The 144179-nt window shown below is 36.6% G+C and overlaps 1 protein-coding gene and 1 pseudogene across 1 annotated transcript; both read left to right on the top strand.

Annotated features, from left to right (window-relative positions):
* The first annotated feature begins 59445 nt into the window (after positions 1-59445).
* On the top strand, positions 59446-139955 carry WASL (WASP like actin nucleation promoting factor). The gene is made up of 11 exons (XM_053609149.1): positions 59446-59798; positions 96591-96725; positions 99272-99358; positions 99704-99800; positions 103784-103807; positions 112329-112497; positions 113170-113212; positions 114508-114661; positions 119657-120186; positions 131577-131685; positions 137358-139955. The coding sequence occupies exons 1-11, from the start codon at positions 59682-59684 to the stop codon at positions 137417-137419; spliced, it is 1527 nt and encodes a 508-aa protein (XP_053465124.1). The 5' UTR covers positions 59446-59681; the 3' UTR covers positions 137420-139955.
* On the top strand, positions 97476-97794 carry LOC128598588 (translation machinery-associated protein 7-like; annotated as a pseudogene).
* Positions 139956-144179: the final 4224 nt, after the last annotated feature.

Here is a 144179-nt window from a genome sequence, read left to right as displayed (position 1 = left end):
CCTTACAGATAAAGAATTCTCTGTGTAAACCCAAGATCAACAGAGGAGAATGAAACATGAACACTGCAAAACGTTTATTCTCTAAAATCAACAGCTATAGCAAACCGTGAGCATAGTCAAATTCCTAGCCAAATAAATATAAAACCCTAGTCTCAAGGACAATTTATGCCATTTTTTTTACTAAGTATGTATGTTTGTATCTTAACAAAAAATTAAAATGCATAATAAAAGACCTCTCCATCCCCCCCAAAATAAACACAATATAAAGAGAAAGAACTTTAGAACTAAACTCAGAAATGGCAGAGATTTTGAAATTTTTAGATAAATTAAAACAACTAGGATTAATATGCTTATGACTATAATGGAAAAGAAGTAGACAACATAAAACATAAAATCTATAAGCAGAAACATATAACCTATAAGAAAGAGTATAAAGAAATGCTAGAAGTTAAAAATACTGTAACAAATTTTGCATGATTTTTATATCAGTAAATACACTGACACAGCTGAGGAAGTAATCAGTGAACTGTAATATATGCTACAACAACTCCCAACACTAAAATGCAAAGACAAAAAGAAATTAAAAATATTTTTTTCTAAAAATCGAAGAATTTTGAGGCAATTACAAATATATGACATGCATAATTGAAACACCAGAAGAGATAGAAAACATAAAAAGTTTAAGAGCTATTAATGACTGAAGAGTTTCCAAAATTAGTCACAAAATGAATGACATGCAATACATCACATATTTCAAAAGGTCAGAGAGGCCCAAAAAGGATGAATATAAAAGGAAAACCCTGTAGCTAAGTAAACATAGTTAAACTGCATAAAATCAAAAAATAAGAGAAAACTGAAAGAAGCCAGAGAAAAAATGGAAAGGAAAAAAAAAAAAAAAGACTTCTTTATTTGTAGTGGACTGAGGATAAGAATGGCATTGGGCATAGGATCAGTAACCACAAAATAAGGAGAAAGTTGAATGGCATTTTTAACGTGTTGGAAGAAAAATCTCACAAACCTAGAATTCTGCATCTATCAAAATTTTACTTTACTTTCATTTTACTTTAAGAATCCTTTTTACCTGACTCTGCTGTGTATAAGTATACACAGGAGGCTTCTGTATTCAAGAAAGATGACCCACCCCAAGGGCTGAGAACCCAGAATTTTGATTTTTATGAGATCCTGTTACCCCCTTAGCTATCACCTCCCCTATGTCTCATTTCCCCAATATTAAACAAGGACTAATTCCAACATCCTTCTTGTTTCTATAAATTTGTTCATTTTGAACATTTTCTATGAATGGAATCACACAATAGGTGGTCTTTTGTGACTGGCTTCCTTCATTTGACATATTCTCAAGGTTCATTCATATAGTAGCATATATGACCACTTCATTGTTTTCATGGATGAAAAATATTCCATTGTGTGTATATACTGCATTTTACTTATCTATTCATCTGGATTGGGGGGTTATTTCTACCTTTTGGCTGTTATGAATAATGCTGCTGTGAAATTAGCATAGAAATTTTGTGTTCACATATGTTTTCATTTATCTTTGGTATATGTACTTAGGAATGAAATTATTAGGTCATATGGTAACTTGATGTTTACACAGACTACTTGACCTTTAACGTTGGTTCTGTTTTTACGGGCTCTCTAGTCTTGGGCAAGTTATGCCTACATTTCTTTTTTTATAAATGGAGCCAAAAATATCTCATGTATTTGTCTGGAAGATTAAATAAGTTACTATTTGAAAGGCTCATAATATACACATGAACACCACATAAAAGATTCTGGGCAAGATGTTAGACTAAAGGCAGCTCATGTGCACTGCTGTGAAGGAGAGATTAAAAGTTGCAGATGGATGTTCACCTGTGGATGGGCATTCTTGGAGAGAACACAGTGATTTATCAGAGAATAAATAACAGGGGATAATCAGAGTGATAGAGTAGGTGACAGAATATTCACTCAGTAAGATCGGAAGGTACTTAGGGGAGACAGTCACACATGGAGAAGGACAAGAGGCGAGAACAGGGTCTCGCTCTTGCTCAAGTTGTTCTCAAACTTGTCAGCTCAAGCAATCTATCTGCCTGGGCCTCGGAGAGTGCTGGGATTGCAGGCGTGAGCCACCGTGCCTGGCCCCTTTGGTTTCATTCTATTCTGAGTTTCACACTTGCTTTCTGATTCTTGCCTTATCTTAAACTTTGATTTCCACATATTTGGCTTTCTACCCTCTGAAATTGTTGATGATATTTCTTCTGGGACACTTTGTTCCTATCTTTTTAAATCTTTCTTTGTCCTCTCTTTTTTGACTTTATACTTAATTATTTCCTGGGAGATCTGTCATTCCCAACAGTTTTATAGTTTTCTTGTATCTGTCTTTACCTTTTCAGTATCTTTCACTTTATCTACACAGGGCTCACCATTTTTGCAGCTGCCTCTGCGTCACTTCAACCAGGCCATGGAGGGAGCAGAGAGAGCAGGCTCCAAGTGCATCTGCTCCTCTCCTGCCAAGTTAATATTATGGAGTAGGTCACAAAAGCACCTCTCCATCTTCTAAGTAAGAGAGTTCCCAGCAAAAGAGAACAGGTGATTCACAAATCCATCTGCATGAAGCTGAAAGAATAGGTTTCATATAAGAGGAAACCAGCAAAAGAGCTCTGGAACAATGAAAAACAACATAGTTCAGCATCTCCAAAGGATCACAGTAGATCTACAGCAGCAAATCCCAATCAAAAGGAAACTGTTGAGGGCAGTGCCTGTGGCTCAAAGGAGTAGGGCGCTGGCCCCATATACTGGAGGTGGCAGGTTCAAACCCAGCCTTGACCAAAACTGCAAAAAAAAAAAAGGAAACTTGAAATATCAGAAATAGGATTCAGAATATGAATGGCAAATGAGATGAATGGGATAAAATAAAAAGTTGAAATCCAGCACAAAAAAAAAAAAGAAAAACCCAAATTTTCCAGGCATCAATGTAAAAAATTGCTAAAGAGCTAGACAACATAAGAAAGGAGAATATAAAAAAAATTAAAGAAATTAGTTATTTAGGGAACTTCAAATTACAGCAGAAATCTGCAACAGCAGGCTATATCCAACAGAAGAAAGAATCTCAGCCCTTGAATACAAGGCTTTTGAACAAACCAAGAAAGTCAAAGATGCAGAAAAAAGAATAAGAATGAACAATCACTCAGAGAAATAGAGGACTGTGTGGAACAAGCAAATGTACAAATTATAGGCATCCCTGAGGAAGAAGAAGGGGGGAAAAAGGCATGGAAAACTAACGAACTAATTTGAAGAAATTATGAGGAAACCTTTACCAGAGATTCAGATATCCAGGTACCATTCAGATTCAGGTATCCATGTTCATGAAAAACTGGGATGATTTTTAGCAAATAGAACATCTCTAAGATACATTATCATCAACATGGCCAAAATTAAAATGAAGGAGAAAATTCTACAACTGCAAAATGAAAGTAGTAAAATAGGTTCAGCACCTATAGCACAGTGGTTATGGCACCAGCCACATACACCAACACTGGTGGGTTCAATCCTGGCCCAGGTCAGCTAAACAACAATGACAACTGCAACAAGAACAACAACAACAACAACAACAACAAAATAGCCAGGCATTGTGGTGGGTGCCTGTAGTCCTAGCTACTTGGGAGGCTGAGGCAAGAGAATCGCTTAAGCCCAAGAGTTTGAGGTTGCTATGAGCAGTGATGCCACAGCACTGTACCGAGGGTGACATAGTGAGATTCTGTCTCAAAAAAAAAAAAAAAAGTAGTAAAATAAAACCCATCAGACTAACAGTAGACTTCTCAGTAGAGACCTTTTAAGCCAGAAGGCATTGGGGTTCTATTTTCAGTTTTTTTAAACAGAACAACTGCCAGTCAAGAATTTTATATCCTGAAAAATTAAGTGTCATACGTATATGACTTCTTCAGACAAGCAAACACTAAGGTAATTTGTCACTATTAGGCCTGCCCTACAAGAAATTCTCAAAAGTGCATTGTACATGGAAGAGCATAATAGATACCCACCAGTGTAAAAATACCCAAAAGTTAAAGCTCATAGCTCTTATAAACACTAGCACAAGAAGGGAAACAAAATAGCAAGCTATCATCTAACATGATGAACAGAACAGTATCCCACAAATCAGTACTAACACTGAACATGAGCAGTGTTAATTCCCCCACTTAAAAAACAAAGATTGAGTGAGTGTATTAAAAAAAACATAAGCCAAGTATGAGCTGCCTCCAAGAAACACATATATCTCACAAGAACTTGCACAAAGTTGGGGCGGCACCTGTGGCTCAAAGGGGTAGGGCACCGGTTCCATATGCCGGAGGTGGTGGATTCAAACTCAGCCCTGGCCAAAAAAAAAATTAATAAATAAATAAATTAAATAAATAAAAGAACTTGCACAAAGTTAAGGTAAAGGGATGGAAAATATATTCCATGTTAATGGAAACCATTAACTAAGATAGACTCTCACTGGATAAAAGATTTAAACTTATGACATGAAACTATAAAAATACTTGAAGAAAGTGCAGGGAAAACTCTTGAAGGAATTGGCCTGGGTGAATATTTTATGAGGAGGACTCCCCAGGCAATTGAAGCAGTACCACAGAGAACTCAAACGTATTAGCAAGGAAAGAACAAGCAATCCCATCTCAGGGTGGGCAAAGGACTCGAAGAGAAACTTCTCTAAAGAAGACAGATGCACAATCTATAAACATACGAAAAAAAGCTCATCATCCTTAATCATCAGAGAAATGCAAATCAAAACTACTTTGAGATATCACCTAACCCCAGCAAGAGTAGCCCACATAACAAAATCCCAAATCCAGAGATGTTGGCATGGATGTGGAGAAAAGGGCACACTTCTACACTACTGGTGGGAATGCACACTAATACGTTCCTTTTGGAAGGATGATTGGAGAATACTGAGAGATCTAAAAATAGACCTGCCATTCGATCCTATAATTCCTTTACTAGGTTTATACCCAGAAGACCAAAAATCACAATATAACAAAGACATCTGTACCAGAATGTTTATTGCAGCCCAATTCATAATCGCTAAGTCATGGAAGAAGCCCAAGTGCCCACTGACCAACGAATGGACTAGCAAATTGTGGTACATGTATACCATGGAATATTATGCAGCCTTAAAGAAAGATGGAGACTTTACCTCTTTCATGTTTACATGGATGGAGCTGGAACATATTCTTCTTAGCAAAGCATCTCAAGAATGGAAGAAAAAGTATCCAATGTATTCAGCCCTACTATGAAGCTAATTTATAGCTTTCATATGAAGGCTATAACCCAACTATAGCCCAAGAATATGGGGAAAGGGCCAAGGGAGGGGAAGGGAGGGGGAGGTTAGGGTGGAGGGAGAGTACTGGGTGGGGCCACACCTACGGTGCATCTTAGAATGGATACAGGCAAAACCTACTAAATGCAGAATACAAATGTCTACATACAATAACTAAGAAGATGCCATGAAGGCTACGTTGAACAGTTAGATGAGAATATTTCAGATTGTATATGAAACCAGCACATTGTACCCCTTAATTGCACTAATGTACACAGCTATGATTTAACAATAAAAAATAAATAAATAAATAAATATATAAATAAAAAGAAATTAATCCATAACATCAAGAAGGAGGGAATTATCCCTAACTTGTTCTATGAAGTCAGTATTACCTTGATTTAAAAAAAAAAAAAAATAGAAAATGACACAACATAAAAAGAAAACTACAGACCAATATCCCTTATGAACATAGATGTAAAAATCTTCAATAAAATACTAGCAAACCAAATTCAACAGCATGTCAGAAAGATAATTTACCATCATCAAATGTGTTTCATCTGAGGAATGCAAAGATGGTTCAACAAAAGCAAATCAACAAACATGATACACTACATAAACAGAAACAAAAACAAAGACCATATTATCATCTCAATAGATGCAGAAAAAGTATCTGACAAAATCCAGCCCACTTTATGATAAAAATCCTCTACAAACTAAGCATAGAAGAAACATACCTCAAAATCATAAAAACTACAGATGACAAACATATAGCCAACATTATACTAAATGGGGAAAAGTTGAAAACATTCTTCCTAAGAACTGGAACAAGACAAGGGTGCCCTCTGTCACCACTTCTACTCAGCATAGTACTCAAAATCCTAGCCAGAGCAATCAGGCAAGAGAAAGAAATAAAGGCCATCCAAATATGGAAAGAGGAGGTCAAACTATCCTTGTTTGCTAATGATGTGATCCTGTATCTAGAAACCCTGAAGACTGCACCACAAGCCTCCCAGAATTGATAAATTCAGCAAAGTTTCAGGTTATAAAATCAATGTACACAAATTAATAGCATTTCTATGTATTAATAATCCTTAACCTGAGAGTCAAATCAAGAACTCAATACCATTTACAATAGCTACAAAGAATATAAAATTCTGAAGAAAATAAGAGTTTCTACAAGGAGAACTACAAGAAAACAGATGAAAGAAATTATAGATGACACAAACAAGTGGAAAAATATCCCATGCTGTGGGTTGGTAGAATCAATATCATTAATACAGTGATTTATAGATTGTGTGCAATTTCCATGAATATAACAATGTCATATTTCACTGATTTAGAAAAAAATTAATTCTAAACTTCATTTGGAACTTTAAAAAGATTCCAAATAGCCAAAACAATCTTAAGAAAAAAAATCAGAATGCATCACATCACTTAACTTCAAATTATACTACAAGGCCATGGTAACCAAAACAGCCCGATACTAATGTAGACCATTCTGACCAACGCAACAGAATAGAGTCCAGAAATAAAATAATCTAACTATAACCAGCTAGTCTTCAACAAAACAGACAACACCACACATTATGGAAAGGAAACTCTATTTAATAAATGGTGCTGGGAAAACTGAACAGCCACATACAGAAGAGGAAACAGGACTCCTAATTCCCACCACACACAAAAATTAATTCAAGATGGAAATAAGTCTAAAGTATAAGACATGAAATCATAAAAATTCTAGAAGGAAATGTAGGAATGACTCTTCTAGACATCAGCCTAGCTAAAGAATTTGTGACTAAGACCCCTAAGGCAAATGAAACAATAACAAAATAAATAAATAAAACTTAATTAAATTTAAAAAGCTTCTACAGAGCAGAGGTAATAATCAAGAGTAAATAGACACTAGGAGGCCGAGGCAGGTGGATTGCTTGAGTTTATGAGTTCAAGACCAGCCTGAGCAAGAGCAAGATCCCATCTCTTACCAAAAAAAAAAAAACAATAGCCAGGCATCATGGCAGGTGCCTATAATCCCAGATACTCTGGTGGCTGAGGCCAGAGTATTGCTTGAACCCAAGAGTATGAGGTTGCTGTGAGCTATGATGCCACAGCACTCTACCCAGGGTGAAAAAGTAAGACTGTCTCACAAAAAAAAAAAAAAAAAAGGAATAAATACACACCTACAGAATGGGAAAAAAGTGTTCACAAATTATTTATCTAACAAAGGGCTAATAACCAGAATCTACAAAAAAACTCAAACGAATCAATCCTATTAACCAAAGGAAAAAACCATGGAAAGAAGTTTTTCAAAAGAAGAGACAAATGGCCAAGAAATATACGAAAAATATTCAACATCACTAGTCATCAGGGAAATGCAAATCGAAATCACAATGAGATCACCTTACCCCTGTCATAATGGCCATTATTAAAAAATAAGATAACAACAACAACAACAAAAAGAAACAAACAAAAAAAGCAATGTATACTAATGTGGAAGCACAGAGAAGGAAACACTTATTCACTATTGGTGGGACTGCAAATTAGTACAACCACTGTAGAAAATCAGTATGGAGAGTCCTCATAGAAATAAATGTAGATTACCATTTAATCTAGCAGTCCCACTACTGGAGAGCTACACCAAGGAAAAGAAGTACTTCAGCAAAAAGATATCTGTGTTCAAATGTTTATCGCAGCACAACTCACAATTGCAAAGATGTGGAATCAGCCTAAGTGCCTATCAGTTCTTGGATGGATAAAGAAAATGTGTATATGTGATTGGACAATTAAGTTTGCAAATTCATCCCCCAAAAGTGTTACGTACCTCATTGCTGAATATCACTAAGGTCATCTTCGAAGCACTCCCCTTGGGAAACTACACACCAATGCCAGTGCCTACTCCATTGTACAAAGCAATTTTGAAACTCTTTTTCTGGAATGACCATTAGAGCTGTCATCGTATAACATCTGACAATAAAGTTCACAAACTTGTCCTAGAAAAAAATTCTTTGAAGGGTGAAGTAAGTGCTAGTGTGAGTGCACAGCTTCCCAAGGTGGGTACTTTGAAGTGATATTCAGCAATGAAGTATGTAGCACTTTTTCTAGGATGAATTCATGAACTTAATTGTCCAACCTCTATAGAGGTAGTAATGGCTCTGAAAAGAGAGCCAGCTTCTAGAGATTGCCATGCCTACAGAAGAAGGTTAAGAGTCCTACAATTTTTATGAATCATTTGTGCTTATTAAAAGCTTTTATTTTGAAATAATTTAAGACTTATAGAAACGTTGCAGATACCATGCAAAGAATTCTTATATATCCTTTATCTAGATTTGCCAAATATTTATAACATTTACAACAGATGTCACATGTGTGCTCTTTCCTCCCACCCCCGTGTGTCTATTATATATGCATACATACATGCATGTTGTTGTTTTCTGGATAACTTGAGAATAAGTTGCAGATATAATGCCCCTTTATGATACTTAAGAGCATATATCCTATAAACAAACTCATTCTCTTTTATTAGTTATCATAGTACCCTTATTAATTGCCTCTGTATGCTTATATTGGCAGTACTGTACAAACAACTTGGCATATCAGTGTCTCACAGCTGTGTGTGTGTCCATGCGTGTGCTTGTGTCTTGCTGAATGGTATTCATTCATTGTTGTTGCATGTCTTTGTTGCCATATGATGACAGGTCTGATGGTCATTCCAGAAAAAGAGTTCCAAAATTGCTTTGAAGGGTAGACTAGGTGCTAGTGTCAGTGTATAGCTTTCTGAGAGGAGTACTTCAAAGCTCACTGTAATGAGATTCAGCAACGTGGTATGTAGCCCCTTTTCCTAGAATGAGTTCACGAACTTAATTGTGAGACCCCAAACATTTTTTGGCACCCCCTGTATATATAAAATGTATGGAGAGTCTTCAAAGAAATGTGTGTGTGTGTGTGTGTGAGAAGGAGACAGTGTGTGTGTGTGTGTGTGTGATAAAATATTATTCAGCCATAAAAACAAATGACATCCTGCCATTTGTGACAACATGGATGAAGCTTTAGGGCATTAAGCTACATGAAATAAGTCAGGCAGAGAAAGACAAATATGATCCACTTACCAATGCAATGTAAAAATGTCAAATTTATAGAAGCAGAGCATTGAAGGGTGTCTGCCAAGGCTTGGGGGTGGGGAAAATAGGGAGATGTTTGTCAAAGGGTATAAACTTTCAGTTATAAGATGAAAAATTCACACAGTTCTGATGTACAGCATGGTGACTGTAGCTGACAATACTGCATTGCTCCATGTATACTTGAAATTTGCTATGAGAGTAGATCTTAAATGTTCTCATTATAAAAGGAAAAGGTAACTATGTGTTCATTAACTTTATAGTGATAATCATTTAAAATACATGCAGATATCAAATCATCAGGTTGTACACCTTAAATTTATATTTTTATTTGTCAATTGTACTTCAAGAAAACTGAAAAAGATTTAAAGAAAAAACAAAACAAAAAATAAACCCACCATTCAAGTATTCCTTTTATTAAAAAAAATTCTATTTACAGACTTTCTATCTTGGAATTTTGTTAGAATCCTTCAGCCAGTGGGCGGCGCCTGTGGCTCAGTGGGTAGGGTGCCGCCCCGTATACCGAGGCGGGCTCGAATCTGGCCCGGCCAAACTGCAACGACAACAACAACAACAACAAAATAGCCGGGAGTTGTGAGTTGTGGCGGGCGCCTGTAGTCCCAGCTACTCGGGAGACTGAGGCAACAGAATCGCCTAAGCCCTGGAGTTGGAGATTGCTGTGAGCTGTGTGACACCACGGCACTCTACCGAGGGCGATAAAGGAGACTCTGTCCCTTTAACAAAAAAAAAAAGGATCCTTCAGCCAGAGCGGCTTAAGGCAGAGTCTCAGGTTTGGCCAGGTCGGCGTGACTCTTCCTGTACCATTCTAGTTCCACGAGTGGTTTCCTATAAAATCCAACCCCACCCTCTTCTGTGTTTGGCTACCTCGTGGCTTCAGTGCCTTCTACAGCTTTATAAATTGTCCTTATTCTTTGTATGGCGAAAGTTCAGAGTTCACTTAAATATAAACTTTTATATATTTCTTTCCCAGCAGTACAGTTTGCAAACAGTTGGCTTCCTACTTTCCTGTAAGCCCTGGGTAGGGTTTTTATTTGCTTGGCCATGGCATTCTATCCTATGTGTCTGTCACACAGCACTCAAGGAACCAGTTTTATTCTGCTCCGTTTTGGTAAGAATCTAGCATGTTGGGTCCAAGCTGTATGGAGCCCACAGTGATGCAGTCCCATGACTCTTCTGAGTAACTGTTAAACATCCCACTTACAGCATTTCTGATTCTCCCAGTGATGCCTGCAACATGTAGGCCACATTGACTGTACACTCCCACATCCTGAGATGCTCCTGTGGAACAACATGACCCAGGCAATTGTAGGTCTTAGATTTTATCACTGTGAAATCAGTTAACCTGGTATAAAGACAAAGTGACTTTAAAGTCAACTGCCTAAAAAATACATCAAATTGTTCTTAAGCAAAGAAGATGAAAGGGTACTATATTTACTGGGAGTTTACTGTGTTGCAGGTACTAGTTGCTTTAAGGAATATTTTGGACCAGGTCAAGTATGGAGCCCAGCATGAGTATGGAGCCCTGTATGTCTTGGATAGCCCAGGTTTCTGTTTCAGAATGTTCCAGGAGTTTCTTGACCATCATCACTTTCTCAAACAGCAGAACAGATGCCCAGACACACAGCTTATTTTGCATGGTCCTAGGATATCTGTGAAAGAGAACTCAGACTTGTTCCAGCTGTTATGTTCAGGAACCCACAATCCCAGTGGGGATTCCCTGAAGGAGGCTGGCCTGAAGGGACGTCAGAGCTGATCAGAGATAGTAGAGCAGGCCTGAGCTGGGAGCTCACCCAACTGTCAGAGGGAGCAGTAGGTCAGGGTGGCAGGAGATTATGCTGGGGCTCCCCTGATATCGCTCCCTTCCCCCAAGTACCAATGCACTGCGAAAGGAGAAAGCTAGTATGGAAGTGCGGATGTTTCTAGGGGCCCAAATATTCTTCCATGAGAAATATCTGTGATCACGAGCCTTTAAAAGAGTTTTCCTACTGGTCAGAGAGGAAGAAAAGCAAGAGGTCAGCAGTCTAGGGGTGAGATGGGACATGAGAACAAAGGGACTGTGGGCAAACCTCACCCACAGGACCTCCCAGACAGAGCAAATTAACGGGAGGGACTTCTATCAAAAGACTGGGTTTTGTGCCAGTCAAGCAGGTGTGGGCTCAAATCCTTTAGATTTGGGATTAATTATGATATCTACGTGTCCTGGCAGATAAAGCCTAAGGCTGTATGTGTTACATGCATCGAACCCTCACAATTAATTTTATAGGTGAAAAACTGAGGCTGGGTAAGGTAATTTACCTAAGTGCTCAGACATAGTAAGAAGCAGAATCAAGAGTCAAAGCTAGAGCTGCCTGACTCCAAAAGCAAGGCTCTTTCTCCCTGCACTTTAAAGCTTTTCAAGAAATGGAAAATTCAGTGGAGCATAACCAATTATTTACCATGTTCCAAATAATAGTGATAAAAAGCAACAGAAATTCAGCAATTACTACATACCATGCGATATGCCTGTGCAATGGTGTTACTGACTGGGAAATTTATCAGTGTCCGGACTGCTTGTCTTCTCTATTGTGTTTTCATTTCACCCAGTGTCGGAGGGAGCAGTAGGTCACAGCAGTGGAAAACTGCTGTGTGAAAGAGTCATGTCAGGGCTCCCTGCCCTTGAGATCTACATTTCCCTTATGCCCAGAGTCAAGCTAACAGGACTCACATCAAAGCTCCCAGCCAATGAAAGAATTAGACTTGACTGGCCCAAAGAAAATGAAAATGAGGCTTTGGGAAAGTTGCCCAACCCTGGAGTTGTATTGAGCAGTGGACACCTGGGGAGGACTGTGGGTTTCTTCAAGTGTTTGGATGCTGCACTCTGGAGGTAGCAAGTCCTTGTATGGGAACAGATGTTTTAATACAAATGAGAATTGTCCCCTCACGTTGTGTCTGATCACCTTGTGCAAGATATTTGTGAGTGCAGTCAGTAGAGAGGAACATTGTGAAGGGATATCTCGTCAGCCCACCTAGGGAGGCTGTGTCCTGTGTACGGCAAATAAACAGCGCTCAACCACTGTTGTATATTTGGAAGACTGAGCTGCCACCCAGGCTTGTGAAGGTCTTGTGCACAGAGGTCCTGTATAAAGCCACCAAATGGAGCCAAGTGGGAAATGGCCATTTCTGCAGACCAGGAACCAGGACTTCCCGGTTTCCTAGGAATATGTAAGACTCAGGGATGTCATAATCTCCAAGGAAGATAACCACAAATAATAACTGGTATTGGACTTAATGTTGACCCTGAGAAGTTGTGATTTGAAGGTGGCTTTATTTAGAAAATAAAGAAATGTAACATTTATTGCATTGAGTGTCAAAGAGCTATTCAACCTTTACAGAGAGAGTAACTCATTTTCTATTCACACACCACATTACTAAAGTTCTATTGTATTATCATTCTCTATTTACAGATAAAGAAATTAAACCTTCATATTTAGCAAACTGCCTATATTCACACTTTTTTTTTGAGAAAAAGTTTCACTCTATTGCTCCAGGCTGGAGTATCATGGCCTAGCTCACAACAACCTCAAACTCCTCAGTTTAAGTGATTCCCCTGCCCCAGCCTCCTGAGTAGCTGGGACTACAAGCATTTGCCACAAGGCCCAGATAATTTTTCTATTTTTAGTAGAGACAGGGTCTCATTCTTACTCAGGCTGGTCTCAAATTCCTGAGTGCAAGGAATCCTCACACCATGGCCTCTGAGTGCTAGGATTACACGTGTGAGCCACCACATCCCACCAAGCCTTTCTTAATATGAAGAATTTAGGCCTCTGCCTCTCAGACTTCCCAACTTTGGGAAAAGTACTGCAATATGGCTCCTCCGCATGCCTTGAAACTAATTCAGGGAGTCTGCCACCACAAACTACGTAAACAAGTTGTTAGCCAGCATAAAGAGTAAGTATAGCAGAATTCATTCTTTTAAAAAAGTTATTGATATTCAGTGATATATAGGGTTGTTCATAAACAAGCATGTCTTAGAATTTAATTGTATGGATAGAACAAGTATCAATAAAAGTACCTCACACTGATTTTCAAGACGAGGTTACATGTCATAAGTTCTATTAGATGGTACAACAGAGAGATCGCCAGATAATCAGTCAGGAGAATCAGTTCTAATTCTGACATCATGTCTGTTCCGTTTTTAGGTTGTTAAACTTCAATAGTTCAAATGTTTATGTGCCTCAAATTTATCAGTTGGCACCTGTTCACGATAAGATGTTCCCTTCTTTCCTCCCAGGAGTTTTAACATTTTATGTGCAAAAATGTTTTTAATGAAATTTAAACACATGAAAGACTCCACTCTCACCCCTGTTTCTTTAGTGTCATGTCTTCATGAAGCATGACAGCTGTGATGGTCGATTTTATGTGTCGACTAGAATAGGGGACGTGGGTGGGCTTTATCAGGCACCTGAAGGCCTTATAGAAAAGATGGAAGTTCCCCCTTGAGGAAGGAATTCTGCCCCCAGAATGTGTCAGACTCAAGACAGTGAAATAAACTCCTGCCAGAATTTTCAGCCTACTCACCAGCAGCCCTCCATATTTCAGGCTTGCCAGCCCCCATAATCGTGTGATCCCAAATCATTAAAATCTCTCTCCCTCTGTCTCACTTGCTCTGCGTCTTTCTCTCTCCGACCAATAGGATGTAAATATACAAACACACACACATATATATTACATACATTCAATACACCTTACACATATACGTGTATGTACATGGTATATATATGTGTATTTATACATACATAAATCCTATGCTGCATTGGTTCTATTTCTCTGGAGAACATTAACGTGATAGCTGAACTAACAGCTTACTTTGACAAGAAAAATGTGGAAAGAAGTTAAAATTAAAAATTCTCTGATTTCTTTTATGAATGTATTTATATTCGCTCATTCTTTATGAGGTTTTTGTTTCTAGTCCTTATCTTAAACATTGTTATTATTATTAAATTTTAAGCTTCTTTAATTTTGTGAAGGCAAAAAATGGAAACCTAATAAACACATGTATATGTAAAAATAAAAAATAAAAATAAATAAAAATTTTTAAAAAAGGACTTTGAAAAGTATTATTTTACTTTCCATATATTTTCTGTTGGTCAATTTTTTAAATATTTATGAGATAGCCAATAATAGAGCATATGTTTCATAATAATAACTTTCATTATTTCAATAAAATGTGGACATCATATGCCAAAGTAAGAAATGTGATGACACAAGACTACTCACTATTGTTTGGGGCAGCTGCTTAGCCTGTTGGGGTCTGTGTGTGTGTGTTATTGCTCAAGGTATTTTTCGCATTGGAATATAACTTCCTACCCACTCACCCTTTATCCAAATGGACTATAACTCATTGTCCAAGGCACAATTCAATGAGTCTGCCAAGCTGAAATGCTCGTTTATTCTAACTGAAAGTGTTCCCTACCACTTCTGAACCCTATTCTTTTTTTACTATTCATCACTCCATGTACTGAATTATAGGTATTTGTGTGTGTGTTTATGTTGTTTCCACCTCTGGAAATAATCTTCATGAGGGTAGCATTTACTGATAAATCATAGTTTTTATCGGATCCCACTGTAGCTTCTTGTGGAAGATGTCTTGATAAATATGTGCTACATAAATAAATCCTCACAGGCCATTCAGTCTCTGAAGTTTAAGCTCTTCTCTTTAATTTGTGCTGTAAGTCCTGTGAGTAATTTATATCAGATTGACTGTCATCTTTTATGTATGGTGATGGTCTGGTTGGGAACTCCTATTAGGTAGTAAAAGGATGAAAAGCAGTAGCATGAGGCTTTAGCTTTCTAAAGAACAAGCTTGAAAATTGGCTTCAAATTGCTTTCACAATGAAGGAAGTGCATGAACAGAGGTAGTAAAATAGCCCAGGCTTTAACGTGTTCACTGGTGACTGCACAGTGACCAAGTTTCTTCCTGTTCTCACACGAAATGTTCTTGATATTTGTCAGCGATTCAAACTAACTGCTAAATATATAACAAAAGCAAAGTACAAGTATGTGTGTACCCATCAAATATTTTACTTTCAAAAATATTGATGTGCCCTCAATGAACAGTGTGTACTTTTCATCTAAATTCAGAACACGTTACTAACTTCACAATATGTGACTAGACAGAGCAGCACAAAGACATAGAATGACTTCTCAGGGGTGAAAAGCGGAGCTGAGATCTATTTCAGACCCCAGCTGGGAACTGGAATTTTATAATTCCAATTTAGCATGTTTAACAACCAATATTCCTGATGCATCTGGGATTAATCAAAAGGTTATCGTTAGAGAACAGAGATTGTTCCTGAGTTTCCTATTTTAGTGCATCTAAAAGTCCCTGAGACCAGAATTACCCTAGAAGACAAGAATAGTAACCCACAGTGCATTCAGCTCATTGAGCCCTTATTCACTGGCTGATGACATATACCAGGTTGAGTGCTCAGGAGCCATCCACGAAGCAGCAAAGCTCCTATTCTATTTTTTTTCCTTTTATTAAGTCAAATACACATAGATCATGAATACATTTATGCATTTGTGCAAAACTCCTATTCTCAAGAAGGCCAGTGTGTACTGGGAGGGGGTGGACGCACACACCCAACCAACTGCTAAGTCTTGATTGTTGCTTAATGCTATTTTTGTTTTTTCTGCTATCGACTCATCGTGGTAAAATAATCTCTCTTTTCCTGTCTTGCACCTGAAAAAGTGAAGTTTGCCCTCTCTTCGTATTGTACTTATCCCTCCCTCACTCGATAAACACAAATGGAACTAAAGTTAAACTATTTGAGATTCAGGCACATTGAGGAAGATTATACTTCTTCGTCTCAGAAGAGAAGTGATAGAAGTTATTGTCTTAAATTGAAGACGGGGGTGACTGGGCACTAGAAATGATTCCCTCAAGTGGGTATGGACGTGGGTCTTATTCCCACTCAGAATCCCAATTGGTGGCAGAATGTTTCATAAGAAATGCATGTAGATGGCTGGCAACTTGTTATTGCTATGGCCTTGCTAGCCTTAGGCCCCAGGGCTGAGGTGGAAGCAGCAGAGCAGCCTCCCTGCAAGTAGGTCAGATGGGCTTGAGCAGTGGGCCTGCAAACTGGGCAACTGGAATAAACTCAAGTCAAGAATCCTAGGGTGGCACCTATGGCTCAAGGAGTAGGGCGCCAGCCCTATATACCAGAGATGGTGGGTTTAAACCTAGTCCCAGCCAAAAACTGCAAAAAAAAAAAAGAATTCTCTCCTCCACGATGATGTAGGATAAGCTATATAATGCCCCGGGGAATCTGGAGCAATGCTAAAGAAGGCTTTCTAGTAACTAGTGTTAGGCATGTTGATAAGGGAACTCAAAATGAAATATATTTTGATTTTTCAAAATAAAGTAATATGGCTTTTGTTTCATGCAAGTTTTGTGGCCAAAAATCGTATCTCTTACAGTAAAATAAATATAGCTATATAATGTAATAAATACCAAAATAGAGAACACACTATGTGCTAGAATTTCTCTTAGGACAAAGCAAACTTTGTGCTACGTTTTAAAACTTGTTTGATCATATTGTGTTTCTCCATTGGAACATGTCTTAAAATCAGTGCTTACTTTTAATATTCTATTTCTTTTCCTTTGATCTATAAAAACATAAGCTAATATCTTGAAATCAAGGAAGTATCGTAATTCTCTGTGGGAAAATAAGAGGGAAAGGAAGGTATCATAGAGGAACTGATTTTTTAGTTGATTTAAAAGATGAATAGTGAACAAAGTAAAGTAAGGGCAGCATGTGTGGAGGTGAAATATATGGAAAAGTCATAAAGAACACCGGGAAACCTGCACATCACTGGCAAGCAAAAGATTTGGCATCTCAGACCCAAGACTGCTTGTTGAGCACTTATGTAGAGGGGATGAAAAATGATACTAATAAAAAGTTTTACCCAGAAACAAATTGATTTACTGATTGACTTCTAGTGGTTAAAGCATAGTCGATGTTTTGAATAAATGTGACCACTTCCTTGGAAACATATTCAGAGATTAAGCTTTTAAATAAAAAGATGAATTTTATTTCCATTAAGAAGTTTTATGGCCTACATTTTGAACCTTAGGATTTGGGCTATTTGTAACTGCTTGTGTGCAGTTACAAGGTAGGGTGACTCTAGCAAGGAGAATTTTGTTTTGCTTGGCTTTTTTTTTTTTTTTTTTTGCTTTTTTTTTTTTTTAGATGGGGTCTCAATCTGTCGGCTGGGTTAAAATGCAGTGGCACACCCGTTTACTGCAACCTCAAACTCCTGGGCTTAAGGTATCCTCCTGCCTTAGCCTCCTAACTAGGATCACAGGCTTGAACTATGGTGCCTGGCTTGATTGCCTTGTACTTTTATTTCCACACAGGTCTTGTTCTGTTGGCAGGAATGGGATTGAAAATTTACATTTTGCCTTGCTAGCAGATTGAAGCCTGAATATTTGGCAACATGTTTACAATGTAACCCAGGACTGGGTAGCACTTTTATAGGTTGGCACACAGTGAAGTTGCCCATAAATCCCATGCCTTAATCCAGCTCTGAGTTCAAGGAACTTCAAGAAACAAAAGAGAAGGAAATAAAGTAAAGATGTGTTTGGGGTGGGGGAAGAAATGAAAGAGTTTAACACATTATTGTTTTAATGAAATACTTGGCATACCCAATCATTGCAGTTTAGGTATCATCACCCTCCCCATTTTGAAGGTAATGAAACTGAGATTGAGGAAGTTAACTTGCTTTAAACAAGGTTAAACAAACAGTAAGCAAGTAGAAAATGGAGCATAGGTTCTCTGAATCTCAACTCACACACTGCCCATTACCCCACCTAAACAACACAACACAGTGGCTAGATAATCCAAGTGAGAGACATTTTGTTTATTCAAATAAATAAATATATTTAATTTTTCCATAATTTTTCAGGGCACAAATATTAAAGCAAATGGAAGAATAAAAGTAAATTATCCAACTAGTTTAGATTAGAAAAACACCACTTCTCCCTTTGTTACATTCTATAGAAGAAGCCCCAGTACAATTAACAGGCTTTTGGAGGTTCATGGTGGAGGTCATACAGTTCGGGATGGGACTTCTTCTAAGATAATGATGGTAGCAAAAGCAAGAACCACACAATCCAACCTGTGATTGCCAAGGTCTTTCCCACATCCTGGAAGGCTCCTTGTTTTCAGTGGAGCTGGTAGCTGTCATGAAATCTGGCAAATTCAAATCAAAGCAGATGTGGTGTATAAAGCTCTTCATAGAGTTAAGGTAAGCAAATTTATTTGTAGCAAAACACAGACAACGGAAGTCCTTTGGGATAAAACTTACTAAATAAAGTTACTGAAACATTGTGGACTTTTAACCACAGAGTAATTCTCTAGTTAATCAGTTTCAAATGCTGACAAGATTGTTTTCTTCCTGGCTTCCTATTTCTGACCTAATTCCCTTCTTTAGCAACAGTAAGAATATTCCAAAATAATTCTTTCCAAGGTCTCTCTGTCAGCAGCTGTGAAACCTCTAAACTCCTGTTTTCCTTTGGCTAGTCATTAAGTGAGGTCAGGGTGGGGCTTATGTCACATTTTCTAGTTGAATTAGGCAGCTTCTCAACTGGTTAAAAAAAAAAAAAAGTGAAGTTCTTGATTACCAACCTTCAAAGAGTTTTAAAAACCAATTATGATTTTGCTGTTACGTAGTATGCAAAAAGTCTGTGCAAATTTTTTGACTAATACGTAGGTTAGACATAGTTTGAACTCATTTGTTGGACATCTTATTTTAAAAATCAAGAGCAAACATACTTTTAAAATACCAGGAAGATCATTTATTATACAGATGGAAAACTAAATCAAAGGATATTTAAACTGCAGAATTAAATTCCCTTTTACAAATGTGCTCTGTTGCTATTACATAATACACACACACACACACACACACACACACACACACAAATGGCCAGGTACACTCTGGAGGAAGTTCTTGCTACAGTAGTTAGATTAGATGATAAGCAAAGTTTATGACAATTATTTTATTGAAAGGGAGTGACCCAAAGTTCATGTACTTAGTGATGATTCAGCATATTTTATTTCTTTGAAGTTTAACCCCTATGTAAGTTTCTCTTCAGGATCTTAAAGAGTTATTTGGCTCTCTAATACTAAAGGGTACTCACCCATGACATAAAATGTAGCAGTTAAAATCATGGGTCATTTCTTTTCTTTTTTTTTTTTTTTGTAGAGACAGAGTCTCACTTTATGGCCCTCGGTAGAGTGCCGTGGCCTCATACAGCTTACAGCAACCTCCAACTCCTGGGCTTAAGCGATTCTCTTGCCTCAGCCTCCCGCGTAGCTGGGACTACAGGTGCCAGCCACAACGCCCAGCTATTTTTTGGTTGCAGTTTGGCCGGGGCTGGGTTTGAACCCATCACCCTCGGTATATGGGGCCGGTGCCTTACCGACTGAGCCACAGGCGCCACCCCATGGGTCATTTCTTTAGTCTCCTTAAATAATATTTAAAGAGCCTTTATAGTTTGTTCCCAATTATCTTTTTCTTTTTTTTTTTTTTTGTAGAAACAGAGTCTCACTTTATCTCCCTCAGTAGAGTGCTGTGGCATCACAGCTCACAGCAACCTCCAACTGCTGGGCTTAGGCAATTCTTTTGCCTCAGCCTCCCAAGTAGCTGGGACTACAGGCATCCATCACATCATCACATCGCCCGGCTATTTTTTTGTTGGAGTTTGGCAGGGGCTGGGTTTGAACCAGCCACCCTCAGTATATGGGGCCAGTGCTCTACCCACTGAGCCACAGGTACCGCCCTTCCCAATTATCTTTTCAACCTTATATTTGCCCCCCATCAACCCAATATATTCCCAGCAGTTCATAGACATTCCTGTCATTGCTTCTTTGTACAAACAACTTTCTGGGCCTAGAAATACTTTATACCCTTCCTGTGTCTATCAATCTTTTAATTTTATTCCAAGTTTTGCTCCAAAGCATCTCCACAGTGAGCAGTCCCTTTTGTATGCTTTAATAACATTGTGTTTACATCTTGTTCTATCACTTAATACAAACTAAATGTTTCCACTGGCATTTAAAGAATACTGGTAATGAGACAAGAAGTAAAAATGCAATTATGAAAAACAATCAACAAAACATAGGAAGAAAAAATGCCGCTGCAAAGAGGAGCCAACCGAGTCACATATTTATGTGCAACTTGAGGATAAGGGATCATGTCTGATTCATCTTTGCTGTACAGGAGGCATGGGATGACTATTTATTGAAATTAACTGAATTGAATCAGAATGTCAGAGGTGAAACTCAGATTTCCTAACCATGAATGAAAGAAAAACATTCCTTTTTTTTTAGAGACAGAATCTCATTTTGTTGCCCTCGATAGAGTGCTGTGGCATCACAGCTCACAGCAACCTCCTGCTCTTGGGCTTAAGCGATTCTCTTGCCTCTGCCTCCCAAGAAGAAAAACTCTACTTTAAGCAGGTATCTGCTTGTGTCACTGCTTTGCTCTAGAAACAGCTAAAGAGGTTATTATGTGTAAAGTTTTATATATTTATTTACATAATGATTAAAAAAAAACTCCTCCTATGGTAGAAACCTGTTATTCAAGAACCTGGCCTTGAATAATTCTTAACATGAGGAAACTATTCTTACATATTTTTCTGTGGAATGTTAATGCATGTTATGAGAAAAAAAGGAGTTTCATGATGAAATAAATCTAAGAAATGCAGAGTTACACTAAGTTAAAAAGTGTTTTATTATATGACTTCTCAGAGGCCAGTATGTGGTGTAAAATCCTGAGAGCAAGGAGTATGACTCATTTCTCAAACTTATTTGGCCACCGAATCTTTTCATCAATGAGGATCATATGAAGGGTTACCATGTCCCCAAACTGGGACACTGAAGGGTGAAAGTGAGAGCTAGTTAATCATTATGCTAGACCAACAGGTACAACTGAACTGTGCCAGGCAAACCAGGATGTGTGGTCAGTCTACTCTTGTGGAATTGTTTTCTTTGGAATTCACTTTGAAAAGAAAACTAAATTAATATAGTCAAGGAATAAATCTGTTTTATGTTAATACATACCTAATATTTGTATTTGTGTTGAACTTAACCAATATGAAGATCACAGCTCATTAAACACAATGATATATTTTATTTTTCTAGCTCAAAGATCCTCACTATTTTTATACCTATTTTCCTGAAACTGTGTAATTGGAAAGATAAAATTATGTCATTAGGGAAGAATACTACACCATACTCTTAGCAGTTAGGAAAATGATTGAAGAATGCTAGCTTCTGGCCTGAAGGTCACTCCACCCGACATACTTAGCTTATGTAGGTCAACAATCTCTTCTTAGTTTTACGTTATGGGTATTGACCACATTGTAAATGATTTAAAGCAGGAGAAGGCAGCAAGCAGTACATCAGGCTTTGCTGCAAGGGGGGAAAAGCTTCCTAAAGGAATCATACTTCCTTCACTTTCATAAGTAACTCAAGTTTCCATCACTGACCATAAAAACACAATGACGACCTCCCGTTTGACTCCATAATCCCACTACAAGGCATCTCCCCAGAAGAAAAAAAATCACTTTCTCATAAAGACATTTGCCCTAGAGATTGTTTATCACAGCTCAATTTACAATTGCCAAGATGTGGAAACAACCTAAATGTCCATCAACACAAAAACAGATTAACAAGCTGTGGTGTGTGGATACTATGGAGTACTGTTCAGCCTGAAGAAAAGATGCTAACTTTACGTCTTTTGTATTAACCTGGATGGAGTTGAATCACAAGAATGGAAAAGCAAGTATGCAATGTACTCAATTTTATTATGAAGCCAGTAGAAGGTCTAACACATACCCATATAGGAGAAAAACTTAATTCTATTCAAGTTGGGGGGAGGGGATTGTTGTTTAGGGAAATAAGGGAGGGAGGAAGGGGGATTGGTGTGCTTCTACTTAAAGGGCACAATGTAAGGGTGTGTACAGGACACAACTACAAGAGGGACTCCATCTAACAAATTCAATTATTGTGACCTGGTTGTTTGTACCTCATAATAACCTGAAATAAGAAATAAACATATAAATAAATAAAACTACAATGAAAGCCACAATTTAATTTTGCAGGCTCCAATAGCTACCTTAAATTTTTTAAACAACAAATAGAATTAAGTTTAATAATATTTTAATTCAATGTACCCGTAGTGTTATTTAAATATATAGCTAATATAAAAATATGAAGCTATTTTACTTTTTTGTTACTAAGTCTCTGAAGTCTTGTGTGCAGCCCATCACAGTTCTGACTAACCATATTTCAAGTGCACATGTGGCCAGTGGCTACCATCCTGGAGAGAGAGCTCTAAAACCAATCTTATGTATTTTATATCTAGCTGTCCAGATGATTTAATATATTCTTAGGTGATAATTCTATAAAGGCTATACTACTTAAGAAAAATGAAAATAATAGTAGTATTTTTTTCTTTTTTTTGAGACAGAGTTTCACTGTGTCACCCTGAGTAGAGTGTCGTGGCATCACAGGAATCTCAAACTCTTGGGCCTAAGAGATTCTCTTGCTTCAGCCTCCCAAGTAGCTGGGACTATAGGCGCCCAGGACAATACCTGTCTATTTTTCTTGTTGTAGTTGTCATTGTTGTTTAGCTCGCCCAGCCGGGTTGGAACCTGCCAGCCAGGGTGTATGTGGCCGGCGCCCTACCCACTGAGCTACGAGCACTGCCCAGTACTTATTCTTAAATGCCACATGTATATATATATATATATATATATATGTATATATATATATATTTTTTTTTTTGTAGAGACAGAATCTCACTTTACTGCCCTCGGTAGAGTGCCGTGGCGTCACACGGCTCACAGCAACTTCCAGCTCTTGGGCTTATGTGATTCTCTTGCCTCAGCCCCCCGAGCAGCTGGGATACAGGCACCCGCCACAATGCCCGGCTATTTTTTTGTTGCAGTTTGGCCGGGGCTGGGTTTGAACCCACCACCCTCGGAATATGGGCCTGCGCCTTACTCACTGAGCCACAGGCGCCGCCCAAATGCCACATATAATTATCTGATGTAACCCTTGGCTTATGAGATAACTATTTTTAATCCCTATTTTATTAAATAGGATACTAAAGCTGAAGATAGAAGAAATAACTACCCAAGGCAGTGAGCTGGTAAGACAGGGCAATGTCGTGCAGTGGTTAAAAGCTAGTGACCTTGTACCCCAGTTTTGAATTCCTGATGAAATACTTAGCCCATGTGATCTGGACAGCTTATTCATTGAGTAAAAGTAACTCGTAGTGTTGTTGAAAAAATTAAGTGAAAACTAGGTTTTTACAAGATAATGCCAGCAACTATATAAGGATTTAACAGAAAACCTGTCACTATCAAGCTCAATAAATATTGGCTTCGTTGATATTTCTATTATTGTTGATACTGGTATAAAGGAGCAGAGCCAGGAATCAAGCTCAAGTCTATCTGATCTTAGGGCCTACACTTAAATGACATAATTTGCATTCAGGCAACCTGTGTTATTACAGCTAATCCAAAAAATGCAATAATTTTATTTATCATTGTATGATGGTTTTTGACATATATTTGATGGGTTTGTTTTTACATTGCAAACTTCCCTAAGATATTTAAAAAGGCCACAGAAATAGATAATCAGTATTCTTGTTTTAAAAAATCTGGTAAGGTGAGTCAGTTTGAACTCTTTAGAAGAAAGATATTATATAAATCCAACAAGCCATAATTAATGCAAGTTTTAAATAATTATGACATTTCAGGCAACGAAGCTTGATTCTCTTGTAAATCTGCACCATTTAAACAGTTTATCTAGAGATGGAATCTTCAAAAAGATTTCAGCTTGAAAATGTTCAAACATACTCAAAATTAGGAAAATTGTATAATGAATCCCTATGAACCAATTACGTAGTTTCAACAATTAACAGCATGTTTCATTTCTTCAATACCCTCACCAGCACTACTGTTCTCTCCACTGTATTATTTTAAAGCAAATTTCAGACATCATTTTACCCCTCAACATTATGTTGTATACCCCCCAAAGATAAGTATGTTCTAAGGAAAATCTCAGGCCTATGCTGAACATACTTTTATCAGAAGGATAGACTTAATCTGAGAATCTGTTCTAACTCACTTTCGCTGTCATTGTCACTTTTCCAAGAAATTTCCAGGTTGTAACACTGACATCAGCATTCAATTTGGTCTTGGACAATAGTTCTTAAACTTTTTCTTATTTAGACCCTTTTGTACTCTCAAACTTATTGAAGACCTCATAGGGCTTTGGTTTATGTGGGTTATATCTATTGATGTTTACTATATTAAAAATTAATGCCGAGAAATTTTTTAAAATATTTATTAGATTCCTTTCAAAATAGGCTGGGTGTGGCGGCTCATGTCTGTAATCCTAGGGTGCGGAGTGGCAAGGCAGGAGGATAGCTTGAGGCCAGGATTTCAAGGCCAACCTGGGCAAGACCCCACACCAAACAAACAAACAAAAATCCAGAGAAAAGTAAGAAAGAAAGTCATTTTAAAATAACAAAATTTATATAAGCTTGTTACACATTAACGTGGATAATCTATTTGCATATAAATAGCTCTATTTTCCCAAAACAAAAATGAACTTGTATAAAGACTGGCATTATTTTATAATTTTGCAAATTTCTTTAATGTCTGTTTAATATAACTCATTTGGTTATTCATATCTATTTCTACATTTAATCCATTGCAGTATGTTGTTTTAGTTAAAGAATATGAATAAGTATAATTAATTCAGATAAGAATCATTGATACAGGCTAAAAATATATGTGGAAGTTGGGAGACCGACAATCCAAGTTTGAAGAAGGATATTCAATCCAAGTTTGAAGTTTGAACAGGATATTTAGATTGTCAAAGCATTTCTCTACTGATGACTTACACGATACAAAAACAAAACTTGTAGTTTAACAGTAGAAAAACCTGTGAGCACTATCATAATCAAGTTAACATCACCAAAATGACAAACAGACTTCATGTGCTCCTGATGTGATGCTTAAGATCACAGCAGCATTCACCTTGTGCTTCTGCCAAAAGATTCATAATCTGCATCTCATCACTGGGAAGCTCACATCAAAAGACATTGCACAAAACTCTTGGCCTAGGCTGGCACAGTGGCTCATGCCTGTAATCCTAGCACTCTGGCAGGCCAAGGCAGCTCCTGCCTGAGCTCAGGAGTTTGAGACCAGACTTAGCCAGGTTGAGACCCATTTCTACCAAAAATAGAAAAACTAGCCAGGCATTGCGACAGGTGCCTGTAGTCAAGAAGATAACTTGAGCCTAAGAGTTTGAGGTTGCTATGAGCTATGTTGTCATAAGACTCTGTCTCAACAAAAAAGAAGCAAGTGGCCCAGACTCTTAAAAATATCATTGTCCTGAAAGACAAAAGAAATAAAAAAGCTTAATGAAAGGAAACAAAGAAAGACATGGCAGTTAAGGGGAATGCATGGTCATGATCCTGAACTAGATTGGGGTCAATTGGCAAAATTTCAACCTGTATTGTATAATACATAATTGCATTGAATTAGTTAAATTTTATGAATTTGATCACTGTGTTATGATTTTATTAGAGAATATCCTTATTCTTAGGAAATACTGATGTATTTTGGAGTAAAATATAATGTCTGCAACTGTCTTTCAAATGGCTCATGAAAAAATTAATACAGATAAGTGACAGATGGATAGTGGGAAAGCAAATGTGGCAACCTCTCCCCCCCCCCACACACACATATTTGGTAAACCTGGCTGACAAGTACTTAGGAGTTTCTTGTTTTTACAAGATTTCGGTGGGAAAAATTGTTTCAAACTAAGTAATTAAAAATAAAAATAATGATTTAGAATTTTATAAATTCGGCAAATATTTCTCTCAATTGTAAATTAACAAAAATGTATGGAAACAAGAATGTTAATGAAATAATTTTCCTGGATGCTTTTCTGAAATTTCCCATTTTGAAGTATAAAACGAGAAGGAAAAATGAGCTCATGATGGAATTAGAATAATTCTGTTATTCATTAGCACATTTTCTAAACTGAATTCTTTCTTAATACCAATACAAAGTTCTGTTTGTGATCAAAATGCACTTATCTAGGACACAATCCAAAGCAGCTCACAGTTTTATAGAAACAAACAAATGATCTTTTAAAATTAACTCAGGTCACCAAGTATGGAGTGAAATCAAGTGCTAGCAATGCCTTAAGCACCTGGAAAATGAAAAATAGAAATACAGAATCTATCCTCAAGGAGTTTGTAATTATATCAAGCCAAAAACTTGTTCCTGTGTGATTTAAAAAGTAAAATAAGCAGCATATAATTTAGTGTTTAAATGTTAGGCATCAGTGAGCCTGATCCAACAGAAGTATAACGTAAGCCACATGTATAGTTTTAATTTCCTGGTAGTCACATTAAAAAAAGTAAAAAGAAACCAGAAGTTAATTTCAGTAATGTGTTTTATTTCACCTAATATATCCAAAATATTATCATTTCAACATGTAATCAATATAAAAAATGATTAACATTTTAACATTCTTTTTGACATTTAGGGTCAGAAATCTGGTGACTGGTCGCTTACAGTGTATCTCTACTTGGACCAGCCACATTTCAAGTATTCAGCAGACACATGTGGCCAGTGACTACTGGTCTGCCCAGAATAAGTCTAAATCATGGTGGGAGAATTTCTGCCATAAAAATGACACAATGACAGTGTATGGCTCAGAAATGGTCTCATCATCCTGAGGAGGCAAAAGAGTTTTTGTTAATAGTAATTACTCCGATTTGGTTAGCTTGGTATTTTCCTCTGTATTTCATAGGACAATGCTGTGTTGCAAAATTCCCTTCACTGTAATTAATTTTTCAGAGTCTCCAGGGATATCTTGTATGTGGTCACAGCCAGTCCTTTCACCAACTTTGGCTGAGAGGTCACTTGAAGGGATGCATTGTTGCTGTCAAAAGATATGTTCCCAGTGCACCCACACCTGCAGCTTAAGGATGAGGAAGGGTGCCACATCCCCTCACCACTCATCGTGCCACTGCCACCATGGGCACTGCTCCAAAGTGCCTTCCGCTTCCACCCAAAGCAGCTCTCTCTGGTGGCTCCAATTTAAAACAAGATCAGGAAAGAGACATTGCATTTACAGCTCCCTCTCAGGCTCCCATGCATAAAATTTCCTCAGATTTCCTGTGGTCCAGAAGAAATGTCCTCATGCCAGTTACCCTGTGGAAATCAGGCTCTTCTTAGTCTTAATAGTTTCCAAAAGATTCTTTGTCCAGCCTGAGTACCAGCAATAGGTCCTGTACAGTTTGAAGCTGGGATCTCTGCCATGCAAGGATTTGCAGGCAAGTTAAAAGAACTTGAACTCAGAGACATATATTAATAGAAACATATCTCACTTTAGGTAGTAGACTTGAAGCTGTTATATAAATTGAAAAATGAATAAATTAATTATATTTAAATGGATTAAAGAATGGTTAAATGTTGGGTGTGCCTGTGACAATCTCTTTTAGTCCAATGCCTCTAATTCTCCAGATGGGTAAAGTGGCCTGGCCAGTATGAGCCTGTGAACTTGAGGTACATATAGTTTCCTCTATTTTTCCAACCAACTGCAAATCTTCCAACTTCTGGGTTAAAGGGCTTCCCATTATGCCAGTTGCCTAGGAAGGTTTGCTATTTTCAAGATTCATCTGGAAAGTGATCAAAACAGGACGGTGAGCGGGGAGGGGGTGTCTCTTAGTGTGTCATTTACCAAGAGAAAAAAAGGAAAAGAAAGCAAAACCACACCCAGAGAATAGAATTAAGAAGGCTAAATCTAAGTTTCTGTCACAAATGGCCCACACTCAGCATTCTGTACATGGCAGGAAACAGAATGACTTTGCTGTATTTTTTTCCAGATATGACTGAGGACTGACCACAAGGTCACTGGTTATTTTCTTTTTGTAGTTCTAGCAAGGACTACGAAACATAGGTTCTCATTGCATTTTAAAGTACATCACTATTTTCTTAAAGTATATGGTGAGTTGTTTTCTCATTTAATCATTCATTCTTCCAACTGCTTATTTAGCACCTGCAGTGAAACAAGCACTGAGCTAACCACTAGGTATATAAAATGGAAAAGACATTTTTCCCTGCTCTCATATTGCTTGTGGAGAGAAGCAATTTCAATACCGTCTTTGGTAAAGGTGCTCAGAGATGAGATGTCTAACCCAGAGAAAGCTTCCTGGAAATAGGAAACCTAGATGTAAACCTAGATATTATGTAGGAGTTGGAATTAGCTAGGAAAAGGGTAATAAAAGGGGGGTGGGAGGTAAAGAATGTTGAGGTGAAGAGTCAGACAGGAAGGCCCTCAGAAGACCCAGAGGTAAGGGGACACATGCTCAAGGAACTAAAGAATTTCAGGGATGAAAATGCCACGAGATGAATCAGGTGAGATATATGTGAGTCAGATCACAAAAAACCTTAAGAATGAGTGAGATATATATGAGTCAGATCACAACAAGCCTTGAAGAATGCTAACAAGCAAGACTTCATCAGGGAAGGAATGGAAAATACTGAAGAGTTTCTGAGTAGCTTATGACAAAGTCTGATTTGCATTTCAGGAAGATCCTATGGCCACAGCATGTAGTATGAATCAGAGGAAGAACAGAGATTCATTAATTAGTCGTTGCAGCTATCCCAGTAATCAAATAAAAGGCGTCTGATCTAGGATAATGGTAACAGAGACAGACTAGTAAGAACAGCAAGGGACAGATTTAATGGCAAGAAAAGACAGAATTGACAGGCCAATTGAAGGTCAAGGCAGGGAAGCTCACCACACTCAAGGAGCAACACGCAGGGGCAAGAATTAGCATGTGAGACAATTCACCCTGATTCCCCTCTGCCTAGCAGATGGCCACACATGACAGAATGTGAAACAAATGTCTGATGGATGGGTGAACTTGCATTTATTGACTGCCTGACTTAATCAAATCATTAATTTAAAATCAAGGAACTTGCAGAAAGAGGTTAAAACAAACAAAAAAAATTGACCATTGCTTAAGAAAAAAGCTCAGTTTGAACAATCAAAAATTCCCATCTAGGTGGAGATTTCTGAGTTATGAGCTTAAGGGAAAGCAAACAGTAAAGTTTTGACTCAAACAATGAGTCAATTGTCAAAAAGAAAATGTACACAATATACACACTCACACACTCTAGTATAAATCAGAATCGTTAAAAAGCTAAGTCATGTAGGAAATGTACATTAAGTAAAAACATCCTAAGTGATAATATTTATCTCCAAAATATGTAAGTTCACTGAAGTTATTCTATTTTGAATTAGTATAAATTGAGCTAGCATAAATTAATATGAAATTGTAAAACCAATAATGTAATTTCAGATAATGATCAATTTATACTTATCTCAACCTTCTGTAGAAAGGGAATAGTTAAGGAGAATAACAAAACTTATTATTATTATTAATAACTTATTATTCTTAAACATGTAAGTATTAAATAACTGTAACAGTAAATATTTAATATTTAAAAAAATATTGAATTTTTTAAATTTTTATTTACATTTTTAAAAAATGTAGGACTAGGCCCAAATCTGACAAACCGCAGTTTGTTTTATTCTTTCCTATCTAAGTGCACAAATAGAAACTCACATGTTCTATTTGTTGCATTAACAGCAAAAACTTCTTAATTGACTATAAAATCTGAAGAAGCAAAGAAAAACTCCGAGCAAGAATCAGGAAAAAACTAAAGATTGCTCGTAGCTTCCATGGACAGGAATAGATTTAAACCATCACGATCCTATTTTATTGACAGAATACAGGTTCCAAGGACTTAGAAATTAAAAAAGAAAAGCCCAAATTAAGACAGTCAGGGAGTCTTCGGAGACATGTGGTGTGTCATGAATAGTTGGTACTATCAGTGCTTTTTCATGAGTGTGATCTGGCCTGCCATCAAATTGGTTTTTTTACTCTAATATCAACTATCAGCTTCATTGTCCCTCACTTGGCAGATAGCCCTCTGGGCCCTTTCATCTCTCCACCCCACCCCATTTCCTTCTAACTTGAGGAAGAAAGTACCCATGCAGCTTTCATGGGGCAGAGTTTGGCTTTAAGACAATTTTCTATGATTCTCTACCAAAGAGCCCTCATTTTCCACTGGTGTTATTGACTATTCCACAGGTCACAATTTCTCCACCACACAGATCAAATAAATGGACGACTGCTTCGTCCCTAATTCTTAGTTTCAGTTTCAGTTTTTTGTCTAGTCACTCATTCCCATCCGTAAGAGGAGGGACTTAAAAAATACAAACAACAAAAAGAACTTTAGTCTTTGGTTTTGAAATTTTGTACCCAAAACATTGATTCCAATGGTTAGAAATCCTGTTATTTATGCACTAGTCTCTCAGGTGACAACTGCATCTAAGTTCCTGCTACTCATTGAGAGGCCCCACTTTTAAAATCTGGAGCTCCCATGCCCGCTAATGCCTGAACCATGGCTGGATTCTATCCACCCAACACTCTGCTTCCCTTCTTAGTAACTTCTCTGCAAATCCGAGCATACTGTCCAGATTCTCCAGAGAAAAAGAGCCAGTAAGAGATAGGTAAATATATTGGGCCTTCAGACTTGGCCTGAATTCCATTAGCTTTCCTGGGTCTCTAGCTTTTCATAATATGTATTTTAAAAAGGAGACTAATGAAGAATTGGTCACAACTGGGGACGTGCAGAAGTCCCAGGATCTTCCCTTTGTCAGCTGGACACTCTGGAAAGCCGATGTTGTAATTGAGTATGAGTTCTAAGACCTGAGAATGAGGAGTGCCAGTGGTGTAAATGCCAGTCTAGGGGCTGGAAAAGATTAGTTGAGACATCCCAGCTCTAGCAGACAGAAAGAAAGCAAAAGTAGTAAATTTCTTCTTCTTCAGCCTTCTGTTTTATTCAGGCAACAGATCAAATGATGCCCACCCATACTGGGAAGGACAATCTCCTGCACTGAGTCCACTAACCAAAATGCTAATTTCACCCAGAAGCATCCTCACAGACATCTCAGAAATAATGCTTCACCTGGGCACCCTTTGGTCTGTCAAGTTGCCACACAAAACTAACCATCAAACTGAGTAATTGGTGTCACGGCTAAACTACCCATAACAAAAATGCCGGAGTATTATAACAAGCAAAACGTTTTAAATTGCTACCAACATACTATCAGGGAGGTGACGTGATATAGCATAGTTCCACTACCTATGAACAGAAGAGAATGACAAGCTGGGTAACAAGTAATAGCTATTACAAGTAATAGCTATCCAATGACAAGCTGGATAGAAGTAAGAGCTATAAAATTATTCAGGAGAGCAACTGACAGATTTCCCTGATAGTAAGGATGATTTCTTTCCTTTTTAGAGCAAAGTAACCATGAATCCATGACTTAAATATACAGAAGTACAAGCAATACATTCAATACCTTTCACCAGTGGACTGACAGCAGGGATAGTCTTTATGTAGATGTAATGAGGAGAGAAATGTTGGTCATGGAGGGACCATGATATCATCAACTGGGCAGTTCACCGTGAGGAACAAACAAGATCAATAAATGCCTCCTCTCTCACTATTCATGTCAATTTATATCTGTACATCTGTACCTACAGGGACATATATTATCATGGGTCTGAACTGGGGAGATTTTGCCCCCCACCCCCAGGGAGGAATTTCACAATGTCTAGGAGCATTTTTTTTTTTTCTCATATTAGGCAGTGCTACTAGCATCTAGTGTGTAGAGGCCAGAGATGTTGCCAAACATCTTGCAATGCACAGGACAGTCCCTCAAAGCAAAATACTATACAGTCCAAAGTATCAATAGTGCTAAGGTACAGCAACACTGGTATGTCTATAGTTAGTGAAGTCTGTGTACAAGCAGACCTCATTTTGCATGGTACCATGCTGTCTAAGATCTGTGAAGAGCGTGGAAACGACTCTGATAGCCATAAGATCCACCTAACATGGTACTAAAGCAAGGACTGCTTTTATTTAGTTGTCAGTTGAAGCTGCACTATGATGCTATAGCAAAAGAGAAAAAGCATTTTTTTTTTTGCAATTTTTGGCCAGGGCTGGGTTTGAACCCGCCACCTCTGGCATATGGGGCTGGCTCCCTACTCCTTTGAGCCACAGGCGCTGCTCAGAAAAAGTATTTCTTTTTTGAGACAGAGTCTCACTATGTCACCCTTGGTAGAGTGCTGTGACATCACAGCTCACAGCAATTTCAAACTCTTGGGCTTAAGCGATTCTCTTGCCTCAGCTTCCAAAGTAGCTGGGACTACAGGCGCCCATCACAATGCCTGGCTATTGTTCTTGCAGTTGTCATTGTTGTTCAGCTGGCTGGGGCTGGGTTCGAACCTGCAGCCTCAGTGTATGTGGCTGACACCATAGCCACGTTGCGACAGGTGCCAAGCCAAGAAAAAGCATTTTAAAAAATAGATATTCTGTCTGTTCTTCCCAAGGCAGAATATTTAAATTCATGATGCCTGCAACTGGCCTTTCAATTTTCTTTCTAAGATCTCTCTTCCTCACTATCTCCTTCTATTAATGGAACTACCACTATCTTTTTTTCTTCCTTCTCCTTAATTGCCAAGTTCTAGGATTCTATTCCTACTTTAGTTGCCACATTCGTCTTCTCCTTCGTATTCTCAGTATCACACCCCTCATCCATATCTTCCTTTTGCCTTTCACAGACTAGAACAGTAGCTTCCTAATGAGGCACAAAATCTCTGGCACGTAGTTCACTTGTAGCATATGCAATAAATGAAACCAATTTACTAATAAATTACTTTTCTTAAAACACAGCCCTGATCATATAAATACTTGGTTCAAAAAGTTCTGTTACTTCTCCATCGTCTACAGAAAAGTCTGAACCCGGGTATACTAGTTTAATTTCTCAACACTCCTCTCCATGACACATGTCCCTCCTGAGTAGGATTACAGCACTTTCTTATGTAATTACACCTGCTCTTCCCAATTCCTGAGCCTTTGCTCACACTGTTCACTCGACTACAAACCTCTTTGATGACTCATCCTGCTATCTGTCTTTCCAGAACTGTCTCAACTTTAATATTACCTTTTCTATAAAGTTTTCCCTGAAACTTCCATGGTAGGTTTTTTTTTTTTTTAATATCCCACTTAAGGCAAAGATTTCTAAACACCAGTTCACAAGCTATCAATGACAAACTTTCCTGCCCATGATAAAATGAGATAAATAAGAACAATGTAGCAATTTTTTTATAAAGGTATTCAGTTTAAACAATTGTCCTTTATTCCAAGATTATGTCTATCCTTACTGTTAGTATTAAAATACCCTTTTTCTTTAATAATTAAGCTAAAAATAAATCTTACTTGGTAAAAATAAAAACTGTCATCTGTTTTTTTAGGGAAATGTTACTGGTCTGTGAAATCCAAAAGTCTGCATATCATATTTTACCTAATGTTAGTAAGTGGTCAAGTGTTTCAGTATTTTTTTTAAAATCTCTTTCCATTATGGATTTGTAGTCAATTGCTGAATGTAATTATTTACAAAAGGACTGCACCCCCCCCCCCTTATAATAGCACTTCAATTGCCCTTTCAGGAACTACATCTTCTCCTGTTGTAAATCGTCTTGGTAGGATTGTCAATCTAGGCGTCCTGTCTTTGAACAGATGGGCATTGATTCAAGTCAGGACAACAAATCCTTCCTTTCTGGGCCCCATTATAACACACACACCAAAACCTTTCTTGTATTTGAAGACAGAGATAAGTACAAGCACTCTTAACTTTGGAGACAAAGTTACATAAGTCTCCAAGACTTAAAATGCAAACTACGAAGAGAAAGGTGTTTGCATACATAATCTCTTGTACTAGATGGCTGACTATAGTGGACAGTGTACTGCATCATCCAGATCCTCTTTCCAGGATTTGTTAGCCCAGCTCCTGAGAAGGCTGTTGGTAGAAGCCTTCAGCTGCCAGATGTTCCACGATTGGTTGCTCTAATTTCAGAGAGCCACCTCCATCAAAGGCATGCTCACACCCAATGACTAGCTGATGTCATCTTGAAAATGTTTTGAAGGGCCGTCCCAACTCCAGAGGTTTTCCTGGGATGGGCAAAACTGGTGCGTCTGCTCCACAATTCAGCTTTTCCTTCCGTTTGCTCTTTCTCCTGCTCCCTTCCCCTCTCTCCCAAGGGAATAGATTCCAATGGACTCTCCTGTACACATCTACTAAACTCACCTCAGAGTTGGCTTTCCTAGGAACCCAACTCTGGGTTAACTCTTGCTAACTCTTTGAAATTCAAACCTTTGTCCTCTTAAAAACTTTACACTTTATCTTGATCATGGGAGATACTTGATGAAATAAAATAAGTTAATTAAGGTAGACCCTTTTGCTTAAATGTGTAATTCTTCTTAGAAAAAAAGACTTAACAGATATAGATAATAAAGTCATTATTTCTGTTTCTTTTGCTATAACTACACTTGTGTTTCATGGAAATTCTATTGCACTATTGGTAGATTCTTGTGTTGGATTTATAAGCTGATACAAGACATACGATTTAAAATTTCAAAATAGTATGACATCTGCTTAAAAAGGCTCATAGGTATCAACAGATAAACAGACATTAGAACACAAAAAGGAAATTAGTAGAGGGTTTGGGAGACTCATACACATCTTCCACAGAATAGAATAGATGGCAACCTCATTTCCCTGGGTTCATCAAAAAAGGAACTAATGGACAATCTCCTCGACTAGCCACCAGAATGAGCTTCATTTTTGGTTCCAGAGTGACTCTTCTTGGAACTAAAATTTCAGGAAGGAATTGTTGACCTGACTTGAATCAATGCTCACTTGTTCAAAGACAGGATGCCTAGATTGACAATCCTACCAAGACGATTTACAACAGGAGAGATGTGGTTCCTGAAATGGCAGCTGAAGTGCTATTGTAAGTGGGGGGCTGGGGGGGAGCACAGGTGTACAGCACACGCCAATGAATCTACCTGCCTTACACAAGTCTATCAGATGGCACATGCCAAAAGGTTCCTGAGACTCTTGGTCTCAGGATGAATTAAAGAAATATTGTAGCAGCCATTGCTACGTGTAACCGAAATGCCCCATAGTTTCACATATTCAGGAGTGCTAATAAGTGGAAATATCTTAATAAAACAGGTCTTTGCCAGATAGACAAACCAGAAAGTAGAAAATATAGATACTTACATCAACCAAATCTATGAAAATAAATTAATGACAGGTTACTTAAATTATTGAAATCAAATTGTTTAGGGCTTTTTGATAATGGAAGTTTGATCATAAATGCCACTTATTTTTGCTGTAGTGATATTAATTACACGGCACCTATAATTCTGGATCTATTATGTGGCTGCCTAATGTGAAATTATATATTTTATTATTCCTATAACGTTAACTTTAATCTCACATGTCTGGTTCCTTTTTAATTGAACTTATTTACTCTCTGGGCTGCCAGATGAAATTCAGGATGCTCAGATAAATAACAAATAATTTTTTAGCATAAGCAGTCCCCAATATTGCATAGGACAACTTATACTAAAAATTATTTAGTGTTTATTTGAAATTCATGTGTATCTTCATGTCCTGCTTTTTCCTCCCTGACCCTGGTTGACCCTACTTTGTGATATACACCTGATGTTCTTGATGTTTTTAGCACTCATTTTCTGTACCACTCTTTCTCATTTCTTTTAGAAATCTATCTACTCCACTGTTAGTTTACTTAGTGTGCATTGAACTGAGCCATCTCCCCCAAGTACAGGAGCCAAGCTTTATCAATCAAACGTTAAGGCAGCTGCAGTGATTGGTTTGGTCAGGGCAAGGAGAGCTGACTAAGACTTTTGTTCTATTTGTGGGAAAAAAGAGGGTTTTTTTTTTTTTGTTTATTTTGCTTTATTTTCTTTTCTCTCTTCACGCGCTCTCTCTCTCACTTTCTTTCTTTTTTCCTTTCTTACTTTCGTTTTTTCCTGAACTTATTGCTAAGCTGGTGATTTGTTATGGATTTCCGGGAACTGCAGGAAGCAGCATATGGAGAGAGCCTGTCCAAGATTTGTGTCCACATAGGAGAAAGCTGAAAGATGAGGATTGAAAGGTTGAGACCTACTGAAGACACTGAGCCCTGCATTCAGCTAAGCCTGAAGAGGTATGTCTTGGACTTTTCAGTTATGAGAATGGATACAGTACAATTCAATTTTTTTTAAACATAACATACTTACACAGAAATTTCTGCCACCTACAGTCAAAAGTCCCTTTTAGAACAGATATTGTGAAGTAACAAGGCATATACAATAAGGTTATTAAGTAGAAAATCAAAACCAAACACAGGAGGACAAAAATGAGCCAATCCTAAGGGTCAACATAGCTTAGCACAGAAGAAACTCCATAGTTGACCACCTCCCTACATTGACCATCTCAAGTTGATCTAATTTTCATAGACCGGACATGTTTCACATGTACATGTCAACACAAGGCCTAGTTCCTTATGTTGACCACCTGCATATGTTGACCAGTTTGTTACAGTCCCATAGGTGGTCAATTTATAGAGGTTCTATTGTATTTTCCAGTGTATGGTATGTGTACCAATGACAGTACATGAAATTATTTTACACAGTACACAAATAATTTTTTATTTTAATAGTTTATTATTGTTTTAATGTGAATTAAATATATAGCTAATTCATCTAACCCAAGTGTTATTTTAACAGATATTTGGTAAAGTAACAAAATAATTTTATTAAAATTAAAATGTAATTCTGAAAGCATGAGGATATGGGAAACATTATGAAGATGTTATTGCAAGTGTCCACAAATTTTGGAAATATTGATATTTTGTCTGAGTTTCCTAGCAGCCAGGGTTGGGGCAGGAAATGGGGGAGAAATACAGTATTTTATAATTATCAGAGAAGATAAATTATGCCAGTGTTTCTGGAAAATCTTTTCATTCTGTGTAGCTAAATTCCAAAAGAAATTTATAATCAAAGAAAATATTCAATATAAAGCTAATTCCTAATGTTTTTTCTTATAACCATCTTCTATTAAAGTTAAGAGTTTTAAAATAGAACTTAGAGCATCTGGTTCCATGAGAGACTTGAGTTAATATGGAACAACTATGCAGCCTTCCAGGGACTGAATTATAATTAAAAAATATAAGCTTAGGCTATCTGGGGTTTCAGTGAAGTGCGTTTCCATTGAAAACTTTCATAAATCCCACATTGCTTACTGGGTTTTGAAAGTAGCTTAATAGCAATTGGGGTTTATACTGGCTGCGATAGTTTTAGAATACTTAAAGGTTATACATTACTAACAGATTCATATGTTTTGAAAATCTAGAGAACAAAAGACAACTAATATTGAAGTCAAAAAGAAAAAGACTCTTTATAATTCAGAGATTTCTGTAGCAACTATAATTAGGAACCTTTCATAATAAGTAAGATACCACCATAATGTAACTCAGAACAGAATATAAATTGTTAACAGTCCAAATATAGTCTTTTCAAGTGTTTTCAGTTAAAAATTACAGGAATAGAGGTTGAAGAGTGGGAAATCAAGAATCTAGTTGTTGAAGAAAAAACAAGTACTATAATGGAACAATAGTAAGGGGCAAATGGGAAAGAGACCATGAGTTGGCCTTGTAAAGCGTATTTAGGAAAAGAAATTAAAATAGCTTAAGGAAGAGTAAGATGATAATAAATGAAATCTAATCTAACAAGAGAGCGTGATAGTACATACGCAGAGGGTAAACATACCCAGAAAATAAATGTCCTTGGGACATTTCTAAGGAAGCAGGAAGAGTATATTGTTTGCTATTTTTAGAGATAATTTTGAAAAGACAAACTATTTAATTAGCAGATATTACTTCTGAAAAATTTATGAAAACTAAGAAAGGACTTATGGACAAATTATTAGAGTAGCAGACCCTAAGCCCCTTTCTTACCACATTTCCATAGATCTGACAGACGTCCAAGAATATCAAGAGCAGTGATTTCCCTATCTAAATTATGATTAGATTTTAAACCTTTGCCTTCTAAAATTCCCTAATACACAGTTATTTGTATGCTATTTTTATCTATACTAACATGACCTCTTTTCCTTAGCCCTGCTCCAACCTGCTTAGAAAACAAGAAGATTGTTCTATATATAGACAAATCAACTCTCGGTTATCATCTTTCTTTACCTTCAGAATAATTCATTGTCTTCATTTATCACTTGTTTTATTAATCCAAAGGAATTAAAATGCAAAAACTGTTAGAAATATTTTTATTTTTCTTTGAGAAATTGGCGTTTTTGATGAATAGAATGTTTAAAATAAGTAGCTTCTACGTGTTCGATGTTGCATGTTTTACAATAAAAATATCTTAAAATTGGTCTAGAAGGGACTTTTCTTAAACTGATAGAGGCTATCTACAGCAAACCCACAGCCAATATCATATTGAATGGAGTTAAATTGGAATCATTTCCACTCAGATCAGGAACCAGACAAGGCTGCCCATTGTCTCCATTGCTTTTCAACATTGTAATGGAAGTTTTAGCCACCGCAATTAGGGAAGAAAAGGCGATCAAGGGTATCCATATAGAGTCAGAAGAGATCAAACTCTCGCTCTTCGCAGATGATATGATTGTGTATCTGGAAAACACTAGGGACTCTACTACAAAACTCCTAGAAGTGATCAAGGAATACAGCAGCGTCTCAGGTTACAAAATCAACATTCATAAATCGGTAGCCTTTATATACACCAACAACAGTCAAATTGAAAAAGCAGTTAAGGACTCTATCCCATTCACAGTAGTGCCAAAGAAGATGAAATATTTGGGAATTTACCTAACAAAAGACGTGAAAGATCTCTATAAAGAGAACTATGAAACTCTAAGAAAAGAAATAGCCGAAAATGTTAACAAATGGAAAAACATACCATGCTCATGGCTAGGAAGAATCAACATTATCAAAATGTCCATACTACCCAAAGCAATATATAATTTCAACGCACTCCCTATTAAAGCTCCACTGTCATATTTTAAAGATCTTGAAAAAACATTACTTCGTTTTATATGGAATCAGAAAAAACCTCGAATAGCCAAGACATTACTCAGAAATAAAAACAAAACAGGAGGAATCACACTACCAGACCTCAGACTTTACTACAAATCGATAGTGATCAAAACAGCATGGTATTGGCACAAAAACAGAGAAGTAGATATCTGGAATAGAATAGAGAACCAAGAGATGAATCCAGCTACTTACCGCTATTTGATTTTTGACAAGCCAATTAAAAACATTCAGTGGGGAAAAGATTCCCTATTTAACAAATGGTGCTGGGTGAACTGGCTGGCAACCTGCAGAAGACTGAAATTGGACCCACACCTTTCACCATTAACTAAGATAGACTCTCATTGGATTAAAGATTTAAACTTAAGACATGAAACTATAAAAATACTAGAGGAGAATGCAGGGAAAACCCTTGAAGAAATTGGTCTGGGTGAGTATTTCATGAGGAGAACCCCCCGGGCAATTGAAGCAGCTTCAAAAATACACTACTGGGACTTGATCAAACTAAAAAGCTTCTGCACAGCTAAGAACACAGTAAGCAGAGCAAGCAGACAGCCCTCAGAATGGGAGAAGATATTTGCAGGGTATAACTCTGACAAAGGTTTAATAACCAGAATCCACAGAGAACTCAAACGCATCAGCAAGAAAAAAACAAGGGATCCCATCGCAGGCTGGGCAAGGGATTTGAAGAGAAACTTCTCTGAAGAAGACAGGCGCACGGCCTTCAGACATATGAAAAAATGCTCATCATCTTTAATCATCAGAGAAATGCAAATCAAAACTACTTTGAGATATCATCTAACTCCAATGAGACTAGCCTATATCACAAAATCTCAAGACCAGAGATGTTGGCGTGGATGCGGAGAAAAGGGAACACTTCTGCACTGCTGGTGGGAATGCAAATTAATACATTCCTTTTGGAGGGATATATGGAGAACACTCAGAGATCTAAAAATAGATCTGCCATTCAATCCTGTAATTCCTCTGCTGGGCATATACCCAGAAGACCAAAAATCACAACATAACAAAGATATTTGTACCAGAATGTTTATTGCAGCCCAATTCATAATTGCTAAGTCATGGAAAAAGCCGAAGTGCCCATCGATCCACGAATGGATTAATAAATTGTGGTATATGTATACCATGGAATACTATGCAGCCTTAAAGAAAGATGGAGACTTTACCTCCTTCATGTTTACATGGATGGAGCTGGAACATATTCTTCTTAGTAAAGTATCCCAAGAATGGAAGAAAAAATACCCAATGTACACAGCCCTACTATGAAACTAATTTGGGACTCTCACATGAAAGCTATAACCCAGCTACAACTTAACAATAGGGGGAAGTGGGAAAGGGGAGGGTGGGTAGAGGGAGGGGAATCGGTGGGATCACACGTGTGGTGCATATTACAGGGGTATTTGCAAAACTTGGTAAATGTAGAATATAAATGTTTTGGCACAGTAACTGAGATAACGCCGGAAAGGCTATGTTAACCACTGGGATAAAAATGTGTCAAATGGTTTATGAAGTGAGTGTATGATACCCCATAATCATATCATTGTATACACTTATGATTTAATAAAAAAATTAAAAAAAAAAAAATAAAAATATCTTTAGTCAGACTATAAACATGATGTTATTCCTGTGTAATCTGGGCATTATTATTGAATGTCTTTCTATCACTAGGAGTCGTTGCCATTTTGTCTTCTTTGCATATGATATTGTTATGTATCAAGAGTGTCTGTGAAAATGAAATAAGATTGGAGAGAGAGCTCGCAGCTGGCAAAAAAAGATCTTCCAATGAAGGTAGGAGAGTTTGAAGGAACTTACCTGGCTTCAGAGGATGACTTTGGCATTTATATCCAAATAGGTGAGAAGAGAAATCTCAACGACAATTCAAATATTTAGCATTAGGAGACCCCAGATTATTTAGCAGAAAAGGAGATAGACATAAGAAACTTGGAGTAGTCTCTTAGCACTCAGAACAATCTTCCCTTGGTGCTCCTTTCCTTCCTCTCTCTCTTCCCTTCTCTGAAATGCTTTTTAATCATTAGTCAACAAATCCTTATGGACTATTTTCAATCCATGCTAGGCAGTGGAGGATCATATTTATGAAAAATATACATATGGGGAAATACACTTTTAAAAATATAGGATCTATCTCCTTAGAGTCAGATGAGGAAATAAGTAACTACAAATAAGTTTAATTCATTTAAACTATGATGAAATTGCATGTGAATTGCTATTGGGCATAGAGGGACAAAGGGTGACTGACCTGGGAAATTCAGAGAAGAGTTCACAAAAGTGGTAAATACTTGACATAATTATTGAAGGAAAGCTCACCTGACAAACTTGGGAAAACAGGAAAGGGGACATTCCAAGCAGAGGGAATAAGGTGTAAGAAAATGTGGCTTGTTCAGGCAACTATCAGGAGGGATAGAATGTAAAGCGTGAAGGGTTAGGGGCAGGGGGAGGAGTTAGCAGAGAGTGAGGCCTGGAAGAGACAGATGTTATAAGAGTTTACCCATTATGGTAAGGAACGTAAATTTTAACCTGCAAGCAATGATGAGCGTCTGAAGAATTCTTAGTGAGGACAGTAATGTGATCGGATTCTCTCTTGCATACCATCAACCATGTGCAAGATGAGTTGGGGGCAGGGCAGTGAGATGGGAAACAGGGAGACTAGTAAGGCGGTCAGGGATGCATGACGTAGGGCACAGGCAGAAAAGGTGAAAAAGAAGTGGTGGTAGAGAGTTACTAGGAGGTGCAATTAACAGGACGTGGTGACCAGAGATTAGAGGACAGGAACAGCATGAGGGATAGGAGAACAGGTCGGTTGGAGATTTTCTTTCTTTTTTTTTTTTTGAGACCTCAACCTGTCACCCTGGGTAGAGTGCCATAGCATCACAACTCACAGCAACCTCCAACTCCTGGGCTCAAGTGAGTCTCCTGTCTCTACCTCCCAAGTAGCTGGGTCTACAGGCACCGGCCACAACGCCCGGCTATTTTTTGGTTGCAGCCGTCATTGTTGTTTGGTGGGCCCGGGCTGGATTCGAACCTGCCAGCTCAAGTGTATGTGGCTGGCACCTTAGCTGCTTGAGCCACAGGCGCCGAGCCAGGTTGGAGATTTTTCTAATTGGAAAAGAGGACATGGTGGTATTATTCACTAAGGGAAAAATTGCAGGAAAAGGAAGAATTTGGTACAAAGATCATGTCAAATTTATACATGATAATTATGAGGAGCTTATCATTTGTAGCTACAGTTTTAGGCCTCAAAAAAGGGATTGTGAGAGCTATTTTGGAACCACAAAGATGGCAATAAAAGCCGTATGTATCAATAATGTCACTGTTAAGGGCGTAGGCTTTGCTGTCAGAAGATCCATACTTGAATTGGCTCTCTCACTGACCTTGTGCAATTTGTGTAAGTCTGAAACGGGCTGCTAATACTACCTCCTATTAGCCATAAAAGAATTAAATGAGAATGTATCTGAAGCATTCAACAAGGTGCTTGGCATGTAATAGGTGCTCAGTACAGGCAGTCTTGGGTTACGAATGAGACAGGTTCTGTAGGTTTGTTCTTAAGTTGAATTTGTATGTAAGTTGGAACAGGTACATTCATTTGTAATAGCTTCTGTTTATAGTGCGAACTGTATGTCAGCTAGATGTTTATAACTCAGGGACTGCCTGTAATGCTGCGTTACATTAACCTGATGAATTGGATTAACCCACTAGAATCAATTTGTTCACTAAATTTTATTGGGACCCCTACTATATTCAAGGCCAAAGAAAAGAGGCAAAAATGATAGAACTCTGGGTAGTATTAATATTTAAGTTGCAGAGCCAGAGAGAAAATTGTGAGTAATCACCTAAGTATGAGAGATGGGCACCATCTTGGTCAATGGTAGACAGCCTGCAAACCAGGAGGAAATACCAAATTCTGCCCATGTGTCACATAACTAAAGCTCTCGGGGTCTTCCGAGGTTTAGTAGTTACTAAGTCATTGGTTACTTTAGTCACTGAAATGTTGGGGGTGAAAACACATTGCTTCAGGAGTGGAAAAGCAAGGAGAAACAGAGATGGTAAGTATATTTTTTTAGAAGGTTGGCTGTGAAAAGGAAAGATACAGATCAGTAACAGAATAGTCAAAGTAGGTCATTTATTTAAGTGGATTGTTTTAATGAAGGCACCTTTTAGTTTAATTTGAGAGATATTTGAACATATTTATATATACATTGATCAGAAAGAACCACTGGAAGAAAAAAACAATGTAAAATACAGGAAAGAAGGTGAATCACTGAGGGAGCAGGGAGACAGAAAGCGCAGAGGCCAGGAAGGGCAGAGTGCCTTCCTCAGTGAGCGCAGAGGGCAGGAAGGGCAGAGTGCCTTCCTCAGTGAGCGCAGAGGTCAGGAAGGGCAGAGTGCCTTCCTCAGTGAGCGCAGAGGTCAGGAAGGGCAGAGTGCCTTCCTCAGTGAGCGCAGAGGGCAGAGCCGTGGGTGCTTCCGTCCCCTTCATTGCCACTTGAAGAATTCCCAGACTGGCAAAGAATTGCTGAATTGAGAGAGTGCGAACTACAGTGGGATGGAAACCAAGTCACCAGGAGAACTAAACAGGAACTTGTATATGCACCTTCAAGTACTACGGAAAAGTACTGGTTTGGAAGGCAGATCCTAGCAGTGGGGAGATGACCCAGAACAATGTGTCACTCTAATGGAGTTCAACATAAAACCACAGCATATTTGGAGGCAGGGCTCAGAGGAACTGGAATTACTTGGAAATCTACAAAGTCAGAATCACAGAAGTTCTTCAACTGGCAGAGCTGGTAGAAGAGAACTATCCTCTTAGATCAATAAGACATAGGCCCAAAGATCCGTAACAGAATATTAACAAATAGCAATAGGATAATATATCATGATCAAGTTGGGTTTATCCCAAGAGTGCAAAGCAGTTTCAACATTTAAAATTCTGTCAGTATAATTTGTGTTATCGACAGACTAATAAAATAAATGAGTTTATCTATAGATACAGAAAGAGCATTTGACCAAATTTATCACTCATTTATGATGAAAAACTCTGAGGGAGCCAGGGATAGTGGAGAAATTCCTCAACTCGACACAAGGCATTTTGGCATCATAATTAATTATCAGAAAACAAATAGAAAAAAGAAGAACCATAAAGAACATCAATGATACCAAAAGATATTTAATAGCAAAACAAAACAACTTTTTTCCTTTCTTAAAATATTAAGAAAATGCTTTTTAGTACATACAGTGTGATTGAATATGCTTCATAATTTTTGAAAACTAGGCTTAATGCTTTTTGACATGTGATCCAAAATCTCAGTTGTAAAGTGAGCTTGTGTTTATACCATACTTTATTTTAGTAGACACAGCTGGAAAGGACACTTTACCAAAGGTGCAAATGGAAGAAGTGCACCCTTAGTTTTGCTTACTCAAGCGTGATACTTGGTTTTGATTACATCCACCTGTAAGGAATTTATTAAAATTTTGATAGTAACTTTCTTGAAAACTAAGAATTTCACTTCCACACTTCTGTCAAATATAAAATATACCAAAACTCTTTATTTGGAGATTTTTTAACAGGTTAGAAGATAGTTTCAAAGTTTTAAAATGTAGAAATATAACTTTTTGCAAGTGAGATACTTTTATCATTTTGGGATTTTAAAAATCACATAATGATGGACATAATTCCAGAGGACTATTTTTAAAATATGCCTTAGACAATGTAAGTTACTTTTTGAAAAGTAGCTACTTTCTCCTTTGTGGCTAAAAACCTTGAAGGGACATGATAAATGTGTGCCTCTTTTTCCTTTTTCAAAAGTATCTATCAACAGCTATTTGTTGTCACCAGAAAGATCAGCACACTTGAATAATTGTCTCTATTGTAAAAAAAAGTAACATTCTAAATTCAACCATTCTTCTAAGAAATTTACAAGATAAACAGTGTATTTCTTTGTTATGAATTAGTTTCATGGTCATGTTTTATCTCATTATAAAATATATAAGATATTTTAATTAATAAATTATTCATGATGAAGAGGGGAATGTTGTGTGGACTTGTCTTAAAACCCTGGATCAAAGTCATGAGTTTCATGTTTGGCTATCTAAGCTATTGGAGATAGATTTATTTTTTTCCCCCAGAATTTATCATAGAATGTTCTTGAGTATCAGGCTGTGTACAAAAGCGGGAATTTATAGAGTTTATCATTCTTACTAATTTATCCACTGTAGTCTTACCATTTGTGAATTCCTCATATGTTTATTATTTGATGGTAAAAACTATACAGTTACCCAAAAGCAAGTTTGGCAGACATTTTCTGTAATGGCCAGATAATAAATATTGAGGTTTTGCAAGTCAAAGCGTTTCTATTGCAACTATTCAACTCTGCTGTCATAGCATGAAAGCCATCACAGACAATACTAAATGAATGAGCATGGCTATGTCTCAAAAAAAACACAAAAAAACCACTTTATTTACAAAAACAAACAACACGGCAGATTGAGCCCTGGCCATAATTTGCTGATCCCTGCCCTAAAGCTTTCTAGAATACTAGGAGATTCTAGATCCTATTAACCAAAGGCAATAAAAAATAATTCTCTGTGATCTGATGCTAGTTTCCATGCCTTTCTAGCAAGAATGAGGGTTGGTGGGCCTCTTTGGAAGGTCATGGCAACAGGCATAATTGAGTCCCTCCTTTCAACTCATTTATCCAATGATCACAAAACTGCTACCATGGAGTGGAAGTGAGAACAAAAGAAGGCTTTCCTGGGAGCTCAGGCTGAAGTGCAGGAGGCCGTCAAGTGTTCCTTATGAGCCAGTAAATCCAATGTTGCTTGGAGAGCCTGACGAAGAGGGGAATGTTGTGTGGACTTGCCTTAAAACAGGAAATTGTGACAGGGTGACACATTCCCCTCCGAGTGTGAGAACAATATAAGATGCATGCATGTTCCCATTCTGTGGGAACTGAGTCAACGTGCCAGTCAGTTCTGTGCTTGGTATAGCTTTCCTCTTTCATCAGTTCCAAGTCCCACTCTAACAGGACACATGATAAAAACAGTATCTTCAGTATGAAGAGGATAAGATGAGAAGGGGGCCAATATTCCATTTTTCTGTGTCATCCTGACTATCTTGAAGGAGGAAAAATGGAAATGTGAGAAAGTGAGCAAGCAATTTAATTTTTAAACTGCTTGTCAATTTTTAAACTGCTAGTGCAAATGTTATCCTTATCAAGTATCTTTTAGTTGCAAGTAATAGAAAACCCTTGGTAAAAGCCAAAAAAGAGGAAAATAGGTACATAATAGGATAATGGAGTATTTTGCAGAAGCCAAGAACAGTGATGAAACTGGGCTGCAGAGGACCCGAAGGAGGAGCTGGAAAGCTATCAGGGACACAGGCTACTCCTACTAGCTCTCTGCTGGGAACACATGACCTCCCATCCCTGCTTCTTCTGTAAGTCTGCTTCATTTTGTTGTCCTGTCTTCAAGTTGCTTTGTCTTCTTTCATATACTCAGAAAATGTTCCTTGAGCTTACATATCATCAGTTCATGCAATTAGTAGAGTGCATGGATTCAGGAGACAGTTCAACTGGCGGTTGTGGTTAGATATTCACCCTTGTTCTAATCTTATACGGCTACAGGGCAAGGCCACCAAACATAAACACGGCTGCCACTGCTGGGAAGCAGGGACATGGGTTTGCATGGAACAGTAGGTGGCTATTACAAAGAGACCGCAGGTGATATGTAGGCTCTGTTATCAACAAATGATTTGAAAGCCAGTCATGAACAGGAACTCCCAATGGGAAAAGTACAGTCATGAGGAAATGAATTGGAAATATCGTAAATGTGCTACTGTTTCTGAAAGAGCTAGGTACCGGGGCCTTAGAAGGCAAAGTATAACCTTTGAAGGTTTTAGCAAATAATAATAATATCATACCTGTCCCCGACTGATATGAAACCAATTTCTTGTACTTCTCTGTTCTGTACTATAGGGGGTTGACCCCTAAATGGCACATTTCCCAGCTTCCAAGTCCACTGAGTTCCAGCTGGGTGCAGCCAGTCAGAGCCACTGGCAGGAACCCGGAAGACTGAAAAGCTCTTCTCTCCTCTCCAAGTGGACTCTCTCCTCCCTGATCCCAGTTGCCCCTGAGTAGACCAGCCATGGTTCCAGCTTCTGCTAACAATCTCTGGTCCTACCTTCTCACTTTGTTCTTCCAGCCTGAAAGTTTGCAGTGATTTTCTACTGTCACCAATCTCTGGGTTTGTTCACTGTCCCCTACTTGGTTTTTTAGCATTCCTGTTGCCTATAAACAATTTCCTGGAACAAATTTATTCTGCTTTGCAAACATAAAGTGCTTTCTGATTTCCTGGTTTGACCCCAATCGAAGCAATCTCTGAGGGTTTTTGATGCCCATCTGTCTCAAGTCTCCAGCACTAAAACCACAGAGTTACAACCGAAGGTTAAGTATTGGAACCTAGACTAGACAGAAGCTGCTAAATCTTTAGGGGCTAGGAAATGATTGACTTATACTTACTCCAAAAAGCAAGTGAAATCAAGATTAAGTAAGTGGTTTCAGGCCGAGAAAAATAATCACTGGACTATGATAAAAAGACATTTGTATTCAATTACCATTTTTCCCTAAAGATTTGTAGGAATTGCCTTCCTTGTGCGGCTGAGCAAGAGTTGCTAAGGCCCTTCACTTGCCCTTATGCTTCAGCGTTATCTCTAGTTTAATCAAAACTCTTACAGGAATTAGCAGAAGTTGTCTCTTCTGGGTGCCAGGGCTTGCAGAGTGTAAACTAGATTTCAGTTCATACCAATCAGAAACTAGCATTTGCTTGTCCTGAGTTCAAAGGAAAAAATCATGGATTTAGAAATCTTTCAGTTAAAGAAACTACACTGTTGGGTTCCTTCCCAGTTCACTTGATCAGACCGCGCACCCATCTTCAGCTGCGTGGCATGTTTCCTGCCCATGGTTCACAGTTGGTGCTTTCTTCAGAGACTTGGCATTGCCTTTAGCTAACAGGAGCCAGCACTCAAACTATCCTCTCCCGCCCTCACTGTCAATGGCCAACTGTATGTCAACGACATACAAAAGGCTGCTTCTCCTGTTAAAGATGACATTTCTGTGGAGTTACTTACACTCCAGAGCTTCATCTCTTGTGCTTCAGGTTATGGCCAGACTTTACCTGAAACCCTGTCACTTGCATGGCAGTCTTCCTTTCCTTGACCAGCTTTCCTCATTCCAAAGATTTCCTAAAGAACATTCCCTCAATAAATCATGTGTGCTTGAATCTCTCTCTCTCTCAGACTCTGCTTCTAGGGAACTTGATCCAATACAAGTCTTAATTATGATTTTTTTCAAACTCTAGTGAAAACCAGATTGTAGAGAAAGACGGTAATAATTTAAACTGTGAGCTATACTTGATTAATTTAGTATTATGATTTAGGGATCCAATCTTTTTTGTTTTTGCAGTTTTTGACTGGGGCTGGGTTTGAATCCGCCACCTCCGGCATATGGGGCCAGTGCCCTACTCCTTCGAGCCATAGGCACCGTCCTAGGGATCCAATCTTAAAAGAATAGACAAATTTATAATTACTGATGAGATAGCCACATTTGGAGGATGGCTCCAAGAATCAAGAAAATGGCAGGGAAATGTTTTAAAAATTGTTCAATTTTTTTATAGAGCTTTCAGGTTATATACCTTTATATGTGTAAAGTATATATATATATATATATGAGTAGTTTGACCTTTCATTCTTGATAATCTTTAGTGTAGGATATCCTGGAGGTTACTGAGCAAACCATTAAGTGCCAGACTTTGTAGCAAGTGCTGTTTCATACATTATTTCAACTTACTTCCTACAATAATGCAATGAGATAGGAATTATCTCCATTGTACAGATAAGAAAACTGAGGTACAGTGAAGCTAGGTAATTTGATCTCTGTAGAGGTGGTCTTCTATTCAAGTCTGTCTGACTACAAATGTTTGCATTGTTTTCATTATATTATATTGTCTTTCATTGAATTTTTAGACACATTTAATCAATAGCTGGTGTTATATATAACAAACCAAATATATCCACATATTATTTTTATATTTTTTTGCCTTTTCTGTTTTTAGGCATAGATGAATGAGGAGTTTGAACTACTTAATTACTGAGGTCCCTGCCAGCTCTAAGGCACTGATTCTAAATAAACATATTGAGCTAAATGTCTCTTAAGTACTGAATAATGAACATATTCTAATGTTACTATTGACTCTGGATAAATGATTTGAGTGTTCAATATCTTATCTCATCTATTAAAAAATGAAATGAACAACAACAACAAAAGAAACTAATAATATTAACTGCCAGCCATAGGGAATTGAGAGTTATGACTGACTTAACAACTATTAAGTATTAGGTAATCTAATTTTGAATATAAATGATATATATTAGATCAATAGTTCCATGAAACCACAGTCACCAATTATCCTTCTTCCTGCACTGAAGTCTTTATTAAAAGTAGGATGTTTTATTTTCAGGAGATTATAATTTTTATCACCTTCTCATCCAACAGAATCATGCTTATAGTGAATATAATATACTCATTTTCATACCAACAAAAAGTATTTGTAATAATGAAAAAGATATAAAATTGTTGATATTATGCACTTTTTTTTTTTTACTCTTTGCTTTCTAAAATACTGGATATGTTTCAAAACCAGAAGATATGGGTTTTAATTTTGAGCTGAAAAACACCTTAGCAATCATGAAATTCATTCCTTTCATTTCACAAATGAGTAAATAGAAGCACACAAAAGTTGAGTAACTTTACCAAGACTACGTGACTAGTTACTATCAGAAGATTAGAAGAGCTAATTCTGCTTTCCAGTGGCTGTTCTGCCAGATGTGAACAATGAAGACATTCCACCTACGAACTCTACCCTGCCTCTTAAACTGACAAAAATAAATCCCAGTGGTCCATTGCAAGTTCCCTCCCCCAAAAGGAATGTGATTCAGGCATAGTTTGTGTAATGCTCTCTGCTTTATGTGCTTGAGGAGAGACAGGAAGGTGGTTCTTGGTGGTGGTAAATTTAATCTCCTGCATCTGGTCAGTCCATCAGAATCACCAGCAAGGCTTGTTAAAAAACAGGTTGATGGTGGAGGGTTCAAGACTGACCCCAGCCAAAACTGCAAAAAAAAAAAGGTCGATGAATCTATTCTCAGAGTTTCTGATTAGTTGATCTAGGTAGGGCCTGAGAATCTGCATTTCTAATAAGTTCTCAGGGGATGTGAATGCTGCTAGGTGGGGAAACCACACTTTCAGAACTGCTGGGGTAGCTCCTTTTGTCCCTAGGGATGCCAGTCTATTGACTATTTGCCTTCATTCTTGTTTTTGTTTCAGTTTCTAGTACTTCTAAGAACTGAACTTGCTTCCAGATGCTTCTAGACTTGCTTTCTAACTCCAAGTCCTAGTCTGGCACTCACATCATACTAAGAGCTGTTATTATCAGTAATCCCTAACAATATACCACAGATTTCTCCTCCCCATCTGGACGGCTGGATACTAAGCTTGCTGAAAAGGAAGAAAGAAGTCACTCCATCTTCTGGGCTTTACTTACATTGCTGGGCCATCTCAGGCGGAGGCAATTCCTGCCCCTGCTCCTATTAGGTTGTGTGCAGATTTCTGTGCAGAAATTTTCTCTCTAGGTGCTTCAGAACACCACATGCTTAGAAAAGTTTGTCTTGATTTGATTTCAGAGCCTGTGTAACTATCTTTCTACCTTACAAAAAGAAATTCATGTTTTTTTCTTCCAGTGAAAAATGGACATTTGACCTACACATATACATTGAATAATGTATAGGCTCAGTGTTTGGAATAAGAAGATGTAAAGAAGAATAAGACATGATAGCTTTCAGAGAACCTTCAGACTAATGAAGGAGAGAGACATTTAAAAAGTAATTATAATTTGCAAATGGAAAGACTGTGTATCACTGATTTTAACTATATTATGATATACTATATAATATTAAAATAACTTACTTTAATTTTCCTTAATGAATCAGTTAAATAGCTATTTATAGATAAATGATATCAAAGTTTATGAACTCAAGAGTATCAATCCATTCAACCATTACTAACTTTCCCAGGATAAATAACCTAGATGGGGCGGCGCCTGTGGCTCAGTGAGCAGAACGCTGGCCCCATATACCGAGGGTGGCGGGTTCAAACGCAGCCCCGGCCAAACTGCAACAAAAAAAATAGCCCGGCGTTGTGGCGGGCGCCTGTAGTCCCAGCTACTCGGAGGCTGAGGCAGGAGAATTGCCTAAGCCCAGGAGTTGGAGGTTGCTGTGAGCTATGTGACGCCACAGCACTCTACCAGAGGGCAATAAAGTGAAACTGTCTCTACAAAAAAAAACAACAACAAAAAACCTAGTTGATGTGGGGGAGGGAAGACATTGCTAGTTCTTCTTAAAGACTTTCTCTAAGGACACAAGATAACATTTTTAAGAACTGCTTATGTTTTTACAATCTTATTGTGCATGTAACATACATGTAATTCGGTACACAAAAAATGCTGTCATGTTAATGAAATTGGAAATTATCATGTTTAAATTTTTATTTTATTGCTTTGTCTTTAAAAAGACCCTCCCTCGTCAATGAATGTCATGAAATTTCAAATATCTCTAATGGAATTCACTCACTGCTGAGTGCCTTTTGAACACCTTTTCTGTGCTCAGGGAATTTCTGATCTTAGGAATCTGCAGATCCCTAGGGTTGAACCTGAAATCTCAGGCTTCCTTGCAGTTAGGGCACAGGTGTGTGGCCTTTTCCATGGGCAACTAGGATTTAAGAGCACATAAGATGAACAATCAGGTGGCTCAGGGAATCCAATCCCGCCAGGGTAGGAGCTGTAACATCCAGCTTTCAGGAGCTGAGGAAAGATTCTAGTTTCTAATCCCCAGTTTCAGTGGTGGATTTGTGGTGTCTGTGCCTAGAGATGACAATAGTCAAAAGCTTACTCAAAGAGTTCCACAGTGAAACTGGAGTGTAATTTCTAGCTGGGCAGAGGAAGTCTGGCTTTTGAACAACAGGAATTCCAGAAAGAGAAAAGGTAAAAATTGAGGTGTGAAAATGATAGGGAAAAAATCCAAGAAAAGTTTCCAGAACTAAAGGACATGAGTTTTAGGTTAAAAGGGCCTTTGGAATACCCAGTGCAGTGAATATAAAAATATGCCACCATGATGCGTCATGGAGTTTCAACATCCCAAGATCAAAGAGAATGTTCTAAAAACTTGCAGAGATAATAAAAAATTGCATACAAAGGATCAGAATCAGAATAACATCAGATTCAACAGCAGTGTTGAAAATTAAAAATCAGTGAAATAACACTTTCAAATTCTGAATAAAACTGATGTTCAACCTGAAATTCAATACCCTGTTAAACTATCAGCCAAGAGTAAAATTAGAATAAAACTATTAGACAGGCAAGGTCTCAAAATCTTATCTTCTAGGTACTTTTTCTTAGAAGTGTACAACCACTAAAGGATGTACACTACCGAAAGATGGGGGTAAAACAAGATAGATAACAACTTTGGATGCAAGAAACAGAGGGTTCAACACAGAAAGGAAGTGAAAGGAAACTTAGTTTGGCAACTAGAGAAAATTCCAGGCAATAGCTATGCAGCAACAGTCCAGAGTAATATGAGGTGACAGAGGCCTTTAGGAGTGCGGTATCTGATTAAGAAAATTAAATTAGTGTATCTAATAGATTCCTTATACATTTGATTATGTGGAAAATAAGATGAGGATGGATTTTATAGTTAAAAGTATAGAGGAAATGAAACAAATTTAAAGAACATTTAAGGAAATTAATGAGGGCAAAAACAATCTCAACAAAGTTAAATCAATACAGGAATATAATCATAGTGTAACACATGACTCTTTAGAGAGTAACACGTGTTATTTTTCTGATAATTATTTAAATACAAATTGTGCTATGACTACATTGGAGGAGAAGAAATGGAGAGTAGGAAGTTAATAGATAATGTTTTAAACTGATCAATCAATAAATACCAGCTTTCATGCTATTAAGAAAAAATATATGAAAATACTAGAAAATACAGTTCAAAGAGTTCAAGGTGAGCAAATGAGGATAGTGAGGGGAGAACAGAGCTTCTGTTTTATGTTTTATAATACGTGATTATTAAAATGATGTGTGTTTATCACTTTTATGAAAATAAAAATTGATTTTAAAAAAGATAAATGGTAGAAAATATCATATCCTTGACCCCAACATGAGATAGTGGAGCACCTGACCTCTTCACATTATCCCGAGTATCCAAGCTGCCTACTCATCTATAGTTGAGATGGGCCTTGAGCACATTACAATAAAGCAACCAAGGTTGTTGTTCTCTCCTTTGGAATAATTAAACTAAGAGCCACTGAATATTCATTAAAGTTAAAGAGCAGCAGACAGAAAACCAGTAAGCAGAATCCTGGGAACATACTTAGCTCTTTGAATCATTTCTTGACTAAAGATATGTATCAAGTATCTGGAGCCTAGGCCATATAGTAGTAATAACAATCACTGGTAATTCACAAGCATGAATAAGAAGCCAATTTTCCACTAATATCAGTAATAAATTAGAATAAGTTATAATTGAACTGTCTATTCCTAAAAATGTAAGACCCAAAGAGGCTTATACTTAAAATGAATTTTAAAAGGAGAAGGAAAGAAAATAGTTTGCTAGTTACTCTACAACATTTTAGTTCATGAAAAATTAAACATTTAACATTTAACTTGGGAGAACATGTACTAGGACAAATTCTGGTAAGCACTGCTATATGCAACATTTCCATAAAAATGTGCACAGATATTTCACAACATGACTATTTATAAACACATAACACCGAAGGGGGCATCAGCAGTGGCATTCACTGCCCTTGCCGTATCCAGATTTGCCATTGCTCTGTCTCTGTAATTCAGCTCTTCCATGGTCAAGCAGCCCCACAGCAGCAGCAAGGATGGCTACAGTGGCTGCCGAAGCCGCAGATCCCGTGTGCCGCACCTCTCCCTGAAGAGTGTCACCACCTTTTAAATGATTAACAGTAGCAAGAGAGAGACAGTGCTTCAGAGGACTTGTAATAGGACGTAAACAATGGTGTTTCTATAGAAGTGGATAGCAAAGAACCAAACAAGAGACATGTGCAAAGTATATATAAAGACAACCCTGAGAATGCATCTGAAAATACCTCTTATGCTCTCGTTTCTATAAATAAGTTACCCTGATGTTATTTATTAAAGTGAAGGCTTTACCTCCAAGGATCATAACAAAGAAGGAAAGAAGAAAATGCAAGTACTAGAATATATTCTACTTAAGGCCAATAAAGTCAAATGGAAGAAATTAAACACAAGAATTGCCTTTTTCTTATATTCGAATGCCTTTAATATACAATATACATTGTACATGTATATGAAGATGAAATCTCTACAATTTTCATAATCTAGCTCACAAACTTCAAGATACTCAGTTGAAAGGAGATAGAAGGCGTGCTTCCTGGATCAAATCCAATCTCTCAAACTGGGTAAAAAGATTTGAGATAAGAAAATAACTTGCCAAAGAAAACAGAAAGACGGTCTTGTGATCTGCCAAATACAGGATATGCTATCAAGAATAAAAGAAAAGACTTGCTAAATGTTTGAAACAAATACAGCTAGTACTGCCTGGTCTCAGGATGAGCCTGGAAAAACAGAAGTCTTTTTGCATGGCATGGGGGAAATCTCCCAATACTGCTTGCTCACGTGCTCAAAAGAGTAAGGAGGTCACATTTCCAGTGAAATGTTCATGTTTATATTTTCCAAATTTTAAGAACATCATCAAATAAGTGGAAAAGACAAGAGATAAGCAAAAACAATAATGAAGTTGAAAATAAAAACTTAAATCACAATATTGTGGACAAACTGTACTATATTTAAAATTTTGATCAAAAATTAAAGACATGGTTTGGACTTGAGAAAAAAAGCTATGATGGTTACAGTTTTCAATCTTCAAGTCTAAAGAAAACAGAACTAGACTAATAAGAGATCATGAAATGGTTAGAACTAAATAGTTCCTCAGCATACAATAGACAGTTGGAGGCATAACTTACTGTCCATTAACCTATCATCTCAGAGCTTCCTTTTTTCCCAGAGTCCTCTCCCACTTCTCTTTCCTGTTTTCAAGATAGGTTGGTGGTCTACAAGTTCTAAAAGCTGCTATTTCTAGCATAAAATTGCTATCTTTCGATTTTTATTAATTAGAAGCTAATAGGATTGTATCTCTGGAAGCGTAGTTTTAAAAAGTTGTTATTTTGGCATACTGGGATATCTATATCTATATACACACACACACATATATATCCTATGAAACATAATGTATAGCCTAATCAGAAATTCTGCTAACAAAGGGATCATGCCTCAAGTTCATCACTATAAATTTGGGGAATTACGTAGAGTTGTAAATTTGAAGGATAGTTTTTGAAGAATCAGGCTTATATTAAGCAACAGTAAAAATACATTTTTCAGTTCAAGTCTTGATCCTTTAGTTCAAGGAAAGCAGAACGACCATAGAGAAAAACTTTCAATGATAAACAACTAATACTTCAGTAACCACTATGTTTCAGGTACTTTACAATATGCTTTTTTTCGTATTTCATTTTTTTACTTAAAAAATTTTTTAATGGGCACCTAATAATTGTACATATTTATGGGGCACATAGTGATGTGATACATATAATGTATAGAGATCAGATGAGGGTAATTAGTATATCCATCATCTCAAATATTTACTATCTTTCTGTTGGGAGCACTCACTATCCTTCTAGCTATTTGAAACTTCCTAGAACATAGGAAGACTATAGTTAATACAGTCTTACACACTTAAACACTGTAATGTATTCCTCCTATCCAGCTGCAACTTTGTATTTTCACAACTTTGAAGCAGATGTAATGATCTCTATTTATACTACACCTTATGAAATAAATTATTATTTTCATTTGAGGGGTGAGGAACCAGACTCACAGAAGCAACTTGTCCAAAGTCCTTAGGTTGTAAGAATCATAACAGGAACTACAACTGGGGCCCATTTGAATCCTGTACTTCTGGTACTGTACTTGTTCATAGAATTCCAATTTTTATCATTTCTCAAGAATTTGTAATGCTTTTTGCTGTCACTGTCCTTTCAACTTACAGGAGTTACATTTTTGATGAAAAATAGATCTAGCTGCTAGGTTTATTTTGTTAGTTCTGTAACTAAAAGGCAATTCCAGGTTTATGTTTATGCTACTGTCTTTCAAAACCTAATTATTATATAACTAGTCCTGTTGCTTTTTTTTTTTGAGACAGAGTCTCACTCTGTTGCCCAGGCTAGTATGCCGTGCCCTCAGCCTAACTCATTCACTCCTCAAACTCCTGGGTTCAAATGATCCTCCTGCCTTAGCTTGGGGAATAGCTGAGACTACAGGGACTGGCCACAATGCTTGGCCAATTTTTTGTTTTCTATTCTTAGTAGAGACAGGGTCTCCATCTTGCTCAGGATGGTCTGTGCTCAAGTGATCCTCCTGCCTCAGCCTCCCAGAGTGCTAGGATTATAGGCATGAGCCACTTCACTGGCCAGCTTTAAAAAAATTTATTTACCCTTAATGTTATTAATCAAGCTTAATTTTGAAATCTCCATACTTTATATAGGAACTGCCAAGACTATATACTCTCATTTTCCTTTGTAGATATATTCCTTCTTAGCCAATTTCATTAAGGGCAACTTTAATTTTTTATAATGTTCTCTAAGTTCACTGATAATTTAACCATTTTTTTTTTTTACTACATCAGAGATTTCAATTGGGAGCTACCAGAGATATTAAAAATTGAAGTTTTCCCAAAGTTAATTATAAACGTTTTGATTAAGTTTAACATTGTTCATTGAAATAAAGCATTTAATTGTCCTCATATCAAAATTGAGTACATAGGATTCATGCTTCTCCATTCTTGTGATGCTTTACTAAGAATGTCTTCCACTTCCATCCAGGTTAATACGAAGGATGTAAAGTCTCTGTTTTTTTTAATAGCTGAATAGTATTCCATGGTATACATATACCACAGCTTGTTAATCCATTCCTGGGTTGGTGGGCATTTAGGCTGTTTTCACATTTTGGCGATTGTAAATTGAGCTGCAATAAACAGTCTAGTACAAGTGTCCTTATGATAAAAGGATTTTTTTCCTTCTGGGTAGATGCCCAGTAATGGGATTGCAGGATCAAATGGGAGGTCTAGCTTGAGTGCTTTGAGGTTTCTCCATACTTCCTTCCAGAAAGGTTGTACTAGTTGCAGTCCCACCAGCAATATAAAAGTGTTCCCTTCTCTCCACATCCACGCCAGCCATCAGCAGTTTTGAGATTTTGTGATGTGGGCCATTCTCACTGGGGTTAGATGGTATCTCAGCGTGTTTTTGATTTGCATATCTCTAACAGATAGGGATGATGAACATTTTTTCATATGTTTTTTAGCCATTCATCTGTCTTCTTTAGAGAAGGTTCTATTCTGGGGGCAAGACATGATTGCAAGCAGGACTTTACCTAACAAATGCAATCAGTGTAACCTGGCTTATTGTACCCTCAATGAATTCCCAACAATAAAAAATATATATATATAAATGTAAAAAATAATAAAATAAAACAAGAAATAAAGCATTTAGAGAATATGATAAAGTTTACGCAATAAATGCTAATACGTTTAATATGAAAGGTCTAATGCCTATTTTATAAAATTCATTACAATCTGTATTACCATGTCCATAATGCGAAATTTTATTTTACAACAGTTGCTTACAGAACAGAGGGCGTTATCATAGATAACTTTCAATGTTATGAGGCATACAAATTTAGAAAAAAAATTGAAATCTACTTCTAAGGACTAAACCAGATAGATATTTTTCTTTGTGATATCTCAAAATAGCCACATTTATTTTGGATATAAAGGAAACAAGATCTTTAGGGTTTGAGAGAAAGAAAAGGATGGGGGTGGGGAAGAAGATGTTTTCCAATTCAAGAGACAAAAAGAAAATAAACGTGTTCAAGACTCTTAAAAGAATCTGAATTTAAATGTGACAGATACATTCATCCCAAGTGACACTCCAGGTGGGTGGGAGAAGTCAAGTGAGTTTGTTTTTCCTAATATCCATCAAGTAGATCTCTTTAACAATCCTGGGAGAGGCCTGTTTATTCCTCCACTTCCACTGCTGCAGTCTGGACAAAGTTTGAGAAATCTCAGGCACCTGCGGCTACCAAACCCAGCGAGGAACAAGGAGAGCGCCATTCTTTTTCCAGAATCTCCGCCTCCACATTCCAGGCCTTGTGGACCAGGGGCCGGAGAGTCGGGCTTCCGCGCCCCACCGGGGTCCTCACGGGCGCTCGGTGAAGGTGCCCGCCCGCAGAAGGGAGGAGGCTGCTCGGCGGCGGAGGCGAACCTGAACTCACAGCCTCTCTTCAAGCAGCACTCGCTGGGTCCGGGCACCCTTCCGACCCGGCGGGAAGCCGGAGGCCGAGGCTGGCTCCGCGGACCGCACCTCCACCCCGTCCGCCGGGGGCGCCTCGCCTCGGCCGGAGGGGCGGGGTCCGGGCCGACGCTGGGCGCCGGGTCCTCCCGGCCCTGCGAGCGTTTCCGGCGCGCTCCCCCGCGGCCTCCGTCCTGTGGTCTCGTCCGCCCCCGCTGCCATGTTGGATTTTGCGGCCGCCGCCGCCGCCGCTGCGGGAGGGTTCTAGGAGGACTTGGGAGTTTAGCGCAGTCGCCGGAGCGCGAGGACAACGACCATCCGGCACGAACCTAAACGGGCGGGAGCTGGAAGCGTCCCTTTCGCAGCGCGGCCCTCAGGCGGCCCGCGGTCAGCTTGGTCCTCCCTTGGCGGCGTCCTCCCGGAGCCGGAGGAGCGGCGGGATGCTGCGCTTGTGACCCCGTTCCTCCCGCCTCTGTCACCGAGACGGGGGACGAGCTCTCGCCCACTCGCCGGAGCAGACGGCCCTGGACTCCCAACCCTGCCGGCGGCACCATGAGCTCCGGCCAGCAGCAGCCGCCGCCGCAGCGGAGGGTCACCAACGTGGGGTCCCTGCTGCTCACCCCGCAGGAGAACGAGTCCCTCTTCACCTTCCTCGGCAAGAAATGTGTGGTTAGTGGCCAAGACGCGCGTCGCCACCCCCGACGTTACCTCACGGGCCCGAGCTCCGAGGCCGGGAACTGGGAGTGGGAAAGGAGGCGAGAGAGGCGCGGGGAGGGTCCCGCAGCCGGCCAGGCCTCCAGCCAGCCCCGGCCCGGCTTCGGCGCCTCTAGCCCTGCTCCCCGGGTGCGCGCCGGGGCGGCCGGACGCCTCCCCGAGCCGCTGGACAAGGGAGTGTCACTCCGCAGGCCTGCCCTGGAACCCAGCTTGGCCGGGCACCCGTCTGCGTCCTTGCTGCTGGTTAAAACTTTACTTTCAGGCCACAAGGGGATTTTCTTCCTGCAGGAGCTGCTTCATCTCAGCAGCTGGGCCCCTGTTCTGGCTCTACTTACACCTCTTACTGCTTAATCTGGGGGTACCTTCCTTAACAATGCCCGATTTGAGGAGCGGATAGATCGGTTAATGAAGTGGACTGTAGGTGACTTTTAATTTCCCTTAAGGATACCAAGTGGAAACGAAGTTGAGTGCAGGTCTCTGGGCACTCTTCAGAGAAAGGGCAAGAACAGTTGCAGAGAAACAGGGTTTCTTTCTCCAGCAATCTCGCCTAGGCCTGGTTTCTACTCTTCTTCTCACTGATTTTTTTTTTCTCTAGGTGGGAGGGGGTGCTGCTCTCCCCGCAGCCATGCGCAAGGAAACCTCAGTCTCTGGTAGTTCTTGGCTTTTGGGCCCTAGAATGGTTCTTAAGTTGGGGCTCTGTGGCGGATTTCAGCCCCAGATCGCTGGTTGGGAGCAAGGAGTTCTGCTGTGGGAAGGGGAATGTGTGTTGTTGACGGAAGCATTCATTACGTTGGCTGCTGGCGCTTCTGCGGGTGGGGAGGTTTTCTCCGTATGTAGGCCTGGTTGGGATCTTACTGTGGGTGACTGGGTTGACTGTGGTTTGTTGAAATGCTGGCCGGTCCCATTCTTCCCTCTTAGCTTGCTAGCACCTGCAGAATTTGTGCCACTGGAACTCAGTGAACACCTATAGAAATTTCAGCAGAACATTATCGTCTTATAACTTTTCTTCGTACATTAGATACAGCAGACCAGATTACACCAATTGTTTTAAGAAGTTAGACAATTTCTGGAAAGTTACTGGATTAATTGTTAACTTTATAGGTGTCTACTCTTTGTCTCCTGTGCCATCTAGTTCTGGGAGATTGAATCATTCCTTTCTATTTGAGATGTGTTTCATATTTAAAAATTTAAAGAACATTGAGTTTACTGATTAGAAGAATGAAACGAAAGGGGTGGCTCGAAGTCAGAGTTTAGAGTAACAACTTGAAAGATAATGAAGTCCCCCTCCTCCTCCTACACAAACCTTTTTTTTTAAATGTGAAAACTGAGCCAGTAAGCACCAAGTCACACAGCAATTTAGTAATGTAACCAGGACTAGAAAACCAAGATTCCTGATGCCTAACTTGATTTCTAACCTGATTATGCTTTCTACTACATCATGTTTTAGAAGAGCTTTTGCCCTCGTTACTGATTTATTCTAAAAGTAGTGTTAAAGTCATGTTTTTTCCATGTTTTTTCTTAAAGCAGTACTAATTTTTGTATATTTTCAGTTAAGGAAAATTTCCAGCGGTTTGAATGTTCAGTGACTTGAAATGAAAAAAAATAATTTCAGTTTTGCTAGTTTATTACATTTGCTGAGGAAATAGAGGTATTATGTTTTACATAACCAGACACATTCACTTAAGTAGGGAGGGTGTTATATTTATACTAATTGCTTATTGTTCTGTGCTTACCAATAGCTGGTCTCAAAGTATAATAGATATAAAACAATACTGTGATAAAGATAGCATTATGCCTTGGTTAGCATAAGCAGATTGTTGAGTAGGCTGTCATTCAGTGCTCAATTTCTTTATCTTGTACACTATTGATAAGCTTTACTTTCTGAATTTCTGTCCTTTTAAAGCACACTGATATTGTTGCCTGCTCTTGTGGGATAAAATTGTTTTGGAGATTAGCCTTAAAACTTGAAGTCTCCGGTTATTAGAGAGTAAAAGAAGACAGATATTTTAATTTGGGGAATACATTTTTCCCCTTTTTCTAATTGTACAGTTTTTTGTAGTTTAAAACAATACTGATATAAATTGTCTCATAATAAATCCAGTAATAAGATTTATGTTTCATACCAAATGTGTGAGATAAGAAGTCTTATTTAGACCTCTGAGAATTCAAGAAACAAACTAAAGTGGTTTTAGTCCCAGCTCTGGAATGTTTTATTCTTTCATCCAACAAGCATTTATTAAGTGACTAAATGAGGACAAAATCAGGGAAGGCTGATACTTGCCCTCAGGGAGCTTACTAGGTCTAAAATGGGAAACAAACGTGTAAAATATTAAGTCAGGACTCAAGAGTGATGTGTAAGAGGCTGCATGTCACCATAGAAGATGCCTTCATTAAACAGCAAACAGGAGTTCAAACTCGAAGTCACTTTGGACAGGTTTCATAACCTTTCCTACATTTGGTTTTCTCTTCTGTAAAACAGAGATACTATCTCATAGGGTGGTTGTGTGGATTAGAAGGACTGTGTGTAAATATATGGAAACTTTATAAAGGCGTAGGAGATCAAAGGAGAAGATGGTGGGAGAGAGGATAAGTAAAACCTTTTTAGAATGGGTGATAACCTGAATATTTAAGATTAATAGGTATTTCCCAGGTTGATGAGAGGTATGAAACAGTTTGAAAAGTTTTGTTATGGGACAAGAATAGTTTCTCCTTGCATTCTCACATTTAGGTATAGATTGGAGTCATTGTAGAAATTATTAGAAATGTTTATGGGCAAGTCCATTTCCTAGATAATACTGAAATTCACTGGGGTCTCAGGTGGAGCTTGAATATTTCTATTTTTAGCAAGCTTGACAGAAGATTCTGCAGTTTGAGAACCATTGCTGAACAGTCTACTCTTTTTGAGAGGTAATTCTTGAGAACATTGAAAATCTTTGGCCGGTAGTTTGGGAGTTAAGTTAAAACAAGCTCTTTTTCTACAGCAGTGTTTTGATCCCTTAAGATAACAATGTGCATTTCATAGATACTAAAGGGAAATACGCTTAAGAAATTATGGCACGAGTTAGTGGGGAACCAAAAAGTCAGGTTTGACTTTTAAAAAGTTTCTGGGGAAAAATAGAGGCAATTTAGAAGGTGAGTTGAGGATTGTGAGAGTGGAGACAAAGAAGATCAGATAGATGTTTACAGTACTGCAAATGAAATATGATGAGGGCCTGAATTAAGGCAGTACCAGTGAGAATTCAAGGACAATTGTGAAGTCTCCAGCAGAACTTAGTCCCAGTTATAGAGGGTCAGGAAGGGAATTTTGCTAAAAACAGGCATTATAACCACCAGCAGAAAATGTATGCAGAAACATAGCTGTCTCATTAGCTATAAGTATGTCTAGATGTTAATGAGACTGGATTGGTGATTAGTTTTCGTGGAGGAGGTTGTTTATGAAGTCTGAAATTGGGTTTGCAAATTGATCCTTTGAAAGGTGGAGTAGGCACTGGTTTTGATGCACAGCTTTCCAATGGAAGGACTTCACTTTGAAGGTGACTGTAGTGAGGTGAAGGAGACTGTAGGATGAGTTCACAAACTTCACTGTCCGACCTCATACATTAAGAAGATAAATAAAGGGGTGGCGCCTGTGGCTCAAAGGAGTAGGATGCTGGCCCCATATACCAGAGGTGGCAGGTTCAAACCCAGCCCCAGCCAAAAGCTCCAAAAAAAAAAAAAAAAAAAAGAAGTCAGTTAATAGTATTGGCTCGGCGCCTGTGGCTCAAGCGGCTAAGGTGCCAGCCACATACACCTGAGCTGGCAGGTTCGAATCCAGCCTGGGCCCGCCAAGCAACAATGACGGCTGCAACCAAAAAAATAGCCGGACGTTGTGGCAGGTGTCTGTAGTCCCAGCTACTTGGGAGGTGGAGGCAGGAGAAGCCCAGGAGTTGGAGGTTGCTGGGAGCTGTGATGCCATTGCACTCTACCCAGGTTGACAGCTTGAGGCTCTGTTTCCAAAAAAAAGAGAAGATAAATAAAAACAAGGTAATTATTTGCCCAATTATTCCACTTTAGGGTCATGGGTGGCCTGAGCCTATCCCAGTAGGTCAGGTTGCAAGACTAGAACCAATCCTGAACACCTTTCCATTGCTGGGTGCCCTAACTTCTGGGATAATGTAGACACACCAGTGAACCTAAGTGGGCACATCTTTGGGATGTGGGAAGAAACCCAAATACCCAGAGAAAACGTGTGCAAACATGAGAGTACATGTAAACTCCACATGGACAGTGGCCCTGGCTGGGAATCTTTTTTTTTTTTTTTTTGCCTCTCACCAGTGTTATAAGGAAAGGATGTTGAATAAGATGACATTATTAGAGGACTTGCTATATTTAGTGTTGTTTAGTAATTGGAAGATGATTGGCATATTTAACTGTATTCATAAATGCAGTATAACAAAAAGTAAAATCATTTTTATTTATTGCATCTCTGTCAATATTCTCAGAAGTATTGGAAGGTTGCGCCACTATAATAGCTATGTAGGAGAGTGAAATTCATTTCATAGGTATTGGAGGAAATACACGTAAGGAATTGTGTCGCAAGTTAGTGGGAAACCATGAAGTCAGATTTGACTTTTAGAAAGTTTCTAGGGAAAAGTAGAGGCAGTAAGGCAGAAAACTCTTTTTTCTTTGGAATTAACTCTTGGTAGAGGAATTGTGACCCTTTTTAAAAAGATCAAGTAATTGAATGTAGAATTATAAATTTAGAAAAGTCCCCTTTAGAAAATAGAATCACACAAAAGATACGTAGTAACATTGTATTGCTATTACTATAACTTCCTGTTTGTTTTTTGCTGTAATTTGAATGTGTCCCTCCCTCAAGAGTTCATGTGTTTGGAAACAACTTCTTAGTGTAACTGTTGAGGTTACACTAAGGCCTTAAGAGATGGTTAAGTCATGAGGGTCCTATCCTCATGAATGGATTAATGCCATTATTGCAAGAGAGGGTTAGTTTTGGGGGAGTGAGTTCTTGATAAAAGAATGAGTTTAACTCTCTACCTGTCCTTTGCCCATCCTCCATGGATGTCAGAGCAGCAAGGCCCTTGCCAGATGTGGGGGCTCTCGACCCTGAATTTCTCAACCGTCAGAGCTGTAAGAATTCTTTACAAATTACACAGTCTTGGGTACTTTGTTAATAGCACCACAAAATGAATTAAGACATTCTCAATGTCCTTGGCTTCTTAGTTCCTCTGCCATAGTGATTTTTAAGACTTATTATTACTACTTTTAAAAACTAGAGGGTCTCGTTATGTTGCCCAGGCTGGAGTGAAGTGGCTGTTTACAGGCATGATCCGAAGGCTTGAACTCCTGGCCTCAAGTAAACCTCTTGCCTCAGTCTCCTAAGTAGCTAGGACTACAGGCACGTGCTGCGATACCCAGCTTACACTTACTTTTTGCTCGACCTGCAGATTTACTATAGAAGTCTGCCTCTGTAAAAGGAACACTCATAAAGGCCGGCTAGATTGAAGCAAAGAGAAATGTGAAGGACACGTAGATGTGTTAAAAATGATGAATTGATTGACAGTATCACAACGCATGTATACACAGTAACTTCAGGACAATGAAATATTTTTCAAGATGTATTTTAAACTTCCAGATTTGAAGAAGTTAAAACTATGTAGAAATCAAGTTTATTATTCCCGTGGGTCCAAAACAAAAAAATTTAAGTGAAATGCTCTCTTGAGTATGGCAAATTCTTTTTTGTTGCCCTAAAAGCATCAGAGGATACCTAAATATCTAAGGAATTTTCGTATTAGTAAAGGAACTGATTTTTTTTTTTTTTTTTTTGAGACCCACTGCCATGGTGTCATCATAGTTTAATGCAATCTCAAACTCCCAGACTCTTTTTGAGGCCAAGAGTGTGAGACCAGCCTAAGCAACATTGTGGGACCTCCATCTCTGCATAAAAAGAAAAAATTCAGCCAAGCATGGTGGCATGTACCTATAGTCACAGCTACATGGGAGGCTAAGACAGGCGGATGGCCTGAGCCCAGGAATTTGAGGTTTAGTCTCCGCATATGTCATCACATTGTCTTGTCTGTCTCTTTTTTTAGACAAAACAATCAGATTAGGGTCAGTCCTAATAACTTCCTTTTAACTTGCTTACCTCTGCAAAGACCCTTTTATCAAGTAAGGTCACCATTCACAGATAAGGGGTTAGGACTTTGGGGGATACAATTGAGTATATTAACAGTAGATATGTTGGCCTTCCAAATTTTTACCTATAGAAACAATGCTATAATGAAAACTCAAATGTATATATTTCTATGTGACCTTCCCAAGTAGTCCTATAGAATAAGTTTTAACAATTAAAATCAGAAAGCATGACATGAAAAATATTGATATACTGCTTAATTGTTCTTCAGAACAGTTTTTACCAAACTATAGATTCTCATCAACATTAGGTAATGCAAAACCATTTTTTGTTTTTGACAGTCTCACTGGGGAAAACATCTCTTTGTTTGATTTGTAGTTTTTAGTGCAGTTGAACATCTTTTCATGTATGTTGGCTGTTTATATTTCTTCTATGAATTGCTTATTTTTGTTAGAACATTTTTCTTTTGGGTTGTCTTTTTTTTAGTGACTTAAGGAACTCTTTATATGTTAAAGATAATTATATATTATAAGATTTTTTGCCAATTTGTCATTTATATTTTGAAAAAAGTCATTTTTATATTTTTGGTCACTATACAGGTTTTTTTTTTTTTTTTGTAGAGACAGAGTTTCCCTTTATTGCCCTCGGTAGCAGCTCACGCAACCTCCAACTCCTGGGCTTAGGCGATTCTCCTGCCTCAACTTCCCGAGCAGCTGGGACTACAGGCGCCCGCCACAACGCCCGGCTATTTTCTGTTTCAGTTTGGCTGGGCTGGGTTTGAACCTGCCACCCTCAGCATATGGGGCCAGCGCCCTGCTCACTGAGCCACAGGCGCCACCACACTATACAGGTTTTTAATTTTTGTGTTGTTAAATGTAGTATTCTTTCTGTAACCCTATTTCCTATTTAATAGTTTCCTAGCTCAGAACTGTAAAAATATTTGCTAGTATTTTCCCAGTACTTTTATTTATTTTATTTTGAACATATAATCTTTAATTTTTCTGAAAGTGAACTGGAAAATGAGTGTAATAGTAATCCAGTTTTATAGTTGTCTATGACTAGTTGTCCCAACACCATTTATGGAACAATTTATTTCTCCCATTTATATGAAATGCTGTGTTTGTAACTTACTAAATTATCAAAGTACTTAGATTTATTTATTTATTTTTGTGGTTTTTGGCCGGGGCTGGGTTTGAACCCATCACCTCCGGCATATGGGGCCAGCTCCCTACCCCTTTGAGCCACAGGTGCTGCCCTACTTAGATTTATTTTTGCATTTGTCTTTTTCTTGGCCAGTACAGAATTTTAGTTAGTGTAGTTTTATAGTTATGATACAGTTTGATTAGATAAGTCAATCATTACTCCTTTTCAGTATTTTCTGTCGTTATACTTAGTATTTCTTAAAGCTTTACCCTTTATCCCAACCCTTCAGAAAAATACTTGCTTTGATTTAAAGTAAGATTAGATTTGCAGATAAATTTATGAATAATTAACACTGAGGCTTCTTCATTAGAAAGCAAGTGTTTTTTATTTAAGGCTTTTTCTCTCTCTCTCTTTTTCTTTCTTTTTTTTTTTTTTTTTTTTAGAGACCGTGTCTTCCTATGTCACCCAGGCTGGAATTCATTGACACAGTTACAGCTCATTGTAACCTAAACTCCTGAGGTTGAGGGATCCTCCTGCCTCAACCTTCCAATATGTGTCTCCAAATATAGGCACATCGTATCTGGCTAATTTTTCTTATTGTTTGTAGAGACGGTCTTGCTATATTGCCCAACTTTGTTTTATTTCCTTCTGTAGTTTTATAATTTTCTTATATGTACTAGCCATTTCTTGAACCTTTTTAAAAAAAGTACAAAAATAATAGCCCGATTACAGTCATAAGCCATGTAAAGATGTTTCAGTCAATGACAGTTCACGTATATAGCAGTGGTCCCAGAAGATGATAATGAAGCTGGGACAAGAAAAATCTCTTTATCACTTAGTGATGTTGTAGTCACATAACAATGTAGTGCAGTACAGTACATCTTTGTGGTGATGCCAGCCTGTTGTAAACAAACCTAGTGTGTTGTCAGTTGTGTAAAAGTGTACAGTTATGTCCTAGGCCTTTACATTCCCTCGCTATTCATTCACCAATGCACCCAGAGTCACTTCTGGGCTTAGACGCTCCATTTATATTAAGTACCCTATACAAGTGTTCCATTTTTAATCTTTTGTACCATATTTTTGCTGTACTTTTTCTATGTTTAGATAGCTGTAGATATACTTACCATTGTGTTATGTTTGCCTATAAATTCAATACAATAAGATGCTGTATTGAATTGGTTAAGAGCAATAGGTTATGCCATATTGCCTATATTTGAAGTAGACTATTCGTACCATCTAGGTTTTTGTAAATACATTCTGTGATGTTTACACAATGACTGTTTCTCTTAATGGCGCATTTCTTGGAATATATCCTTGTTGTTAAGTGACAGATGATTGTGAATTCATAGTTTAAAACACATAGTATACCGTACAGAGTTAAAAGTTAAAATAATTGTTTACTGCCCTCTGCCCAAAACAACCAGGTTCCATAGAAAGCTTTTCCATCCTTTTCTATATTTATATATACACATATGTGTATGAGTTTCTGCCTTTTATCTGAAAAAGATCATATTCTGGGCAGTTTATATGAGGATCATACAGGTTGACCTCATGCTTTTTTAAAAAGACATCTTTTATTATGGAGACTTTTAAACATACCTGAAGTGGAATAGTGCATGGGACTCTACACACCTACTGCGACCCTACCTCAGTGGGTTTCACTCAGGACCACTCTTGTTTGCCATGTATCTCTACCCACTTTTCTTTTTCCTGTACCATTTTAAATTCCAGATGTCTTATTTTTCCCTCCTGATCAGCCTGGCCCAAAATTTATCAATTTTACTGATTGGTTAAAAGAATCAGCTTTTAGTTTCATCGATTGCTGTTTTTTAAATTTTTATTGATTTTTACTCTGCTCTTTATTTCCTTCTGCTTGCTTTGCTTTTAATTTGCTTTTCTTCTGTGGTTTCTTAAGGTCATAACTACTGATAAGTGCTATAATTGATTTGAGACCTTTTCTCTTTTTCTAATATAGGTATTTAGTGGTTATACATTTTCTCTGAAGTACTGCTCTGTTGCCATCCCACATACCGGATATGGTGTGTTTTCATTTTCATTTATTTAAATGGGTTTTTTTAGAAGTATAAAATCTGGTTTCTAAACATTTAGGGATTTTCCAGGTATCTTTTCATTACTGATTTCTGACTTAATTCTATTGTTGTTGAGTATAATGAGTCCTTTTTATTGAGCAGTGTCTTATAACCCAGAAATAGTCTGAATTGATGCTCCATGTGCACTTTGGAAGAGTGTATATCACTCTTGGGCAGAGTGTTCTGCAGCTATTATTCTATCAGTCTTCAAGTTTTCTTTGTCCTTACTGATTTTCTTTTGGCTTGCTCTTATCAGTTATTGGCAGAGGAGTATTATTTCTTTAACGATAATTAAGAATAAGTGTGTTTCTCTTTGTATTCTATTAGTTTTTGCTTCATATGTTTTGAACCTCTTCATTAGGTGTACAAACATCTTCAGTTGTTAAGTCCTCTTGATGAATTGACTGTTGTCTTTGCGAAGTGACCTCCCTTGTCTCTGATATACCTTGCTCTGAAATCAACTTCGCTTGGCACTGATACAGCTATGGCACCTTTCTTTTGATTGGTAGTGTAATCTTTTTATATTCCTTTACTTTTGATTTCTTTGTGTCTTTATACCGAAAGTAAGTTTTATGTGGGCCACACATAGAGCTTGCTTTTTAAATATAGCTTGACAATATGTACCCTTTAGTATGGTTGTTTAGACTGTACTTCATGTAATTATTGGTAGGATTGACTTTAAATCTACCATTTTTCTATTTGTTGTCTATTTGTCTTTTGTTTATTTTTCCCTCTTTCTCTACCTTTCTTTGGATTGTTTTAGTATTTTAACCCATTTTAATCTTTCAGTGAGTCACAACTTCTTTATTTTGTTGTTTTCCTACTTGTTTTCTGGTTTGTAGTATGTATCAGCTTATCACAGTCTGCCTTCACGGGCTATTATTTCACTGCACATTTAGTTAGTTAGCATAGCTCCATTTCTTCCCTCCAAGTTATTATGCTGTATTGTTGCCATGCATTTTTACTACAAATGTTGTGAACTGGGATACGTTATTAATGTTTTTACCCTACAGATTCAATTATTTTTTAAAAAAAGATTTAAATAGTAAGAAAAAAGCCTTCTATTTCCTTGTTTTTTATTTCTGATGCCCTTAATACCTTGTATAGACCTAATTTTCTCTCTGGTATAATTTTTCTTCAGCCAAACTATTTCTTTTTCCTTTCTTTTTTAAGCATCTTTTATAGTGCAGGTCTCCTGCTGCTAAATTTTTTCAGCTTTGTATTTCTGAAAGACTATATTTTGCCAATTCTTGAGAGAGATTTTCACTGGATATAGAATGTTAAGTTGATAGTTTTTTCTTTCTGTTTTTTAAAGATGTTGTTTCAGTATCTTCTGGTTTATATTGTTTCTGGCAGGAAATCTGCTGTTGTCTCCCCCTCCCCCCCCTTTTTTAAATCTGTACATAGTGTTTTTCTTTTTTTTTCTTAATGCTTTTTAAATTTTTCTCTTCATTTTACTGGGTTTAAGGGATCTCATGATTATGTGCCTTTGTGTAGTTTTCTTATTGTTTCTTGTGCTGGAATTTTTTATACTTCTCAGTTCCTGAGTTTATAATAATTTTACATCAAATTTGGAAATTTTTCAGACATTTATTCATGTATCTACTCTCCTTCCCCCGGCCCTCCTGGACTTGTGTGCCACGTGTATTATATCGCTTCAAGTTATTCCTCACCTTACGGCTGCACAAGTCTTTCTTCTTCTTTTTCTCGGATAACAGCTGTTGCTGTGTCTTTAAATTAAAAATATTTTATCTACTACAGTGTTTAAGCTACCATTAAATCCATCCATTGGGTTTGTTTTTCATTTCAGATAATAGTAGTTTTTATTTATAGACTATTTGATTTGGAATTTTCTAAAAATAATATATTCCGCATCTCTACAGCAGGTTCGGTCTGTGCTCTGGCTTTTGAAATATATGGAATACAGATATGTCTACTAATTTTATCATCTGTGTTAGTAGTTCTTGATTTAGTTTTGTCTTCATTATGGTTCACATTTTCTGCTCTTATGTGTAATTTGTAATTTTTTATAGAATGCTAGAATTTGTATACTAATTGTTTTTTTTGAATTCTCATTAAAAATTGTTTTTCTGGCAGAATTGCTTGCACTGTATATTCATTTACTCTTCTTTGCTGCTGGTTTTCCTCAGTTGTCTGCTTCTTATTGATTTGTAGTTTATATTTTGTGTTTGAAGGATTGTCAGCTCAAGGGAGCTGGCTTCGATTTTTTTTTTTTTAAATCAATGGACTATTTTTTTATAGCAGTTTTAGATTTATAAGAAAATAGTGCATAGTGCATAAAGTACAGAGGATTCCCTGTTCCTCTTTCTCCATATCCTCACCAGCATTTGCTGTTACCACTGTTTTGGATTTTAGCCATTCTAATAGGTTTGTTGTTCATCGTTGTTTTAATTTGCGAATCCCTAATGCATATAATGTTGACCATCTTTACATATGACTGTTTGCCATCCATATATCTTACTTGTCTATTTTTTAATTAGGCTGTTTATTATTGTTGAGTTTTTAAAAGTTTATTTTGGAGTCAGTTTCCTTTATCTTGTGTTTTTCTTGCATTTTCTCTCAGTCTGTGGCTTGTCTTTTCATTTTTTTTATCAGAAAGGAAATTTTTTATTTTAATAAAGTCTAATTTGTCAATTTTTTCTTTGTGGATTGATCATAGTCATTGCAACCCCAGGGTCACCTCAGTTTTTTTTTATGTCCTCTTTATGGCATTTGACATTTAGATCTGTGATCCTTTTTGAGTTGATTTCTGTGTAAGGTGCAAGGTTGATGGCTAGATTTGATGTTTTTTCTTACTTTTTTTTTTTGGATGTTTAGTTTTTCACCATTTGTCGAAAAGGTGATTCTACTTTCTTCATTAGATTGTCTTTGCTTCTTTGTCAAAGATCCTTTGACTATTTTTGTATGGGTCTACTTCTAGGCTTTCTTTTCTGTTTAATCAATCTGTTTTTCTTTCTTTTCTTTTTTTTTTTTTTTTGATAGACCGCTGTGGCATCCTAGCTCACAGCAACGTCAAACTCTCGGGCTCAAGGGATCCTCTTGCCTCAGTTTTTCATTTTTAGTAGAGACGGGATCTTGCTCAGGCTCTTCTGGAACTCGTAAGCTCAAGAATTTTCCAGCTGTGTTTCTCTTACTGGTTTCTAGTTGAATTCCATTGTGATCTGAGAACATGCTTTGTGTGATGTCTATTCTTTTAAATTTGTAGGGTATGAGTTATGGCCCAGAAGGTGGTCTCTGCTGGTGATTGTTCCATGTGAGCTTGAGAAGAATGTGTGCCCTGCAATTGTTAGATGAAGTATTCTGTAAATGTCAGCGAGATCTGGTTGATTGGTGTTGTTCAGTTCAACTATATCCTTACCGAGTTTTTGCTTGCCAGGTCTGTCAATTACCAATAGAATTTGAATTTTCTTAGTAAAATGGCATATTTGTCTATATTTGTCCTTGTCATTCTGTGAGATTTTGCCTTTGTATTTTTTCACTCTGTATTAGCCACATACACATTACAGATTGTTAATATCTTTTTGGAGAAGTGATGCCTTTATCATAATGTGTGCCAATCTTTATTCCTAATAATTTTTTTTTTTTACATTGAAGCATGCTACACCTGAAATTAATATAGCTATTCCAGCTTTCTTTTGATGTAGTATTAATATGGCATATCTTTCTCTGTTGCTTTGCTTTTTATTAATCATTGTATCTTTACATTTTAAATGGGTTTCATGTAGACAGTGTATAGTTGGGTCTTTAAAAAAATGCATTCTGACAGGTTTTGTCTTTTAATTGATATATTTAAACCATTTATGTATGAAATGATAATTGATATAGTTGTATTAATATCTGCTATATTTATAAATTTTTTGTCCTTTTTTTCCCCTTCTACTCTTTTCTGCTTCTTTTGGTTTTAATTCTGGATTCTGTATGATTCCATTGCCTCTCTTAGCATGTCAGTTATACTTCTGTTTAAAATTTTTCTAGTAGTTGCCTTATAGTATATACCACATACATAATACAACTAATCTAGGTCCATTTCAACTTTCACTACCCTGTTTCATGGGTAGTGGAGGTACCTTATAACAGAGTATCACCAATTTCTTTATCCTGTATAAACATGGATATAACATTCCTTATAACATGGTTGTCATTAATTTTACTTATCCAAAAGTTACAGTCACTGAATATGTTATTATTTTAATGAAACTCTTACCTGTTCGGTAAAATAAAAATAAGGAACATAAAAGATTTTTTTACCTTCATTTATTCCTTCTCTAACAATATACTTTCTGTATATTCAAGTTTCTAACCTGTATCATTTTTCTTTTCTAGAGAACTTTTAGCATTTATTGTGATGTAGGCCTACTGTTAACAAATTACTTCAATTTTTGTTTGAGAAATTACTTCTCTTTCGCTTTTAAAGAATAGTTTTGTTGGGTGTGGAGTTTTAGTTTGGTGGATTTATTTTTTTTCCTTTTAATAATTTAAATATTTTACTCCACTGGTCTTTTGTTTGCCTAGTTTCTGGAGAAGTTCAATGTAATCTTAGCCTTTTCCCTCCACAGAAGAAGAAAAGTCCTCCAGTAGGAATTTCTAGGTTTATTTGAAGGCACATTGAATGAATTCTTAATTTTTTGAGCCTGTTTGATACACCTAATGATTATGAACTTTTACCTATTTTTGAGAAATTCCTGGGAAACTTTGAGAAATTTTTTAACTCTATTTGATTAAATACACTGTGAATGATTATGATCTTATATGTAAGAGGCCCAAAGTAATGCTCATAGTATGTACTTATATTTATTGAATTTAACTGTCAGAAAGTCACTACTAGGAAACCTGGAAATCAGAGAGTTGGTTTCATGCATGCACCCACATACATACTGGAGAGCTCAGTATGTTAGTGTTACATTTTAAGTTGATTTTGTCATATTGTGTGTATTTATTCTGTAACCCTAGATCAACCTGTTTGTTTCTAAAAACAAGAATCTTCCACAGAATGCTAGGAAGCAGTTTGAAGTAATCCAAAAAATTATGTAATAACACAGCTGTGAGACTTTAGAAAAAGCACTGATAGTAGTCAAGTGATTTATTTAAAAAATGTTTCCTTCTCATTAAAAATACAGTGCTGATCATCAAAGATTTAGTTCTGAAATACATTAAAGTACTTGGTAACCTCTAGTCACATTGGCTGTTGAGCCGTGAAATGTTCATATTAATTCATATTCAGATGTTTAGTGTGAAATACATCGTGGATTTTTAAGACTTAGTACAAAAAAAGTAAACCATTTTATTAACATTTTAATGTTGACTATATGTTGAAATGGTAGTTTTATATATGTTCAGTCAGATAAAATTTATTAAAGTTAATTTCACTTTTTGTTTATATATTGGCTACTAAAAATTTGAAATTGGGGCAGCGCCTGTGGGTCAGTGAGTAGGGCGTCAGCCCCATGTACTGAGGGTGGTGGGTTTGAGCCCTGGCCCCAGCCAAACTGCAACAACATAAAAATAGCCAGGTATTGTAGTGGGTACCTGTATTCCCAGCATACAGCTGGGAGACTGAAGCAAGAGAATTGCCTAAGCCCAAGAACTGGGCTGTGAGCTGTGATGTTACGGCACTGTACCGCGGGGGACAGTGAGACTCTGTCTCAAAAAAAAAAAAAAAAAAATTTGAAATTGCTTATTGGCTCACATTATATTTCTCTTTGATAACACAGACTTAGGCAGTTCACAGAGTAATAATGATAATAGTGAAAATTATATATAAACCCCACAACCCCAAAATAATGCAATTAACATTTTTGTCCTAATCCTTCCAGTTTTTGTTTTGCATGAACTACTGAATGATGACTACTCATACATATACTTGTATGTACTGACTCTCAGCAGACACAGTTCTACAGGCACAGACAGAATTTTTTTATGGGCATTGTTTTATATCAGTGGACACATACCGATTCACCAGTTCCCTAGGGATGGACAAGTTTTTTTTCCCCCTTCCATCCCTCCCCAATGTAGTGTTGCAGAGGGTGTGTGTATGTAAACATATGTGTTCACAGATACTTATTTTTTAATTTTTAAAATAAATTATTTTTAAATAATATATTTATTTTTAAAAACTTATTTTTTAAATATTTACATATTTAATAATATTGTTTTTTTTTAAATAAACATATTTATTTTTTATTTCAGGTTAATTTGAGGGTACAAACAACCAGGTCATAATATTTGAATTTATTAGGTAGAATCCCTCTTATAGTTCCACACCCTAAGAGTGTGCCATATACCCCTACATTGTGCCCGTTAAGTGTGAGCACCCCAAATCCTTCCTTTCTTCCCTCCCTCATCCCCCCTCCCTGCAACTTAAATTGAAGTGAGTTTTCTCCTATGTGAATTAGATTGCCTACTGGCTTCATATTAGTATTGAGTATATTTGATATTTGCTTTTCCATTTTTGTAACAGTTTACTGAGAAGAATATGTTTCAACACTATCCAGGTTAATACAAAAGATGTAAAGTCAACATCTTTTTATGACTGAATAGTATTTCATGGTATAAATACACCACAGTTTGTTAATACATTTCTGAATTGATGGGCATTTAGGTTGTTTCCACTGTGTGGTGATTGTAAATTGAGCTGCGATGAACAATCTCTAGTGCAAATGTCTTTATGATAAAGGGATGTTTTTTCTTCTGGGTAGAGGCCTAGTAGTGGGATTGCAGGGTCAAATGGGAGATCTAATTCACATTATTTGAGGATTCTCCATACTTTTTTCCAATGAGGCTATATCAGTTTGCAGTTCCACCGACAGTGTAAAATTGTTCCCCTCTCTCTACATCTGTTCCAGCATATACAACTTTGGGTCTGTTATTTTACGATGGTAATTTACAAAAAATAGGTTTGCTCAGGGGAAGGGTAAGCACTTTTTAAAATTTGATTTTTGCCTCGCCAAATTCCACTTTCCAATAATTGTACCTTTTGTAATAATAATCTAATTTCATTCTTTGCAGTTCTTTCAAGTGTCTAATTTCTATGTAACATTAAATAAATATAAATAGCAACATTTTTTGTATTTAATTTCATAAAAATTATTTGAATTTTAAAATGTGATTTCTGAGTGCTGGGCATGATTTTTCTAAGTATTCTTAGAGATAACCCAATTTGAAAATGAAAGTGAATGAATGAGGTGAATATAATGTATTTTATAGTAAAGCTTATGTATTTCCCTTGTAAAGTGTAGTACCTTGGAACAAGATTGTTGATGGTTTGCTTTAACACTTCACATAGTGAGGCTGTTTTTCACCTAAAAATTAAATTATAATTAATATGCCAATCCTAAATATTAAGATTGATGAATTTTGACAAGTGATACATTATATAACTAGCACCCCAGAAACAATGTTTATATTATCTCCAATACCTCAGAAAGATCCCTTGGGGCCCTTGTCCAGCCAATTCCTAATTCCCGCCTCAGCTCCACTTTCTACTCCACCCTTGGCAATCGCTCTCTGATTTATATCATTATGGCTTAGTTTTGCCTGTTTTGACTTCTTTCATTCAGAATATTTTTGAGATTCTTCTATGTTACCGCATACATGTTCCTTTTTTTATTGGTCACTAGTGTTTCATTGATATATAGTCCACAGTTTGCTTATCTGTTTTCCTATTGATGGATATTTGAGTTGTTTCCAGTGTGGGGCTGTTGTGACTAAGATTCCTGTGAATGTTTTTTTATGTGTGTGTGACACGTGTTTTTATTTCTTTTGGACAGACACCTCAGAGAAGAATTGTATTGTCATTTGGAAAGATGTCTATTTATCTTCATAAGAAACTTTCAGAAAGTTCTCCAAGTTGCTGAATAATTCTTGCACTTCCGCCAACAACATACGAGATTTCTAGTAGCTCCACATCTTCAATATTTGATCTGTTTTTTTTGATTTTGGCTATTTTAGTAGATGTGAAATGGTGTCTCAATTATTTACATTTCCTTAATGATTAATGATAATGAACACCCTCTCATGTGCTTATTGGACATTTGTGTATCTTTGTTTTTTATGTAACTTTTGAGGTCTTTTGTTCAAATATACAGTGACTTGTCTGTTAATGATTTGTAGCAGTGCTTGTTATATTCTGGAGACTGCTGTTAGAGATATGTACTTAAGATATTTTCTCCTATTTGTAGCTTGCCTAATTTTTTTTTTTTTTTTTTGGCCGGGGCTGGGTTTGAACCCGCCACCTCCGGCATATGGGACCGGCGCCCTACTCCTTGAGCCACAGGCGCCGCCCCTAATTTTTTTTTTTAATGATGTTTCTTGATGGGCTAGGTTTTTCAGTTTTGACAAAGACTATCTTTTTTTCTCTTTTCTAGAAAATGCTTTTTGTAATTCTAAGAAATCTTGGTCTATGCTAAGCTCTCAGTAACAGTCTTCTGCTTCTAGAAGCTTATGCTTTTAGCTTTTTATCTTTAGGTTTATAATTCATCTCTCTCTTTTGTATACAGAATTTATATGAAGTGATCATATGAATTTTTTCTTTATAGGCTCTTTTTTTATTTACATTTATTTGATACGGTTTGTTAAAAAGCCTTATATTTCTTTGTTGCATAGACTTTTTCATAAATTAGCCAGATGTGTTTGGATCTATTTCTGTATTTTAACCTATCCCGTTAATTTGTTTGCTGTTCTTATGCTAATATAATAATGATTTGGTTATTATAGTTAAAATCAGGTATGGTGAGCTCTTAACTTTTTCTGTTTTCAAGATTGCTTTGGGTATTCTTGGTCCTTTGAATTCCCATCTAACTTACGAAATGAATATTTGAAATTTCTTTTCTAAAGTCTGCTGAGATTTTGATTTCTGTTAATCTGTTGATGCATGTGGGGAGAAAGGATAGGGTAAGAATACTGAGTTTTTCGATCTGTGAACATATCTCAGAATTTATGTATTTCTAGGAATTTATTTTTCCATGCTATTATAAGTGGTAAAAAATTTATTTTTAATTGTGAATTGCTCACTACAAGGTCGGACAATTACATTTGTGCACTCATCCTAGAAGTGCTACAAATCTCATAGCTGAATATCACTATGGTCCCCTTCAAAGAATTCCCCTGGGAAAGCTATCCACAGACACCAGCACCTAGTCCACCTTTCAGAACACTTGTTCTAGGACGAATTTGCAAGCTGTATTGTCAGACCTTTAACGAGGATAGCTCTGATGGCCATTTCAGAGAAAGAGTTCCAGAAGTGCACTGAAGGGAGGTCTAGGCATGGCGTTGGTCCATAGCTTCCCAAGGGGAGTACTTTGAAGCTGATCACAGTTGATATTCACCAATGAGTTTATGGGGATGAGTTTGTGAACTTAATTGTCCTATTTAATATACTGTATTGTGACCTTGTAACCTCCAACCTTGCTAAATTCTATGTTTTAGTAGTTTTTTGCAAAAATTTGGTGCTTGTGTTTGTGCCAAAACCTGGCATTCTGTAGTATTTTTTACACGCATAACCATGTGCTCTGTAAGTAATGTCAGTTTTACTTTTTTCTCCTCCCATCTCTGTGCCTTTTTATTGTTCACTTCTCCCACCTCGGTGCCTTTTTATTGCTCTTGCCTTACTTATCAAGCTTGGACTTCTAAAACAATGTTGAAAGAAATGGCAAGAATGGACATCTCAGTTTTGGTATGTGTGGGGAAAGTAGGGTTTTTCATAATTGCCCTTTATTAGATGAAGGAAGTTCCTAGGGGCACATTTACTTTAAATATATTTTGCACGGAAACACAGTACAGTGGTTAACAGAAGCTCTGTAGTAAGGCAGATTTGAGTTTATAACCCTGTTCTATCAATTGCCACCTTTATGATGTTGGGCAAGTTACTAAATCCGATTCAGTTTTACTTTCCTCATGTGTGAAGTTGGTTCTTTCTATGGCTGATGTTCAATAAGAAAATACACGTAAAGTTTTCAGCACTGTGCCTGGTACAAGTGTTTAGCTCTAGATAGTTATTAGTATTTTTATTTGGGATCTAGTTAGGAAAAAGGCCTACAAGAGTTTTGGAAAGTGGCTTGGTTTTCTTTTTTTTTTACAACTATATTCCAATATAAATTAAAATAGAAATACATTTAAGAGGTATAAATTCCTTGTAAAATTACGTATGTTCTAATTGTTGCCTTTGCATATCTTTACTATTTTCACACTATTCTTTTCCTTTCTTTCAAAGTTACCATCTTGAGTTTAAAAGTCCATGCCTAATATTTTCTTAGCACAATAGTGATGGGCGTATTTTGTAGTTATTGAACAGTTAACTAGAACATTACATTTATATACAGTGCAGGTACCATAACAGCGTATAGAAGGTGGAACACCATCTATTTTTAAGACTGACTTGAAAACCACAAAATTGTTTGTTCAGTTAATCAAATGTACTGGAAATAATTTCCTGTTTCTGTACTCATCTGACTGAAATACTGGCCTTGACACGCTTTGAAAATTAGCGGGGATGTAATCCCACCAATCACATGATGAAAATGTGTCAGTCTATAAAACCACTGTATGGTGTCCCATGATCGCATTAATGTACACAGCTATGATTTAATAAGAAACAAAATTAAAGAAAATTAGTGGGGAGAGTACATTCTTTCTCAAAATGTATGTTGACTTTGATATGCATTGTTCGTCCCCAAACTTTCACTTCTCTTTCTATGGGGAAAGCTGTGATGGTGGAAGCAAATTCCTGTGGTTTATGGTGTTTAAAATATTAGGAATGGGGATGCATTAACCAAGGTTTTTCCCGTCAGTTATGTGTTTATGAATAATTGAAGTGCCAACAAGAAAACTGTCATTCTTCTAAAAAAAAAGTTTTTTAATACCATAGATGAAAAGTTTCTACACTTCTGAAAAATTTATTTAGGATAATTTTGATAATGTAGTAATCATCAGTATGATTCTCTGAAAGACACCCTTTTCAGTTCAATTCAGCAAATGAATGAATGCAAAAGGCACAGAAAATACTGTGCTAAGGATTAAAGGTACATATACATAGTTGAAGAGTACATGGCCCTTGTCTTTAGAAGGTGAATGGTGTAATTGGCAAAGCAGACTCCACATTGTAACCTAGAACCAGGTATTCTAATCAGTGCTTCCTTAGATGTATAGATGAAATATTATGGGAATACAGCAAGGGAAGAGTATTTGCTTGAGGAAATGGGGAAAAACTCGGTCAAGAGTGTGATATTTGAACTATACATATATGGTATTTGAAAAGTTTCCAACATGATATTCCTGCAGAGTAAACACCATTAGCTGAGAAGTATGGCACGTTTGTGGGATGTGAATATTACTTGGCTGCTATCCCTGATATTGGTTGATTAGGTTAATAGAAAGAGATCAGTGTGAAAGTGTTTACTGCCTTAAACTTAAAAGAGAGCTCGGAACCTTCAACAACAGTTTGGACCTTATTTTTTATCGTATAGGAACATGTTATATTTTAAACTATAATCTATATATTTAAAGGTAACTGGCAAGAATTCATGAAGAAGAATAAAATAGAGTCAGAGTCTTTTCTTAGGAGGTTGTTAAAATACTTCAGACCAAAGCAAGGTGTAAGTTTCAAGTCTCATTTACATGCTATATAGTATGGTATAAACATAAAGTAGTGTGTGTCATTCCTCATTGACTCCTATTAAGATATCAGAGATAAGAGAATATACACAATACATACTTTAGTTAAGGTTCTTTTTGTACAAATGACGTAAACTAGTACTGGCTGGCTTAAGCAGAAAGAAATTTATTGGCTACCAGAGGATTCCATGGAATCAAAAACAGAATTGAATAATAAAGCTTCAGAACAGCAAGAGGCTGGGAAGTCCTGAGAAAACCTACAGGAGTCAGTGGAACTTCTTTCCAGGGATCTCCTCCTGGATTCTCAGCACAAGTGCTTGTCCCTAAAGAGAAGGCTGTTAATCTCTAACATTGGAAGTATTGGGGGAGGAAAAAGTAGGGGTGTGACCGCAAGGTAGGTTTGTCATATGTATTCGATCTAGTGAAAACTATTAAAATATAGTACATGATCATTAATTTGGTTTCTCACTGACAACTTATTATAGATGTTATTGTTCAAAATATTTACTGTCTACTGTATTGAAGTGCTTTTTTAGTTACAATTCTCATCTCAGATTTGCAGAGAGTAAAAGTGTGAGGGTATCTTGTTTTTGGAAGCTTGGATGTTTTTAAGGTTCTCTTTATTTTAGTTGACTAACTTGCTGAAAATAAAAGAAATACTAGTCCTTTACTAGTTTCTGTAATCATAAAGGTTTAAAATTATCTGATTGGAAATGATATATATAAATGATAATATGATAATATGGATATCATAACAATCCACATTTAATAAGCAATGTTCTAAGCACTTTATGTGTATTATTGCATTAAATCCTAATAACCCTTTTATGAAGGGACTGCTCAGACCACTTTACATGTATTATATAAATAAAGTTAATATTTTTTCCATTTTACAGATGAGAAAATAGGGATAGGGTAGTTTAATAATGGCTTAAAATCATGTAACCAGTAAATGGTAGAAGCTATCCCAGAGTGGATGTATGCTTTCAGTCATCAGACTGTTTTTCCTGGAGCATCTCTGATTCTCTTCCCTCACCTGTGTCCAGTCAGAATTCAGGCTCCCTTCTCAGCCTTGTCAGAGCACCTTTGTTTTTGCTTTCATTTTGGCATTTATGTCATACATTTTTATAGTTAATTCATTCAGACAGACAGAGTCTCTCTCTCTTGCCCCAGTGTTAGAATGCCGGGGCTCAGGACAATCCTGTTGTTTGGTCACAACCTTAAACTCCTGGGCTCAAGCAATCCCCTTGTTTCAGCCTTCTAAGTATCTGGGACTATAGGTGCCTGCCACAACACCCAGCTGGTTTTTTTGTTTTTAGTAGAGATGGGGTCTCACTCTTTCTTAAGGTGGTTTGAACTCCTGAGGTCAAGCAGTCTACCTGCCTTGGCCTCCCAGAGTGCTAGGATTATGGGTGTGAGCCACTGTGCCCAGCCTTATTGTTATTTTTATTTTATTTTATTTTTGTTTGCTTTATTTTTTGAGACAGAGTCTTGCTATGTCACCCTAGGCAGAGTGCTGTGGCATCATAGCTCACAGCAACCTCAAACTCTTGGGCTTCAGCAATTCTCTTACCTCAGCCTCCCAAGTAGCTGGGAGTACAGGTGCCCGCCACAACACCCAGCTATTTTTTGTTGCAGTTGTCATTGTTGTTTAGCTGGCCTGGGCTGACTTCGAACCCACCAGCCTCGGTGTATGTGGCTGGCACCATAACCACTGTGCTATGGATGCCGAGCCTAGTTATTATTATTATTGTTTTAAAATACATATCCTTTACTGGGTTATTAACTCCTTGAAGACATGGACCATCTCTTAATTATCTATTTTCTGCACATTGTATTTGTTAAATTGAATTAATGCCCAGTTCAAAGTTAGTCTTTAATTTGGCCACATATATTGTGAATAAATGATTTAATTTATTTTTTTATGAACATTCCTTTGTATAATGATCTCAACTCTGACATTCTTTTGATCTTGACAAGACAATTGCCATATCTTTATCTGAAAAGTTATTTGCATAAAATCTCTTCCCTAGGACTTCCCAGAGCATGCCTTTCCAATAGAACTTTTTATGATGCTACTATGAATATGGTAGATAACTGTGGGTATTGAGCACTTGAAATATTGCTTGTATGCCGAGGAACTTAAGTTTTAGCTTTATTTAAATAGCTATATGTGGGTAAGTGTTACCTGTTTAGACAGTGCAGCTCCAGAGAGCAAAAAGAATAGGGGATCCAGTACCTAATAGTACCCTCTTACCTCCTCAGCCACCCAGATCTGGACCTTACCTGGAGAGGACGGTAACAGTGTGGCAAGTTTGTATGATTCCAAGCGAAGTAGTTTCCAAATAATTTATACATTTAAAAAGGCGCCTGTGGCTCAGTGAGTAGGGCGCCAGCCCCATATACCGAGGGTGGCCGGTTCAAACCCAGCCCCGGCCAAACTGCAACAAAAAAATAGCCGGGCGTTGTGGCGGGTGCCTGTAGTTGCAGCTGCTCGGGAAGCTGAGGCAAGAGAATCGTGTAAGCCCAAGACTTAGAGGTTGCTGTGAGCCGTGTGACACTACGGCACTCTACCAAGGGCGGTACAGTGAGACTCTGTCTCTACAAAAAAAAAATAAATAAAAATATATATAGAAACTTAAGTTATTACATGTGTATGTGGGATCTAAGGGTCACCTTTTCTATTTAAAGAAAAAATCAGCTTGTTTTTGCTTTTATAGTGCAAAATGTAATTTTAGAATAGTAGTATAAAAAATCATCACATTCTTCTCTCCCCCCTCCACTGACTTCTTGATTTATTAGTGGTAAGGATGTTTCAAAAGAAAAATAACTTGACATACTTTTCATTTTAATACAGTCAGCTTCCTACTCTTTTAAGAGAGGTGTCAGTTGAATATTTAATTATGGATGTACATTGAATTTCAGTAGTAATAACTGGAGTTAGAATTGTTGATTCGTTTTGAATAAAATTTGTCTTGAGACTGGTCATGTTAAGCTTTCTGAAGAAGTATAAAACCTAGTTTATTAGTTAAATAATTTATTCAGATTATTTACTAGCTCAGTATTAATGCTAACACTTCAATTTTAAGTCTCTTAAATAGTGAGGTAGTATGTAAAATTTTTTTTCTTCTTTTTCTGAGACCTTGTCTCACTCTGTTGGTGGGGCTAGAGCTGGCATCAGCTTAACTCACAGCAACCCCCAACTCTTGGGCGCAAGTGATCCTCCTGCCTCAGCCTCCCTAGTAGCTAGGGCTACCGGCATTTGCCACAACACCTGGTTAATTTTTCTGTTTTTACTAGAAATGGGCTCTTGCTCTTGCTCAAGCTGGTCTGGTCTCAAACGTCTGACCTCAAGCCATCTTCCTCACCTTGGCCACTCATAGTGATAGAATTATAGGTGTGAAGCCTTCTGGCCTGGCCTAGGAAGTTTACATCTTATAAACAAAACTTGACAAAGGTTTCTTGCCTCTTTTTTTTTCCCCCCTGTCTTAATAATGTATGGGAAAGTCTCAAATGTTGTTCTTAAAGTCCTTGGTTAGGTCATATGGTGAATTTAAACTGTTTTCTTGTAACTAAAGTCCTTAACTTTTACCCCACGCTTTCAAGATTCTCATGTTCTGATCATTCGCTCTCAGATTAACCTTCCCTTTGCATGCTCTTTCCCCACCTAAATTGTACATGTGTAAGTCAAGCAAATTAATTGTACATACACACATACAGACATTAACATCCTTAAATGCTTGGCTAGTTAAGAGTTGCTGAATGTAGAATAACAAATATGGAAGACAAAGCAAATTGAATTTTAAATGGTCTTATCTTGATAAATTATGTTTAAGAGTTCAAAAGACTCAAAGGAGGAAGTTTGTAAAAGAAATCCTAGATGCAGACATAGGATTTATTATGGACATAGGCTATCTCCCTATAGTGGCCAAAGTTTGTTTTTTACGTTAGGCTCCTTCTGCCCTGTAGTATGTTATTCAGCACTATTCACTTTAAATTTTAGGGGAGGGCTTAAAAAGCTGTGCAAAGTTCTTCCTCACTTAGTTTCTATGTCAGAAAGATGATCTTTTTTTACCCCCAGACTTCAATCATAATGTAACTTGAATAGGTCTTTTTCTTCCTTTTTGTGTGTGTATTTTCCCAATCAATATTTAATTTATGAAAAGCCAAAACATAGTCATATGGTTTAAAAGTCAAAAAGTATGAAAAGAAAATAAATTTCTCTTACCTGATAGTAGATTTTTGTAGTTACCTCTTCCCTGACAAAACACACGAAACCTCTGATACTAGTTTTGTCTCTAATCAGGCAGTTCTGTGCATACTCAGGCAAATGCACGTTACTTACTGTGTTCCTGCTGTTGTGTACTGGTGTTACCATACTCAGCCTTTTGCATTTGCCTTTTTTTCACATAACGGTGAAATCTTTCCTTATCTATACCTAAAGAGCTGTTTTTAAAAGCAGCTATATAGTATTCTCTTATATAGGTGATTTGCAATTTATTTAATAAATGAGTTGGTGTTTTCCTTAATGATCTAGAAAATTCTAGTTGCCACCCTAATTTTGGATAATTTTAAAGTCTGAAGATTTGCATTTACAAGTGTAAGGTTTAAAATACTTAAAGGTAGGCTTGGTGGCTGTAGTTCAAGAGGCTAGGGCACCAGCCACATACATCAGAGCTGGCAGGTTCTAATCCAGCCCAGGCCCGCCAGACAGCAATGACAACTACAACCAAAAAATAGCTGAGCGTTGTGGTGAGTGCCTGTAGTCCCAACTACTTGGGAGGCTGAGGCAAGAGAATCGCTTAAGCCCAAGAGGTTGTGACGCCACAGCACTCTACCCAGGGCATCAGCTTGAGACTCAGTGTCAAAAAAAAAAAAAAGTAAATAAAATACTTAAAGGTTTATTTTTGTTTTTGAAGAGACTGGATTTTGCTCTGGTGACCAGGCTAGAGTGAAGTGCAGAGGCCACATCACAGTTCATTGCAACCTTGAACTCCTAAGCTCAAGTGATCCTTCCACCTTAGACTCTTGAGTAGCTGGGACTGCAGACACATGCCACCACACTTGGCTAATTTTAAAGGTTTTTCTTGGAGGTGGGGTCTTGCTGTATTACCCATACTGATCTCCAACTGCTGGCCTCAAGTGATCCTCCTTCGGCCTTCGAAATTGTTGGAATTACAGGCACGAGCCATTGTACCCAGCCTAAACGTTTAATGTTGCCCCTTCACCCTGATTTATTAAATAGACCAAACACATTACTGAACTTAGTTCTTACATGATAAAAGTAGATGGTTTGCATGAACATTTTGGGTACCACATACATTACTGTGCTAGATTTCTTGCTCCAGAAATTTCTTGCTTTCTGTTCCTATAGGATGCACATTGTCTTACCTTGGTGTGTCTTCTTACGTTATTCCTTTTTGACCATGGTAAGACTTAACTTTTAGGTGTTGCTGGCCAATTATAGCTCTTTTTTTCCTATATATTATCCTTGATTCTGTAATATTTCTCATCCCTGCTAACAAAGAATCTATCACTTTAGTGTCTTGTAGATTTGCTGCTATTACTCATAAGTAATATTGTTTGCATAATGCTTGCCTGTGTTTTCTGAGAATGTGAGGTGGATTGGAGAGAATTTATGGCAGTTCTGCTCCCAAGGAAGTTATAGTATATGTACCTCTTAATGTGAAAATTCCTGTATTGTATCAGATACCATTTTCCCTTTCAAAGTTTTTAGTCCTGAAATGAAATTATTTTAGTTTCTCAGTGTGTTTGGCTTTTCCAGTCTTTTTCCTCCTTTTAATGACCTTTCCTATTCACTAAAACGTATATAACCCAATTGTTTGTGTAGTTTGAAAGGACCTGGTCCACTGACTTTTTTTGAAGAGACTTTTCTTGGCAAGTTTCACTGTTAAGAGGGGCTACTTCCCCCTCCTGATTAGTGGTAACTGAAGCTAAACACAGTATCTTGCTAGGCAAGCTTGGGATGCTTGTACTCATAAGTAGGCTGTGACAGTTAAGTGATAACACTTTCTTTTGCTTTAAATTTTAACAATTATATAGTTGCATGCCATGTCCCTCTTTTTGTGCTAGGTTAAGTATAGAAATAACACTGGACCCTATCTTCAAAAAATTGATGATCTGTTGAGGATACCTAAGTAAACTGATTACAGTACAATAATGTTGTAATGAAAGTACTTAGGCACCGTGGGAACGCAATAGACAGACTTCTGTCCCAGACTAAGGGAGAGTCGGGGGTGGGGTCCCATAGGTGGTATCGCTGAAGTTTGAAAGGTGAGCAGAGTTAGCCAGGTAGGAGGATGTAAGAGGGTGTTTCACTTTTGGGAGTATGGGTTTTGAAATAGAGGAGAAGGATATGAGAGAGGATAATGACTTCTGAGACACTTTGATGTGTCTTCAGCATATAATGTGACAGATAACAATAGGCTGCATATGCATCTCTTCTTAAAATTGAAAATACATTATTTTCATCATCACTTTGCTAATATTCTGCACTGATGAGTCCACGTGCAAAATATCTACTTTGTTTTAACAAGAGTAACCAGACTGATAAGGGATTCATAAACCGGGTTATATAAGGAAAGATCAAAATAAGTTTTACCTTAAAAAAGATGACCTGAGACATAACGTTGTTGGAGGCACACCTCTGTGGAAGCAAAAATGATATTGCCATTGCATGAAATAAGAAGTATACTGTACTTAGAAGACACATTATATTCCTTCATTTTACATTGTTGCACCTAGCATTGTGCTTGCCATATAGCAAATGCCCAACAGAAAACTTGAATGAATGAACCAGGGTATTGTAGTCTTTAGATTGAGCATTAAAAATTTTCTAAGAGAGCTGCTATAAGAGCTAACATAGCAAGATATTCTTATTGCAAAACAATAAGTTAATTTCTCCCTCAAGTTGTGAACTCCCTGTTACAGTAAACACGTAAATGCTCTGGTAATTGTGAAGAATGTCACATGAAGGATTCTTGAGAGTTTCCTCCTCCCACACACACCAATTGGCATTTTCTACCTATCTTATTATATGGATTTTTGAAGTTGTTTGGCCTTAGTTTTCTTAACTGATAAGATCACTATATATATTTGTGGTTTGATAAAATGAATATATTTGCTTATATGATTGTTTATTTGTTTCACATTAAAAAATCTATTGTTCTGATTAATGCATCATTTTCTCACCCTAAGCAAGGCTGGTCCAGATTTTGTGGTCTGAAGCTTATGCAGTTTAGAAGCTTATGCAGTTTCTTTTCCTTAAGAAAAAGAATCTAAAATTACGTATAAATGTGAGTGTTTATTTAATATAAGAAAAGATCACAACAAATAAAAAATATTGTAAATATCACAAAATTTAGAAAAAATAGTTTATTATGATAGCTTATTCGTAATTGTAAGTTACAAAATGACTACCTGATTTACCTCTTTGGTACTTTTTTCCTGCCTATTTTGCCCACATGTTCATTTGTCGGTTACAAAACAGTTTTATATTTCATAAAATATGCATAAGGCTTGACAAACTGCTACCCATGCACCTAATCCAGTCTGCTTGTTATTTTTAAATAAAGTTTTATTGCAACACAGGCATTTCTATCATTTCCATATTATCTATGGCTGCTTTTGTGCTCCGTAGTACTGAGTCAAAAGAGGCCATATGATTCACAAAGCCTAAAATATTAAATATGTGGCCCATTATAGAAAAAGACTCCTGTTGTAACATATTTGTTCAGAATTTATGCATTATTGATTGTTGTGAAGTGGAAAAAATAATTTTCGAAACCAGTTACTAGGAAGTTACACATCTAGTAATTTCCTTCACATATTCTTCTTGCCTGGAGAAGAACTTCAGATATCAGACTGTGCCTTCTTCCCCAAGTTTGATCAAAGTGTACCATACACAGCAGGTGCTGGGAGCACTCATTAGATCTTTTTCCTTGGGGTTAAAAATTAGGTCTGGCTGCATTATGTGGCCCAGGAGTGACAAGACAGGTCATTGCCGGGAGCTGGGCAGATACAGAGATAGTGCATCCTTGATGGAAGTATCACCTTCACCTTCTGGAATAGTTAGCTAGAGAAGCTCCTAGGCTGGGTTTGCTGCTACCTCTTCTGTGTCCCCAAAGATCCTTTGAAAAGGCTCCTCCAAGTGAAGGAGCCCGAAACCTAATTGGCTTCATGGTAAGTCTACCTTTGTTCCAGGACCTACAACTTATGGTCTATTTGGATGTATTTCTTTCATAAAGATTCATTTTTCCTTACATCTGCAATCCTCTACTTTCTTCCACCTTCATTGCTAACCCCCTTGCCCTTTTTCCTCCCCCAGAGTAAGGTAAGAAACAAACCAAATTGATAGAGAAGTGCATTAGAGAAATAAAATTATATTAAGGCTATATGGTTCTTAGAGGATCGTTTAGATGGAATAGATCAAAAATATGGCAAGTTAGGAACTGGGATGAATTACTAAATACTATATATTGAATATAAAGTTAGCTGCTTGGGAAATTCATCTAAAGCTGTATAATATGTAACATTTGATAAATAAACTGACCTCATCTGTAAAATATGAAGGGATAAGATTAAATGTTTGATAAAATTTATGATGAAATGTTATCAGATCCTCTTTGGGTCTATAATTTAGGAATACAAAAATCTTACCAGTGACCACAGTGCGCAATACCTACGTCACCTATTTTTTTTTTTTTTCTTTTTTTTTTTTTGTAGAGACAGAGTCTCACTTTATGGCCCTCGGTAGAGTGCCGTGGCCTCACACAGCTCACAGCAACCTCCAACTCCTGGGCTTAAGCGATTCTCTTGCCTCAGCCTCCCGAGTAGCTGGGACTACAGGCACCCGCCACAACGCCCGGCTATTTTTTTTTTTTTTGTTGCAGTTTGGCCGGGGCTGGGCTCGAACCCGCCACCCTCGGTATATGGGGCCGGCGCCCTACTCACTGAGCCACAGGCGCCGCCCGTCACCTATTTTTTTTACCTTGTCATCTCAAACTGTTCCTTAGGGGAAGAGTAACAGAAAAGTGGTAATGGAGTAATAGAAAAATCTCCATCTCTCACTCTCTCTCTCTCTCTCTCTCTCTCTCTCTCTCTCTCTCTCTCTCTCTCCTCTGTGTGTGTGTATATGTACATATATGTATCAATAAATCATATATACCTACAAGCATACATATATATGTGTGTATATATATATATATAATTATGTATATAAATTACATGTATGTTCCCCACCTTTGTTATCAAGACTTGGGGTCTCAGCTAATAATGTTAAACTTTGGTGAGCTAAGAATCCTAGGCGATCGATCTCCTTCCCATCTTCATTCCCTGAAAAATCCAAATCTCAGGTTTTACTGTAATCCAGCCAATCTTGCAAGAGAGACAGGAGGAGGAGACAAAGGAGGAAAAGGAAGAAAAACTCCTGTTAAATAGGTCCATTTAAACTATGGGGAAGGGAGAGGTAGGAAGGAGCAGGCCACTCCCGAGCTGCCCTTCTAGCAGTGTTCTTGCCATTTGCAAATACGACACAGTGTGTATTGAGATTAGTATCCCTCTCATCTTTATTTGCATATGACCTTCAAGTTTAAAATTAAGGAAAATACAGAAGCCTTGCCATTTGTGGTTTTAACATCTGTTAATTTTAATTGATTATGGGTAATCCTAACAATCTATCCCATAATAGTAATTTACAGTTTTCTAGATGTATGAATTTAAATCATAGGCACCATGTGAGATTGTGAGTGACTTAGTAAATGAGCCTAGCACTGCCCAGCACATACTTTTCAGTATGACTTTTGTATACAAAGCAGTTTTTCAAGTAGTTCAAAGAAGAATGTGTACTGGTAATGAAAGTGAGGTCTAAAACTTTTATGATTTGTAACTAAAAAATTTTGATAATTTGTAAATTTAAACACATGTCCAATAAAAATGGAATGGAGGAAGAAACTAGGATCATCTATTGTGGGCCATATGGTTTTTGTGTATTAAAACATTCCCCTACATCTGTTACATAGGTCACTACAAAAGTTTTGAGACACTGTGTTATGGTCTATTATTTAACTTCCAGGAAGCATAGTGTCTTTTCTCATTCACCCGTTTGTTTGTTCTGCTATTAGTGTTGTTGGCAGGGGTTCATTTGTTTCCATCAGTACATTTCTTGATTTTTGTGTATCCCAGAACTTTCATAATGACCCGTATACCTGTTGCTGCATAATAACCACCCAACAACGTTGTGACTTAAAACAATATCAGTATATTTCTTGTGATTCTGTAGATCAGTGGTTCTCAATCTTCCTAATGGTGCGGCCCTTTGATACAGTTCCTGTGGGTCCTGGCCCACAGGTTGAGAACCGCTGCTGTAGACGGTCTGGGAGGTTAGTCTGGTGGTGGCACTGCTGCCGCCTGGAGGCTTAACCAGGTCTAATGGGCGCTGAGCTCATAGGGGATGGATGGAATGGGCTGGGGCCTTTCTCTCCAAGTGTTCTTTGATCCTAGGTTTTAAGGTAACAGTTCCAAGAAAGCAGGCCACATGTGCAAGTACTTTTTAAACTTCTACTTAATTTTAAACTTCTACTTAATTTACTTACGTCTTTTTGTTTAAAACAAATCACAGGGACAAATCCACAATCAGTGGAAGTGGAGAATACGTAAGAACTCGGGGTAAGGACCATTACAGGAATGATATACTACTATAGCAAATCTGTCTCTAGTCAAGATTGCTATGATATGTGTGGGTGTTGATCTCTTTAAACCACAGAAGTGAAGTATGTTTAATACTACTTTAATATTAAATCTGTAACTTCATATGCTTTTCTTTCGTATCCCCTACCCTGTATAGGTCCAAAACTTCCCCTTTTCCATAACAGATCTTTGTTGATGTGACTACTTAGAATGCTCTTTCCTACCTATTTCCCTCAACCCTTTGTTCACCTGGCTTGTCTCTTTTCATTCTTCAGGTAAAATGTCACTTTAGGGAAGCTTTCCCACACTAGTTAGGTTTTACATTTTCCTTGCATACTGAATTTTTCCTTCATAGCATTTGTCATAGTTTTTAATAACTGTCTTCCCTGTAAACTGTATGTTTCCCAAGGACCCTATTTGTCTAATTCCTTTTTTGTATTTGACCCCACTTTCATTCCTGTCCTCACTTCCCATTTATCACAGTACCTAGTGCATAATAAGTACTTTATAAACATTTGGTGGACTAACACGCTAGTTTCCTTGAAAAGCTAAGATCTAAAAGACTGATTCTTAAGACAGCAGCTGTTTAATTTGGCTCCATTTATCTTCACCATAGTGATTCTGTTTGTTACTTTTTGCTTTCGCCCTCCTTCACCTCCTCCATTCCTCTTTGCCATCTTTTTTTTTTTTTTTTTAGGTTAACAGTCTCTTGTGGAATCTTCTATCTTTGCTATATTCTGAAAATGTAAAAGGCATTTAAATATTAGAACTGCTGGATGTTCATGGGTTAAGTCTTACTCAAGATAGAGCTCCTTTTAACAATGTTGGTATATACAGAGAAGGAGTTGGAAGAAGTGACAGTCTTTGTAGTTTTGGGTTGGTGTGGCAGTGGCTAATGTACTAGGTCTGACAAGTAAGTTCGTGAACTCGTCCTAGAAAAGGTACTAAATACCTCATCATTGATTATCGCTGCAGTCACCTTTGAAGTACTCCCCTTGGGAAGCTAAGCACCAATGGCAGTGCCTAGTGCACCCTTCAAAGCAATTTTGCAATTCTTTTTCTGGAATAGCCATCAGAACTGTTGTCCCATGAGCTCTGACAATAAAGTTTGTGAACTTGTCCTAGAAAAATTCCTTGAAGGGTGGACTAGGCGCTGGTGCAATGCATAGCTTCCCAAGGGGATTACTCTGAAAGGGACTGTAGTGATACGCAGCAATGAGGTCTGATGCACTTTTTCTAGGGTGAATTCATGAACTTAATTGTCCAACATCTATAGAGATAGCAATGGCTCTGACAAGAAAGCCAGCTTCTCAAGATTGCCATATGCCTATGGAAGAGGGCTAAGAGTCCTAATAATTGTTATGATCATTTGTGCTTGTTAAAACTTTATATTTTGAAATAATGTAATACTTATAGAAAAGTTGCAGATACAGTGCAAAGAATTCTTATATATCCTTTATCCAGGTTTGCCAAATGTTTATAACAATTACCACAGATGTCACGTGTGATCTCTCCCCTCCCATGTATGTGTATAATATATGCATATATACATGCATGTTGTTTTCTGAATAACTTGAGAGTAAGTTAAGTCCCTTTATGATACTTAAGAGCATATATCCTACAAAGTCATTCTCTTGTTAGTCATCATAGTGTCATTAAAATCAGAACATGCGATTTGCAGTTTAACAAATATTTGTTTACTTGAGGACAAAGTACAGGTGAAGTGAAAGTGTAGACTTGGCAAACTATTTTAAGTGCTTAAGGGAATTGTAGTTTGTTTAATGGGAAAGAAATCAATAAAGGAAATTACTCTATTTTAGAATAAGATCAGTGGAAAACAGAGTAACACAAGATAAACCAAAAAGGTACTCTAGAAATTGAAGAAAAAGCAAACAGTCATTTCAACTTAAGGAATCAGAGAAATAATTCTTGGCTAATGCAGAGTTAACCTAAGAGAGGTATAAGTGCCAGGCTGCAGGACTATAGGAGGAAATTCATTTTCCTAGAATACATCCCCTATCTTATTTCTGTCCTTGACAATGAAAGTTCTGGGGATGAATGTGTTATTACAGTTACTCAGTATTGACATATCAGGAATACATAACATATAAGTTATAATTCTGTAAAAGTTGATAAAGTACATTTTTTTCATTTTAATTAACAAATTTTGCCCTTAACATTACTGGGCTAATAAGAAATATATTTCCCTTTCTAAGCACTTGTTCTTAGGTTGTTTTTCATTAATATCTTCTTGATTATGAAGGAGAAGAAGTAATGGAGTTAATTATCTGTAATTACTTTAAAAGAATGGAAGGAATGTTTTTAAAAACTTAATTAAGCCACTGTCAATCTAGAGTTTAAGGGATAGTTACTGTTTCTATTGTGTAGCACTTCTATACTGTATTTAAGGTGTGCAAGCTATTATATAATTATTCTGAATTAATCAGAAAAAGTTTTACAAGGTGCTGTAGAATGTCACTTTTATTTTAGTTTAGTATATGGGGCTGGCACCCTACTCTTTGAACCATAGGCACCGCCCAGAATGTCACTTTTAGATTTTGCCAGTTTAAAGTAAAAAGGAGTGAAGCAGACATACTTAGATAAGATCGTAACAAAATCCAGCTACAGAAAACTGCTTATGAATAGTTGGGTTTTCAGTTTTAGAATAAGTTTAATAATGCTAACCTATGTCTGTGTGAGAAATTATAGCATTGTTAAATGAGTGTTTATTTCTTAAGCAGACATTTGGATTTGATTTAAATGTGTATGAATGTTTAAATGTGGATTTTTGGGGGGTGGGGTTGTATTTTTTAAAGTTAACATATATATCCACACAATGTATTGGTTCCTTGGCAAGGGGATTTTCATAATGGAATTCCATACTTTCTTAAATAACAAATTTTTTGATTCATAAGGTATTACTTGTTGTTTTCTGGTTAAAGTAAAACAGAGAGATGGGTAGATCTCCATCTTGGCACACCTCGTTTCCAGTTGCTCTTCTAAGAAAGAGTGTACTGCATTTTGACGGTAGCATGTTAAGCAAGGCTTTAATTTACATTAATTTCATTAGAAAGCATATTTTCTCAGTTGATTTTTGAATTTTTAATCCCGGTATGTGATTCCATTGGATAATATATGCAAAATTCATTTTTCCGAAGTTTTCAATGCTAGGGGCAGGAAGCCCCTGTGGAGCTGTCATCCTGAGATTGTGCACTTGCAGAAAAACAGGTGTGTTTTGAGCAGGCCAGAGGTGTACCCATGTTCTTCAGTTGTCCCTTTTAAACCCAGTTTCCCAGTGTACACATTTTTCATGTTACTAAATTTTCATAATTTTTAATGACTCTTGTGGAAATTTTTCTACTCCTTTGTGCCCTGCTCATGACCGTATGTGAAATTCAAAGAACAATTGAGTCTGTAAAGGTAAAAACATACATAGAACACTTTAATCTGGGCAAATCTTTATGAACTTTTGATCCCTAACAGTATACTGATCTCATGTTTCTGACTTTATTATTGTTATAGAAGGTTTGTACACAGAATACTAACATTTCCTTAGAATTCTTCATACCAAAAGGAGGTAGTCTTCAGGCATAGTTAAGTAAATCTAAAACAGCGTTATCTCCAAATGTTATTGTGATCTATTTTTATTTCTTTTCTTCCTATTTAATTATCACTTCTTTTTATTTCAGACAGGCAAGGTTTGAAAACGACATACCATAGCAACATGTAAATCTTTTTATTAATTCAGAGTAATTATAAGAATAACTTGCACACATTTAATATAGTCTATAAGAGCTGGACAATATAAAAACAGTAACTGTCCCTTAAACTCTTCCTATTTAAAATAGGAAATATTTTTATATTTTCATTAAAATATAGATATTTTAACTTCTAAATTATTTCTTTAATTTTAATTACTGGATCAGAAAATATGATTTTTGCTTTCAGAGGATTTGTAAGTGCTAATATCAATAAAGGTTGTGAATCACTTTTATAGAAACTAAGACTGAATAATTACATTGTAGAATATGATAGCAATTTAATTTATATTAAATTTATATATATAAATTTATATATATTTATATTATATATGTTATATGTTATATTATATATTAAAATGTATATATTATATGTTATATACATAAATATATATATTTATATTATATTTAATTTATTTTAAAATGAAAGTTTCCAGTGTTTCATGATACAGTCTTGGGGTACGTGGCAGGAATGGAAAGCCCTAATGCCCTGAGGTGTCCAGTGTGTGTAATGAGTTAATTTCTGTCCTATTCATCTGAAAGGGTTCTCTAGGTAATACCCTGGGTAAAATCAAGACAATAGTTACTTAAATCATTTTTCATATCCTCAGTATCGCTTTCAAACTGTGGCCACTTGCACAAATAACTTAAAACTTTTTTTTCTCCCTCAGTTTACCATTTTTTAAGGTAGATAATTATCTACCTTCTAGGATGATAGTATGTTAATATATTATAGTACTATAATTAGTAACCATAAATTTTGCTGTCACATTTGACTTATAGTAAAGTAATTAACTGCTTTATAGATGTTACCCTTACCAATACTACTGTTTCCTTGGTTAAATGTTTACTTCATTGAGAAACTATATACAGGAATAAGAATATAGGATTTGAAGTCACAAATTGCAGAGGGTGGAATTTTAGCTGTGCCACTTGGTTGTGTGATACTGGACAAATTTTAATAGTTGCCCTTTTTAGTGTTAGGTTTCTCAAGTGTAAAATGAAGTTATAGTAATAAAAATTAAATGAGGTGATTAGCATGTTTTCTGACACATTTTAAGCATCAATAAATATTTTCCATAATATATGATTATGTATTATTACTGTATAAGAAATTACTTTACTTTAGAAAGTAGTAGCTTAAGATAGCAATAATGTTTATTATCTTTATGTTTCTATGGGTCATGAATTCAGGAGCAGCTTAACTAGGTGGTTGCCATCATGATGTCAGTAGGGTTTGTGATCATCTGAGTATTTTGAACCTAATGGCTGTAAATTTTATATTTTGCAGACTATGTCTTCAGCAGTAGTACAGTTATACGCAGCAGATCGAAACTGTATGTGGTCAAAAAAGTGCAGTGGCGTTGCTTGTCTGGTTAAGGACAATCCACAGAGATCTTATTTTTTAAGAATATTTGACATTAAGGTGAGTTTTGTTTTGCTTTTTGTTTAAACTGTAGGTGATTGGGTTTTCTGCCTTTATTATAGTTTACTATAGATTTATTTGTGTATCCTGTATGTAATATTTAAATTATATTTAAACTAGAAGGGTGAAGCTTGGTTTTAGATACTGAAGTTTGGGCATTGTGACCAAATGAAATGATGTGCCAAGCCAGAACTTGACTATTGTGCTTCCTGTGTATCTTTCCCACTGCTACCACACATTAAAGCTAATTAAAAAAAAATGATACCTGTAGGTCTTTGGCTTTCCCACCTTCTCTCTTTTTCTAATGATACTCTTTTGTTTCATCTTATCCATTATAGAAGAGTCCTAGTCCTTTCAGGGAATAACAGAAGAAAATTTTAGCTTGGGGTGTACTGTTATTTAGTCCAGGTTTGCACTGTACACTATTTATAAAAATATATTTGGTACCCATTTTTTCCTAATGATTTTTCTCATAATAGGTATATTCAGATTTTTGCAGGTTTATATCCTTCCCTCCCTATCATAAATCACATTGTCTTAGATTGGATGCCCTTTGTCAGATATTCATCTCTTAGAGTTGTAAAAATAATTATCATTTTGCTAAGGTGAAATCTTTATTATTTCTCTTAAAGTTTTTTTGTAGATAAGCTTCCATGGTTAATATTTACATGTGGCAATAAGTGTAATCGGTTTTTAATTGCAAAATCTAACCTGCCTTTGAGTTCCTGGGCATTAATATGATCAGATAGACCATAGTCAGACATTTTTACATCTCTGGCCTCAGCTTCTTTATTTGTAAAAAGGGATGACTGTCTGGGTCTGTTACAAAGTATATTCATCCAGATTAAATGAGATTAAAAACTACTGTGTTTTGGCTGGGGAAGGGGCAGCCAGCGTCATGTCTGGCCATGAAGGTGGCAAGAAAAAGCCCCTGAAACAGTACAAGAATTAGGCCAAGGAGATGGATAAGGAAGATAAGACATTCAAACAAACAAAAAGAGGAGCAGAAGAAACTTGAGGAGCTAAAATTCTGGCCACAGGTAGAATTAAGAAATCTGGCAAAAAGTAAGCTGTTCCTTGTGCCTGAGATGATGGTGAGCCTTGATTCCAGTCAAACATTTCTATTCCCTGCCATCACATCTTGTGCCACCTATACTTAAAATAAAGTGTTGTCTTGGAGCCAATTGTATATTTAAGAATGAACTTTTATTTAAAAAAAAAAAATTACTGTGTAAACTAGTGCTGCTGAGGTTTTTTGTTTTTGTTGTTTTTTACAAGACATGGTCTTGCTCTGTAGCCTAGGCTAGAGTGCAGTGGTGGGATCATGGGTCACTGGAGCTTGGAACTTTTGGGCTCAAGAGTTCCTTCTACCTCAGCCTCCTGAGTACCTGAGAATACAGGTGCGCACCACCATGCCGGGCTAATTTGGGAGGGTGGGTAGAGATGGGACCTTGCTATGTTGTCCAGGCTGGTCTCAAATGCCTGGCCTCAAGTGATCCTACTGCCTCGATCTCCCAAAATGCAGAGTTTATAGGCATGAAGCCACTGTGTCCTATTAGTGCTTCTTAATATCTACTGTATCCCAAGACAGCTGAGAGACATGGTATGTTTGTTAGCAGCAGTAGCTTACTATGGTAGTGATTTTGTAGGATGGGTTACACATCCATGCTTTGCTGAGTGCTTTGATATATCTCTCATCACCATTCAGAAGCACTATTTACAAATGGTGCATGTATATATACTACATCTTCTCCAAGACTGAGAAAGGAATTCTATCACAGAGGTCATAATGTGTGTACAATGTATTTTACATATTTTAAAATTGTGATCTAGATGGAACCTTGCTTTTCTGAATAGGGCAATGATTACATTTTCTAACCATTTATTTCCAGTTGTAGATAACCATTGTTGAACCCTCAAAATTAGCCACCTTTAGTATTAAAGTTAAATATTTTTTATACATTTTGGCAATTATCCATGGCTCTCTTACCCATAGTTTAAAATCGATGCATTTTAATCAATTCTTAACTCAGAAGTTAAGAATTTGAAGATTGTTAATGAACAGTATGGAAGAGATACATTTGTCCCCCATCTATGAAATTGGGGGGAAAATTATGATGTATTCCTGTAGTATTTGGTAGTACATGATATAAATATTGCTAATGAACTATGCATTGATAATTAGTGCATATGCAAAAATGTCTTTTCTATGTAACATTGATGATCTAATAATTATTCTGGTTATGTATTTGACCAACTAATTATATTTGGAAATGGTTGGCAAATGAGAATTATATCTTAGCATACTGAATTAGACTTGCTTGATATGTAGGTTCATTAAAGAAATGTAATCCAGTGTTTACTGTTTGGTTTTTAAGAAATTACTGATTAAATTATCTGGTGCTAATTATACATATGTAATATATGTGTTTATAAAAGTTATTGTTAATATAAATAATTTATCAGTATACTCCATCTGCTTTGCTTCATTCTTAGAGATTTCTTTTTCTTTGGTAGTTCTTACTTTAACCTTTACTTTTTTCTAGGATGGGAAACTGTTGTGGGAACAAGAGCTATACAATAACTTTGTATATAATAGTCCTAGAGGATATTTTCATACCTTTGCTGGAGATGTAAGTCATATCTTTCTTTATTGACACGTTTAATTTTTTCATTGCCTTTTCTAATCAAATTATTTATAGAGCCCTATCAAAAGATCAAATGCAGTGCACTGTTTTATTGTTTTGCTGAAAATGGAGGATTCAGTTCATTGAATGTTTCCTGTGATATGTAACCATGTTGTCTTTACCTTCTCCATGCTTTTTGCCTTCTTAAGTTACTCAGATCATAAAATGTCTTGCCTGCTAATAAAGTCAACTATTTTTTCTTTAGAAATGTACTCTTGATCATCATCATTTTGTTATATAGAGCTAATTCATGCATTTTATCATTTTTTCTTTTTGATGAAAATACTTTAGACTTGTCAAGTTGCTCTTAATTTTGCCAATGAAGAAGAAGCAAAAAAATTCCGAAAAGCAGTTACCGACTTGTTGGGCCGGCGACAAAGGAAATCTGGTAACCTTATTTTTTTTCTTTTTCAAATTAATTACTTAAAAATGGGACAAAAACTACTTTTCAAGGAAAAAAATGTGGTCTACTACCCTGTTTTTATAATTAAAGTTTTATTGAAACCCAGCTATATTCATTTGTTTGTATTCCTTGTGGCTGTCTTTTGCCACAACACAGTTGAATAGTTACAACAAAGACTGTGTGGCTCTCAAAGCCCAAAATATTTGCTATGTGGTCCATGTTTACTATCTGGTCTTTGAAAACAAAACAAAACAAAAAAAAATTGATGCTCCCCACTTTAAAATAAATGATATTTTTGAGAACTCATTTTTTCAAAATTACTAAAGTACCCGTCCCAATAACCGTTTTTGTTGATAAAATTCCATGTATACTGACTCTTAAATTACATTTTTTATGTCATCATTTGTAACTTAAAGATTTTAAAGTATTGTGTACTTTTTTTTTTTTTTTTTTTTTTTTTTGTAGAGACAGAGTCTCACTGTACCGCCCTCGGGTAGAGTGCCGTGGCGTCACACGGCTCACAGCAACCTCCAACTCCTGGGCTCAAGCGACTCTCCTGCCTCAGCCTCCCGAGTAGCTGGGACTACAGGCGCCCGCCACAACGCCCGGCTATTTTTTTTTTGGTTGCAGTTTGGCCGGGGCTGGGTTTGAACCCGCCACCCTCGGCATATGGGACTGGCGCCCTACTCACTGAGCCACAGGCGCCACCCAGTATTGTGTACTTTTTAAACAAAGACTTTGGGCAAGTTTAGAAGCAAATGCAAACAAGATTGTAAACATTTTCCTGTCTTTTCTGTCCCTAATGCTATGTATTATAAGACCGTAAAGAATTTAGTGCGTGAGACAACTCTAACACATAGAGAAGGATGCAGGATAGTGTAGATCTTTAAACTAATTTGTATAGGACTGTTGTGTCATCAAGCCTTTCTCTTGTAAAGTAGAGGATGATTAGGAAAGGTTAATCTCTCTAAAATTCATGTTAAGCAGATGAGTTTTAGGAGAGAACATATGGAAGTTAAGATTGACAAATAGATCCCCTTAAAACTAGTTATGCCCATGTACTCCTTGAAAAGTCTTTTCTCTAGTTCTGGGGGTATGTGTTACCCCAATTTGAAGGTCAATGTACTCAAGGATGCGCTTACCATCAAGAGAAACTAAAACAAGAAAAGGGCAGACACTGGAAATGGAAAACAACAATGTAAAAACATATATTCATCTTGTACACATCTTTATTTTTACTTTACTAAGTTCCCAAGAGGGTGATGAGGCAAAATTGAAAATAAGGGACTCACGCCTTTAATCCTAGCAATGTGGGAGGCTGAGCCAGAAAGATTGTCTAAGCTCAGGAGTTCAGTTCTTAGCCTGAGCAAAGGTGAAACCCCATCTCTACTAAAATTTGAAAAACTATCTAGGTGTTGTGGTGGGCACTTCCTAGCTACTCAGGAGGCTGAGGTAAGAGTATTGTTTAAGCCCAAGAGTTTGAGGTTGCTGTGAGCTATGATGCCATAGCACTCTAGTAAAGAGTCTGTCTCCAAAAAAAAAAAAAAAAAATCAGCAACAACTAAACTGTTTCTTCACTGTTGCTGTGTAAGTGCCATATGCTTCTTATCATGAGTGAAAGGGTTAATTTTAGGGGCCTATTATTTCCTGTTACTTTTGGGAGCCAAGGGCATTTGTCACTTAATTGCCTGCTAGGAAAGGATTCAATGCTATGGTATTGAAACCACAGTCTTAAGAATGATTAATGTGTCACTTGTTTCAGTGATATACTATAGCCATAGACCAGGGACTCTGTGGTTCCTTTCAATCAAAACTGACATTTTTAATGTAAAAAAAAAAAAGAATAAAAAATACTTCTTAACATATAAAATAATTGATTTTGAAATTGGCAAGTTAAAGTTGCCTTTCAGCTGGCACAGGCATTTTGTTTTATGTAGTTCTTAAACTTTTAGGTGAAGTGTTTTGGTGACAGAAAGATAATAACATTAGGGAGACAGCTGAGTTGGACAGCCATTTATGCTGAGTCAAACTCGTCATCACCTCTTGTTAACACAGATCTTGGGGTCCAGCTTACAGAGCAACAAAGAAGTAGACTATTTTTTCCTCCGAGCGGCCATTAATATTGAGCGTCATCTATTGTTTTCTTATTTCTTCTCTTTATTCTAACCCATCCCGGTTTCTTGAAATATTCCTATATTATAATTTATAGTCTTATCCTAAGTACTGTGCTCTGAATTCCCTATAGCAGTGGTTCTCAACCTGTGGGTCACGAGCCCTTTGTAACAATGAAAATACGTCACGGCATTAGGAAGGTTGAGAACCACTGCCCTGTAGCTTTTTCATCTTCAAAATACGGCATTGAGATTTGAACATAGCACTCTGCATGTAGTCTTACAGTACTGTGCTACTGAAACATCTCTCAATTTGATTAAACACTGTTCTGCTAATCTTTCTAGTGCATGCTTCCCTCCATTAGCTCCCATTCTGATTTGTTCAACCAAATCCTCTTCCTTTTTTCATTGTCAAGCCAGGATGTGTCATATATTTAAGTAATTGCTTCTTAGAATTTATACTATACTCTGAACTTTTATATTTGTCTTTTTATCTTTCTATTTTTTGTGTCATCTACCAATTTAAAAAATATTTCCTCTCTCGGGACAGAGATAACACCTTGGAAACAGGGGGTTGACATTTATTCACCTACACAGGACATTTGTATATTCCATTCCATGCTAGGATTTTTATCTTGTCCAGCAATTAACTCTGATTGATTTTGGTTTTTGATTATTTATAAACTATAATTGCATCAATTACAGTATTTATAATTTTAGAAAGTTTTGTATTAGAAAATCTGTGGAAATTGCATTTAAAATTCTTCAACCACTTTTGAACTTTCTTAAAGCCAAAATAGCATCTTCTTCTGAGCATCCCCGGTATGTAAGAATATGAATGCAATGAATTGATAGATATTCTGTTTTTCCTCCTGCCTAACTTGGCTGTAGCTTTTCTGGTCTGTCTCAGTGCCCAGAGTTCTTTGGGTGGTCTTATTCCCTTTGTGCTTTCTTTCATCCAGTCCCATAGCTTTGAAAACTGTCCATATGCTAATGATGCCCAAAGTTTCATCTTCAATACTAACCTTTCCTCTGACTTTCAGACCCTGTCTACTCAAGCTGGGTGGCAGAATAGACTTCAAACTTAACATGTCTAACCAGAACCCTGGCTCCTCCCATATACCCAACCTCAGCACCACTTACATCTGTTCCAATTCCTCTTCTAGTCTTTCCTGTCTTAGTAAAAGGTATTGGCTCTACCTCATCACTCAGGCTCACCATGAAGCCTTATAAATCTTCTCAGTGATTCCTGTTGGCTCTGCTTTCAAAAACATGTCCTGGACCTGATTATTTCTTACCACCTCTGCTGCTGCCGTCCTAATCCAGGCCTCTAGAATCTGTCATCTGGACTACTGCCCTAACTCCCTGAGTAGTCTCCCAGCTGCCACTTTTTCCTTCTATTATCCCTTTTTTATATAATAGCCAGAGTAAACTTTTAAATACATAGATTGTATCATGCCATTTGCCCTCTTCAAAACCCCATAAGAGCTTCCCATCACATGTAGAATACAGTCTGTAACCCTTAACCATAAACTGTGAGATCCTACATGATCCAGTCCCTGACTTTTCTCTCTGACTGGTTTCCATTCTTGTCTGAACAGAACATACTGTTCTTTGGTTTTGCCCACTCCAGTCCAGTCTTCATAATGTTCTTTTATGCTGTGCCTTTCTTAGAGTCATTGAATAGATCGTTTCCTTTCTCATTTAGATCTCTGCTTAAATGACATTTCTTTCAAATGTCAGTTCTCCTTAATTAACTCTACTTCAATTTAGGAGTGGGTTTAAGTGAATTCTGTTTTTTATGTTGAAGTTGTATTATATATGACTAACAATGTTTTCTGATTTATTTTCTAACAGAGAAAAGACGAGATCCCCCAAATGGTAAGCTCTTTGATAATTATTGATCAAAAAGATTTTATATTTGGTTTAATCATTATAGAAACATGTACCATACATTAATACTTAATATTTATATCTGTGAGCAAATATTATTTTGTTCTTATTTAAATTCGCTTATTGTGTTCTTATTTTAAATTCATGAATGACAGGTGAGACTTAAGGAAACATACTGTTCTTTGGTTTTTTTTTTTTTTTTTTTTTTGGCCAGGGCTGGGTTTGAACCCGCCACCTTTGGCATATGGGACCGGCGCTCTACCCCTTTGAGCCACAGGCGCCACCCTGTTCTTTGGTTTTTCTTTTCTTCTAGCATAAAGGAAAAATATATAGGATGAAGATCACTAATTCTTACATCTTAATTTTGTATTCACAATTGACTAAACTTAGAAACTATATAGTCTATTCTTAAATCTTACCTAAAGGTAGTAAATTTTGTTTAACATATTTGTTGATTTCCTGCTTTAAGATTTATTTTTTTCTTACTTTAAAATAATTATGTCACATTTTCATTTCATTTACTGTAATAGTGTTTAGAACTAATTGTAACTCTATATAATGCTACTCTTTAATTTGGTAATGAACACTTAATGTATTATGAACTTATTTTTTTAATATTGAACACCAGAGAATAAAATCAGAATACCAAGAAGTAAAAGATAAGGTCTCAGATAGTTTTCATCCTGAATTCCATAAACCTTCATTGAAGTTATGTGCTAAATTTTGAAGTATCTGTTCTTTTCTCCGGAAAAAGGAAATGTGGCTTTTATCACTTTTAAAGGGGTCCCTGACTAGAAGGTGAAGAATAATTGCTTCATTAAAATGGGGAATAAAACTGCTTCTTTTTAAAAGCATCTCACATCCTCTTACTATAACTTAGAATGATTATGCAGGGAAAACTTTACTATATACTACTAAGTTGTTATTTATTTATTTACTTTTTGGCGATAGAGTCTCACTCTGTCACCTGATTAGAATGCAGTGGTATCTTCTAGCTCACTGCACCCTCAAATGCCTAGGCTCAAGCGACCCTCCTGCTTCAGCCCTTGGAATAGTTGAAACTACAGGTATGTGCCACCATCTCCAGCTAGTTTTTTGTATTTTCGGTAGAGACATAGGTCTCACTTTTGCTCAGGCTGGTCTTGAACTCCTGGCCTCAAGTGATCCTCATGCCTCAGCCTCTCAGAGTGCTAGGATTACAAGCAGTCCCCAAGTTACAAACATTTGACTTATGTACAACTCACACTTAACATCAGAGACTATTATAGTAAGTCTCCAAGTTACAAACATCCAACTTACATACAAATTGCACTTACGAACGGAGTTTATTACAGGTAATAGGTAAATGTACATGTTCCAACTTACTTACGAGTTCAACTTAAGAACAAACCTATATTACCTATTTTACAACTCACACTTAGTAACAGAGGCTATTGCAGATAATAGGTAAATGTACCTGTTGCAATTTATATACAAATTCAACTTGAGAGGAAACGTATAGAACCTATCTCATTCATAACCCTGGGACTGCGTATATATGAAAAGTGGTGCCCAGAGATGATTGAAAGGGGAGGGTGACCTGACTGGGTAGTGCAAAGGTGGTGTCAGCACCTGGGGGCAGTTAGAAACCCCTTTTATACCAGGCTGTAGGAAGGTGGGCAAATTTCATAGCTTGCCCAAAACATTAGGGTCCTAGGGTCCTTTGGTATGAACTTTGGGGGTGGGGCTAACCAGATCTTTTGTCGCCTTTGTCTTTGAAGAAAAGGAGAGAAGGGGGTTCATGTAGGGCTGCATTAGGCCCCCCAACACTATAGCATAAGCCATGTGCCCAGCCCAAAGTCCTTAATCTATGAGAACTATTGGTGACTGTTCTTGTTTATTTCTTTTAACATATTGACTGTCACACTGGAAAAAATTTTCTCTTGGGGCCTTGGTATTTTGTTTTTTTCGTTTGTTTGCCTTTGTTTTTGTTTGTTTGTTTTGGAGACAAAGGCTTACATTGTTGCCTTGTTGCCCTGGTGTCATAGTTCACAGCAACCTCAAACTCTTAGGCTCAAGTGATCCTCTTGTCCCAGCCTCCTAAGTAGCTGGACTTCAGGTGCCCGCCACAACGCCTGTTTTTTTTTTTAGAGACATGCTCTTGCTCAGACTGGTCTCAAGCTCCTGAGCTCAAGCATTCCACCTGCCTTGGCCTCCCAGAGTACTAGGATTGCAGGTATTAGCCACCCTGCCCAGCATGGGCCATGGTGTTTTATTAAGTCAAGAGATGTGTGAGATGTATATGCTTCAGGGGGCCCAGGCTCAAAACCAGGGTAAGTTAAATACAACTCACTTAGCAGTTAATATGTTAAACAGATGCGTTGCTTTTGATTTTGTTCTTAAATTTATTTTCCTGATATAAAACATGGACCAAATGTTAGGTACTGGGTTAAATTTTGGGTTATTTACCTATTACTAATTTTTTTTAAATGGCTGACTACTTTCAGTAGTGTTTACCACGTGCCAAATATTGTGTACTTTGACTTTCTTTTTTAAATGGAAATATTTAACTTTATAGGGCTGCTGTGAGATAGAGTTAATCAAAGTGCTTATAGCGCTTACTAATTATTAGTTATCCTGATGAAGATGATAATAATAATAGCAGCTACTATCTAGTGATCGTTTGCTACCTACCAGGTGCTGTTTGCCTATCTTTTGAAGTGGCTCTGATGATCTGCCATTTATAAATGAGTAAACTGAGGCACAGATAGGTAACTTGCTCAAGGTCACATAACTAGTAAGTGGTGAAGCAGGATTCAACTTCAAATGTTATAACTCTAGAGCTCAAATGTTCTAAGTTTCCTTATCCACTGTGCTATGTCAAAATGATTGTGAAGGATACACTGAGATCTAGAGAGGGTAAGTAACATATCTCAAGAGATGTAGCTAAGAAGCGACAGAAGCAAAAAAAGTAGAAGCAGCTGAGTCACGGGTCATTCATCTGTGAACTTCTACTGTAGCATTAGAATTTGTCCTTGTTATGTGCCCAGTATTTTAACCTCATTTTGAATTTCTTAAATTATTTTGAATTTGGTGAGCATATACCGTATTGAAGATCAATGGAAGGGATTTTAGTGGTACCATCTAAGAATGCAGGGGGAAGTAATCCAAGATTTTAAAATATAGATGTTGTAGAAATCAAGTAAATAAAGCAAAGGGTGGAAGTACAGTTGTCCCTTGGCATTGTGGAGGATTGGTTTCAGGATCCCCGTGGATACCAAAATTCATGATGTTTCCATTCCTGGTATAAAATGGTATAGTATTTGCATATAACCTATGTCCATCTTCCTGTAAATCATCTCTATATTACTTCGTGAACAGTTTTTGCACTATATTGTTTAGGAAATAATGACAAGAAAATAGGTCTATATGTTTGGTATGTGTGCAACTGTCTTTTTTTTTTTTTTGGCAGTTTTTGGCCGGGGCCGGACTTGAAGCCGCCACCCTTGGTATATGGGGCTATCACCCTACTCCTTGAGCCACAGGCGCCACCCTGTTCATTATTGATCTATGGTTGGCTGAATCCATAGATGTAGAACCCATGGATATAGAGGGCTGACTGTACTTCTATTTTCTAAGAACATTTTATTTTTTCAATGTACATAAAACATATTTCTGAATAGGCATCTAATTTCAATGAATGGGTAGAATTTGAAAATTCTTTATGTGACATTGGCACCTCACCATTACCCCTACTAAGAGAATAATTTACAATTAAATATAATTTTAATTCTCTGATATTTCTATTTTTAAAAAAAGATTTAGTTATATAGTTTTAGTCTTCTGTTACAGTAGTCCCAAACATTTCTTTATTAAACACATGGAGAGTTTTGTTTGTTTTTCTTTTTTTTGGTAGAGACAGTCTTACTTTGTCGCCCTCGGTAGAGTGCTGTAGTGTCACAGCTCACAGCAACCTCCAGCTCCTGGGCTTAGGCAATTCTCTTGCCTCAGCCTACAGAGTAGCTGGGACTACAGGTGCCCGTCACAACGCCTGGCTATTTTTTTGTTGCAGCTTGGCTGGGGCCAGGTTTGAACCTGCCACCCTCTGTATGTGGGGTTGGTGCCCTACTAACTGAGCCACAGTTGCTGCCTGAGAGTTTTTTTTAAATAGTGCCATTAAAGGGCAAAATTATACAGCACATATTGCCAATACTTATTTATTAATAAATTATAAATATAATTTGGCATTTATATATTAACATACACAAAAAAGAATATGAGTTCCAATATTTTTTCCTGCTTTGCTGTTGATTATCTTACTCTACTCTCCCCACTGTGTGGAGACCACTGTATTGGAGGCAGCATTATTTTACTGTATCTGGTGTACTACCACTAGGTGGCAGTGGTCACCTTAACCATGTGTTGCAGTGTCGATATATAGGTGCATTGTCTCAGATCTTTATGTAGATTGTCACTTTACTAGATCTTTTCAAATTACAGTTATTAAAGGGACACTTTGTGTAGAATTTACATATCTTCCTAAAATACAATTCAATATCTTCCTCACTAACTACTGATTTCTTTATTAGTCAGTCTCACACTTTAGCTTATATGCTTTCCAATAATTTGTTCTCAGCTTCATGACTGTTTGACATCTGAGTCACCTGTTTCTCAATTATTTTATCTTGGTGAGAGTTCTCTGCTTTTTATTTAATGGGAAACTTGAGTTTGTTCTTTTAGATTTAAAATTAGATATGTCCATTCATAAGAATATTTAAAAACCTTTTCTTGGGGCAGTTGTCCTTAATCAGAAAAAGATAATTTATAATTTATTTTTTGAAAAAGAAGGAAAATTTCCCCCCGAATTATGTATTTACTGAGTAGGTATTCCTAGATGTGTGTAATTGCATAAATGGAATAAGTAAACTTTATTAGAAATAATTCAAGAATACCTATTTGTTACCAAATTTTTTATAAACTTTATACCATTAAAAATGATTCATTGCCTTAAACAGGTTATCACTTTTTTTAGTGTATCATTTTTAAAACTTAATTAGGCTTTATAATACCATTTTAAACTTATTTCCTAACATCTTCAATCTTTAAAGTCAATAACTATTGTCAACAGATACAAACAAAAAAACTAATCTCTCGAATGTGCAGAAAATCTTTTTTTTCTAAGTTCTGAAAGTTGGTAGTAAATATTTATTGAATGATGAATTGTTGGACTACAACTAAGAGAACTGATAAATTGATAAGTGATGTATTATGACATTTGTAAAGTTAGCATTATCGGTCACTTTGTACTTTGAATTTTGTGTAAAGGCAGAATAGTTAATAGAAAGAGTAATGAGGTAGGAACCAAGATACCAGAGTTCACCTTTGTCTCTGGCTGTTGATTGTGACTTTATACATCTCTCTAATCTGGATTTTCCCATGTAGACTTACCTAAATAATGTTTAACTAGTACTAATGAAATTCAGAAAAAAATTTAGTAGCTTGGATAATTTAAACCATTAAGCTTAGTTAATTTAACTCTTTTTTGTCATTTGGGTCATTTGTAGAATGTTAGCTAATATTAGCTTTTATATAAGCTAAAGCAGTTTAAAAATATTTTTGATGTTTTTTTCCTACTAATTTTGGTTTTTTTTTTTTTTTTAAGTTTTGTTTTTTCCTGGTGACTTTGGTCATTCTCTTATAGTTGCAATTTGAACACCTAGTTTAGGAAAAGTGGTATCAATAGATAACTTCTAAATCTGTCTTAAATTAATGTTTAAATTTTCTTAGTTATTAAGATAAGGGAGTAAACAATAATTTATAGCATCTTACTGTAGATGATGTTGCTGGTACTGACTAGTAAAGTTGTAAGAACAGAGAGAGCAGAAAAGGAAGTAAGAAATAGAGTAAGAAGTCCCTAGAGCAGTCTGTGAAGCTATGAATGTGACCCAGTTCAACTCTGTAACCCTTGAATTCTAGATAGTCTCAAAAGATCTTTATCTTGTGAAATTAATTATAGTAAATGCTAAACAAATTTGGTATCTGAACAAATTTAAAAATTAAATTCTTAATCTATTGATTTATTCATCCCTTCAAATCATTCTGTGTTGTTCAACTAACCTTTTTTTGTTGTTGTTGAATCTTAGCTGTGTACATTAATGCATTTATGGGGTACAATGTTTTAGTTTTTTTTTTTTGGTGCAGTTTTTGGCAGGCTTCTGGGTTTGAACCCGCCACCTCTGGCATATGGGGCCAGTGCCCTGCTTACTCCTTTTGAGCCACAGGCGCCGCCCACAGTGTTCTAGTTTTATATACAATTTTAAATACTTACAATAAACTGGTTAACGTAGCCTGTACTGTACTTTCTTAATTATTGTGTTAAGACATTTATACTCTACACTTGGTAGATTTGACATTACCCTTGTAAAATGCACCATAGGTGTAGTACGACCATTTACCCTCCCTCCACCCATCCTTTCCCCTCTCCTCCCCACCCCCTCTCTCCCCTCTTCATCTTGGTCTGTAGTTGGGTTGTAGCTTTCATATGGAAGTGTGGGTAACTAACCTTCTTGATCCAAATATTTTCAGATGATTCCTCAACACTGAAAGAACTTTTAGTGCTTTTATCCATATTATTCATTCACTAGCTTCCTTTTTTTCTCAAGAGTTGCTTCATTTTTTGCTAATATCAGCAATTTCTCATGGAATTTTTAAACGAAATTATAAATAAAATGTTCAGTTCATGAGTATGCCATATTTGTATGTAAGTAGGCTTTGAATATTAAGGGAAATAGCTGAATCTTGGTTGATATTAAAAAATATTCATCTTTCCAGATCACTTTACCTGTCTTAAGATGATAGGTGGCTTTCATGAATTTGTTTTAGTTGTTTTATCTTTAATGGTAAAGTTGAAGGAAAAGAAGTTACATATAATTTACCCATGTAGGTAAACATTTTTATTTCAGATAATTTTAATGAATTGGATTCATTAGAGGTTTTTAACATAATTGAAGAAGTGCAGTCTAATTAGTATTTAATGATCACTCAGTATGCATTAGTTCAGAACTTTCCATGATTTCTGTTTGCCATTTTATGATTATGTTGGGGGGCTTCAAGACCATCTCCATGGTTGGTGATTCACCATAAGGACTCAATATCTAGTTGTACTCATTGCAAAGATTTATTATATTGAAGAGATAGGAATCCAGTCAGCAAAGGGGAAGACACATGGGTTCAAATTCGTAGGAGACCACACATATAAGCTTCTTCCAGTGGAATCATAGGAGGTGTATTTAATTCTTTCAGTAATGAATTGTAACAACACGTGAAGTGTGTCTGAAGGAAAAGTAATTTGAATGTCCAGGGTTTTTATTAGGGACTAGTCCTACAAACATCCTTTGCCTAGCACTTCGTAAGATTCCAGCCTCCCAGAGGGAAAGCAGGTGTTCAACCGAAATCACATTGTTAGCACAGTTTCGGCACAGTGAACCTTTTTGAAATCCAAGTTCCCAGATACCAGCTAAGGGCCATCCTAACAAGAAGGCCTGTTTAAGGAGACCAGTCTTTAAGCTTTGCTGCATGTAAACTCTTTTTGTATACAATGATGGTACTGTTTTATAAATTTCGAAAGTTGCCGTTAATTTAATTACCTCATTGATCTGATAGGTTTTGTCAGAAAATCATATTAAAATGGGATCTCTAAGGAATGTTTGTTGCCCTTTAGTTAAATTTGTAAGAAATTTTTAACTTGAATACTTTATATTCAAACTTTCATGCTTTTAAGGTCAAAAATATGTTTTTGCGAATCATAAGACAAGTTTTGTGCTGTATTTAGTGTCGTTTTTGATGATGCTATTGGTAATATCTGAAGGTGCCTGAAATGTGTTTACTATTGATCCTTGTAGAAAGAAGATGAGTATTTTAAGAATTTTCCATTTTAAGTTTTTGTGCTCACCTTCTCAAAGTCAAGGTGTATTTGTATTGATGGGAAAAATATTGCTGGACTTATATGTGACAATTTGGGGGAAAATGGTAGTAAAAGCTTTCCAAGTATGTTTTCCTCTTGAACTAATAAAGTTGAAACAGAAGTGAGGGTAGATTTTTTTTGTTAAATTTAAAACAAGGTAGATGTGTCTTTTACTTTCTTTATCCTTGTTATGTGAAACATACCACTTGACCAATGAGCAGTATGTTGGGTAGAAGGTTATTATAGTCAAAATTTAAGAGATCATACCAATTAAAGTGAAATTCTAGTTGAGAGTTCATATTCTTTATGAGATGTACTGTTACAGTAAACATTTACTTTGAAATAATGCAGCTATGGTAGTGTGTTTAAGAATTTATTCGAGGTTTTAAAATTCAGGCAGTACTTTCTTATTTATAAACAAATTATAGGTGTATATTAAAATGTAAATAATTTATAATAATGGAATGATCCTACTTCAGGAAAAAATGCTTAATTTATAAATTATGATTATATATAGTTATCTTTAAGTGCCATCCTTTTCATATTTTTTTTTTACTTTATTTGCAGGTCCTAATCTACCCATGGCTACAGTTGACATAAAAAACCCAGAAATCACAACAAATAGATTTTATGGTCCACAAGTTAACAACATCTCTCATACCAAAGAAAAGAAAAAAGGAAAAGCTAAAAAAAAGAGATTAACCAAGGCAGATATTGGAACACCAAGCAATTTTCAGTAAGATCTTTTGTTGTTCTTGCGTTTACTTTTGATTTATTCCTTGCTGCTCTTAACTTGTTAGAAAGTTTTGTTTTCTTTTGGGAGGATACTTGAATTCATCACTTGCATACATTTTTAACTATGGATTAGTTAGAGCTTTTTTAAAGCTATTGCTCAGTAGTTGTTCTTTGAATCTTACAGTTTACTTTTCTGTCTATCATAAGAGAAAATTTAAAGTTACTTCTTCAACTAACTGTTGGACAAAAAATGATTTCTCACTTTGTTCTATATATAGTATTAGAAATTTCCTAGAGGCATTGGCTAGAGGCATTAAAACCTTTGGTATTTATACGGCATATTTCAAACACTTTTCCATAGTTCATTATAAAACTCCTGTCTTCTCACATATAAAATTCTTAATTCTCACATGCTGACTTTACATGTAAAGAAATAGATGTGTAGAGAGATTATATAAAAATGTTAAGATTCACTTAATGGAGGCAGAGCCAGGACTAGAATCCTGGTCTCCTCAATTCCTCATACATAGTTTTTCCCAGAATATGGTTATAGCTATGAAAACTACTCAGGTTAAAAATTCACAGCCAAATGTTTATTTGATTTCATATATATTATGGTTTTAATGCCTTATATGCATTTTATTTTTCTGTATTTTTCTATTTTCTCCTTTAGGCACATTGGTCATGTTGGTTGGGATCCAAACACAGGCTTTGATGTAAGTATATTTTCACACCATATATGTTATTCCTCTAAATATGTGGTAATGTTTTGGCATATCTTTAGATTTTTTATCTTTATTCATTTTTGTGGATTCTGGTGTCTCTATGAATGTATTTGTGTTTTATGTATGTATGCCACTGAGGTTTGAAACCATAGTATTCTATTGTTCATAGCTAAGTCTCTAAAGACAAATTTTTAGTATTCCTTGGCTTTATATATGTGTATAGTGTAAGTAAAATTCTTGTGCTTTGAAAGCCAAGAGAAGAAAGTCATTTCTGCTAAGTGATAATTTCAGGAGAATATTTAACAAATTACTAGAAAGTATTGTAATCAATTCTGAATATTCAGTTTTTGAATTATCTAGATCTTTTCATTCTCTTATCCTTTTGGCAGTTTCATTCATTATTTTATAGCACTGTGAGCAAGGTACATAAAACTGTTGGTAAAAGTCAATCAGTGTTTGGATAAACTATTTTGAAGAGAAATATTTGTGATTGGGGTTAAAAATCCTTTTGGATTTTTTTTTTTTTTTTTTTTATAATTCCAGTGTTAATTCCACAAACATATTAAATGCCTCTTTATGCTGGGCACTGTACAAGGTTCTCAGGTAGCAGGGAGGTCCTTGCCCTCAGATTTTCAAATTGACTTACTTTTTTGTGTGTTTATTCATGTTTATACATAAACTTATTTAGGACAGATAAAATAAGTAAGCATTGGAGATGTCTGAATCACGAACAGGTTAGTAGAACTCTTAAGTGAAATGCCTTCTTTTCGAAGGCAGGGATCAAAAAAGAAAGAAGATATGATAGAAAATCTATTCTTGTTTCTCATCTATTCAGTTTTTTTAAAAAATAAGAAAATTTAATAGTATATAAATAGGGTCTGATGTAGTGGCTCTAGCCATAATCCTAGCACTCTGGGAGGCAGAGGTGGAGGCGGGTAGATTGCTGAACTCACAGATTCGAGACAAGTCTGAGCAAGAAGACTCCATCTCTAAAAATAGCCTGGCATTGTGGCCCTGAAGTCGCAGCTACTTGGGAGGTTGAGGCAAAAGAATCGCTTGAGCCCCAAGAGTATGAGGTTGCTGTGAGCTCTGACAGCAGAGCACTTTACCTAGGGCAACAAAGTGAGACTCTTATCTCAAAAAAAAGCATATAAATATATAGCCATGTTAAAAGTTTATAAACTTAAAATAGTTTCATAAGGATACAGATGTGAATTAAATTGTATCATGCTTTTTTTAAAAATTGGGATAGATTTTTTGATTAGCAGTTATTTTATCTGTTGTAGCTGAATAATTTAGATCCAGAATTGAAGAATCTTTTTGATATGTGTGGAATCTCAGAGGCACAACTTAAAGACAAAGAAACATCAAAAGCTATATATGACTTTATTGAAAAAACAGGAGGTGTTGAAGCTATTAAAAATGAACTACGAAGGCAAGGTAACATTTCTATTTAAGCATTTTTACCAATTTTTTCTTTTGAATCTTTTGAGGTCAATTTAATGGAAAACATATATTCATGTGAACCTTTTTTTTGAGCAGAATATTTGAGTTTATGGACAAATTATGTCGCCCATCATACTGTATCTTAGTGTTACTTTGGTATAACTAAAACACTTGACAAGCTTTCATTTATTATTAAATTTTTTTTTATTAAATTTGTGAAAATTCATGCAAAATCTTTCAGATATTCTATTTTAGAATAAGGAGTTATAGTTGCCTGAATTTTACTTAATGAATTCTAGAAACCACTATTAAAGTTTTTTTTTATTATAATTCAGAAATAGCAATTGAAATATAATCACCTTCTAATTAGTAATGTAAGCATATTCAGAATATAACTCTAACTTTCTATTAATTTTGAATACACTTTTTCTTGGATATAGCCTAAAATTTTCTTTTTGGTACCTGAGAGCACAATTTGCAGGCTTTTAAGATGTGATAGTTTATTAAAGCACCTTGTATTTTAGTTGTTTCTTAACAATGTCACAGTAAAATACAGATAAAATAACTCAGTTTTCCAATATGACAGTCATGTCTTTGCCACCTTGTGAATTTGGAACTCTTGTGAATTTGGAACTCTTCTTCTTCCTAGTTTTTGCATCCTCATACTAGTGTAGCAGAGTAAAACTTTCAGTTAAAGCATGCTTCTGAAGATCCTAATTATCATTTAAAATTAGGTATTTGGCTTACCTGTGTCTTTTCACTGCCAGTGTTCATTCCGTCTTTGATTGATTGATTCATTCACTGACATATGCAATAATCATAATGCCAGCATTAGTCTCAGGATGTTTAAAAATGAAGTTTTTCTACCTTCAGAAATCTTACAATCTTAGCATGCAGACAGATATGTAAACAAGTATAATACCATAATTACTATTGTGAAAACACAGTGTTCTTCTGAAAGTAGCATGACGCTAATTTATCTTACTGTGCAGAAAATTACATTTCCAAATGTGGTGGATTTTTAAAAAACACACCTTGGGCACAGTACTCTTACTTCTAAATGTTCCCAGTCAGTCAGTTACTGTTAGTGCACAGACGGTAGAAGGTCTTGAACTGTTCTGTGTTCCCTGACTTTCTTTTTCTCCAGCACTACGATCCACCTGCATCTTACATTTCCTGGTGATGCTCAGCATCTCTCAGTTCTCTGCATTCATAAGTTTATGAATTATTCTTGACAATTTTGGACTGTCTATACTGCTACTCTATCACTGAATAAACTAAGAGTTCACCATATTAACTTGATTAGGTTTGGTTTTTAAACTTTATTATTACTGCTTTTTATTTTGCCTGCTTTCAAAACATTAAATTAGGCAAGGCCTTTCCTAAATTGAATTACCTAAAACAAACCAAAAAAGACACGGGCATTAAAAAACATTCTCCAGGAACAAAAGATAAGGTCTGAACAATTTTTACCATATTCAAGAATCTAACTCTATGGAACCTTTTAGACGCCAAAGAATGATTTCATAAGACAAAGTTTTTAAAAAGGAATAGTAGAAAGGCAAACGAACAATTTGTTAAGTAAATGTTTTCTAAGCAGAGCACATAATAGAAATTAATATTCAGAAATATGAAAAAGTAAATTAGAATGGGAAAAATTAATGAACTTGTCTTAAAAATAGGTTTTGTTAGACCTACTGAATCAAATCTCTTTATATTTACTGTGTAAAATCATGTGATCGTGTTTTTAAAAAAGTAATTAGTGATTTTCAACATTTCTTTTTGTTTATATGCAGTTGTTTCAAGTTCATTAACTTGTAACAGTAATCTGTTCTGTAGGTCTACCACAATGGAGTGGTATGTATATGAGACATTATTTGACCCAGTGCTCCAAATCATATATGCTGTGTTGTGTTGATTTTCAAAGCAACTAACATGTATACATTCTGCGTCCGGATCTTCCAGTGAGGTTTTCTACCTTGTATTCAAACTAATGTTTTGGGTATATAGACACTAAAATAAAAGGAAACTAATTTTTTTATGAATCAAAGCTTTTACTTTGTAATTTAGATAATTGTATTGAAATTCTATGGATTTTTTTTTAAATCTTTCCCACAGCACCTCTGTTGTTTTTATAATTACTAATTATATTTTTTATATTTAGTGATTGCTTTTCACGCTTGACATTTTTTCAGTAACTTGTATAAAATAAATTTAAGTTTGTATGTACATTAATTCGGGTTGGGGAAGAGGAACTAAACATGAACACACACAGTTCTGCAAGTGCTTATTCAGAGAGTTGCCAGTGTGTCCATAAATTTGTGTTCGTGTTAGCTGAAATTTTTTTATTTGTTTTATCTCGATGACAGTACATGAGAGTGGTTCTTTAGTGTTTCTTGAATTCTATAATATTATGTTTTTAAAAGCATAAGTTAAATATTATTTTATGTTTTCTTATACTTCCTATAAATATCTAGGAAGTTATCTACTCGTACTCTTAATATTGATCTGAAATACTATGTATTTTTAAGTATATCAACCTTTCCTTCTAGTGTGCCATTAAGAAAGTCTTTTTTTTTCATGATCTATGTGTATTTGACTTAATAAAAAAAGTTAAAAAAAGGAAAATCTTTTTTCTATAAGCTCCATTCTTTATTCCTTTTAACTAAGCTTTGATATTAGCAGTTGTTATTGTTGTCACTTCTGTTTCATGCTTTTTACTTTATTTTTAAAAATAATCTTAAAAATAACTATTGTAATTCTGGTTCTAGTGTTTGTAGTGACTTAGAGTTTTGAAAATCTGTGGAATATAGACTTGTTCCCAGTGGTGGGTGGTGTCTGCTTAACAGACATTTTTGTGCATGTAAGCCTAATTAACATCATTCCCTCTGTCCTTTCCTCTCCTCTTTTAATTCATTTACATTTTTACAAGAGATATAGTGTGTCTTTTACATGCTTTCCTTTTAATGTTGATACAGTGTAATGACTGTAAAAATTGAAAATTGGTAATAGATGTTTTCTTTGAGAAAATACAAAGAAGTTTGCTATTACTTCAAGATAACAAAAATGTTGAACTTGTGCTATGTTCAAATAGGATACAGCTAATGATTTATTCACTATGAATTAAGGTTCTTCCTTTTCTTGAGCAAAGAGTTATTAGTGTTATTTAAATGATTAACCAGACCACAAATTATCTCAAATTTTTTTACTGCAAGTTCAGAAGGACGTTAGTCTTTTGTATGTAAAACTCATACAAAAAATTATGAATCCAAAGTTCTTAGTGAAACTGCAAGAAATGATATAATAGGATAGGCTGAGTCCTTTTCCTCTTTAGTAACAGATGACCAAATCCTAAAAATTCCAGTGTAGACAGTATTACTGCTATTTGAAGTATACAACTAAAACTTACTACAATGAAATTTTGTATATGTTTGAAAGGTTTGATGCACTATCTCGTTTAGGGTGTATACATAGCATATATATGCCATATTCCTATTTTCCTATTTGATTGCAAAATATATTAGTAAAGAACTTCGTTTTTAGCTAGTTTTAGGTTTCCTTCTTTTGAGTACTTTTACAAAATTGAGTGCATTTCAGCTGCAACATCTAGACTCCCATTGTACCTTAAGAGTAGTATAGCATAGGAGAGTCCTACTGCAGCAGCCTATAGGATAACCCTCCTGCTTTCAGCTATGTGTGATTTCCATTTTGAAAAATGTATGTACCCGGAGACTGTAGCTATGTGAATATTGGCTTTTCTGCATGTTTCATTCAGTGTTTATGATTATATTTGATAAGTTTTTCTAGCATGATTCCTATGATTATCACAAATGAAATTGTAAGACACCATTTTACTCCCTTTGAAGTGGGAGAATTTTTTTCCTTTCTGGCATCATTGTATTAGTGAGTGTCCAATTTATTCATTGCAATTAAGGGAGACATTTATTATTAAATAGGTTGGGGAAGAATATCCATCAATACCTTATTATACTTTGTGTCAGTAAATACAAATCGTTGTTATGGATTCTAGGCTTTCTTCTAAAAATACTGATTTTTCTGTTTTTCAGTGGAGAAATACCGAAATATATTATGTGAATTTTTGTATACTGCTGGTAAAATCATGAAATAAAATAAATTTTAGTACATTAAGGTTTTAGTTATATTTCCCATTATAGTTTGAATTTGATTTCCTATTTTACATTTTCACTTAGTGGAATAAGAATACAAATATTACAACCAGAACAATGGTAATTTTTTATTAATAACTTCCATTTTGCGGTTTGTAGAAGAAATTATCAGTTAATCACCAGTTTATATCTCCTGAATAAGTAATTGAACATTTCAACTGAGCACCCAGCCTCCGATAATGCCATTACTAGAATTGCAGACTATCATTCAGAAATACATGACATTATACTATAAAAGTACAAATATTAATTAGATGACAAAGGCTTACATTTTAAAAGAAAGGTGTTATATTTGAGTTTTAGCTCAAATTAATGTGAATAAATTCTAATGTGTTAATGCCACACTATATACTTCTGAATGTGATTTTGTTAAAAAAACTAAATACACTTGATTCTTTAAAGAAGGGCAGTATTCATTAATTTTTATTAAAATGTAAAATAATGCTTATTAACCAAAATGCTTAATTTTATTGTTATGATTTTGTTATTAATGTTATTATATCAAGTAGAAAAGTATTTATTCCCCTTACTTTCAGAACTGGTACTGATTCCTCAAAACTAAATTCTCCTGTTTTAGCCAATATTTTTCAAGAAGCAACAGGAAGGTGATACTGAAGCTGAGAATTCCCAAATAAAATTGTAAGGTATCATATGTGCTCAGATAACTTTCAAAAGTAAATGCAAAGATAAGGGTTTTTTTTGTTGGTATTATTTTGTTTTATAGTTACTAAAGTGAGTTGCTTTTCAATATGATGATTGTAAGGGAAAAAAGCATGCCTTCTTTTTTCTGTTTTCATTTCAGCACCACCACCTCCTCCACCACCATCAAGAGGAGGGCCACCTCCTCCTCCTCCTCCTCCCCCTCCACATAGCTCAGGTCCTCCTCCTCCTCCTGCCAGAGGAAGAGGCGCTCCACCTCCACCACCTTCGAGAGCTCCCACAGCTGCACCTCCACCACCCCCTCCTTCTAGGCCTGGTGTAGGAGTCCCTCCACCACCACCAAATAGGATATACCCTCCTCTGCCTCCAGCCCTTCCCTCCTCAGCACCTTCAGGGCCTCCACCCCCACCTCCACCTCTGTCAGTGGCAGGGTCAGTGGCACCACCTCCACCACCTCCACCTCCACCTCCACCTGGGCCTCCACCGCCTCCCGGTCTCCCCTCTGATGGGGACCATCAAGTTCCAACTCCTGCAGGAAGCAAAGCAGCTCTTTTAGATCAAATTAGAGAGGGTGCTCAGCTAAAAAAAGTGGAACAGAACAGTCGACCAGTGTCCTGCTCTGGACGGGATGCACTTTTAGACCAGATACGACAGGGTATTCAACTAAAATCAGTAAGTAACCTCTTCTTTTCATTTCAGATCATGTATCAATCACAATGGCATTTTAAAGTAATTTATAAGAAAAGTTTATTCTTTTGCTTCTTTCTCTTTTTAGCTTTTTAATCCTATTGAATGTTAATATTTTTATGTACAATGAAATGTATAGTTTTGTAATTCAGTTTTGATAAATACCTATAGCTGTGTAACCCATATATCAAAATGTAGACCATTTCTGTCACCCCAGAATGTTCCCTCATGCCTTTTCCTGGTTCTTCCAGAAACCATCGCTGATCTGATTGCCATAGATTAGTTTTACCTATTCTCATATTTCATATAGTTTTGTAGTATGCTTGCAAGTCATTGTTCTAGACTTTACTTTTAAATGAAAGGTACTTCAATTTAAAGAAAAATTCTTATTAAACTATGGGAAATTAAAAATGGCCCTACTGCAAACCAGTTGGAATCACTTTGGTAAATCCAAACTAATAACTTTATGAAAAAAGTTTCCACATTCTAAAATTTGGATTAGTAGAGAATCACACTTACAGAAAATTGAAAGAGTTCTAATAGAATATCTGACAGTGATGGCAGATAATTTAGGATTATCCGAATTGGGTGAGGTGATCATTCAATCTTCTAAAGGTTAGCAAATGTTTTTCTGTAAAGGATCAGATGGTAAATATTTTAGGTTTACGGGCCTTATAGTTTCTTGTCATTTCTGCTCAGCTCTGCTGTTTTATCACGAAAGCAGCCACAGATATACCTAAATGAATGGGCATGATTGCATTCTGTAAAACTTATTTATGGATACTGAAATTGAATTTCATATACTTTTATATCATGAATTCTCTTATTTTGGTTATTTTTTAAAAAATCGTTTGAAATTGTAAAAACCATCCTTAGCATTTAGGTTTAAAAAAGAAAAAAGCCCGCCAAATCCAGAGGACAGATTAGATTTGGTTTATGGTCTATATTTTACTGACTCCTATCCTAAAGCCTAACCTGTCTACAATTACTCCCTTCTGAGCCTATATGGGTAATGTATTCTACATAACTTCAGTCAGGTAATGGATAGGAGATTTTTCTTTTTTTTTTTTTTTTTTTTTTTTATTGTTGGGGATTCATTGAGGGTACAATAAGCCAGTTACACTGATTGCAATTGTTAGGTAAAGTCCCTCTTGCAATCATGTCTTGCCCCCATAAAGTGTGACACACACTAAGGCCCCACCCCACTCCCTCCCTCTCTCTTTCTGCTTCCCCCCCATAACCTTAATTGTCATTAATTGTCCTCATATCAAGATTGAGTACATAGGATTCATGCTTCTCCATTCTTGTGATGCTTTACTAAGAATAATGTCTTCCACTTCCATCCAGGTTAATACGAAGGATGTAAAGTCTCCATTTTTTTTAATGGCTGAATAGTATTCCATGGTATACATATACCACAGCTTGTTAATCCATTCCTGGGTTGGTGGGCATTTAGGCTGTTTCCACATTTTGGCGATTGTAAATTGAGCTGCAATAAACAGTCTAGTACAAGTGTCCTTATGATAAAAGGATTTTTTTCCTTCTGGGTAGATGAGATTTTTCTATGAGGAAAATGAAGATAGCAAAAGGATATATTAATTGAAAATGATTTTGCAACATAAAGGATTAAAGTAACTATCAATCTCACAAGCATTGGGTAGGAGGAAAGTGATGGATACGAAATACAATCAAATGAAAACATTTAAACTTAGCATACCATAGATTTAAGAGATTTAAGAAGTGTCTGTTCTTTAAAGTACATCTAAATCTTTTCTTCACATGTATTCAGAATAGCACTTAGATCAACCTGTGAGCAATCATCTTTGCTCCCTTTCCCCATTTAGTTCAGACTGAAGATTTCTCAGAAGGAGTTGAAGAACTTTAAGGGTAGTTAGTGGGAAGTATTTTTTTTTTATTTTTATTTATTTATTTTTTTATTGTTAAATCATAGCTGTGTACATTAGTGCAGTCAAGGGGTATAATGTGCTGGTTTCATATACAATCTGAAATATTCTCATCAAACTGTTCAACATAGCCTTACATTTGTATTCTGCATTTTGTAAGTTTCGCCTGTACCCATTCGAAGATGCACCGTAGGTGTGGCCCCACCCATTACCCTCCCTCCACCCTAACCTCCCCTCTCCCTTCCCCTTCCTTGGCCCTTTCCCCTTAGTCTTGTGCTACAGTTGGGTTATACTCTTCATGTGAAAGCTATAATTTAGTTTCATAGTAGGGCTGAGTACATTGGATACTTTTTCTTCCATTCCTGAGATACTTTGCTAAGAAGAATATGTTCCAGCTCCATCCGTGTAAACATGAAAGAGGTATAGTCTCCATCTTTCTTTAAGGCTACGTAATATTCTATGGTATACATGTACCACAATTTGCTGGTCCATTCGTGGGTCACTTGGGCTTCTTCCATGACTTAGCAATTATGAATTGGGCTGCAATAAACATTCTGGTACAGATGTCTTTGTTATATTGTGATTTTTGGTCTTCTGGGTATAAACCTAGTAAAGGAATTATAAGATCAAATGGCAGGTCTATTTTTAGGTCTCTTAAGTATTCTCCAAACATCCTTCCAGAAGGAACGTATTAGTGTGCATTCCCACCAGCAGTGTAGAAGTGTGCCCTTTTCTCCACATCCACGCCAACATCTCTGGATTTGGGATTTTGTTATGTGGGCTACTCTTACTGGGGTTAGATGATATCTCAAAATAGTTTTGATTTGCATTTCTCTGATGATTAAGGATGATGGGCTTCTTTTCATGTGTTTGTATATCGTGCATCTGTCTTCTTTAGAGAAGTTTCTGTTGGCGTCCCTTGCCCACCCTGAGATGGGATCACATGTTCTTTTCTTGCTTATACATTTGAGTTCTCTGTGGATTCTGGTTATTAGACCTTTATCGGAGGTATAACCTGCAAATATTTTCTCCCATTCTGAGGGCTGTCTGCTTGCTTTACTTACTATGTTCTTGGCTGTGCAGAAGCTTTTAAGTTTGATCAGGTCCCAGTAGTGTATTTTTGATACTGCTTCAATTGCCTGGGGAGTCCTCCTCATAAAATATTCACCCAGGCCGATTACTCCAAGAGTTTTCCCTGCACTTTCTTCAAGTATTTTTATAGTTTCATGTCTTAAGTTTAAATCTTTTATCCAGTGAGAGTCTATCTTAGTTAATGGTGAAAGGTGTGGGTCCAGTTTCAATCTTCTACAGGTTGCCCGCCAGTTTACCCAGCACCATTTGTTAAATAGGGAGTCTTTTCCCCACTGAATGTTTTTAATTGGCTTGTCAAAGATCAAATAACGGTAAGTAGCTGGATTCATCTCTTGGTTCTCTATTCTGTTCCCGACATCTACTTCTCTGCTTTTGTGCCAATACTGTTTATGCTGTTTTGATCACTGTCAATTTATAGTACAATCTCAGGTCTGGTAGCGTGATTCCTCCTGCTGTGTTTTTATTGCTCAGTAATGTTTTGGCTATTCGAGGTTTTTTCTGATTCCATATAAAACGAAGTATTTTTTCAAGATCTTTAAAATACGACAATGGAGCTTTAATGGGAATTGCATTAAAATTATATATTGCTTTGGATAGTATGGACATTTTAACAATTTTGATTCTTCCCAGCCATGAGCATGGTATGTTTTTCCATCTGTTAACATCTTCGGCTATTTCTTTTCTTAGAGTTTCATAGTTCTCTTTGTAGAGATCTTTCACGTCCTTTGTTAGGTATACTCCCAAATATTTCATCTTTGGCACTATTGTGAAACGAATAGAGTCCTTGACTTTTTTCAGCTTGGTTATTATTTTTTGGTTATTATTTATATTATATTATTTATATTTTGTATATATAAAGGCTACAGATTTATGGGTATAATTTATATTATATTATTTATATTATATTTTGGTATATATAAAGGCTACAGAATTATGGGTGTTGATTTTGTAGCCTGAGACATCGCTGTATTCCATGATCACTTCTAAAAGTTTTGTAGTAGAATCCCTAGTGTTTTCCAGATATATGATCATATCATCTGTGAAGAGTGAAAGTTTGATCTCTTCTGACCCTATGTGGATACCCTTGATCACCTTTTCTTCCCTAATTGCAATGGCTAGAATTTCCATTACAATGGGCAACCTTGCCTGGTTCCTGATCTAAGTGGAAATGATTTCAATTTAACTCCATTCAATACGATATTGGCTGTGGTTTGCTGTAGATGGCCTCTATTAGTTTAAGAAATATTCCATTCTATACCAATTTTCTTAAGTGTTCTGATCATGAAGGGATGCTGGATATTATCAAAAGCTTTTTCTGTATCAATTGAAAGAATCATATGGTCTTTATTTTTTAGTTTGGTTATGTGCTGAATTTTATTTATAGATTTACATATATTGAACCAGCCTTGAGACCCTGGGATAAATCCCACTTGGTCATGGTATATAATTTCTTTGATGTGTTGTTGGATTCTGTTTGTTAGCATCTTACTGAGTATTTTTGCATCGATATTCATTAGTGATATTGGTGTATAATTTTCTTTTCTTGTTGGGTCTTTCCCTGGTTTGAGGATCAAGGTGATGTTTGCTTCATAGAATGTGTTGGGTAGTATTCCTTCTTTTTCTATATTTTGGAAGAGGTTTAGTAATACAGGCACTAGTTCTTCTTTAAATGTTTGGTAGAATTCTGACATAAAGCCATCTGGTCCTGGGCTTTTCTTTTTAGGGAGATTTTGTATAGTTGATGCTATTTCAGAAGTTGATACAGGCCTGTTCAACATTTCCACTTCATTCTGGCTAAGTCTTGGTAGGTGGCGTACTTTCAGGTATTGGTCAATTTTTTTTTTTCAGATTTTCATATTTCTGATAGTAGAGTTTCTTGTAGTATTCGTTAAGAATTTTTTGAATTTCTGAGGGATCTGTTCTTATTTCTTTGTTTTTTTATTTTTTTGCAGTTTTTGGCCAGGGCTGGATTTGAACCCACCACCTTCAGCATATGGGGCTAGCACTCTACTCCTTTGAGCCACAGGCGCTGCCCTGGGTCTCTTGTTATTTCATCGTTACCATTTCTGATTGATGAAATTAGAGATTTTACTCTCTTTTTCCTGGTTAGGTTGGCCAAAGGTTTGTCTATTTTATTGGTATTTTCAGAAAACCAACTTTTGGATTTATTGATCTGTAGTATAATTCTTTTGTTTTCAATTTCATTTAATTCTTCTCTTATTTTAGTTATTTCTTTTCTTCTGCTGGGTTTGGGGTTGGAATGTTCTTCCTTCTCCAGTTGCTTGAGATGTCTCGTTAAGTTATTAACTTCCTCTCTTTCTGTTTTCTTGAGGAGGGTTCGCAGTGCTATAAATTTCCCTCTTAGGACTGCCTTTGTAGTATCCCAGAGGTTCTGGTAATTCGTGTCTTGATTGTTGTTTTGTTCCCAAAATTTGGTGATTTCCTTCTTAATCTCGTCTATAACCCATCTATCCTTCAGCATAAGGTTGTTTAGCTTCCATGTTTTTGTATGGGTATGCAGGTTCCTGTTGTTATTGAGTTCAACTTTTTTTCCGTGATGGTCTGAGAAGATGCAAGAAATAATTTCTGTTTTTTTAAATTTGCTGAGGTTAGATTTGTGGCCTAGGACGTGGTCGAATTTGGAGTATGTTCCGTGGGCTGATGAGAAGAATGTGTATTCAGTTTTGTTGTGATGAAAGGTTCTATAGATGTCTGTTAAGTCCAGATGTTGAATGGTTAAGTTTAAATCTAAAATTTCTTTGCTTAGCTTCTTTTTGGAGGATCTTTCCAGCACTGCTAAAGGGGTGTTAAAATCTCCAACTAGTATGGAACTGGAGAAATCAGTTGCTCATGTCTGTTAGAGTTTCTCTTATAAATTGAAGTGTGTTCTGGTTGGGTGCATAAATATTAATAATTGAAATCTCATCATATTGAGTATTACCTTTCACAAATATGAAGTGTCCATCCTTATCCCTCCATACTTGGGTTGGTGTAAAGCTTATTGCGTCTGCGAATAGGATTGCAACTCCTGCTTTTTTCTGCTTTCCATTTGCCTGGAGTATAGATGACCATCCCTTCACCTTGAGTCTATATTTGTCTTTTAATGTAAGATGCGATTCTTGTATGCAACAGATATCTGGCTTGGGTTTTTGTATCCAGTCAGCCAACCTGTGCCTCTTTAGAGGACAATTTGAACTATTCACATTAATTGAGAATATTGATAAGCCTTTCGAGAGTCCGGTGGACATTTTTAATCCTTTTGCGACTGTGGAAGTTGGAATTTGATCAAAATTTTCTGGGTGGATTTACTTTTGTGGTGGAGGATTACGCTGATCTTTATGGAGGATAGGTCTGAGAATATCCTAAAGAGCTCGTTTAGTTATGGCAAATTTCTTCAACATGTGAATGTCATTGAAGCATTTAATTTCTCCGTCATAAATGAAACGCAGTTTAGCTGGGCATGGTATCCTGGGTTGAAAGTTATTTTGTTTTAGGACATTAAAAGTCGATGACCATCCTCTTCTAGCTTGAAAGGTTTCAGCAGAGAGATCTGCGGTTATTCTAATATTCTTGCCCTTGTAGGTGATGGTTTTCTTCGTCTGGCTGCTTTCAGAATTTTGTCCTTCATATGAACTTTAGTGAAATTGATTATGATGTGTCTGGGGGATTTCTTATTTTGGTTGAGTCGTGCTGGAGTTCTGAAACTGTCTGCTATCTGAATTTCAGAATCTCTTGGCATGTCCAGAAAGTTCTTCTTCATAATCTCATAGAGAAGAGACTCTGTGCCTTATGAAGCCACTTCATCACTTTCGGGGATCCCTATAAAACGAATATTGATTTTCTTCTGATTATCCCAGAGCTCTCTGTTTTTGCCCTCCATTTCTCTTCCTCTTTGAGAGTTTGGGAGTGTTCGAAAGCTTTGTCTTCAATGTCAGAAATCCTTTCTTCTGCTTGCTCCATTCTGTTACTGAGGGATTCTACTGTGTTTCTCAGATCTTTGAAGGATGCAACCTCTTGTCTCAATCTGTCAAAATCTTTGGTCATTTGGTGTTTGAATTCGTTGAATTATTGAGATATCTTTTGGGTTACTGCTTGAAATTCTAATTCGATCTTATTTGCTATCCAGATTCTGAATTCGATTTCTGACATGTCAGCTATTTGTTTGTGCTTGGGATCTCGTGCTGCGTCTGCCCCATTGATCCTTGGGAGAGTTGATCTACTGTGATTATTCATATTGCCAGAGTTTTTCTGTTGATTTCGCCTCATGATTGTTTTTCACTGTTGCCTCTGGCTATCCTCAGATTTTGGGAGGTGTCTCTCCAAGATTAGACCCCAGTGGGATCACTCTATTGTTGCTGGATCTTTGTAGGGAGTGATCCTGTGTAGCTCCTCTGGGGCTGTCCCAGCTCCCTAGTTCTGGTTGTGGAAGCAGCTCTGGAGTGTGACACACCTGGCTCCAGCAACAGGGCGGGAGGTGCTACGCACGGTTCTGGGAATGCCTGGTGCCCAGTGACTTTGGCACAGAGAGCCCAAGGCTCCAGCAGTCTCTGGCCCGGAGAAGGGCTCTTCCGCAGAGGCAGGGAGGGCTCTGGAGGGCACGTGGCTACCTGAGTCCCTGGCCAGACTAGTGGGCCGGTGAGGAGGCAGGGAGGATGCAGGGTTGCGCGGCTGCCGTAGTTCCTGGTCTGGGCATGCGAGGCCCGGCGGGCGCGGGTCGTGGGTCGCGGCGCACCTCTTATGGAAGTCTGGGCGGTGCCACGCCCAGGAGTTTGAGGTTGCTATGAGCTGTGATGCCAGGCCATTTTACCCAGGGCAACAGCCCAAGTCTCCAGTGTGCCAAAACCAGTCTCACTCTGTCTGCCCCTATGGGTTAAGTCTGTAAGGCAGCTCAGTCCCTGCCTTTAGGCTGCTCAGTCACTAGGTTACTAGCTCCCGCCAGATGCTTTCTCTGCAACCCTGAGGGCAGAACTTGCCGGGGTAGTTCTCTCACATTGGCTCCCTGTGGCCCACAGCTGAACACTATTAGCTCCATCCCGCTCAGCAGCTCAGTCTGGGGCCCTAGACAATGCCCAGAGTTCTCTGCACTCCTGCTCAGGCTCTCCCCAAGGCAGTTTAACTAAGTGCCAAGTCCAAAAACATTGAAACACAGGTAAGATCTTTCTGGTTTGCAGTCTCACTGCTGCTTGTACTTAAGGCTGCCGGCAGGATTAGGTTGATCAAACACACGCAACCACTTGCCAGTTTTTCACTGTTTTTGTCCTCCTCCTGAGGTCCATAAGTCCTTGTTGATTCCCTGTATCCTCAAAGGGATGATTATAGACAGATCCCACCAGCCAGAGATGCCTGGAATCTTCTCTCCCCAGACTCACCGTGCCCAGTTGCTGGGAAGCTGTTATTCAGCCGCCATCTTGCTCCACCTCCAGTGGGAAGTATTAATGTCAGAATGACCACAATTTAGGTGTAGAGCAGGTTGTAATACGGTCCTTCACTTTCAGCTTTTACCTGGGAATCATTGTTAGTTCTCATGTCATTCTCATTCCCTTGTCTCTACTCCTATCCAGGATCTTTTTATTTTTTCTTTTCTATTTCTTTTTCAGAACCAGCTTTTGTTTTTTCTCTCATTTAGCTATGAATAAGATGATGTTTTATTTTTAATGAAGTTGAATCCTCTTTTCCTAATTTAAAAAGTTGGTGAGTTGAATTTTCTGTTACTCTTCTCAGTTCTTCCTGTCACAGTCCTCACCTCCTAAACAACATCTGAACTCATCTGTGAATTCTTTTAAAGAGAAAAATCCAAAGTGTCCCAAAAGTCTCTCCTAAAGTTGCTGTACATAGGGAAAATGAGAAATTATAGTTAAATGTACCTTTATTTACAAAATATTCATTACAGAATTTTGCAAAGAGGTGGCCAAAACGTGGAGAATGCCTTGTAAATATTTTGTAAAATTTTGTAGTGCGTATTTTGTAACTAAAGGAAAATTAACTACAGTCTCCCATTTTCTGTATGTATAGTGACTTTAGGGGTGACTTTTGGGATACTCTGTAATTTCCATTCTGTGTGTAGAAGAGAAGGCCGTTTTTATCCTAGGTAATCACTTTTCCCAGCCGGGCTCAGTGGCTCACTCTTGGCCTCCCATCCCAGCGCTTTGGGAGGCCAATGTGGGGAGACTGCTTGAGACCAGGAGTTAAACACTAGCCTGGGCAACATAGCAAGACTCTATCTCTATTAAAAAAAATAATAATAATAAATAAATTAACCAGTGTGGTGGCATTCCCCTGCACTTGGGAGTCTGAATGGGAGGATCACTTGAGTTTGGGAGTTTGAGGTTGCAGTGAGCTATGATTGCACCACTGCACTTGATTGAGCCTGGGCAGCAGAGCGAGGTACTGACAGTACCATCATCACCACCACTTTCCTTTTGATTGCATTCAGTGTATTGTCATGGAGTATATAATCAGTACGTTATTGGCCTGTTATCCATGTGATCTGAGCCACAGTTTTAATTTTTTTTAAAAGTAACCATTCTGTGGTTGAAATTTCTCTGGCTATATTTCTTTACATTTTTTTAATTTAAATCATCAATTTATTCTATGATGAATATGATGATCATAAAGCCACAGATGTACTTTAAAGTGATAGCAGCAGTTATATAAGTGCTCACCTGTTTTGAATTCTGTGTTTATACTGGTTCAGCACTATATAAGCACCTTGTCTAAGTAGGTTCTTCAGACCATATGTTTGTTGACAGTGTTGTGTTTTTACTTTGTTCTCTCCTTAATATTAATCAGATTGCGTAAAGGTAGTCTAAATGTCCTGGTTGCTGTCGTACTTCTTTGAGAGCCTCCTGCAGAAACACAAAGCTCTGAAGCTATTTCTGCCATCTTTTTCATTTGTGGCACTTCTATACTGGTAATAGTTAATATACAACCCCTAAAGCCTAAATACTAATGAATGATTTTCTGGGGGGCTACTTTGAATTTTCTCAAAAAAGAAAAATAAACATCTTTAGTTGAGAAAGAACAAGTAGTATTAGGAGAAGCATTGTAAAGAACACAATGCAAAGTTTGTCGTAATAAAATAATTTTGTATGTGGGAAATGATGTAGAATTTCAAATAAAGAAAAGTAGATATTTAAAAACTTAGGCAATTATGGGTGGCACCTGTAGCTCGGTGAGTAGGGTGCCAGCCCCATATACCAAGGGTGGCAGGTTCAAACCCGGCCCCACCCAAACTGCAACAAAAAAATAGCCAGGTGTTATGACAGGCGCATGTAGTCCCAGCTACTTGGGAGGCTGAGGCTAGAGAATCACCTAAGCCAGGAACTGGAGGTTGCTGTGAGTTGTGACACCAATCACTCTACCAAGGGCGATAAAGTAAGACTCTGTCTCTACAAAAAAAAAAAAAAAACTTAGGCAATTATTTAGTACAACTATGTTGTTTCATCTTTAATTATGCCAAATTATATCTTCACATGGATAATAGAAGTCCATAGACAAAATTCACAAAATGAGTATATAAGAACAACTTCTCAAAGGGCACTTAGAGCGGTACCTTCTAAATTTTTTTTTCCTGAACATCTGCAGATTTCCCGTATTCTGTCTTTTTTAGTATGAATGTTGGAAGCAAGGATAATTTTGTATGGACTGTCATTCTGAGAAATTAGATTTTAATGAGAGTCTTTGTTTTTGTTTTGTTGTGTTTTCTGAAATATGATTTGGAGCAGATGGATGTACTCAAGTTAGGGATAGTTAGTTGCCTTGTGAGGCAAATATATTTTGAAAGGTTCTCAACTGATTTGCTTAAAGAGAAGTTATATACTATGAGAAGGGAGGTTCATGTTGAATTATAATACATACATATTATAATTTTATATCATAAGGTATAAATATATAAAGGTGTAGAACCAAATTTTTCTAGGAGAACCTAAGTTTCTATAGTTGCTCTTAACATATCTTAAGTATGCCTTCCACCTAACAACTCTAGGAATCTAAATATTACCCTAGGTTTATAAAATATGTCCTTTGGTAATAGTTTTAGAGTTTATCATCTAAGGCTTTGTGTACTGGAATGAACAGAAATAACTCAGCTGGAAGGCCAAGTATTATTCAGGAGAGGGTTAGACTGTTAATCTAAACATACACATTGACTTAGAAATGTATCAGTGGTTTGTAGATGAAGGAGAGGAAATATTTCTTGAGTAAGTGTTTTAAGACAGTACTTTATTTCTTCTTCATTTAGTTAATTCCTGACCTGTGCTTGATAGATTTTTAAAAATTTTTTTTTCAATAAGAAGTGATTCTAAAATGGCAAGACTTTTCAAAACAAAGATCCTTTACTAAGGATTTTTTTTACTGAGTTTTGCTGACTTCTTTTGCAAGGTATCTGATGGCCAAGAGTCTACACCACCGACACCAGCCCCCACTTCAGGAATTGTGGGCGCATTGATGGAAGTGATGCAGAAAAGGAGCAAAGCCATTCATTCTTCAGGTATTTATGTGTGTTTGTGTATATGTGATTATTTGTTTAATAAATTTGAATGTTTGAAATTCTATACTTTTTATTTTATGATTGTTGCTAGTTTTCTCTGTACTGATTGAATAGCTTGCTAATTCTGGTTCTAGTGTGTAGAGCAAGTAGTATTTAGAAAAGAGTTGTTACCTCTGTGACTAGTCTATGCAAAACTTATTGGATGTCCAGACACCACAGTCGTAACCATAAATTGGAAGAACAATTTTAGAAAAGTGAGAGTTTTGTTTCCTTTAGCAACAAATACTAAGAGAATCCCTCGCAAACAACCTCTAAACAAGGCTTGAGTTCTTTGCATCTCATCCCTATGACATTTCTAAGACATAAGAAATTTAGGAGCTTTTCCTGATCTGTGAAGGTTAGGGCTAAGAATTTAGATAATTTCTACTGTTTCTAGAGTTTACCATCAAATACTAACTTTTAAAAAAATCTCTCTGTCGTTTCCTAAAAGGTTTATGTGAATAAACCAGCACTTACTCTGAGACTTATTCTGAGGTTATTATTAAACATATGCATATACATACCACCTTATGTATGAATATAGCTTTTTTTTTTTTTTTTTTTTCTTTTTAGTAGAGATGGGGTCTTGCTCTTGAACTCCTGAGTTCAAGTGATCCTCCTTTCTTGGACTCTTAAGAGTGTGCTAGGATTTTAGGCATGAGCCACAGAACAAGAATATGGTTTGTGCCGATTGGATGATTGAGGATTACTAAAGAGCTTTTCCAATGTGATATGCTAGAGTCAGATCTTTGTTCTTATTAGATCTATTATTTAATCTCTTTGGACCTCAGTTTTTTTGTTATATGGAGAGAATTCATAAGTCATATGATTAATGTGAGAATTAAATAAAAATAGTATGTAACCAGTGGATTTCCTAGCACATAGTAAACTCTCAGTAAATGTTGCTTTCCTTTTTTTTTTTTTTTTCTTGTTTGTTTCTCTGTAGGGACGTTGATAGCTAAGATACTTGGGCAATATTTATTATAGACATATTTGTGTTTCTATACTACACTGCAAAGAAAGAGCAGACTAATTCATTTCATAAATATTTATGTGGAACAATAATACAATTTTAACAAGACAACAACAATCTCTGCCTTCATGGAGAATATATTCTAATGAGAGAGACAAGCAATAAACAAAATAAATTAGAAAAATACATAGTGTGTTAAATGGTGACATGTACCGAGGATGAAAAATTTTCAGCTGAAAAAGAAGATGGAGAGTTACACGCTTTGGGAGAGAGGTTCATTTTGAAATGGGATGATGAAACCTAACTGAAGTGACATTTGAGTAAAGACCTGAAACTGGGGAAAATGTGAGATGGACAAAACAGTCAATGTGTAAAGCCCATTTCGAGGTTGAGAAACAAGGTCATTATGGTTTGAGCAGGGTATGGAGGAGAGAAAGAGTAGTAGGAATAAAGTCTGAACGGAAGAAGAGGGCCAAGAGTAAGGCTTTGAGACCACCAAAAGTATATTAGCTTTTGTTCCGAATGTGATGACGGGGTCTTTAGCAGAGGAACGTTGATGATCCAAGTAAGAGATGATGGAGGCTTGAACCAGGTTTGTAGCACTAATGAGAAAAGGTTAGATATTCGTTACATTTTGAATGGGGACTAGGTTTGCTGATGAATTAGAAGTAAAGTTTGAAAGAAAGAGAAGGGTAAAGATGGCTCTAAGGTTTTTGATGTGAGCTTCTGGAAGGGTGGAATTTTCTTACTAGAAAGGGGAAAGACTTAGAACAAAGTCTAAGAAAGTCCTTAGAAGGAGGAAGTTTGAGAGGAAAAAATAGGAGTTTTGTTTAGCACATAATTAAATTTGAGATGCCTGTTAAAAATTCAGATGTACATGTAGATGTTGACTAGGCCATTTGGTTATGAGTCTGGAATTCACAGGAAAGGTTTGGACTGTTAGCATAAATTTGCATATTAATAAATATTTGCATAGTAAGATTACATGATATTTGAAGTTGGGTTACTGGACAGGATTAGCAAATAAGTGGGTATAGATAGAAAAGAGAAGGTCTGATGAGATCTGAGGGCTGGAGAGTGTGATATCTAAAAGCCAGGTGAAGAAATGTTTGAAGGAAAACAGGGTGATCATCTAAGTAAAAATGCTTCTGATAAATCCAAGATGAGGACAGGGAATTGTGTTTTAATTAGAAGGGTAGAAATAGAGATTCTAACTATTGAGACCACCTACTCTATTTCGTTTATGGCTTAGTATTGGTTAAGGTTCCTGTCCATCACTAGAATTAGTAGCTGAACAAGTCAGTTGTATTTTTTACACCTTTTCTTTAAAAACAGTAGAAAGGGGCCCTTGTTTTCCTATGTTTGTTTTACTCCTCTAAATGTTTATTTAGAAAACATTTACCTGCTAATTTACATTATTCTCATCAGCGAATGGACAGATTTAACCCTTAAATATACGACTTTCTGGCCTGTTCCATGCTAAAAAGTTAGACAAACTTTGATAACATAGCAATTGATATTGACAGTACTGTAAACAATATGATTGCTTAAATTGATAATTGTTTATAGACTTTTCTCACTCCCCCTTAACCCCTGGGTAGATATTAGATAGCATGCAGCAATAATTTGACGTCAGTACTGAGCCTCAGCTTATCTATTTGAACATCTGCCACCACATGACTCAAGACACTGGAAGGCAGGAATAACGGATCACTGAATGAATACAGTGGCTGACATTAAGGAGCACATTATTGAATTGAGCCGTGTGGCAAAAGCTTGAGATGGCAAGAATTAAGAATTCTTAGAATTTAAGACCGTTCAGAGTAAGTGCTAACCACCATGAATAGGAGAAGAAAATTAAGAAGATAACTTTGTATATGGCGAATGTTCAAGAAGAATCTTGATAGCTGCTAATGTCAGATAAAAGACCTTCATTCTGCCTAGATAAGGAAAATGTAAGATTTCTGTGAAATAACATGGTCATGAGGAAGCACTTACTGTGTTTTGATGTCTGTGGGTCCTGCTAAATACTTCTGCTTACTATAGTAAGCTTTCTTAAAAGATGTAAGTAATATTACATAGTAGTCATGATGATGTAATAAATGCATAGCATGCGTTTTACTCATTTCTGGGCCCATTTAACTGTTATTCCTGTACTAGTACCTCGTGATGGAATTATTAGCTATTTCTGTCTACCATAGATGCTGATAAATTCCTGTCTTTTGTCATTCTGTAAATGCCAGCATAGCTGGGTATACATGATGCTTTTCATCCAGGTGAATTTTGTGAAGCATGTCTAATAAAACCTTGGGTTGCAAATTGCTTCCCTTACTAGTAAACACAAAAGTTAACACAAAGTCAGTTGAACTCCTTTCCAAATAAATTTCATAAAAATTTAGAGCTGACCACCAGACTTAAATAAATAAAAGTAACTATTATTGTTGTAAAAGTAATCGTTTGGAGCCAAAGCAAGATGTCTTTGTTTCTGGTCTGGCTTCTGTTAATTTTCAAGGTCTAACACTAGAGCTCAAACAGTCTATTTTATATGGAGAAGAAGATGAGCATCTAGCTCACACATGCACATACTCAGCTCTTACAAGCTCTTGCTCATTGTCAAGTACAATTGCTTGGCCACTGTTTCTTTTTTTTTTTTTTGTAGAGACAGAGTCTCACTTTATGGCCCTCGGTAGAGGGCCATGGCATCACACAGCGCACAGCAACCTCCAACTCCTGGGCTTAAGCGATTCTCTTGCCTCAGCCTCCCGAGTAGCTGGGACTACAGGCGCCCGCCACAACGCCCGGCTATTTTTTGGTTGCAGTTTGGCTGGGGCTGGGTCTGAACCCGCCACCCTCGGTATATGGGGCCGGCACCTTACCGACTGAGCCACAGGCGCCGCCCCAGCTTGGCCACTGTTTCACTGCAAGCTTGGCCACTGTTTCACTGCAAACTTGGCCTTCATGGATTTTATGAAGTGCTATATATATTTAAGAGGCTAGTAATTATGGAAAGTTGATACAATGTAGAACGTCTAGTATTTATCCATTCAGCACGTACTTACTACTTACTGAACAGCTTCTGTGCAGCACTGCTCTGGTATTAAGGACATGATAAATGACACAGGCAAGTCCTTGCTGTGGGGGAGCTTATGTTCTCCTGTGAAGACTGTATATAGAACTACCAATAAAATAGAAGAATTTAGGATACTGGTGAGTGTTACGGGGAAAATAAAATGGGGTACACAGTTACTCATTGCGGGGAAAGGCTATATAATTACCTATAGTGTGGTCAGGAAAGAAGAGGAGGTGGTTTTTAAGTGACACCTAAAGATGAAAAGACACAGCCAGGCAGAAGCAATAGCTACTGTAAAGATTCTGACGCAACAACAAGCTTGGTAAGTTTGAGGGACAAAAAAGAGTCCATCTTACTAGAAATAGTGAACTGAAGGAGAGGGTCTTCTGAGAAAAGCTTGGGAAAGGAGGAGAGACAGTAGCAAGGCAAATCACCTAGGGTCTTGTAGAGTGAGGTAACATCAGATTTTATTCAGGTAGCAGTGGTCAGCCACAGGAGAGCCTTAAGAAAGGTAGCAACATGATATATATATATTTTTTTTTTTGGTTTTTGGTCGGTGCTGGGTTTGAACCCGCCACCTCTGGCATATGGGACCGGCGCCCTTCTCTTTGAACCACAGGCGCCACCCGCAACATGATATTTTTAAACTCAAAGTAATATCATTCCATTTGTTCTGAGGAGATAAGCTATAGAGTTGTAATAATCCAAGCAGAGTGTGATGGCGGTATGAAGAATATAGTAGAAGTGGTGAGAAGGGGCAGACTTGATGACTGGATGATGAAGAAAGAGGAAGCAGTTACAATTTCTAGGTTTTTGGCCTATTACCTGAAAGAATACCTTTTATTAAGATGGAGCAGACTAAGGTGGAAAGAGAGAACAAAATTGAGGAAGGAGATAAAACTCCTGTATTTGAGAATCCACATGTAAGTACAAGAAGATAGTTGGGTTCATGACAGGCAAGTCTGAAGTTCAGAAAGGATGACCTAAATGTGATCTTACACATTAACAACTGTGCAGGTTGAAATCTGACAGATACACGTACTAAGGCATAAGAATCCAAATTGTTGACTTCTGTTTTAATCTTCACTTTATTTTGAATAATCAAAGCCCCAATGCAAACTTTCTAAAGTAGTCTTTAAATTAGAGATTACAGTGTTTTTATTTCATCCAATATTCTTCAGACAGATGAGAGAGTCCAGTTCCCAGATAGATTGAACATACTTCACATATGACTGATTTTAATTTAATTTCAGCACTGTCATAGAAGGGACGGTCCCAGATTTGTAACTTCAGTGTTGTATTCACTTTACCATGTATCAAGCACTATCATCGCCATGGATTGGTTTCAAATAATGCTTTGTGTATAATTTCATACACATATACATTTTGTGTATATGTGTGTGTGTATGTAATGTCCCAATGTCAACACCCTGCATATGGTTCTTTATGTTATAAGATTTATTTTAAAGTATTTTAGTAACCAGAATCCTGGTTTGTCTCTCAGGAATTAATAGGGTAACTCACCCAAGAATTATGTAATGTCCTTTTATTTATGCATATATTTTAATTGTCTTGATGGTTTTCTTCTAGATGAAGATGAAGATGAAGATGATGATGAAGATTTTGAGGATGACGATGAATGGGAAGACTGATCTATATATTATATATATATATATTTTTAAGGTGAAATACTAAACACTACTTTCTGTCTATGGATTCTGTAAAATTATCATGTAAATGTTCTATTTGCTGTATATTTTTGTTGCCTTTTTTGCTTTTTTTTTATTAATCTGTGCAATACCTCATTTAATCTGTAAAGGTTTGTCATAATCCTCTACAAAGGTACTCCCTATTATTGTGTGCAAGTTTATACCACGATGCTCACTTGACTTGTGAATATTTTTCATTCCATCAACAGGGAGTTTAAATATTATATGTGAGACTGACAAAAACCTTAATGTAATTTAGCTATAATGCCAGAAGGAAAACACTATTTTCATACCCTACTTTTTCTGTACCTGAATTTTCTTATAAAAATCTAGGATAGCACTACGTTCTTTTTTAAGTGATGCAAACCTTAGTTTCTTTAGCCCCTTCATGTTGAGTACAATGCTACCCATGAATGTTGAAGCTGATAGATGCACAGTTCTCTAGACATCACTACACTGAGGCAGTTTGTCAAATTCAGCAATACGCTTAAAATCACTACAGAGATACTAGTGGAGAAAATCAGTGTAACACACCTCTCAAGCAATATTGCCTGTTGTGGGTGCAACAGTGGTATTTGCATGCTGACTCAAAAGGAACCCTAATACCTGTCCTTGACTGAGGTTATTTTTTATGCTATAGCAAATGTGGCAGGCTCTTTTTGACAAAAATTTTAAAAATATTTTTTGATATTCTGAAACAGAAAAATTATTTAAGTTGGCATTTGAGTGCAATTGGGGAGTAGTTTCATTCTAAATGAACTGAAAAGAGTGGAGTATACATTATAGTTATGCCAACATTTGGTTAAAAATGCTATATAAATCAGAACATACGAAATAGTGTAGAATTTAAGTATTTTTATTTTACAGTTTGTATGGATTAAGGTTAATCTAGTTGGCAAAGAAATGCACTGTAACAGTGAACCTAAGATGCCATAATTTTTATTTTCATGATTTCTCAAGGTTTTTATCAAATATCACATTTCGGTTACATGTTCCTTAGAAGATTGGTGGTCCCAATGTCAAATTTTCTTAGAGCGCAAAACTGAATGATAGATTTTTTAAGATAAAACTTTACAACCTACACATTTGTTATTCATACTAAACTGTGGTAAGATTAGGGTTTCCTTGCCTCGCTACCATACACTAATCTGCTTAAAGGTGGTTGTTTCATATTTATAGTGCTAATTATCACACCTACCTACTTTAAACTTTAGGTAGAAAATTATCTGATTTAAATATGGACATATTTTTCTCATATTGAGTCATATGCAGAATGTAGTTCCAGATGTATTTCATTACTATAGTTCCAATATCCAACTAAAAATTATGCTATCTAGAATTGTACCAACCAAAATCTAGTATTGGCATGATCTTGACAGGCTGGACCTGCAAGATGTGGCTTGAATTTTAACCAGTTATCACATAATCTCTAGTGATCATACATCTAGTTATCATAAGAAATAATTTAAAAGGTTTTGTTGCTGAAAGCAGTAAGTGGTGCAGTAAAATAGTTAAGTTATTCGAAGAATGTTACCTTCCTTGCAAGAGTAATTTAAGCACATGAGAAAGATTCTAGACTTTTTGTTTCTTGCAAAACAGTGCCGTGCCCTCTGCTGCTAGAAACCTTTTTCTGCTTACTGTCATTTCTACTGTGGGCTTGGTGAGTCTGGTGTGGATGAGGCTGGACAGCTATTAACCAATAAAATTAGCAATTGGTGCAAACGATAAATGGAACATTATAATTATTTTAAATAATTGTTAGCATTATCCTTTTCTTTTTGACCTTGTAAAAAATATTTAAATTTCCTAGAGATGTCTTTAAGGTAATGCCAATTTAAGATCTCTCTTTAACTTTTGGCCAAGGAATTCAGGATTTTCCAGCTAACTTTGGTATATAAATACCTACTACTCTCTGAGAAGAGAATATAAATTATTTGAGCTGGAAACACAATTTTAAACGTGTAGGATGAGTATATAATTTGCCAAAGGTAATTGCATTTATTCTTTTTTCTTAAAGGAAAAAAGACTTTTTGTTGTTGTTATGCAAAGTCTAAATTATTATTTGTTGAAACACAGCAGCTGTGGAGTTCAGTCCAGGCAGGAAGACTGAATCCACTTTACTAACTAAGATAAAAGACCGCATGTTTCAGTCCTCCACCATCTTCCACTGTGGGCAGCACTTAACCTGTGCATTGTCTGAAAGCCTCCCGCACATACTCCAGCTAAATGATTGTCTGGTAGGCTTTGCATTTAACAAACTAGCATGAGGCTTTTTATATCTAAATGCTACTTGATAGACAATTTCAGCTAGCCACATACTGTATGTATGAAATTCATAAAGACTTTCAATCGTTTCATTTTCAAACAACTGAAATTTTGTTTAGTATGTGAATTTTTTTTTTGAATTGTATAGTGAATAGGATGTTGCACTGGTGGCAATTCATCTTGGAGCATAATAAAATTAATTTCAACCAAATAGTATAAAATAGTGTTTTTATTCGTCTATTGTTAAGAGATTAAAGTGCATTAAAAAAAATTAAACTGTATAGCAAAGCGTGCACAGCAATGAATGATAATTGTTGAAGCTTTCAATTAGACTGCATGCCCTGAGAGAGTGTGCCATTAAATAGACATGGTGAGCAAAAGAATGTTACACCCCTGTTCTGCAGGGAAACATGACAGCTGCTCGTGGCTCTCCTGGAAGCCACTACTGTGGTATACAGAGCACTCACATTGAAGGGTCAGGCTGTTTGAAACTTTTTCACATACCAAAAATATTGAAGTTTTAAAATCAGAATGATACTGGAGTTTGTTTACTGGTAGTTTGAGTAAATGCCTAATATAGCCGTTTGTATGGGACAGAGATAACTTTTAATAAACATCAAAGGAGGTGTTCATTTTAAACAGGATACTCCTTTTGATAAATAGAATTTTCTGTTTCACTGGTCCTGGCACAAGTGGGCGTCCGAAGATTAAACTGAGTTATAGAATCCAAAGTGTAGGATGCTACGAAATGCCTTTTAAGAACGTCAGCCAAGTTCAACAACCATTTCAAGAATATGTTCTATTAAAAAATTATTTCTGTTGTACAAACACGAACACTTAAAAATGTATTAAACAGACGGTTAAAAGAATTTTTTAAAGAGAAATATGCCTCAGAATTGTTCCTGTCACATATTTATCTAATCAGCAGAGATTCCTAAAATAACTCTGTATTCAGAATGGAGTTCCTAAAGGACAAGCGTAGAGATAAGGCCTATTTATAGTACAATAGAAAAGCCTTTAGGGAAAAGTTGAGAAGTTGTACCTTCCCATGTTTATCTTGCTCATGTTGCCACATCTCACCTCTGAAACCGTGTTCCTTTATCATCTTCTAGTCATTTATTCATGGATTTTTTAACTTTGTTTTTTAGAGAGCCACTGGGAAAAGATACAGTAAATGGACTGTAATAAATGTGCTGGAAATATAGTTTGTAGCTGTGCTAAGACTGCCCTTATTTCTGTGTGAAATACATGGTAACCTGGAATTGCTCTGGGGAGCCTGTTGACAAATTTGTCTTTATAATAAAACATATTTAGATTTATTTACCACAGCTTAAAAAAAAATGATTATGCTAGTTATTGATACTTTGTAGTATATTTACTTTTATACAAATAGTGGAAATCAGAACTAGTCACCTGCATCACCATCAAGATTGACATATTAGGAATAACACAAGTATTTTGAGTAAAATTGAAGACAATAGTTTGTAAGTGGTTTTCAGCTTAGATATCTGTGTATTGGGGGATTTCTGCTAAATTTGAAGTGTCCCCTAAATTCTCTAATCACTAAACTACCTTAATAATTTTTTAAATAAGAGGAAGTTTCTTATTTAAAACTTACATTATGTATCAACTTACATTATGGAACTTGTACAAAACACATTTTCTGTCTTGAATTGAAACAGAAAAAAAATCCATCAACCAATCATCATATTTAGACAGCTATTTATTAAGAACTAAATAGGTGATTTACATTAAGATACAAAAATGGAGTAAGGTAGGTTCCCCCGTATACATCTTTAAATCTAAAATACTTGACAACTGGAAGACATTTAGAGATTATTGATTTAGCTCAGAAAAGGCAGGCATGTGGGTACCAGCAAGCCCCCGTCTCATTTCACAGGTTTGGGTACCCAAAGAGTAGATGGGCTCACCCAAGGTCAGAAGCATCTTACTACTGTAAGTCAGATCTTATATTAGTTCATTTGCCCTTTTTAATGTATGATAACGTATTGTTGTTCACAGGTTTGGGTACCCAAAGAGTAAATGGGCTCACCCAAGGTCAGAAGCATCTTACTACTGTAAGCCAGATCTTATATTAGTTCATTTGCCCTTTTTAATGTATGATAACGTATTGTTGTATCCTTTTCTCTATTTTTCTTAAATTTAAGGATAAATTACAGATTTAGTTTCTAAGAGATTTATGGTGACAAATGTCACCCTTTCTTTCTCGCATGACATCTGGGTGTTGATGGACACCACCAGTATCCTGTGCCCATCTTCTGCCCAGAAAATCTGGCTTGCTTTGAGGAGCGAGCCTGACTCTGAAGCATGTGATTGTGTTCTGGCTGTGACGGTGGTCACTCTACATTGCCCGAGCATTTGGTCATCACAAGGCACTCCTGTTAATGTCTTACTGAGTTGAAATAAGGTTGAACTTTCCATTAGACATCAAAATTATTTTTCTTACAGTTATAAATAGAAATTGTCTTTGCTTAAACATAAGAATTTTATAAACAGTCAACATGTCTGACAGCAAATTAATTTGAAAACATACTAGTCTTTCTGAATAATTTTCAGTCAGCAGCTACAAGTTTAATTTAAAGACCGGGAGTTCTTCCAAGGAACACAAGGACAAACTGAACACTTTAAATCTAATTTCCTGGTGGTGTTATTGATGAGAGAGGGGAGGATTCTAATTTAGTTTCATGTACTTCAACCTTACTGGAAAAGAGGAAAGTGAAGTATTGATCTAGCGTTTGAGGTGTTAAAAGAAGCAAGTGAAAATGAAAGGCATTAAGTCCACTTCACTGTAGGGAAACAGCTGTTCTTGTCTCTTAATTCTATAGTTGTCTGTAAGGCAAATATAATTTAAAAGCCCAATCAGTCAGCTTCTGATGTAAAAAGAAATAACTTAGGATGAGTGGGAGTCCAAGGAGGTAGAGAACAGAAGAAATTTGTGTTTGGAAACATTTTTTTTAAGATTGATGATTGAGAGAATGCTTAGTAAGTAAAATTAAGAAATATCTTTGAATCTTCATTTTGAAAGATGAAAACTAGTTTGGAAGAATTTGATAAAATAATATATTGGTTTTTGTTTATTGAGCAAGGATGTGAATGTATAAAGGCCAACATTTACACAGTTGAATTATCAGCTAAATCTCAATGTACACCAGACCACTCAAATGTAAACTGTTCTTTTATTTGCTTTTTAGAACTTCTGGGCCAGGCATGGTGGCTCACACCTGGAATCCTAGCATTCTGGGAGACCACCCTGAGCAAGAGTGAAACCCCATCTCTAAAACTAGTGGGGTGGGAGGTTTGGTGCCCCTTGCTCAGTGGTTAGGGCACCAGCCACATATACCAGACTGGCAGATTCTAACCCAGCCCAGGCCTGCTAAACAACAATGACAACTACAGCGGAAAAAAAAAAGACCCAGCCAGGCATTGTGGCAGATGCTTGTAGTCCCAGCTGAGGCGAGAGAATCACTTGTCTCCACAGGCTAAGGCAAAAGAATCACTTAAGCCCAAGAGTTTGAGGTTGCTGTGAGCTGTGACACCATAGCACTCTGCCAAGGGCAATAAAGTGAGACTGTCTCAAAAAATAAATAAGTAAAATAAAACTAGTGGGGCGTTGTGGTGGGTGCCTGTAGTCTCAGCTACTTCGGAGGTTAAGGCAAAAAGATCACTTGAGCCCAAGACTTTGAGGTTGCTGTGAGTTATGATGTCATGGCACTCTGCTGAGGGTGACAAAGTAAGACACTATCTCGAAAAAAGACTTTGGAATTTTGCTATGGATATTGGTCAAAGCTTGTAATGTGGTTAATATTAATAGATAAATTATAAAAGTCTGATTTAATAAACATAGTACTAGAATTTCAGCCACTTTCTTTTTAAGCCTTGTAAATCTACCTTCTGATTTTTTTAAGTGGCCTTCCTTTGTCCATGGTCGAATACCTGGGTGCTGTAGGACAAGCATATAATGGAATTGTTATCTAGAGAAACTTAGGATGTTCAAGCAGATTCTGAGCCAGGTGGTTGGTTTGGCCAGAGGTTATCTGCACCACTGGCCAAAGGTTTCACAGTCAGTGTGCCGAGGCCAGCCTGACGTGATTTAAGGCCAGTCAGACCTATGCAAAGAAAGTCTACACCACCTGACTAAGCCCTTGAGCATCGTTTTTACATTAGCATTTTCATCACTTTGTTCTCTAGCACTCAAAACTTAAGAAAAATTGATTTGATGGGAATCACTGTCTTTAAGTTCCTTTGCTTCCAAACTATCTTGTTAAAGCCAACATCATTCTAGTAGTGTGGAGGAAAACAAATATATTGTGCATTTGAGTTCAGTTTTGACTCTAAATATTTTGCAAAGCCTATTTTACTAATCATTTACTTACTGTTAAACTCAAGTGGTGTTTGAGGGGGGTTCTGGAAAAGATAG

Source organism: Nycticebus coucang, chromosome 11 (assembly GCF_027406575.1).
Source record: "Nycticebus coucang isolate mNycCou1 chromosome 11, mNycCou1.pri, whole genome shotgun sequence".
Lineage (NCBI taxonomy): Eukaryota > Metazoa > Chordata > Mammalia > Primates > Lorisidae > Nycticebus > Nycticebus coucang.
The sequence above is the reverse complement of the archived record's forward strand: the minus strand, read 5'-3'. Positions and strand labels throughout refer to the sequence as shown.

Excerpts from the sequence above, each read along its gene's own strand:
- WASL (XM_053609149.1), top strand. The coding sequence starts at position 59,682 with ATGAGCTCCGGCCAGCAGCAGCCGCCGCCGCAGCGGAGGGTCACCAAC. Across the intron at positions 99,801-103,783 it reads CCGGCGACAAAGGAAATCTG|AGAAAAGACGAGATCCCCCA; the intron begins GTAACCTTATTT and ends ATTTTCTAACAG. Across the intron at positions 103,808-112,328 it reads AAGACGAGATCCCCCAAATG|GTCCTAATCTACCCATGGCT; the intron begins GTAAGCTCTTTG and ends CTTTATTTGCAG.